Source organism: Prosopis cineraria, unplaced genomic scaffold (assembly GCF_029017545.1).
Source record: "Prosopis cineraria cultivar Desert tree isolate PC_DT_omini unplaced genomic scaffold, ASM2901754v1 PC12, whole genome shotgun sequence".
Classification (NCBI taxonomy): domain Eukaryota; kingdom Viridiplantae; phylum Streptophyta; class Magnoliopsida; order Fabales; family Fabaceae; genus Prosopis; species Prosopis cineraria.
Window position 1 is genome coordinate 2,460,454 of NW_026555343.1, and position 144,179 is coordinate 2,604,632.

General features: G+C 30.1%; 8 protein-coding genes, 3 non-coding genes and 1 pseudogene across 16 annotated transcripts; 6 read left to right on the plus strand and 6 right to left on the minus strand.

Annotated features, from left to right (window-relative positions):
• Positions 1-10,297: 10,297 nt before the first annotated feature.
• LOC129288167 (probable glutathione S-transferase) lies at positions 10,298-11,311 on the plus strand (annotated as a pseudogene).
• An 11,534-nt stretch (positions 11,312-22,845) lies between these two features.
• LOC129288168 (probable glutathione S-transferase) lies at positions 22,846-23,857 on the plus strand. The gene is made up of 2 exons (XM_054924591.1): positions 22,846-23,244; positions 23,336-23,857. The coding sequence occupies exons 1-2, from the start codon at positions 22,927-22,929 to the stop codon at positions 23,687-23,689; spliced, it is 672 nt and encodes a 223-aa protein (XP_054780566.1). The 5' UTR covers positions 22,846-22,926; the 3' UTR covers positions 23,690-23,857.
• A 5,360-nt stretch (positions 23,858-29,217) lies between these two features.
• LOC129288169 (probable glutathione S-transferase) lies at positions 29,218-30,303 on the plus strand. The gene is made up of 2 exons (XM_054924592.1): positions 29,218-29,584; positions 29,735-30,303. Exons 1-2 carry the CDS (start codon positions 29,267-29,269, stop codon positions 30,086-30,088), a joined length of 672 nt encoding a protein of 223 aa, XP_054780567.1. The 5' UTR covers positions 29,218-29,266; the 3' UTR covers positions 30,089-30,303.
• A 4,930-nt stretch (positions 30,304-35,233) lies between these two features.
• Positions 35,234-39,073, plus strand: LOC129287435 (rop guanine nucleotide exchange factor 7). Of its 2 annotated transcripts, XM_054923584.1 has the most exons (8): positions 35,234-35,421; positions 35,551-35,881; positions 35,977-36,093; positions 36,199-36,353; positions 37,259-37,333; positions 37,421-37,714; positions 37,797-38,144; positions 38,400-39,073. In XM_054923584.1, exons 2-8 carry the CDS (start codon positions 35,590-35,592, stop codon positions 38,919-38,921), a joined length of 1,803 nt encoding a protein of 600 aa, XP_054779559.1. In that variant the 5' UTR covers positions 35,234-35,421; positions 35,551-35,589; the 3' UTR covers positions 38,922-39,073. The 2 variants fall into 2 exon arrangements, with proteins under 2 accessions (XP_054779559.1, XP_054779558.1); XM_054923583.1 differs by having other exon boundaries at positions 35,234-35,881.
• Positions 39,074-39,209: 136 nt separating this feature from the next.
• TRNAP-AGG (transfer RNA proline (anticodon AGG)) lies at positions 39,210-39,281 on the minus strand. The gene has a single exon. It is a non-coding gene; the product is annotated as a tRNA-Pro (tRNA).
• A 3,433-nt stretch (positions 39,282-42,714) lies between these two features.
• On the plus strand, positions 42,715-42,786 carry TRNAD-GUC (transfer RNA aspartic acid (anticodon GUC)). The gene has a single exon. It is a non-coding gene; the product is annotated as a tRNA-Asp (tRNA).
• An 835-nt stretch (positions 42,787-43,621) lies between these two features.
• LOC129288816 (uncharacterized) lies at positions 43,622-47,674 on the minus strand. Of its 5 annotated transcripts, XR_008588073.1 has the most exons (8): positions 47,143-47,674; positions 46,742-46,823; positions 45,876-46,051; positions 45,443-45,503; positions 45,294-45,342; positions 44,401-44,591; positions 44,066-44,145; positions 43,622-43,981 (listed from the first exon to the last, which is right to left on the minus strand). XR_008588073.1 is itself a non-coding variant. In XM_054925578.1 (6 exons), the coding sequence occupies exons 1-5, from the start codon at positions 47,263-47,265 to the stop codon at positions 45,326-45,328; spliced, it is 459 nt and encodes a 152-aa protein (XP_054781553.1). In that variant the 5' UTR covers positions 47,266-47,674; the 3' UTR covers positions 43,622-44,591; positions 45,294-45,325. The 5 variants fall into 5 exon arrangements, 2 of the variants coding, with proteins under 2 accessions (XP_054781553.1, XP_054781551.1); XR_008588072.1 differs by having other exon boundaries at positions 43,622-44,145; XR_008588071.1 differs by having other exon boundaries at positions 44,066-44,591.
• A 12,945-nt stretch (positions 47,675-60,619) lies between these two features.
• LOC129289406 (uncharacterized) lies at positions 60,620-61,242 on the minus strand. Its single transcript, XM_054926167.1, has 2 exons — positions 61,012-61,242; positions 60,620-60,855 (listed from the first exon to the last, which is right to left on the minus strand). The coding sequence occupies exons 1-2, from the start codon at positions 61,118-61,120 to the stop codon at positions 60,719-60,721; spliced, it is 246 nt and encodes an 81-aa protein (XP_054782142.1). The 5' UTR covers positions 61,121-61,242; the 3' UTR covers positions 60,620-60,718.
• A 575-nt stretch (positions 61,243-61,817) lies between these two features.
• TRNAS-AGA (transfer RNA serine (anticodon AGA)) lies at positions 61,818-61,899 on the minus strand. Its single transcript has one exon. It is a non-coding gene; the product is annotated as a tRNA-Ser (tRNA).
• A 10,961-nt stretch (positions 61,900-72,860) lies between these two features.
• LOC129287564 (probable proteasome inhibitor) lies at positions 72,861-77,083 on the minus strand. Its single transcript, XM_054923768.1, has 9 exons — positions 76,637-77,083; positions 76,371-76,542; positions 76,133-76,279; positions 75,193-75,282; positions 74,093-74,170; positions 73,962-73,996; positions 73,789-73,852; positions 73,618-73,695; positions 72,861-73,138 (listed from the first exon to the last, which is right to left on the minus strand). Exons 1-9 carry the CDS (start codon positions 76,809-76,811, stop codon positions 73,066-73,068), a joined length of 912 nt encoding a protein of 303 aa, XP_054779743.1. The 5' UTR covers positions 76,812-77,083; the 3' UTR covers positions 72,861-73,065.
• Positions 77,084-103,719: 26,636 nt separating this feature from the next.
• LOC129287921 (protein NRT1/ PTR FAMILY 5.6-like) lies at positions 103,720-109,920 on the plus strand. The gene is made up of 4 exons (XM_054924206.1): positions 103,720-103,985; positions 107,080-107,297; positions 107,389-107,933; positions 108,826-109,920. Exons 1-4 carry the CDS (start codon positions 103,838-103,840, stop codon positions 109,709-109,711), a joined length of 1,797 nt encoding a protein of 598 aa, XP_054780181.1. The 5' UTR covers positions 103,720-103,837; the 3' UTR covers positions 109,712-109,920.
• An 8,846-nt stretch (positions 109,921-118,766) lies between these two features.
• Positions 118,767-120,692, minus strand: LOC129287828 (aldehyde oxidase GLOX). Its single transcript, XM_054924076.1, has one exon. The coding sequence runs from the start codon at positions 120,672-120,674 to the stop codon at positions 119,082-119,084; it is 1,593 nt and encodes a 530-aa protein (XP_054780051.1). The 5' UTR covers positions 120,675-120,692; the 3' UTR covers positions 118,767-119,081.
• Between the last annotated feature and the right edge of the window lie 23,487 nt (positions 120,693-144,179).

Here is a 144,179-nt window from a genome sequence, read left to right on the forward strand (position 1 = left end):
CTAGTCTCCTTTTATATTTTCACTTTTTGCATGGAAAGACTTAATCACATCATTTTGGATGCCATTGAGGAAGGAAGGCCAAGCCTAGTAAGATTATCTCCCACGAGGTTGGATATATCCCTCTTGTTCTTTGCATATGACTTAATTTTATATGGTGGAATGTATGATGCATTGCATTTCTAAATTCTATGAAGCTTTGGGACAAAAAAGGAACAAGGCCAAAACAAAGTATGTTTTTCAAAAGTAGTCCATTTCTACAGAGCCTATGATCTAAGCTCAAGTATGGAGGTAGGATTAACTACTAATCTAAGGAAGTATCTTGGTATCCCTCCCATCCATAGAAGAACTTCCTACTTGCGATTTGTTGCAATTTTAGAAAAGTCAAGGAGAAGATTATCCAGCTAGAAAGGGAGATTTTTAAACATGGTAGGAAGGACTACTTTATTTAAAGTAGTTTTATAGGCCCTCCCTTCTTATCATATACAGGCGATGCTATTACTTAAGAGACTTATAAAGGAGTTAAAGAAGACTAGTAGGAGCTTCTTTTAGGGAAATTGTCATGAAACCAAAAGTCTTCATCTGATATCTCGAGAAACTATAACAAAGGAGAATTAAATATATCGTGAATCAAACACAAGAGACAGAGAGGAACAGTGGAGGAAATGGTAGAATATGAGAGGAAATATATCTCTTTAATAGGGCAAAGGATTTCAAGCACCTAGGAGTTGGTTTTGACTTATCATCTTTTGAGTAAGCTTCGTATCTCCTTCCTCTCCCTATCTACCCTTTTTTTTTTGTTTAAGATGTAAGGGAATGGAGACTAGGTTGATGGAGGATTTTTATCTAGCTCCAATGACTTGTATAGGGTTGTTGGGAGTTAAATTGAGTCTTTGCATCTAAGATTGATATTTATTGATAAAGTTTTGGCATTTTAGTTAAGCCTTAACTTCAAATGGAAGGTTTGAAATTGTGAATCTTATATTGGTATTAATTGGTCTAGTGGGAGTCGTATGAAACTTATGGAGATTAATTAGTGCTTATAATTGTTCAATAATAGAAGTTAAGAGTTTATGTTAGTTTAATCATGCTATTAAGTACTTATGTTAAATTAGAAAATTGACATATAGTGTTTAATCTTGAATAGGGGTAAGCATCAATCAGTTCGGTACCAAAATGTGTAAAATCGATCGACTGAACAATATTAAAAATATAAACTAAATAAGAACCTAACTAAAATTTGATAATTTGGCTCGGTTATACAATTCAGTTTTGGGCTTCATGTTGGGATACTTGGACTTAAGCCAATTTTAATTTTTATTCCTACTAAAACAAATAAGATTTATAAATAAAATTGAGCTTATAAAGTGATAGTATCCCATTTTAATGAAGGGTTAGGGTTTTAACTTATTAGATTATTTTATATATATATATATATATAATAATTCAGTTGGTTCTGTCCATTTGATTTTAAATCTTACTAACTGAATCGAATCGATCAACCAAAATATTTTTCAAAAAAAAATTGAGTCAAAAAACTAAATAGACCAAATTAAATAATAAAAATTTGATTTGATTTTCAATTTTACTCACCGCTAATCTTGAAGATTGACATGTCTCAAGTGTATTTTGAGCAATTGAAAGTGCGAAGAGTAATAATTTCTATGGGTAACCTTTTAGGTAATAAAATGGTTGAGGTAATTGGATAATGTAATATGTTCACTTGCTTATTGAATTGTTTATAATTTTATGAAATGACTGATTCATGTATATATAAATATAGTTTTGAAAACCTAAAGTCATAAAAGAATTTTGAAAATAACATTATATATATATATATATATATGTATCTAATTTATGAAATCTTATAAATTGTGTTATATATTGACTTTGAATTGTATAGTGAATTATATATAAAAATGCATTATTTGTATGATTTTGCATGATCAGTAAGAAGGCGGGAGTTCACCCTAAAAAAAATAGATAAAAATTCATATGATACTACCATTATCATTGAGGCCCTGGTGTTCCATTATTATTCTGGCAACTCTATTATCACTTGCAAAGATGCAGGTTGAAGCACTACGACACTTCAAGTATTCAAAAAGAGAGAATTCGTAGTCCAAAAGGCATGACGTATAGAAAAGTACCTTGGAACATTCCGCCTTAACTTATCAAAGCACTTTTTTAGTTAAGTGTTCCTAAAGACATGTTTCGGAATATGTATTTTATAGTAGTGGTTGGAAAGTTTTTTATGATGAGTCTTAGAAGGCTGGATCTTGTGCCTAGTCATCTTTTTTTTTTTATGTTGCTGTTGACATTGATTTGATTAGGAAAGCCCCCTTTTCTATGTTATGAAAAAATACTAGTTGATCTAAATTTGATCAAAAAGAAGGTTTTATCAGGTTAGAAGTTGACAGGGTTGTGAGTTTTAATGGTAATGCTGAGCGTGGAGGTGTTATCTGGGATGAGAATGGTAGATGGAAAAGGCTTTTGTTGTAAACTATAGTCCCACTGACCATGGCAGAAGTTCTTACTATCTTTCAGGGACTTGTACTTTGTTTGAATTGTGGTTACAGAAATAAACAAGTAATTTCAAATTGTGATGAGGCTATGAATATGTTAACCAAAGGTTGCAAGGAGGAACATCCCTTGAGAAACATTATTGATGACACTAGAATGTTGATTCATAGGGATTGGGATGTAAACCTTACTCTATAGAGAAAAAAATGTTATGAATGATAGGTTAGCTAAGTTGTCCTTTGATTTAGATACTAATTTTTACATCTTTGATTATCCTCTAACTTCCTTTCAAGAGTTGCAGAATGATGAGGGATCATCCTCAATTTGAATTTGACGGTTGTAATGTGATTTGATTCGTAATGTTTGCTTCAGTTTGAGAGAGGGAGGGAGGCCTTGTGAATGAGATGGAAGAATATCATGCAATGGACGGGAATCGTGTCCTCAAAACAGCCTTACAAATTACCAAGTGCGCATTAAGAATTTGGTCAGAAGATCTACATCTTGAAAGGCCATACTTGGGCCGAATTTGAGTTTTTGGGCCGACACTGGGCCCTTACCAACGATCTCTTTAATGTAATTTTTTTTTTGGGTTTTTGACCAACTTCATTGATTGCCAAGATTTAAAAAAAAAAACACTGCAATAATTTCTTCAAAGTTAGAATTTAAAATAGTCAAAAGGCCATTATAGTTAAGTACCGAGAGAAACTTCACAGTGCCTTCCCGAGTCTACTCTAATTTCTAATTCAGGCATTTCTCAATTAATACGCATTTGACTTTAGGAAAATATTTTAATAATTAATATTATTAAGTCCTACACAAACAACAATTGAGGGCAGTTTTTGTTGAGCAGCTAAACTAGAGTTTACTTAATCGGGGAAGATGGATGTGTAGGATTTCAAAGAAGGCTACCATGACTAGGAGAAAAAACTTGTCAGCATGCTTCCTTTGTCCATATCCTCATCCTCGTGCATTTGACTTTTTTTCTAAAAAAGAGAAAATAAAAAAAATAATTATTTGATTATTAGAATTTTGATTCAATTATAATTTAATCTCTAAAATTTGATTTATTATGATTTAGTCTTTTATAGTTTTGAGTTTTGGCTCTATTGTAATTCAACCCCTCAACTTTAATTCTTACAACCTAGTCACTATAGTTTTATCTATTTAAATATTGGTTCTTGTATTTTAAAAAATAAAATTATAAAAAATAAAATTATGTTAAAATTTAGGACTAATATTTTAAATTACTAATTTTTTTAATCTTTATAAATAATATAAAGATTAAAATTTTAAAATAGTTTTACTTTTTATACTTTTATTTTTTAAAATATAAGAATTAATATTTAAATGGTTAAAATTATAGGACTAAGTTGCAAGAGTCAAAATTCAGAGATTGAGTTATAAATGAGTCAAAACTATAAAGATCAATTTACAATGAGTCAAAATTCAGAATTGAGTTATAATTTAGTTAAAACTATAGTGATTAGATAATTAATTTTTCTAATAAAATATTAAGATTAGATAGTGTTTGAATTGATAGATTTGAATTTTAGATACATTTCAAATATCACATTTGAAATCCTTGTACTTAAAATTATTTGTTTGGATAATTTAAAAAACTTTAAATGAAGAAAAAAGATGAGTTGAGACTCAAAATAAAAATAAAAAAGAAAAATTATATATGGGTCTCACAGAGTAGATTTATTTATAAATAATTCCTGTGAAATTTAGAAACCATAACAAGGTTCCTTGAGACCTATGCGTAATTTTAAATTGAAATAAAAAATAATAATACTCCTATTAAACATATATATATTACATCAGTTAAATAATTAATAATTATTTTATTAGTAATTTACAATCATAATTTCAACATTTTATAACTGTAACTTTATATATCCAATAAGTAAAATGATTAGTTTAACTATTAAATATGTAAACTTATAAATATAAAAAACTAAAGTTATAATTATAAATTATTGATGAAGTAGTTGTAAATAATTAATGTTAAAGTTTGTTAATAACACTTGATTGTATAACTATTAGGTATATGAAATTACAGTTATAAAAAGTTAAAATTATAGTTGTAAATTTTAATGAAGTAATTGTAAGTTAATTATTTGATTGATATAATGTATGTTTAATAGAGGTATTATTATCTTTGACGTCTAATTTAAAATTACACTCAAGTTTTAAGGGATTTGGTTGTGATTTTTGAATTGCATGACACTTATTTATAAATAAGTTTGCTCCACAAAAGCTATACGTAATGTTCCCAATAAAAATTTAAAATAACAAGTTTATATTTATTTTTAATCAATAATAGATGGGAAAAAATATGAGAGTCATAAAGGTACTGATAGTAAAATATGATGAGAACAGAATGCTTGGAACGATTAAGTGCGTATTTAGTTTTCAATTTTTCAAAAGACCAATTGCTAAAAGTTCATTTGACAAAAGTTAATTTAGTGAAAGTCAATTGTTGTAATAAAATTTGTATTTAAATATATTTTTTAAAATTTAATTTAGTAAATCAAAAGTTATTTGAATTATGATAGTAAAATGTGCTTTTGAATGTATAATTATTAAAAAAATATTAATTTATGATGATTGATATTTTTTATTATATAAATGATTAATTATTCAATTTATAATGTTAAAACTTGTTATCTAATTATTATTATTTAAATGATAATTATATAATGAATATTTTTTAAATAAAAGAATAAGAGATTAAACTTAAAATAGTATGGTCAAATAACATTTCACTTTTTAAATTCACTTTTCAAAAATTTCATTATTTTTTAAGTTGGCTAAAATCACATTCAATTATATATAGAAAGAACTTTTTAAATGGACTTTCTAAAAAATACTGGAAACTAAGTAACATCTGAATCTAAAATTTATTTTAAAAGTCTTTTTGGAGGTCTAAACTAAAAACCAAATGAATCTTAAAATTTTAAATAACTAAACTATAAAGAAAATTTGAAATTACGAGAAAATTTCAAATCCTTCGTTAATCTAAATACATGATTAATGTACATAAGTGGATACGGATGTAAATTATTGTTTTTGTTGAAACCATGACATTGGATTACAAAAAGAGGTTAAGTGCCCATTTAAATTTTAGTTGGATGTAATAGATTATAAAAATAATTGATTAAATATTAAATTTTAATCATAATTGATTATGTTATAATGCAATATATTTGGATACTATTTTTTTAAAATTAATTTTAATAGAATTGATAAAATTAATTTTTCTCTATCAATTAATATTTTATTTAAATTAATTTTATAATAAGTGCTAAGTGGAGGATGGTAATTGACAGCAACTTATACTAGTAACTTTTTTAAAGATTAAAAGTTTAAATTTTATTGAGAAAAAAAAGAGAAGAAAGTTTAATTTTATTTTTATTAAATTTTACACCTTTTTTTATAATTTTTCTTAGTCCTTTTTTTATAATTTTTCTCAATACTTTTTGATAGCTTTTCTGTAACAAATACAGCTTAACTAAAAAGTTGATTTTAACCCATTTAATCGATTATCTCCTTTTGTTATTGTTTGGATAATTTGCCTTTAAAAATTGAGTTACTCCCAAAAAATCAATTCCTATGACAAACCAAATAGGCACTAAGTGTGTGTTTGATTTTTAGTTTATCAAAAGTCAATTTAATAAAAGTTTATTTGATAAAAGTCAATTTGGTGAAAGTTCATTTGTTATAACCAAATTTGTGTTTGAATACTTTTTTTTCAAAAGTTAGTTTAGCAAACTAAAAATTATTTGGATTAATAAAAAATTTGTGCTTTTGAATATGCAGTGATCAAAAAGGACATTGATTTATCATAATTTATAATTTTTATTATACAAATATTATATATTACAAATGTTTAAAAAATGTCTAAAAAATTTCCAATAACATAAAATTTAAGATGTTAAATAATAAGAATAAAAAATATATAATTTAATATTAAAAAAATGTAATAAATAATTTAACATTCATTAATATTGAATAGTTACATTATTAACGGTTCGATCTATAATATATAATTTGATCTTTAAACTATTAATTTGAAAAAAAGTAAAACTTACGGATATTAATTTGAAATCAGGGTAAGCTATAGGACTTACAATACTATTCTTGCACAAACTTTATAATAATTTTGCTCTCTTCTTCGAGCAAAGAATATCTTTTTGGTGAAGGAGCAAAATTTGGTTACAAGAATAAAAGAAAATCAAGATGATGGAGGAGAGGTGGCGGTGATGAAGCTCAAGAGGCCAACAAAGCAAGAAACCAAACTCGAGAAGGAAGAGGGACCCAAGTTTAATTTGTGACAAGATGACTGTGGAGACGCAGAGGAGAGACGGTAGAGAGAAGGAGGTGCAAGGTGAGAGAGCTCGAGTAGAAGAGATGGGAGCAACAATAAACACAGGCCTTGAGTGCGCATGATAAGAATGAAAATAATGGAGGATATTATGGTCAAATGTAAAAGTAGGTACTAGTTTGCTAATCACATTCACATTTGAAAAGCTACCCAATGGGGCTTTAAAAAATTCATGTTTCACCCCATTCCAAAAATCCTTTTCAGAAGTCCTTTTAATTTGATAAATTGATCCCAAATAATATTTCATATCTCAAAAGTAAAAAAATACTTTTGGAATGTGAAATGTGAAGTTTCCAAACATATCCTAAATATTTTAATACTTTTCAATGGAGAGCGTGGAACTCATGCATGGATGGTGCAATGGGGGCACATAGATTTTCTGCCTGGAAGCAGCAGCAGCAGCAAGAAGTAGAGACATTATCATTCATCAAATTGGGACGGAGCTGCTGCTTTGAATGTTATTCTTTTCTTTTTTTTTTTTGCATTTGATCTCATCTCCTTTTTGGTCGTATGGCGTGATTATTCTAAATGGTGTTCCCAATTGCTATCCTTTCAAATTTTCGAATAATGCAGCTTAAATTCCATCGTCGAGGGTATGAATTAGTCCAAATGTTATTTAACTTGGATACTCTAGATTTAGTTTTATACTATTATTATTTTTTATTTTAATATATGTGCAATTTAAAATAAAGATAATATTTTAATAGTTATCACTATAAAATTATATCATGTGCCTTGTAAAAGGAGGGAGACCCCAAGGTCCGTCTTATTACCCAATCTATTAACAAAGTTTTAACTTTGAGAGTACGAAAGAAAGTTTAAAAATATAAATAAAATCATTAGAAATGTGAATGACCATCCAAAAATAAGGAGGAGCAAAAGAGAATTTAAAACAAAGAAAAGCATTAATAAAAAAAATTCAATCAAGAGAATTTATTTCGGCGCGCTCGCCACGACGAATGACACGAGACATATGTCTTGCAAATGTACCTCTAGACACAGCCTAAGTGCCATGGTTTCACTCGCTGTGGTACATAATGCTGTCCCTTGTGGTGAACAGTGTCTTGAATGACAGCATATTTGCTATCATGGCAACATTTAGAGGTGAACTTTTGAAGCATGTCACCGTTCTATTTGATGTTTAATTAGAGTTACTCAAACACTCATATAAAATTTAATTAGTTATCTATTTAATAATATTAGTTTCACTTCAAAATAAAATTCATTTAAAAACCAGACATCTAATTGTGAAATGATCACTTTTTTAAAAGAACAAGAACGTGCAATTCAAGTGTCTCAAATTTTCATTTAAAATTATAGGTGTACTTTATTGACTAATACAAGAATTTCATACCATATACCAATCAATTCAAGATCAGATCTGAATTCTCAGCACCGCCGTGGCCGAAAATCAACAAGCTTTTTGGAAGAGTCGGAACTAACAAGCCCGCCTTTGGCGAGAGAAGACTATTTATTTATTTTTTATTTTTAAATTGACTAATTCATATTCCTCCAGAAGAAGGTGGAAGGATAGATGATAATGACCTAAAAGACAAAAGCCATCGGATTGATAGGCCGCGTTCATGCGTTTATATTTATTTACTATTTTGTGTGAGCATTGTTGCATGGCCAGCATTATGTGCTAAAGTAGATATTATCATTATCAAATAGAGAAATAAAAACAACTTTTTTTAATTTATCTCAACCATTTTATTTCTATTATAAAATTTTTTCAATTATTTTATTGAAAGTAAAAAAAATAATTAAATTTGTTTGAAAATATATTAAATTTTTAATTTTATTTCTATTTTAATAAAAAAATTTAAATTTATATTATATTTTTTTTCATAGTTAATAAGTTTAAATAGGGATAATATTAAAAAAAATATAAGTTTTGCACATTAAGCACGAAAAAATTCATTTAAAGTGCCATGTATACACACACACTACTTGCCCTAGTCAATGTGATAATTGTATTTTGAAGTTTTAAACGTCCTCAACTAGTGATTAGGAAGATTTTATGTTTTATATTCATCATTCAATTTTATCAATTATTAAGCGAGAAATATATCCAAGCTAATGTATACCATGATACATCTAACACATTAGTATACCAACCGTTCTTTTTTATTTTTTGGCCTAGTTTACCAGGTTACCACCTATTGATATACAAAAGATAATCAAAATTATTATTATTTCCTCTGTTTTCATATGTGACTCGTTAACGTAATGAAATGAAATTTGATGGTTGATACCCACTACAATTGACCTAGAATAGTTTCTTACTTCCTTATCGTACATGTTAACCCAACCCTCTCATTTTTCTTCGCATATATGCATTTCCATATTATACCCTTCACATTCATTTTTATTTTTTTGTTTATTCCTGTAATCTTCTTTATTGAAAAAAGATTATTTCTTTTTTCATTTTTTTATTTCCAAGTAAGATTAATTATAGGACTAAATATATTTACCTTTTAACTATGCGTTTAGAAACATCTGATATCATAAACTTATATGTAGTGCATTTTTCTCTATAAATATCTGAAAATGATGCATTGAATACCTTATCATTAAAAAATTAACTTTAACCATTACTTAATTCAAAAAACTACATAAAAATCTTCAAAAATAAAGAAAAAGACTCAAAAAATTACAAATAAGTACTTTATAAAAAAATTAATGTTAATTAAATCCTTATAATAGTGTAAGAATTTACAAGTCTTCCTTAAAAAAAACACATTCATTTAAACATTTACCTTTTCAAATGTTAAGGGGGAAAATTGCGCAACATGAAAATTCAGGATATCAACATTCTTGAGCAAATATAAAGTTGAGTAATAAAATGAACTGTAACCCTTAATTCAATCCTAATGCACGTTCAAAAGGTTGAGTATTCAAAAGACAGCTTATTTAATAAAATTAAGACAGCATTAAATATTATTATACAAATTTTCCCTCTTCATGCCACTCCACAATTCAGATAGGGGGAATTTATTTTTTTGGTCATATAGAGAGAGGGGGGATTGGGTGAGATAAAATTGTAATAAACACACAATTTAATGAAAATATTTTTAGAAAGTTTTTATAATTTTGTAAAAAAATTAAGAATTTCAAGTAAATTTAAAAATTTTTTTCACTCCTTGTATATAAAAAAAGAATCCAATTCATTAATTATGAGGCAAAAAAATTCATTATTCAAGCATTAAGCATTTACGTTGCCGGTCAATAAAAACATTTGACATTGGTGATGTAATCTCTTGCATCATTTATTCCCTATTAAGATATTGACCTTTAATCTTAAAAAACACTTCATTGACCGAATCATCTCCTAAACTTTGGCTGTATAATTTTTTTTTTTTTTTGGGCCAGAACTTTGGCTATAGAAGTTATGAGAACCTGAACCACAAACTCAGGAACCATAATTAAAACCCATAATCCCCAGATCTGAGAAAAAAGCAAGCACATACATGGCTTCATCAAACCAACAAGTGAAGCTTTTCGGAATCGTAGGAAGCCCATTCGTGACGAGAGCAGAGATTGCTCTGAAACTCAAGGGAGTGGAATACGAGTACGTTCACGAATCACTGACCAACAAAAGTGATCTTCTTCTCAAGTACAATCCGATTCACAAGAAGGTCCCTGTTCTTCTTCACGACGAGAAGCCCGTCTGCGAGTCGCTTGTGGTCGTTGAATACGTCGATGAGGCTTGGTCTGGCTACCCAATCTTGCCCTCTGATCCTTATCACAGAGCCCTGGCTCGTTTCTGGTCCAGGTTTATCGATGACAAGGTGATTCAACATTTCAAGCTAATTCTTGTCTTTTCTCTGTAGGAATTTGAACGATCAGTCGTTAAACAAGTGTTGTATTGCTTGATTTTAGGTGTTGTCTGCAGCATTTACAGTAACCATGAACCCGAACGAGAAGGAAAGGAAAAATGGTGCTGCAGAATTAAGAGAGGGTCTGAAGACTCTGGAGAACGAGCTGAAAGGGAAGTTCTTCAACGGAGATTCGATCGGATTCGTGGACATCGCTGCTCTGTTCGTCGCTTTCTGGCTGCCGATAATTCAAGAAGCCGGCGGGCTTGATCTGTACAGCGGTGAGAAATATCCAAAGCTGGACAAGTGGGGTCAAGAGATTTTGAATGACCCTGTCGTGAAAGGAGTTTTGCCTCCGAGAGAAAATCTCCTCGCCATCTTCAAAACTCGCTTGCAGAGCATCTATGCTTCGAAGTAGATGATCACAGAAATTACCAGTAATCCATGTTTGAGTTGGTAAATTATCAAGTGCTGTGATTAGGATTGGAAATAAGAAATGTGTAACTAGGGTTTTCCCTTGCAAGAGAACCTGACGTGACCATCCCTTTGTTTTGGATCATCATATCGCAAATCGAGTTTTATTGAATGTTGTCCTTTAATTTTTCTTTTAAGAAAATATAATCGTTGGTCCAATAATTTTATCAGCAATATAAGAATTTAAATAACAAAGATCACCTAATTATTTTAAAACTTTAGAAATTGAAAATACAAAAAAATTATAGTAATTAAAAGCAAAATTCAAGCGATTGTGTTTTCTTTCTTTCTTGATTATTATTATTATTATTATTATTATTACTATTATTATTATTATTCTTATTATTATTTTGTGCGCGTGGGGTTTTGAAAAGGTTCGTAAATGGACCACTTTGCACTTTCACTGAAAAGACAAAAGGGTACTCTGTTTAATTTTTGGAATTACAACACCACAACCCACGATCATAATTGTGCAAGTAAAAAAAAAAAAAAAGAGTCAGGTCTGATAATGAAAGATTGGTAGAATGATTGGAAAATTTTGAAAGAATGAATTAATGATATTTATATTTTGGATAAAATTTTTTATAAAATGAATTATAAATAGTAATTTAAATAATTATAAAAATTATCATTGTTGTTTAAATGCTTCAAACTTTTGAATTTACAATTATTAGGTCAATATTTTTTATGTATTTTTAAAACAATTATTAAAAATTTAACTATAATTAATTTAATATTTTGGAACGAATGAGTCATTCTCTCTAAAAGATTTCTATACCTCAAGCTCAAGGTGAGTTGCTAATGATCCTCCAATCATGTGACTTGGTAAGCAAGCCAGTGGAACAGTCTCAATTGACCATCTCCAACTGTCGAACATCAACAACTGACGTCAAGAAAATTATGGGTCAAAAAATTTGAAAAAGAAAAACAAGTGGATTTGGGCTTCGTGTTGCCATTGGGCTTGGTCTTCACATTCTGGAGAGGTGGGCTATAACGATGCCCCTGCGTATAAAATAGGAAAAAATATTTTCGTTCCTGAAGTATTTTTCAAAGAGGATTCAGAATTCTAACATTTTTATTGAAGCAATTTTATTCTTAAAGTTATGAAAATAGAGCATTTTTGTCTTTGACATTGAATTTTCTAAATGTCAACATTGAAATTTTGACGGAAGGAACAAAAACGCTCTATTTTGATAATTTTAAAGGTAAAATTACTTCGATAAAAATGTTAAGATGCTGGATGCTCTGATCAAAAAATACTTTGAGGGTAAAAATATACCTTAACCTTATAAAATTCTTTCCTACCAAATTATCAAACATTTTTGGAGAAAATTTGACATTTCCAAATATACTCCCTTCGTTCAAAAATGTAAAGCATTTTTTGAGAAGTTGAATGTTAAAAAATGTAAGGTGTTTTTAGTCTTTTGAGGTGTAATCATTACTTTTTTTAAAAAAGTGCCTCTATTGATAATGACTTTATATTTATTATAGGGTGTTTAATAGGGATAAGTATGAAAAGATAGGGTTAGTTGAAAAGTAGGTAACTATTTTATTGAGAGTCAAATTTGATTAAAAATGTCTTATATTTTGAGTGAAGGGAGTAAGATATTTTGAAAATATTAATATTTTATTAAATAAGTTTATTCTAATTGTAATAACAAAAAATGCCCTTAACAATAATAATAATAATAATAATAATAATAATACTATTACTATTACTACTAAATAATATATACTCCCTCTATTAAAAAATGTAAGGCATTTTTTGAGGAGTTAGATGTTAAAAAATGTAAGGCATTTCTAGTCTTTCGAGATATAATTATTGCCTTTTATTCAAAATTACCCTTATTGATGAATAACTTTATATTTATTGTAGGGTGCTCAATAGGGATAAATATAAAAAGATAGGGTTAGTTTGATAGTGAATAACTACTTTATTGAGGAGTGAGATTCATTTAAAAATTCTTATAGTATTTAGGCTGCCCTCCGGTATACGGGGGCATAGGCTTGTCCCACAGTTTGTTGAGAAATTGTCCCATAGTTTGTTGAGGAATTAAAACCTAGCTATCTCCACCGATTCAATGAGAAGAATAGTCTAGGGTATGAGACACCCTAGAGATTCAAGAATGTGAGAAGCCGTAGTCTGAGAGTGAGTCATGTGATCTTTAGTTGACCTCACGATTGGTGAGCTTGGGTAGTTCAGTCACATGAATGAAGCCCTAATCAGTATTATAGCCCACGGTTTCAGTCTGAGAAAATAAGGAGGATATAAGGTTGGTTGATCATTGCCTAAATAAACATATGACGTGTCACACATGTTAAGTTGTGGCAAGTCGCATGAATAATAGGTCAAGGTCACATATTTGAGAATATGGTGACAATGCACCTAGTACATGTGAGATAAAGAAGTTACTAAAAAAAATGAAATGATGAGTTATGATATGTATGAATATGCTTTACATACTGGGTTTCTTATGCATATACTTAGTTTATAAATGATATATAACTGCATAGAGTAGGTTTAACCTTAGTTACTAAGTGGCTAGACTCACCCCTTTCATTAAACACTTTTCAAACTCTAGCTCTAGTGTTGAGAGGGAAAAGGATAAAGAAGTTAGGAATTAGCATATTCCTTTCTGTATGCCTCTAGCTTAGTTTATTTTGTGTGATAATATATGTTTGTCAATTCTATGATGTATACCATCACATTTACACTATTTTGGTTGTTGGGAATGTTAGATTTGTATTTTGACCCTTGAGTCCTTATGTATGATATATATTTGTTAATAGGGTCAAAATACTAATGCAAGTATAGAAATAGACATTTGAGCATGTTTTGATTGTTTTAGGTGTAAAGTAATGCCAATTGCCTCCCCCTCTATTTTTTATAAACAGGAATTGAGGAGTGAATTTCTGTTATACTGTGGTTTCAATGTATGTGATGTGTTGTACTGGTAGTCCTAAGTCCAATAGACATGGTCCAAGTGTTAGGAAAAGCTTTTGGCACTTGTTGAGGGTTTTGGACACTTATTTTGTAGGAAAGTTATGAAAAGTGGTTAAAATGTGTTTAGGTGTCTAACTTCCCGGTGTGACTTGTTTTAGAAGTGAAACCCATACTATTAGCTAGTTCATGTAAAGAGTTTTTCATTAACACTTGGATCACATCATTTTGATGTCAGATGGAGAATCAGGTCGCGTCGAAAATTTTCCAATTCTGTTGTCAAATGACAATAAAATTAGTTGAATTTTTGTGCAACACGCAGTGACGTATGATGCTTGAGCCGCAGCGTATGACACAAAGAGCAACACGCTGTGGCACAGCGTGCACAAGCTGCTGTACACTGCTTTATCACACATTAAAAGAGTTGTTTTCACTTGTTTTTTATTTCTTTCACTCCTTCAAGATATTCCATGTTTTCAAAACTTAGTTTTACTCTAATATAAAGGATTTGATTATTTTAAACTCATTATTATGTAGAAAACTTGGAATTCCTTAAATTTAAACTAAAACTTAGTAATCATTTTTTTAAGTTAATCATTTGATTATCATGAATTTTATTGGTTAATTGGGTTTAGTGGAGTGAGATGCTACATCATTGGTACCATAAGGATTTCTATCTACTCTCCCTAGTTGAACTTCCATCCTCTCACTAATCATACACAATCATGCAATAATACATTCTCAGACACAATTAGCTATTTAATCTATCAATCAATCATATAACAATTTATAAATTCATAAATTAAATCTCTATATATATGTGTGTGTGTTTATAAAGTATTAGTATCAAAATCCTTGTAAACAACTCAATATTTATGAGCAATCATTTCAAAAACTTATAAATAACTCAATATGCAAATAAACAAATTAGATTATTTAGTTACCTCAACATTTTCATTATTGAAAAGGTTACCTGTGGAAATTATTGCTCTTCACACTTCCAATTGCTCAACACACTTAACCCATGTCAATATATAAGATTAAGAACTATATATCAATTTTTCCATTTAACATAGGCGCTAAATGGCACAATTAAGCTAACCTAAACTTCTAACTCTTATCATTGAACAAGTCTAAGCCCTAACTAACTTCCCAAGCTTTGTCTAGCTTTCACTAAACCAATTAACACTAATATAGAGTTCTCACAACTTCAAACCTTCCATTTAAGGCTAGTATTAAGCCAAAACCTAAACATTTAATCAACACACATCAGCCTTGAACACAAAGATTGAATTTAACTCCCAACAACCCTATAACAACCATTAGGCCAGATAAAAAATCTCCGTTAACTCAAAATTCAATTTCCTCAAATGTCAAACTAAGGTAAAATAGGGTAGATAAGGAGAGTAAAGGCTGACTCAAAAAATGATAGGTCAAAAGTAACTTTTAGGTGTCCGAAATCTTTTACCCTGGCAAAACAAATTCTTCCTCTCCTTGTTTTGCCTCTTCCTCCCCTTTTTCATCTCTATTTTTCTTGTGTCTAATCTAATCCTATTTTACTAATTCTAGCACCATTCATTGTAGCGAATGGCTCAGTCGAGCCACATGAATTGTTGGGCCATCAATCAAGTTCAGTTGACCTAATTACCATTTTAGCTCTAACCTAAAATGTCCAAGCATTCTAATAAGTCCATTATCAAATTCAAAAACATAATAAAATCATAATTATAGTCACTAATTATCCCTATTAGTAATAAATTTTTGAATTAGAAATTTGAAACGTTACAAAATACACTTTACAACTTAATTTTTTTAAATAAAAGTATAAACTTTTAAAAATATCTTTCATTTAATACTTCATTTATAAAAAAATATTAAAAAATGTAATTAGAAGAGTAATATTAATAAATTAAAAAAATTATTATTATTAAAATATTATTTTTATTAAAATATTTTATATTTTGAGAGATCAAATTTTTTAAAAAAATGTTTTATAATTTAAAATTATAGGTGTACTTTATTGACTAACACAAGAATTTCATACCATAGACCAGTCAACTCGTGATCAAATCTGAAATCTTAGCACCGCCGTGGCCGAAAATCAACAAGCTTTTTGGAAGAGTCGGAACTAGGGCTGTGCAAAAGTCTCGTGGTCTCATTCGGTCCAGTCCGACCCATGAAAATCCGGTCCTGTCCAGTCCTGTAAAATGTTGGTCCTATAGGACCAAAAAGACCAAAAAGATAGGACTGATTTTTCGGGTAAGACCAGACTAGAGACCAAGTATCTGGACTAAGTGGTCCGGTTTGGTCCTATATAATTATTTTAATATAATTAAAATTAATTTATAAATTATTAATTAATAAGCTTTAGAAAAAAAAAGTCTTAATCCTGCCTTACACTTTGCACTTTGATTGAAAAAAAAAAACCTCAATACTGTTACTCAACAGCACTTAGCGTCTTAGCCACTCACTCAACTTTGCTTTCATTCTCAATTTTTTCAGTGCGCCAAAGCCCTAGCCCCTGCCTTGTACTTTGCACTCTGATCTTGATCTGTTCGAACTTTGAAGGAACATGTCTGTGGGCTGATTTTTATTACTTCTGTTCTTGCTGATTTTTTTCCTTTGGTCTATTTTCGGTCTTTCCTTTGATTTTTTATTGAAGTTATGTATTTAAATCATTTGGAGTTTGGACTATAACTAAAATATTATTTTCTTGGTGTTAGAAATTATTATGAATTTATTATAATAAGTGTTTTTATTATCTTAATTGAATTTGTTAAGTTGAAATAGATTATTGGTCATCATAGAGAAAAAAAAGAATAAAAAGGCCAAGTGAGTATTGGACTAACAGGACCAGTCTTCCAGTCCTATGGACCAAGTCCAGTCTTGTTAATCTCCGAGTTTTCACAGGACCAGACCGGACTACGGGTTACCTAACCTAATCCTTTTCATGAAAAGGACCAGACTCTGGGTTAGGCTAAAGTTCAGTCCCGTCCAGTTCTTTTGTGCAGCCCTAGTCGGAACTAAGAAGCCCACCTTTGGCGAGGGAAGATTATTTATTTATTTATTTTTAAATTGACTAATTCAGATTCCTCCAAAAGACAAAAAACCGTCGGATTGATGGGCCGCGTTCATGCGTTTATATTTTATTTACTATTTCGTGGGGGCATCGTTGCATGGCCAGCATTACGCGCTATAGTAGATATTATCATTATCATTATCATATCATTATCATTATCAGCTATCAAATAGAGAAATAAAAACAACTTTTCTTAATTTATCTCCACATTTTATTTCTATTATAAAATTCATCCAATTATTTTATTAAAAGTAAAAAAATAATTAAATTTGTTTGAAAATATGATAAATTTTTAATTTTATTTCTATTTTAATTTAAAATTTTCAAATTTACATTATATTCTTTCTCAAAGTTAACAAGTTTAAATAAGGATAATATTAAAAAAAATATAAGCTTTACACATTAAGCACGAAAAAATTCATTTAGAAAGTGCTATGTATACACACACACTACTTGCCTTAGTCAATATGATAATTGTATTTTGAAGTTTTAAACGTCCTCAACTAGTGATTCGGAAGATTTTATGTTTTATATTTATCATTCAATTTTATCAATTATTAAGCGAGAAATATATCCAAGCTAATGTATACCATGATACATCTAACACATTAGTATACCAACCGTTCTTTTTTATTTTTTGGCCAATTTAAGTTTACCAAGTTACCACCTATTGGTGCACAAAAGATCATCAATATTATTATTATTTCCTCCATTTTCATATGTAACTCGTTAACGTAATGAAATGAAATTTGATGGTTGATACCCACTACAATTGACCTAGAATAGTTTCTTACTTCCTTTTCGTACATGATAGCCCAATCCTCTCATTTTTCTTCTCATATACTCCCTCTATTTCAAAAGATACACTATTACAAAATATCTCCTTATTTGGCGATTATTTTAAAAGTTATTTGACAGTTTTTAACTGTTAAATAATGGGGCATTATATATTTATTTGACGGTTAAAAACTGTCAAATATTTCACAGATTATTTCATGATTATTTTAAAATAACTATCAAGTAATCACTTAAATATTTACATATACTGCAGCAAAATACTTGATGGTTATTTAAAATAACCGTCAAGTATTTAGTAATATTTGACGGTTATTTTGTAACAAGCGTCAAATATGTTTTCGCAAATTCTGTGTGCCAAATACTTGACGGTTATTTTAAAATAACTATGTACTTAACGGTTATTTTGAAATAACTGTCAAGTAAACTTATACTTGACATTTCTTTCTAAATAACCGTTAGGTATTTATGATGTGTTTTTTTTTTAAAAAAAGCAACCCCCTGCAAATACAAAGTAATCAAAAATATATATCAGCCAGCCAACGATAAAAAACAATTGAATCATTATTTATATTAAAAGTATAATTCAAATATCTTTAATTTATCTTATATCTACGTATATTCTAAATCCGATGTCATAAATACCTACTTTATAAGTTTAAATTTCAAAATTAATTGGCCTCAGACATAAAATTGATCAAAAAAATAAATGTGTATACCAAAACTAATTAGGCCTAACCACTATTGCTATCCACATGTTAAACACGGCCTGAGCTACCTCTTCAAGGGTTTCCTCTATATGTGCAGCTGCATAGCAAACATAATAGGCATCCTCGAAGTACTGTATGCAAAGAGTTACAACAAATTCAATTTAATAGCCATCTAACAAAAGTTGTTAAAATTTATAATTTAAATATCATTAAATTTAATATATACCTTGTTAGGTAATGTGGTAGGGACATGGGTGATAATGTCCTTCAAGAATCTCATCAAGCAATAGCCACAGTCATTACTCTGATCTAGCTGGAGTGGACATTGTGAAAAAAAATCACATATCAATAAAATAATAGTTAAAAGGCCACGGTTTGTTAATTAAAAACTCAGTCCATTAGATTTACCTTAACTGTGACCCAGAGCCCAGAGCTTATGGCGGGATATGGTAACCTCTGATCCCTCCTCCTTTAATTATTTCTGCTCAATGCCTGCATACCCCAACCTCCCTGCTCTATAAGGATATTCGTTCTTCACTACTCTCTCCTTATTCTGTGTACTTAATTCCTTGACAAGTTAATAACAAAAATTTTTATTAGTACAACACATATAATCAATAAATAATACCAAACTTAAAATTTAAGAAACATTAATATTTTGAATTCCTTCTCATGACGTGAGGCAACAAAAGCATCCCAATCCTCTTATTTTACCAAAGGTTGTCATAAGGGAGGAACTCGAGCTACAAATTCAGCATAAGGATCTTTCAAATATTTCTGTGTGATAAAATATCTGAAAGACCGCAGTGCCCTCTCAGCCTTTTATAGGACAAAATCTTGCCTACTCTCATCACTGTTAAATTCTAACTACAAAATAAACTAAACAACATATCAGATACATTAATTTTAAAAATAATTTATATCAAAATATACTTAGTAAAATGTAATTTACTGCTACAGTATCCCAAATAAGAGCCTTCGTGGCCTTATCTACTTTACGCCATGATTTTACTGTGATAGGCACAGTAGTCTTTGCCACCACCCCAATATAACTTATGAATTTTGAGGATTTAATTGCTTGCCCTTTTTTGTTCTATTGCACATCAATTTTTTTCCTGTAGCTCTTGTTTTTATCACCTTTTCCATTATCATTAGGCCCTGTTGAATGTTATTATACTCCTGCTCTAACTGTTTCTATGTCCTCAGAACCTCAATCGAATTTGTAGCTAGAATTGATAGAGGGATATCAATAGACTCGCTATCAGAAGCCATTTATTTATAAAGAAAGACAATTAAATCAAACATTAAATAACTTAAATAAAATTCACATAATTAATTCAAACATTAATCAACTTAAATAAAAAAATACAATTAATCAACTTAAATGAAATTCACACAATTAATTCAAACATTAATCAACTTAAATAAAAAGAACACAATTAATCAACTTAAATAAAAAGTTTTATCATTCAAGTTCTTATATAACTTAATTATACTCAATCAAGTTACCCAACAATAATTGATATAAAAATTTTATCCCAAAAAATTCGGCAACATAATAGCTAAAAAAAAAGAGTTTTTCAGGTTTTGAACCCTCTCTTTATTCAAAAATTTTATCATTCACAAGTTCTCATATAATACTTATACCCAATCAAATTATTCATAGCAACAATTAATACAAAAATTTTGTCCTATAAATTCAATATAACTCAATCATATCTAATTAAGTTATCCAACAACAAAATTAATCACCATCACCACAATAAGGGAAGCAAATTTTCAACAAATTCATATGATGCCCAACAGTAAATTAATTTTCATATAATCTTAAATTTAATTTTAAAACTAACAAAGAACTGAAAACCAAAGCTTATATACATTTAATCACAAATCGTAGTTCTAATAAACAAAAAATTCATATTCCAATTGCTAATTCCAATCAACTCCCTAATTACAATCAATTGACAACAATATCACAGGGAAGAAGGATAGGCCAACTAATTTAAGAGAGGTAGAGCACGAGGATGAAGAAGAAGAGCAGGGGAAGGAGGAAAGAAGACAACTCACATTTTGCACTGTTGAAAAGCAAGTAGGAGAATTTGAGGTCAGATTTACCCTAAATACTAAACCTAAAAACAAATTAAACAGATGAAAGAGAAATTAAACTTACATATGAAAGACAGAGAATGAACCCAAAACGCTCGAAATGAAGACTTGGATGAACGAACAACCCACGAACCCCAAAAAATGGAACCCACGAGCAAAACCCAAGAAGAATCGAGTCTAAATCTGTGTTTTTGAGCAGTTTTGTAATAGAAAATGATTTTCGAGCACTCTGAGTGTGTCTTTGAAAACATTCGAGTTGCAGAAATGTGAAAATAAAAGGTTTTGGAGCGTAAATTTAAAAGACAATACTTGATGGTTATTTCATAATAACTGTCAAGTATTCCTTATTTGACACTTGTTATTAAATAACCATCAAATAAAATGTAGACGTACTTGACGGTTATTAGTAAACAAGCATCAAGTAATTAATTTTTTTTATTTTTCCTTTTCAACTATATATTTAATGCTTTTTTACAAATAACTGTCAAGTACTCCAAAATATACTTGACGGTTATTAGCAAACAAGCGTCAAATATATTTATAAAAAAATTAAATCTGGGATGCAGATATACTTGACGGTTATGCCAAAACAAGCGTCAAATATATACTAAATACTTGACGGTTGTTTTGAAACAACCGTCAAGTATTTAACGCCTTTTTTATTTATCATTTTCTACTTATAACCGTCATATATAAACCATCGTATTTAGCTTATTCTGTTGTAGTGATAAGATATTTTTAATTGAATTTTACCTCCAAATAAAATAGTTACCTACTTTCAAACTAATTATATTTTTTCATATTTACTCCTATTAAATACTCTACAATAAATATAAATTTATTCATCAATAGGAACACTTTTAAAAAAAAGAGGCAATGATTATACCTCAAAAAATTAAAAATACCTTATATTTTTTAACATCTAACTCATCAAAAAATACATTACATTTTTAAATAGAGGGAATATGCATTTCCATATTACACCTTTCACATTCATTTTTATTTTTTTGTTTATTCCTGCAATCTTCTTTGTTGAATGAGATTATTTCTTTTTTCATTTTTTTATTTTTGAGTATGATAAATTGTAGCACTAAATCATTTTTATCTTTTTCACTTAGAAACATTCGATATCCTAAACTTACATATAGTGTATTTTTTTCTATAAACATTTGAAAATGATGCATTGAATACCCTGTCATTAACAAGATAACTTTAACCATTAGTTAATTCAAAAAACTACATGAAAATCTTCAAAAATACAGAAAAGGACCCAAAAAATTACAAATAAGCACTTTATAGAAAAATTAATGTTAATTGAATCCTTATAATAGTGTAAGAATTTACAAGTCTTCCTTAAAAAAAATTACATCTAGTTAAAAAAAAACACATTCATTTAATCATTTACCTTTTTAAATGTTAAGGGGAGGAAATTGCCCAACATGAAAATTTAGGATATCAACATTCTTGAGCAAATAGTTGAGTAATAAAATGAACTGTAACCCTTAATTCAATCATAATGCACGTTCAAAAGGTTGAGTATTCAAAATACGGCTTATTTTATAAAATTAAGACAACATTAAATATTATTATACAAATTTTCCCTCTTCATGACACTCCACAATTCAGATAGGGGGGATTTTTTTTTTTGTTGGTCATGAAGAGAGAGGGGGGATTAGGTGAGATAAAATTGAAATAAACATACAATTTAATGAAAATATTTTTAGAAAGTTTTGATAATTTTATAAAAAAATTTAAGAATGTCAATTAAATTTAAAAACTTTTTTCACTCCTTATATATAAAAAAAGAATCCAATTCATTAATTATGGGCCAAAAATATTCATTATTCAAGCATTAAGCATTTACGTTGCTAGCCAATAAAAGCATTTGACTTTGGTGATGTAGTCTCTTGCGTCATTTCTTCCCCATTAAGATATTGACTTTTAATCTAAAAAAACACTTCATTGACCGAATCGTCTCTTAAATTTTGGCTATATTAGTTATGAGAACCTGAACCACAAACCCAGGAACCATAATTAAAACCCATAATCCCCAGATCTGATATTCCATTCTTAAGGGGGGAAAAAAAAGTACAGACATGGCTTCAAACCAACAAGTGAAGCTTTTCGGAATCGTAGGAAGCCCATTCGTGACGAGAGCAGAGATTGCTCTGAAACTCAAGGGAGTGGAATACGAGTACGTTCACGAATCACTGACCAACAAAAGTGATCTTCTTCTCAAGTACAATCCGATTCACAAGAAGGTCCCTGTTCTTCTTCACGACGAGAAGCCCGTCTGCGAGTCGCTTGTGGTCGTTGAATACGTCGATGAGGCTTGGTCTGGCTACCCAATCTTGCCCTCTGATCCTTTTCACAGAGCCATGGCTCGTTTCTGGTCCAGCTTTATCGATGACAAGGTGATTCAACATTTCAAGCTAATTCTTGTCTTTTCTCTGTAGGAATTTGAACGATCAGTCGTTAAACAACTGTTGTATTGCTTGATTTTAGGTGTTGCCTGCAACATTTAAAGCAGCCTGGAACCCGAACGAGAAGGGGAGGGAAAATGGTGCTGCAGAATTAAGAGAGGGTCTGAAGATTCTGGAGAACGAGCTGAAAGGGAAGTTCTTCAATGGAGATTCGATCGGATTCGTGGACATCGCTGCTCTGTTCGTCGCTTTCTGGTTGCCGATAATTCAAGAAGCCGGCGGGCTTGATCTGTACAGCGGTGAGAAATATCCAAAGCTGGACAAGTGGGGTCAAGAGATTGTGAATGACCCTGTCGTGAAAGGAGTTTTGCCTCCGAGAGAAAATCTCCTCGCCTTCTTCAAAACTCGCTTCCAGAGCATCTATGCTTCGAAGTAGATGATCAGAGAAATTACCAGTGATCCATGTTTGAGTTGGTAAATTATCAAGTGCTGTGATTAGGATTGGAAATAAGAAATGTGTAACTAGGGTTTTCTCTTGCAAGAGAACCTGACGTGACTATCCCTTTGTTTTGGATCATCATATCGCAAATCGAGTTTTATTGAATGTTGTCCTTTAATTTTTCTTTTAAGAAAATATAATCGTTGGTCCAATAATTTTATCAGCAATATAAGAATTGAAAATATAAAAAAACTATAGTAATTAAAAGCAAAATTCAAGTGATTGTGTTTTCTTTCTTTCTTGATTTTATTATTATTATTATTATTATTTTGTGCGCCTGCGGTTTTGAAAAGATTCGTAAATGGACCACCTTTTGCACTTCCATTGAAAAGACAAAAGAGTACTCTTTAATTTTTGGAATTACAACAACACCACAACCCACGATCATAGTTGTGTGATAATGAAAGATTGGAAGAATGACTGGAAAGTTTTGAAAGAATGAATTAATGATATTTATATTTTGGATAATTTTTTTTATAAAATAAATTATACATATCAATTTAAATAATTATAAAAATTATAGTTGTTATTTAAATGCTTCAAACTTTTGAATTTATAATTATTTAGGTCAATATTTTTTATTTATTTTTGAAAAAAATTATTAAAAATTTAACTATTATTAATTTAATATTTTGGAACGTATGAGTCATTCTCTCTTAAAGATTTCCATAACTCAAGGTGAATTGCTAATGATCCTTCGATCATGTGACTTGGTAAGCAAGCCAGTGGAACAGTCTCAATTGAACTTCTCCAACTGTCGAACATCAACAACTGACGTCAAGAAAATTATGGGTCAAAAAATGTGAAAAATAAAAATTTGGGATTCGTGTTGCCATTGGGCTTGGTCTTCACATTCTGAAGAGATGGGCTGTAATGATGCCCCAGCTTATAAAATAAGAAAAAATATATTTTTACTTCTAAAATATTTTTTTAAAGAGGGTTCACGATCCTAACATTTTTATTAAAGCAGTTGTGTCCTTAAAATCATCAAAATAAAGCATTTTTATCAAAATTTTTAAATGTTAATATTGAAATTTTGATGAAAAGAATAAAAACGCTCCGTTCCGATAATTTTAAAAGCAAAATTGCTCCGATAAAAATGTTAGGATGTTAGATGCTCTGATTGAAAAATGCTTTAAGCACAAAAATACACCTTAACCCTATAAAATACTTTCCTCCCAAATTATCAAACATTTTTGGAGAAAATTTGACATTCCTAAATATAAGATATTTTGAAAATATTAATATTTTATTAAATAAGTTTATTCTAATTGTAATAACAAAAAAATGCCCTTAATAATAATAATAATAATAATAATAATAATAATAATAATAATACTATTGCTACTACTACTAAATAATATATACTCCGTCTATTAAAAAATATAAGGCTTTTTTTGAAGAGTTGGATGTTAAAAAATATAAAGCATTTCTAATCTTTCGAGATGTAATTACTGTCTTTTGTTTAAAAGTGCCCTTATTAATGAATAACTTTATATTTATTGTAGGATGTTTAATAAAGGTAAATATAAAAAGATATGGTTATTTTGATAGTGGGTAACTACTTTATTAAAAGATGAGATTCGGTTAAAAATATTTTATATTTTTGAATAGTGGGAGTATATAATATTAATAAATAAATAAATAAACACGCACGTGGGCAGCTGATGCTTTATTCTCTTCCATCCATTTCTTCCATATTCTCGACTTGCAGCAATCAGAGAGAGAGAGAGAGAGAGAATGCACGAGAAAATCCATGTCCTTCCTTCCTTTTGTTCTTCCTCCTCTGATCACTTATGTCAATCACTGGTGATCGTGTTGCCACCATCGCTGCCGTGGAGGTCCATTCGTTTAGTATTCTTCCTCATCCATGTTTCTCGTCTTCACTCCTCTTTCCTCTTCAGTCGCTGCAATAACGTACTGAGTCGTCCTTGTCTTAGTGGTTCAGCACTTGTTCTTCCTCCTCGTTCCCTTAGCTTGATCGGGTGTGGGTATGCTTTAAACCTCTCCTCCTTGTTTTTTTTTCCTGTTGCATGCCATCCAAACGTGTGAGTGTATCATTTGGGTTGAGGAAAATATTGAATCTTTCTCCCTATTCTTGTTGATGCATGAAATAGAAACTAGATGGAATTTAAAAGTTTAAAGGGTGCATTTTGACGGATAATTTCACCCAACTTATTTTGATTACTGTAAAAGGAAGGAAGTGCGTATAGAATCTCTCTTTTCCTGAGCCTAATTTGATTTTTGATGGAAAGGTTGAATTGTACTGTATAATATTGATATTGGAGACTCAATCGATGATGAAGGATGAACTTTGACTTGTTTAAGTAGGTTGTGGTTGTATTACCATTATGACAGATTTTGTTTAATTTATAGAAAATATATATTAAAATTCTAATACATTTGATAGGGTTATTAGAAGAAGAGAAAAATTGATTGAAGTTGTAAGAAGAAAATTTTAGAACTAGGTAATATTTCAAGTAAGTAAATAACTTTTTTCAATAATTAGAGTGATAATCTTTCTCTGACTTTATTTTTTGCTTATTCTAAATAAATTTTCCTACTATACCTTTATGATTAAATTGATTTAAAGTATATAAATATTTTATTTATTATTTGAATTTATTTATGCAGTTATTTTCATGATATTTTATTTTTTAAAAGTATTATACATGCATAGATTAGATAAATTATTGATAAAAATATCATTTCTATCTTACAAATTAAAGGACAATTTGAACTATAAGGACTTTTAAACTTCATATATGCCAGAAATATTTTATGGGATTGAATACAAAATATTAGTTGCTAACAACAATTTCATTAGTCCTTAGCATGTCATGACACATCTAGCTAGTTAGTTACATTGGAGGTGCTCGCCTCGTGTGTCAGCCAACATATATGGAAGGGATAATGTAATTTTGTAAATATAATTTATGCCTGTTATTCATAAGCTTTATGCTTATACCTATTTTTTGTAGTTTCTTCGGATATGTTATTTATCCTCACAAGTTGTGTATTCATGCCTAATATTCACTATGTTGAAGTCCTAATAAAAAAAATAGGTTTCCAAGTTATATTTTCATTTCTGAAAGATGAATTGTAACTTTATAAATTTAAAAATAATATTATATATATATATATATATATTATATTGTGGTTATGATTTTTTGTTGTCTCCTTACTATTATTATCATCAAGTGAAGAAATTGATCATAAATTATAATGTTAATTGTATAGTACCATTAGCAATGATAACTATCTATTTATTTCTAATATATGTATGTATGTATGTATGTATGTATGTATGTATGTATGTTGATGATTATTGTTTCTATTATTATTAATACTTAGGGATGTTATTTTACTGAAAGACTTTTTAATATTTAGATAGTAAAAGTGGACCTGCTCTTTAGTAGATCTCGTGGAATTTCTTGAGATAATAAGCATTTTGTTGCTCTAATTTTATTGTGGATTAATGTAAACATTTACTCCCTCCGTTAAAAAATGTAAAATTTTTTTAAGGAGTTGGATGTTTAAAAATATAATACATTTTTAGTCTTTTGATGTATAATTATTGTCCTTTCTCCAAAAGTGCTCCTATTAATTAATGACTTTATATTTATTGTAGGGTGTTTTATAGGGATAAATATAAAAAGACAGGGTTAGTTAGAAAGTAGATAACTACTTTATTGAGGTGTGAAATTCAGTTAAAAATGCCTTATATTTTTTAATGGAGGAAGTAAACATTTTGTTTTTGTTCTAAAGTGGTTGCTCCATGAATCTTATAGACAAGATCCTTATTTTGAGTATTTTTTATAGGTTGTAGAAATTTTAGAAAGTTTAGGGGAGGCTCTGCCAAAGTTTTTGCAATGAGCTTGTATATTTTGTTCCTTTTAGCTTATGTTTATGAATATAAATCATGGTAGTATGATAAATCTGTAATAAATATGTTAGGTATTGTATGAGATTAGGCTTATAGAATATCATTTTTCTTTATATTTTAGCTAGTCATACTTTGATATTTCGGGGGGTGACATTGAGATTATCCTTTTTCTCTCTATTTATTTCATCCCTCCTTCTTTGCAATATATCAAATGAAATACATCTATAAAGTTTTATATTTTGTTTTGAAAAAATAAAATTGTTAAGTGCGTTTAATGAAATTTATTGTATAAAATTTTTTTTAAAAATATCTTATAATATAAAATAGATAGAGTATACAATAATGGCCCTAGTCCTTGACATTGTGGCCATGCACATTTTTGGATTTCTTTAAACAAATCTAATATGATAAATAATGGAATATAATCCAAGAAATGAGTCATTATTATATAATGACTTATTATTAAGGTTTGTTCAACTTTTTATACTTTATTGTATAAATAGTTATGAAACTTCGATTAAATAATTTTTTCATCATTAAGCACCTCGAATCTATTGAAAGTTCAAAGAAACACATCTCTAGTTTGTATTTAATATACATAATTCGTTTTTTTTAAGTTATGTTCGAAATTAGACACCTAATTTACATGTATTTAGATGAGATGATTAATTAAATTAAGGTAAACATGTAAGTTTTTAATAAACAACAGATTCAGTAATTAAAAATTGATTGCAACTTAATCAATAGAAACAAATAAATCACTTTCATCATTTATCACCTTAATTAGTGCAGTAAGTTGGTGGTTTGATCAAATATATTAAAACTCACAAATCCATCATGTGTATTTGAAGCCGAAAGTGAGCATATAATGATTAGTAATTGCTTTCCTGTGTACAAAATTTATAGAAACACACTAATTTTTATTTAAAATATCCTAGCTTGGTCATTGGTCAATACTATGTACTCTTTTCACTTAAAATGCAAGACATTTTTTTTAGAGGGTTGAGTGTTAAAAAATGTAAGGTATTTTTTATATTTTAAAATAATTAATATTTTTTTTTAAAAGTACTCACAATAAATAAATTACATAAATATTTACTTTAAAGTGGAACGCTCTATTAGGCAAGACTAAATATAAAAATATAATATTAATTTAAAAATAATTAACTATTTTATAAGAGTAAAATTTAATTAAAAATATTTTATATTTTTTAAAAGGCGTTGCAAAGCGGTGACATGTGATTTTTGAATAATACAACTACCAAGTTGCATTTATCATCCACTTTTTTGTTTGGGTCACAAAAGGGCGATTGCAAAAAATCAACAAACATTCCATAATGCAGCATGTAGATGAGTGAGCGCGTTTCAGGATATGAATGTGTTGAATTTCCACCTGCCAATCTTCACTGACGAGTCTTTTTATTTTGGAGCTTTTTGTCCGTCTAAGCCCGGATCCTCATAAAATCTAAACTAACCTTCTTCAACTGCCCTTCTCACGACTGTCTCTAACACCATTAATCATTTGCACCAAAATTAACCAACTTTACTCACACCCTTGCTATATAAGAAACTGGAGAACCCATCACCCACAGACCAGATCTTCAGCGAAAGAGAAGAAGTACGTAGCCATGACTGAAAAGCAAGAGGTGAGGCTTTTTGGAATCGTGGGTAGCCCAGAGACGACGAGTGTAGAGATAGCTCTGAAACTCAAGGGAGTGGAATATGAATACGTCCATGAGTCGCCCACCAACAAAAGTGATCTTCTTCTCCAGTACAACCCAGTTTACAAGAAGGTCCCTGTGCTCGTTCACCACGAAAAGCCCGTATGTGACTCTCTTGTGATTCTTCAATATGTTGATGAGACCTGGAAATCTCATCCCATCTTGCCTTCTGATCCTTACCACGCAGCCTTGTCTCGTTTCTGGTCCAAGTTCATCGACGACAAGGTAACCAAAAACTCTGGCTTTTTTGCAGAAAGTTTGGTTCACTAAGCTTCTCTTATCATTTTTTATGATCATTCAGCTATAGAGGAGTTTAGTGCCTGTTTGGTACCAAAAGATATATAAGCTGATATAGTGACTCGTCATCACTTGCAGGTGATACCTGCAATATTCAAAGCAGCCTTGAACCCTGACGAGAAGGAGAGAGAGAAAGGCAAGGAAGAAGTATCGGAGGCTCTGCAGATAATGGAAAATGAGCTGAGAGGCAAGTTCTTCCATGGAGATTCAATTGGGATTGTGGACATTGCTGCTGTGTACGTTGCTTTCTGGCTGCCAATAATTCAAGAAGCTTGTGGCCTTCATCTATTCAGCTCCGAGAAATTTCCCAAGCTTGAGAAATGGAGTCGTGATTTTCTGGACCTTCCTTACGTGAAACCCACTTTGCCTCCCAGAGAAAAGCCTCTTGCTTACTACAAAAATCTCTTTCAGAGCCTTGCTTCTTCCACGTAGATGAACAGGGCATGTAATGTTACCAGTGATGCATTTTTGACTGAGTCAGTTAATTATTGAGTGTTATAATTTCATGTCAAGATAAAATTTATATGCATCTTAGCGTGAGGCTAGCTCCAGTGTTAAAAGTGACACTTGATAAGGACTTGAAAATAATGTGCATCCTAGGGTTTTCTTGGTGGTTAAGTGCTAATTGGTTTATTGTGTCATGTTCATATGACAGTGTCTCCAGTAACTTCTCAAATCTTTTTTTTTTCTTTTAAATCTTTTTTAGTACTTATTATCTGTTTCATTGATCTTGCCACTGCGTATGGGCTTTTCTAAATCGGGCTCCACCTTTTCCATTCGGAACACGCCTGACTGGCCCAAGTTGTAGCTCGTGCCCATAACCCGTTATACCGTTACCAGCATTGGGTTAGGGTCATTGGCATTGACCAGCACATCTTTACTTTCTTTTTTTCTTTTTCTTTTTTGCATTATCTATAGGTATTCGTATATTGGAAGTAATTATATTTAAGACATTGTTGGGCATTATATATAAGCACTTTTCTCAATAATTGAACAAATTGAATTAAATATTTGGATTAGTGCGCCAGTTTGATTAAAATCTTAGAGTGGTTCTAGAAATGTTATCATTATTATTGAGTATATATATTTGAACAATTTCCTTTCAGATTCTGTTCATTAGGTAAATTACTATCGCCCAGTGTGCACATGGGTTTGATATATGCTTCAATTACACAATTATTCTCTCTATTGTGACCATTTGTACAAATCCTTTTAACTAGAAGCATGATTTTCAACCAATAGGTATTGATTCTAGTTGAAAGAGTTATAGTCACTTAAATATGAGTTTTTAGATTTGAGTTTATGTGAATAAAAAAAAAAACTTTTATGAGAGCTATTTTTAATTGAGTTTGATAGTGTTCAAATTTGGCCTGGATAGTCATATAAATAAGTAGGGTTTACATAATTAAAGTAACATAGAAATCCTGGCAATGCTTAAATTAGACACATTTATATTATGTTTGTTAAACTAATGATGCAATTAAAATACGACAAACATTAAGTTTGAAAATTAAATTCAAACAGGGGATATGCTTAAATATTTAAAACTCTTAGGAAGAAAGGAGGGTTAGATAGAGGGGATGCAAAAGTAGGTATGGATTAAAAGAAAGTAGAGATTAAATGTATATCTTGAGACACAAGTGATTGTGTGAAGATCCAAAGAAGAGGAGGACACCAACTTTAGTTGTTAGGAGTTATAGCCGTTGGTAGAATGAGCCTTTCATGGAACTCTTTCTTTTCGTTTTTTCATTCGCAAATTCTGTTGGGAACAACTTTCTTCGTTATCATCATTGTTATGATCAATTGGAAAGTGTGTGTTAGTTTTGGTTTGGAGTAGGCTAAGCCTTGTAAGGAAAGTTACTAACTACTTTCTCATCACCCCCTAATCATATTTAGGTTTAGCACAAGTTCTATTTTTCTTGTAGGTTCATTTTTATTAAATGTAAATAAATTAAACCCAATAAAGATAGACACGTAATCATAAATATTGTCTACTTTTTTTCTTTCTTTGAGAATGATAATGAAGTCTTAAAAGAAAGAATACATGATAGTTAGATTCTTGATACAAAAATTTTAAAAAAAATAAATTGCACATATAGATATAAATAATTGCAAATTTAGAAGTTTTGATTTCAAAAAAAATTAAATAATAAATGTTACTCTCATTGTGAAATTAGAATCTTTATATGTAACTTATTTTTTTAAAGAAGTAATCAAAAACTTAATATTCATTAATTTTTTTAAAATTTTTACTGTCATTAACATTGTCTATCTTTTCTTTGTTTTTTTTTTATTTGGTTTTCTGATTGTGTCAGAATCAAGCATTGTTAATTGAGGTAGTTATTTTAAGAATGTTTTACACATCTACACAAATTTAAACACAAGATCTCAATCAATATTTATTGGTACATTGTCTACCTTCTACAGTGCTGGTACTTAGGATACTCTTTTGTGGGGCACCTGACCCAAACATTGACTGGGTTTTGTTAATAAACTAAATTAGGGAAGAAATGTAAGCACATGAAATGAAATACACTTTTGGATGTGAGAGGGTTCTCATTTTTATTTTTAAAGTATGATATTATTTTTTAGACCAACAAAGTGTGATATTGTTGAATTGAGAATGAGACATCATGGGGCTCTGATTTAAAGAAAGGAGAAAAAAAGGACAAATTAGGGCGGAGCCGAAAAACAGAAAGATTTGTAATAATAACTTATGGCTCCCAAGAGCTGCTTAGTAATTTAAGAAATGGGAATGTCTTTCAATCAAATCATCAAATTAAACTTTTATTTTCTTAACAAATAATTTAATTTCCATTATTTTCCCTAAAAAAAAAAAACTTTCGAATGCAATGTCTCAGTTGCTTTCATCTCATACAATTAAAAAAAAAAAGATACATAACTGATTTTTGTAGGAACAATAATTTATAATCAATATATTACAAATTATATCAAGCCCTTTGATTGAAATAAGAGAAATTCATAATTTAACATTCTATCCATTCCTAAATTAAAGTTAACTTATTTTTTCTATAAAAAAGTAAAAGGTGTTCAAAAATAAATATTTAAAATGCAAAAGAATGGATTTAAATTTCAAGAAATGAGTTGTGAAAGAATCTTATAAATACCCCAAATTCATAACCAAAATATCAAAATTTTAATTCAGGCAAAAAAAAATTAGTTTCTTAACTGTTTTGCCCAGCTAATTGTGATCAATTGAACGACAATCACAATTAGTTAATTTATTAACATGGAATGGACAAATTTAAAAAGATTGTAGCCTAAAAATAGGGGACAAAAATTTAAGAAAAAACATACATTTTTGTCCCTGCATTTTACTTGTGTTTTGTTATAGATTCCTGTACTTTTTTTTTAGTATTTTGGGTTCCTATACTTTTATTTTTTAATATTTTACATTCATCTAAGATCCCTCCACTTTATTTATTTTGTTCATTTAAAAACTTAAAATGTTGAAAAATAAAAGTGTAGAGACTCAAAATACTGAAAAAAATGCACACACCTATACCAAAATACAAGCAAAGTATAAGGATGAAAATGTATGCTTTTCAAAATTTAACAAGTTACACGTGTTTCAATGCCTTTAGTGAAGTAACAATAACAGGGGTGAAAATAGGCCATAGAGGCATATGCCTTAACCTACTTCAAGCCCAACTTAGCTTATTTACTAAATAAATTCTAGTCAAGTTTAGGCCTTTAATTAGACCTATTTAGTCAAATAGGTCAGGCTTAATTTTTTAAGGTCTAGCCTATGAGCCTGACAAGCCAACCTATTTACATAAATATATATATATATATATATATTATGTAATATATCACACATACATTAGTTACACCATTTGATTTTTAATTAATCTATTTTTTAATTTTAGTTATGTTTTCAATTAGATTGAATTTATATAGTGATTCCAATGTTATTAATTTATTATGACTTATATATTAATTTTAACGTTATTACTTTATTATTGTATTGTATTGTATTTTAATTTTTATATATTGTAATTGATAACTTATGTTATATATTTATATTAACAATCTTAAAATATATTTGAGAAATTTAAAAATAAAATGTGAGCTTATTTAAAAAGTTTATTTTTAAATAAGCTTTTAGGTTAGGTCAATTTTTAGGTAAGCTCAGGCTTGAGCCGTAAGAAATGCCTTATACAGGCTTTAGGTTAGGCTTAAGTCTCGAACCTATCATATAAGCTTAGGCTTATTTAATCAAATCCTAACTCAGCTTAACCTATTTTCACCTCTAATAACATAGGTTTTAGTTTTCAAGATATACATTAATTTTTCTGTTGATTAATGGATTTTCTGTTGATGAATGGATTTTAGATATTTTATTAATTATGATTATAATTAATTTTTTTGGGAAAATCATACTTATTTTTTATTGTTTGACATGAAAAATACTAAATGTAAGTTTGATGAAATATGAAATAATTTCGTAAAAAATATGCTCAAAGAAACTAATTTAAATTAGCATTTGGACAAGTGAATTTAAGTTTAAATTTTAGGTTTAAAATTCCATATATAAAAATAAAAGCATATATATAACTTTATTTTCAGAAATACTCTTGTTCAACGATAATCTTAATAAATTGATTACTTATTAATGAAAATTACCTATTTTCTTTTAAGTTTTAAATGAGGGAATAAGTAAAAAAATAAATAAATACTTTAGACAAAGACTATTTATTACTTCTATTAAAAAATATAAGGTATTTTTAATTAAATTTTACCCCAATAAGGTAATTATTTATTTTCAAACTAACCTTATCTCTCTATATTTATTTTTATTTAATAGAGTGTTTCACCCTAAAATACATATAAAATGATTGATTAAATAAGGACACTTTTAAAAGAAAAGATATAATTATATTTTAAAAGATTAAAAATATTTTATATTTTTTAATATTTAACCTTTAAAAAAACGTGAGCAATATTTTTTATAAATAAACAAAAATAAAAATAGGGTCCCAAAATTCTACTGTAAAAAAGAACCGAGGCATCATTGTTCATAGCATAGGACGATGTATAACTGGAGCAGAAATTGGGTAGCCATTACAAGACAGATCCGTGGTTTTCACGATTCCCATGACACTTCTTTATTTTATTTTCAAACAAATCTCACATCGATCAATACCCTTATCGTTTTTCTTAAGCAAAAGCTGAAAAAGTAAATATTAGAGGGAGTGAGTTAATTTTGATTATAATAACGAAGAAAAAAGCTCCTCCCTCCAAACAATGTGATTTTTTTTAAGAAATTATATGTTAAAAAAATATAAAATATTTTTAATATTTTAAAATATAATTAATATTTTAATAAAAAATATTTATAATATATAAATTACTCTATAGTTATTTTAAAGTAAGATATTTTATTGATATTAAAAAAGTAAAATATTTTATTAAAAATAAATGTAAAAAATAATGTTAATTTAAAAATAATTAATTATTTTAATGAATGAAGGAAAGAATGGTAAAGAGAACATTATAATCAGGAGCAAGCGAACCTGGGACTCTGGGAGGTCAGAAAGTGGTTTTTTCCTCCATTTTTTTTTTTTAAATGCCCGTCACACAATGAGCTTTCGGTAGTTTCAGTAATCATCACCACTTCGCCCTCTACATATAAGAATAAGAATCGGAGGACTCGCCGTATGGTCCATAGGCTTCTCTACATTGTCCAATCTCCTCCTCGTAGTGTTGCCGGTGCTTTCACCAACAAGAAAAGGAACCCATTGGTGAGGCCTGTAAGCTTCAAAACACCAAATCCTTGGAAGCCCATTTTGAACTTTGGGGATTCTGGGTGTGCCAATGTCTTCAATTTCTGCATTGCGGATTTCGATTCTCACATGGGTTGTGCTCGACAGGGCTTCAGTGTAGTGTCTTCTTGAAGAGAAATAGTTACAATGGAGGGTTTCACAGAGAAGAATGAAGCTGTGGAAGGAAAAAAAGAGGATAGACATGGCGAAAAAATTGAAACTTTTGTTGATTTCGTGGAGGAAAAGGGTCGCGAGAGCAGTTCCAGTTCTGAATTTCTATCATCTGAGACTACAGGGCATGAAGAACAAAATCAGAGCAGTACTGAGGAATCACCTTCTCCACCTTCGACAGTGGGATGGCCTGTTGAGGAAATGGATGATGGAGAGAAAAAGAACTTGGATAATAAGAAAATGGAGAAACAAGTTTCAGTATTATCTGGTATGGCCACTCTGCTTTAAGAATCTATGAGGATTTTTAATTATTCTCGCTGAACAAAATAACGGTATTAATTTGGTTCTTATTCTCTCCACTAGAGATTGAGATGATGAAAGAGAGGTTTGCAAAGTTGTTACTTGGAGAAGACATGTCTGGTTGTGGAAATGGAGTCCCTACAGCGTTGGCTATATCAAATGCTATAACTAATCTATGTGGTATGAAAATTCTCGTGTTCTTGTATTATTAGTATGCTTTCTCAATCAATTAAAGGTTGTTATTATGTTTCTTAATTATTAAACGTAGCTTTGCTGCTCTTGCAGCCACCCTCTTTGGGCAACTATGGAGACTAGAACCGGTGCCTCCAGAGAAAAAAGCGATGTGGAGAAGAGAGATTGAGTGGCTTCTTTGTGTCAGTGATCATATTGTGGAGTTGACACCTACATGGCAGACCTTTCCGGATGGAAGCAAGCTTGAGGTACAATTGTACTCATACTTTCATAATGGATATATGCATCTGTAAAGTTTGCTGGTAAAAATGGCAATGAAGATAGTTTACTCGTTAGGGATACTGATGGCAATGACCAAGATTACCCTTTTTTACCCTCCCACCCACATTTGCCAAACATATGGCGTCCAAGTCCGCCATTTTGGCATAGGAATCAGTACAAAGTCGAGTCCTAAAAAGGTGTGAGCTGAGTTGCGTATTTGCTTGATGTCACTGTTGTGGCATTTGAAATGCAGGATCTACATAACAAAAATTTGCACTGAATCTCATTTTTCTATTAGTTCTTGCTTGCTAAATTTTCTGGCACAGCAAAATATATATATATATATATATATTGTACTATCATCTTTGCATTACCCTAAGTCAAGAAGTGTAACTTAATGATTTATAGTCATTTAATTCTTAGGATTATTCTTGATTTAACACTTTCCCTCTCTTTTTCCCATTTGTTTGGGTGGGAGTCAAGTCATGGATAGATCCATGCATGCAGCGACCTTCACTGCAGTCCCCCAAAGACAAAAAAGTCCCCCCAAAAATTTCTTATGATTATTGATCCGACACAAAAATAATCTTGGGCTCGGCCCCCCTGCCAAAAATCTTGGCCAAAAAAGAATTTCATTCTTTCTAATGGTTTGCTTTTGTATATTGGTCGCCCTTCCAAGTATGGATTGGCTCTGCCCGAGTCAGGTTTGTGCCTTGCATAATCGATCTGCTTCGTGTCATCTAAGTTGATTTAATTTCATTATTCATATAAATTTGTTCTGTTTCTCTTGCAACTTTTTGGCTGCATCCTAAGCAATTGATATCGATGCTATGTTTGTCCATATTTTGTCTACATTCTGGGCTAATTTTGTTTACTCTTGAATATGAATCAGGTCATGACTTGTAGACCCCGCTCAGATCTTTATGTCAATCTGCCAGCGCTACGTAAATTAGATAACATGCTTCTTGTAAGATTTTGCAGCTTCAGTGCATACTAATTCTACTTCCAGAAGAAAGCCTTTGAGCATCATTCTAAACTCAGGTCTTTTCTGCAGGAAATATTAGATAGTTTTGTCGATACAGAATTCTGGTATGTTGACCAGGGGGTTCTAGCCCCAGATGCAGATGATGGTTCTTCTTCTTTTCGGAGGGCAGTTCAGCGCCAAGAGGAAAAATGGTGGCTTCCAGTACCCCGAGTCCCTCCATGTGGCCTCCATGAAAATTCAAGAAAGCAGTTACAGCACAAGCGTGATTGCACCAATCAAATATTAAAAGCTGCAATGGCCATCAACAGTATCACTTTAGCCGAAATAGAAATTCCAGACGCATATTTGGAGTCGCTTCCCAAGGTATAAATGAGCCATACTATTTCAACTACCAGCTGATTAAATTACACAATCTGTTAAAACAGCAGATCTGGCCTTCTTTCAGAATGCAAGAGCCAGCTTGGGGGATCTTATTCATCGGTATATTTCATCGGAGCAATTCTCTCCGGAGTGTCTGCTTGCTTGCCTTGATTTATCCTCTGAACATCAAGCTATAGAGATTGCCAACCGAGTGGAGGCTTCTATCTATATATGGCATAAAAGGACCAACTCCAAACCTGCCTCCAGATCCAGCTCAAGATCATCTTGGGGCATGGTCAAAGATCTGGTGGTTGATGCTGAAAAAAGGGAATTGCTAGCTGAGAGAGCAGAAAGCCTTCTGCTATCGTTAAAGCAACGTTTCCCTGGCCTTCCTCAAACAACCTTAGACATGAGCAAAATCCAGTATAACAAGGTTGGTATTCTTTATGTTCCAGGTTGAACTCCATCATTTCCATAAGGACAGAGCTGAAATGCCACTTTTTCATTTTATTTATCAAACTAATTTCAATAAAAACAGGACAAGTAAATGTTTTCTACAGTGTAAGATCACATGATTAGCTAGCTCTTCTGTCAAAAAACTTGTTCCACATGTTATGTTTTAGTTTTGCCTGTTCCCTAGTAATAAATTTGGTAATTTACTCAAGGTCCTTCAAATTATTTTGTGTAGGATGTCGGGAAATCAATTCTAGAGAGCTACTCTCGGGTACTGGAGAGTCTGGCTTTTAACATCATAGCACGTATCGATGATGTGTTTTATGTGGATGAGCTGACCAAACATTCTGATAACTTCTCATCACTATCAAAAGTCGGAGTAGTTGCTCACAGGAGCATTACAGTGCCATACACAGTTCCGGTCCCGAGCCCTCCATATAAAACAGCTTTTACCACACCGAGCTTTTCGCCAGCACATGGCATAAGCCCAGTGAAGATTGAAAAATCCCAATTTATGAATAGCAGCAGAAACCTTCCTCATCGTGGTGGAGTAGGCGTGAAGAAAGTTTTGACAGATTTTCTTAGTATTGATACAAAAGGGAAGGGCCATGGCAGCAGCAGCCCAATTGAGAAATTAGTTCAAACGCCAGAGAGGTCTGAACAAAAAGCAGCATTTGAAACAGACTTGGAGTCTTGTGAGTGCACAGAAGAAACTACCAGCCCCGAGAACATAAAGGACCAAGCATGGGAAGAGTGAAAAGAAGTCGTTTGATCTCGTTTCGGAGACGCGTAGTACTGGCCTTTTTGTTTCTTCTTTATATGTATATGTAATGCATAGAAGGATTCCCATGTTTAGAGTGGATAATAGCATCTTCCTTTGTCGTTTATATATTATCTTCATGCGGTGCGTCTGTTCGGCTTGTGCTTTATAGTCGATTCCTTGTACCCTTGTACCCGACTCCGGAGCGGAAGTTGATTCTGAATTGCATTTTGCCCAAAAAAAAAAAAAAAAAACGAAGAAGAAGCAAAAGGCGTGGAATCAAATGGGGCATTCCGAGAATTGAACTCGGGACCTCTCGCACCCTAAGCGAGAATCATACCACTAGACCAAATGCCCGAATCTGTATTTTTAATTTAGGCCTTGCTGAAATTATAAATGTGGTTTCTTTTCTTGGCCACTGCATATCAGATGGAGCTTTGTCAGCTAAAAATGGGTTGGCTGGAATAGGCGTGATTTGCAGAGGTGAGAAGGGGCACTTTGTGTATGGGTTTGGGGAGGTGGTGGAGGCATCATCTGCATTTATGGTGGAAGCTCTTACTTTAAGGAAGGCTATTGAGTTGGCCAAGGGACTTTGTGGTAAGAGGGTTTGCTTTGAATTTGACTGTGTTGAGTTGTTTAATATGTTAGATAGCAGAAATCTGTTGACTTGTGATTGGAAGTGTGTATACCTGGTCAAGGATATTTTGTGGATGGTTGATACCATGAGCAATTGTTTTCTCTCTCTTATTCAAAGGAAATGTAATAAAACTACTGATTATTTAGCAGTAACTGTTAAAAGGTTGATGGAATTTTTGGGTTCAATATTTTTCCCTCCATCTTCCCTGACTGAGTTAATTTGTGCTGATAATGTTAATATTTATTGTGAACACCGTATTTTATCCGAATCCTAATAAGTAAATAAGATAATATCTATAGTAAAATAAATAAAAAAATGAAAATAACAAGAATAAAAAAATATAATATTTTACAACAAGAATATATATATATGTGTGTGTATAAAAGTTGGGTATAAAGATAATAAAAAAAATATATTCAAGCGAGATCATAATATAATAATTGAAATAATCAGAATATAATATAATATGAAATTATAATTTAAAGATTTCAATATAATATAATCTAATCTTATTTGAAGATTTCAATATAACCTAATATCTAATATTAAGATTTGAAGATTTTAAAACAATATAATAATCAAGATATAATAATAGAAAAGATAAAAATTAATATTCAATCTCTAAATAATAATAATAATATAATAATATATAAAATACTAATATTAATCATGATAGAATTGAGATAATAAGAAAACCTTAAATGGATGAGTCTATATAAAGAAAAGTAAAGATAAAGCGTAAGACAATTAAAGAGAGATTCAAAAAAAAAATTGTGAGAGAAAAATAACATGATAGAAAATAGTGAAACAAGAGATCTGATTGATAAAGGTAATTAGAGATAAGTTCATCTCTCTTAAACTTTATAAATGCTTGCACATCTTATTTTTCCACCTTCTATTTTCATTAATTTATTTTTTAAATGAAACTTGATCATTCACATAATTATTATTTGATTTGACCTCTTGTCTTTCAATTTAAGATTTGAGTTTGAATCCTCTATTTGTCTTCTTACTTTCTCTAAATGCATGATCTCATAGGCTTTGAATCTTAACTCTTTGATTTTGAATTCATTGTTTATGCCCACGTCTACCAACACATACCACTTTTTAAGCTTGATATGATGCTTGACTGAGAACTTCTTTTACTTTTATAATAGCATTTGGTTGTAATATATAAAAAAGCTTGGCATCATAATTGAATTTGAAAGTATATATCATGTGAAAATCATTATAAGGAACTTTGGAAAAAGCAATTTCAAAATTTAGATCTCAAATTTCTGTTTATTGATTTCTCATTATATGATTTTATATAATTTGTTTGTTATGAGAGACTTTTAAAGTCCTCATAAATTTTTAAATTAATTAATTTGGTATACATGTGGATAAATTATCAACATGTACATATATAAAATTTATATCATTTTGATTGCTTGAGACTTTTAAAGTCTTTACAAATTTTATAAATTAATTAATTTATCTTACACAACGATAAATTATTGTATGTATGTAGTTTTGATATCATCAGTTGCATGAAACTTTTAGAGCCCTTACAAATTTATAAATTAAATAACTTATCTTATGCAGTAATAAATCATCACGAGTACATTTTAAAATATTTTATCTTTAAATAAAATAAATAAATAAAATAAAATATTTTTTCAAAGTGAATGTATGAAATTCTCATAAATCTTATTAAAATATTTTTCCAAAATTATTTCTTAGAGTTTTGCCATAAATAAAGAAATAAAATATTTTCCTGAATAAAAAAACACAAACCAACATTAAAACTATTTTATAAAATAATTAATAACATTTTTTTAGAAAAAATCTCAACCAAGAGGTACACATTTTTACTCCGAATTACGTGAGCTTTGATCTCTCAAAACGGTACGTAGGTTTTAAGATTTTATCTTAGGTCAAGTCTAATTTATAAATAAATAAAATTTTTTCTTTTATTTTTCTAACTTTTTTTATCTTTTTTTTATTAAGGATAATTAATATATTTTTAAGGCCATTTAAATTTATATAGTTAATTTAAAGTAACCATTCACATAAATGAGTCTTGTTACTTAACACTTTCTTCACATACAATTGATTCCTTTATTTTTTTTTATATATATAGACTATACATTAAAAAAGTTTTTAAAATCATCTGTAAAATTTGGATGACGATTCCAAATATTTATATTTTATATTTGATTTTTTTTTTTTCAAAAAATTTTGAATCGGGCGCGACACGTATAGATCACATCAGAATGACAGGTACACTGCATTGGATAGAGTAGGCGTTGGCTAATCTTTGTTGCCTGGTAATGAACATGGTTCGTCGTATTTTGTTGTATGTTTTTTGGTTTAGGTGTGCGATAGTTTGTATTCTTAGGGTGTTTTTTTTTTTTAACTTCAGCTATTACTGGTTGTATTTTTATTTTTTGATGATTAATAAAATTTTCATTTTTCTGAAAAAAAGATCTGTTTATTTTCAGTTTTTTAAACCTTTTTTTATTTTTAAAAATAAAAAAACTTAAAAACTAATTTGAACAAGTGTTTTTGATTTAATTATTTTTAAAAATGTTTTTATTTTTTATTTTTTAAAACAAAAAATAGAAAAAACTTTAAATTATTTTTATTTTATTTTTCTTATTTTTAAATTATATTATATTTAATTATTAAAAACTACAGTTATTTTGATTAATTTTTACTATAAATCACCACTATTAACTACTTATAACTATTTCTATCAATCTACTTTTTAATTTTAAAACTGATTTTAAATTAATATAACCAAAAATTTTTATTTTATTTTGTTTTAAAAATAATTCTAAAACGATATTAGAAAATAGTTTTTAAAAATAAAAAATAAAAACAAAAATCAAACACGCCCTTGCTCTCTTTGCTAGCTGGCCAAGAGAGTTTTTTCAAATTCACTAACGTCCTTACCGTTATCGCGATGTCACTATAAATTTAATAAAATCATGCAACGCATCAAAAGTTCACACTCCATCCCAGTTGCTGCCTTTTATCTATTTAAACAGAAAGGGGGGAAAAAACTCTCCCCTAAGGTAACGCTTTAACAGGTTTTGTTTGGTCAATGGGAATGCAATTAGCAAATGTTAAAGTATTGTTATAAAAGTCAAGACAAGCCTAAGCATCGTAGTCGTTGTAGTATAGTGGTAAGTATTTCCGCCTGTCACGCGGACGACCCGGGTTCGATCCCCGGCAACGGCGATCTTTTTTGTGTTTTTTGTGAGTTCCTTAGAGCAATGTACTCGGAAAAGTTGAAGCCCAATAAAAAGAATCGAAGGCCCATATGGCTGACACCCTCTGGTTCAATAATTTTGCCACCGAAGCCAAACGCGAGAAAGCTTGGTATTAATGGGAGAAGAGCTGCATCAGCCTTTTGGCACAGCTTGTGGTGGTAAGGGACTCTGCAACGTTATAGTACATTTGTATAGAGTAGTTGCTGGATCTGGACAAAAACCCAATCAGAGGCCTGCCCTGTGGGAAAGCTGTATTATGAATGACGATGAAACAGACGCAAGTTCAATAACAGAGGGTCCTATGGAGCTTCTAGTTATGCCTTTTAAGCACTGCAGGCTTTGATCCCAAGGTCGAGGGTGCACGAGAATGTCGAAGTTCTGCATCTGGAACTAGAATCTCGGCTCTTCTGCTTTCTCACTGCTCAGAAAACCTCTGCAATTAATGGCTTCCTTGTTCAAGAGCCCACAAGGAAAGTGGGCAAATACTTCTTTTCTTTTCTCTGTTTGGTATGTTGAAAGGAGTTTTGATTTTTTGTGCTGAAATCCATCCATGATTTATTTTAAGTAGACTCTTATCCATGGGAACTAGTCAAATCTTGGTTTTTCCACTCAGGTGAGTGATCATAGTCACTGTAAAATATAAAATACCTTCAGTCTTTTTATCAGAAACAGATAGCTAATTCATCTGAACGAACAAATGTAGTTATAATACATAAATATGTTATTGACGTGATTCTTTGGAGACAAGGAGAAGGAAACAGGCGCTGTCCCACCATTGATGGGCATGGAGCCATGGACAAATATAAAATAATTATGCTTGCTGGGCCACAACTTTCATACAATTTTGTTTGAATGTAGATAAAAATATCAATGATTTCAAGATAAACATAAACATTGTGAACAACTTCTGCATCTGCCAAAGGCATTAATGCCTAGTGGCACTAAAGATGCCTTCAAATGGGATAAGTTACAAGTTGGAACTAGATAAGATTTAAGTAAATATGGTGAAGCGCGCGAGTTTTCCGGTGCAAAAAGCGTAGGATGTGTAAGTGATTAAAAAAAAAAAATCCAAATTATCATGCCCTTTGGCAATTCTTTGACTTCATTCTGCTGTTCAAACATGGTTCATGGAACCTATAGCCTTTTTCCCCCTCCAGTTTCTCCTGTTTTCATTGATTGTTCACTTTTAAAACAGATTTTATCTGACACACAGGGAATATATAATTTACATCTGAGGTCAAGTTTACCACTGCAGCCTCTACACCCATCATTATCAAGGTCTGCAATAATGGCGAAAGAATCTACATGGACAAGGGTATCAGTTTCTCTGAAAAAGATGTATGTAAGTAAATCAGTATGTCAGTGAGAAATATTGGAATAGAGCATCTACTTTTCAAGACCAAGTTCATCAACATGTTCACATCATGCAGCCCCAGACCGAAAGGCATAAACATTCATATATGAATCACTCTCCTTGTCCCGTACTGATTCAAGAAACTTCTTACCATTGTCAAAATGAGTTAAGCCTATCAAACTACACCTTCAGTTATTCTCTATCATTCTCCTGATCTTGTTAACTAACCTCTGTAGAATACGATGCATAAGAATCTTGTCGTGTCTCATAACCTACACAAAATATCTGTACCTTGCGGCTGTCAGACTAGTAAATTACATATTCCCTCTGACTTCATCTTACCAAAGTCGGTTGTTTTTAATCGTTTCGTCACTCTGAGAGTTACGTCAACTCCATAAACGGAGTGGTCCAGACAAAACCTACCAAAAAAAAAAAAAAAACCCCACTTACTAGCATTATGGGTCAGAGCAAGAAGACAGTTACACAGGGAATATGTCTACGTGGTTAGGGATAGCATCAAATGAGCCATTTTCATCCCCACAACATAAAAGGCAACAAATTCACCAGCAGAGAGGCTTTCTCACAATCTATTAGTTTCAGACTCGGCTTCACCCACAATATGAGTAGCTGCTAATAATAGATGCATATTCATCATTCTGAAATACACATTAAACCATGCAAGAGTTTTTTTCTACGTTATAATTCTGGAATTTCAGCGACATCAAGAGTAGTTTGATGGTAAATTGGGGTTCCTAGGCAATACAACCTTTACATTCAACGATACAGAGAGCAAGGAAAATGTTTTTTACAGTAAAACAGAAAGAAATACATAATTATAATCAGAGGTTCATGTTATGATTCTGTTGTTTGGCTGGAGAAATCAACTAGCTTGCCCACAACGTTCTCACTACCGTATTAACTCGAATGAAGAATTATACCGCAGTAAGACTTCCTATTTACCTGCAAGGCAAGCAGTTGACAAACAAATCAATGCAGCAACAAAAGATCAGTACAACTTCTGCCTCAGTTTTGTGAGATTTTTTGAATTCAAGAAAGTAAAAACTAAAAACAATGATCATTCAAATCCACAGGTAGTCAAATATGATAGAATCTGAATTTACCTTGATAAGCTTATTCAATGGCAAGTATGATCTTAATAATAGAGAGAACCTGCATCCAGTGAGTTACAAGAAAGAAGCTGAATGAGAAAACAATGAAAACGATACTACAAGCCATGTTCAAAATGTTAAGCCACAACAAAGTAACAAACCTTGCCACCAGTTTCCTCTAGAAGCACTTCCTGAATCATCTTCTCCCCCATCTTTCTTGCACTGATAAAAGTCATGTCAGAGACTCCAGATAGCAGAAAAATATCAACCAAGTGACTCTTTTTTTAAAAAAAATAAAAAAAGGCTACTTGTGTTGAACTCTATCCAGGGCTCAACAATCTCTCTTGATTACTACCTAGTACTTTATGATCTTCAATCACGAATTCTTTATTTCAGAGGGGTTGGCATGCTTTAATATTATTTTCAAGCTCATCCATTGAATTCTACTAATAACACACATTTTCTTCGTACAGAGCATTTAGGATAATATTACTCCAGAAGAAATGGGCCTTATTTATTTGGAATACAATACACCCTTGAATCAATATCTTGGGAGTTGTTTATAACTGATTAGCATTAAACAAAAGCACTCACCAAAGGGTTTGGTCCTGCACCCTCTTTGTTCTGAGGATGAGAGTATATATCCTGCCCACCGTAATAGATTGACGAGCTAAGGTGACAAGGTTGAACTCTTTGTTCCTGATAAATGGAACTCAAATCCTTATTTGAACTGCTCTGATTTTCAGCCCCATTTCCCCTGATGTTACCATCTGTGTGGGCATCCAGTATATGGTAAAGATGTAAAAATAATTTTTTACAGACTAATCTACAGCTAATAAAAGGTTAGATACTCGTGTATATATTATAAATTCATAGTACTTCATATATGCAAGATATAAATTAGGTAAGTTTTAGGCTAATGAACTGAAAAACACTAGATTTAGAGTATAAGTCAAACCAAATTTTGTTTCATCAAAGATGATATCACAACACTAATTGGCTCCCCCATAAAAGATTATTTGTATCACTTCATTTCTGGGGACTCCATTCAACAATCACATCACTTCTCTTGTTGACACTTTGGTACTACTTTATTACTCGCGGAAACGAAATTGATTCGACATATCAAATTTTCAAGTAATGAAGTTGTGCAAAAATCTGAAATCAAGAGTTGATATGGGGTCCTTCTTTTAATAATCAAAACTCTTAATGATCGTGTTTGAACCCACTAGCAGACTTACACGATACCAATAATCGTTTTCGACACACCCAACACCCGGTGGGTTACATGGAGAACGTAGAAAACATAGAGATAACAACTAGGAGACCAAGGCAGAAGCCTGAATTTCAATGATCAAAGCTGAAGCATATAAGAATGGTCAATAGTACAACTTCAAACATTATCAGAAATGATAGAAACAAATCAAATATGTAAGAAGAGCCTAAAATAATGTACCTACCTGCTGTCCCAATTTTGGGGCTCCATGTCTCACTGGCAGTTTTGACACCCACTCCAGAAGGCAGAGAATCATTCCCTGGCACCTGAATCAAAATGTCCAAGAGAAGTCTCAGGGTCATTTTTTATCTGAATATAGATATGAATGAACCCAAATTCTAGATTCAAGGCAAAACTTCCACAAGTAGATGAATTTAATCTCCAGCTCTTTGTTATTTCAATAGGTATAAATGATCATTTCCTGCTCATTTCTTTTGTTCTTCTGAACACGCTAAGATTGGAATACAATGGTGGGGGGAAATTAATGGAGAAAATGCAAAGAATGAATTGAACTTCCAGAATTAAGCTACAGATAATGCATAAAAAAATTAAACAGAGAAGAAGCTCTGAAAACGAAAATGTCACCTTAGATGATGGAGAAAATATAGACCCTAAAATCCCAGAAGACGACGATGGAGACGGATCCTTAGAGCCAAAGAGTTCAGAAGTGAAGGAAGAAGACGACCCAACTCGATTCTTTCCCTCCATTATCGTCCCAACCTTAAAATTCTATATCAAATCTTTCACTGGACCCCTCAAAGGATTCAAATCCCGCGCAGATAGTACTTCAAGCAGGGTCTAATAGAATCTTCAATGAGAAAAAACCAGCAAGCTATTAATTTTTCCTTGGGAAACAGAGTGAAGGAAGGAAGGAAAGAAAACGAAATAGGCGAGAAGACACGTGGAAGTTTCGGTCACGACGGATAGAGAGGGAGAGACTAATTCAAATGATAGCGTCGTTCATAGCCCCATTTATAAGGCAGAAAAGACGGCCTCTAAGGTAAAAGTCTCAATCTTTTTGCCACTTGCGTTATATTTTTGTTGCCTCGTTATTCTTTAGAAACATAAACAGAAACAGAGCCTTCTTTCTCTTCCTCTTCCTCTCCTTCTCCGCCCTTTTTTCTTTTTTCGTTTCTCGTCGTCCTTCAGCACCGTCAAGAGGTTAATAGATTGGTGCCACGTGGCTAGCGAGCATCAAAGACGGGACCCACAAGCAATCCCAACCATTTACTGCCACGAGTACCTAGTGGATAACAACAGCTGAAAACTCAGGATCGATTCAACCCATGAATTTGTTAGTGACTCGATCACTTTTTTAGTCTGAATTTTCACTTAAACTGATCAGTCATTGATTTGGCACGACTTAGCTGACCCGGGTTAATCTAATCAGGTTACTGGGTCAATAAGATCACTTTTCTATTTTTTTAAATTGTAAAAATTAAATAAAAAATAAAAAATTCAGTTTGAAAATTAAAAAAGTGAAGCCATGAAGAGTAAAGCAATTCAATTGAATTTCATTGTCTATGGTTCGAACTTTAAATAGAGAGCTTTAATTGAAAGTTCAAACTTAAAAAATTCAGTATTCTTCTAAGTTAATTGTGCCTTAGTTATTTTAATCTTTTATTATTTGTTGTTGTTTATTTATTTGATTATTGCTTAGCATTTATAAATTATGATTGTCATTATTGATGATTTTAGTATTGGTAATTATTAATTTTAGACTTTTAATGATTGAAGGGTTGTAAATTGTAATCGTGAGAATGAATATTTAGAAAATTATATTTTATTATTTGTTAGAATTTTGGGTGGTTATAATTCTATAATTATTATTGTATTTGTATATTGTGCTAGAGATTAATCTTAAATTTGGTTAAATGTTTTCATAATTAATATCTTTTTATTTAAATTATATTATTTTAATTATGATCGATTTGCCTTCTGGGTCGACTTCCGATTAAACCACTAACTTATAACCCATTAACTTAATCAATTCAATGACCTATTTAATTTTCAACACCTTGATAACAGCCTTGTGCTTTTGGTTAGGTGCTTCTTTCTCAAAAGGGCAGTTTAGACTTTGGCATGATCCTGCTTAATTAGTACCTTGATGATGAATTTTTCAATACGTAAATAATTTTTTGACTTGATTTTTAACTGCCTTCATCAAATAGAACGAACTTACACATATCGCACTCATTGAGGGTCAAACTCGTAATCTCCCACTTAAAAAAATGCTTAAAGGAAGTGTTTGGTGTCATTAGATTATAAGACTGTATGTGGACTTTTTTTGGACCTCACTTAATATGTAAATGTTTCAATTTGTAATGATAAACAATATTGGCCAGGGAAAAAATTGGGAGAGCAACCGGTTTATAATACATTTTATATTCCACCTTCCAATATTCTAAACAACTTGAGCTTAAGGTAAGTTAATTCAATTCTTTTAACTAGTTAAACTTAACACCCCACCCCACAATGTTTATTAATAAATTGATTTCATTCATTATATTGTTGTGCTAAAGAATAACTCAAGATGAATTGAGCATAAGTTCTAATGGTAACTCTTGAACATTTAAATGCCTTATGGCCGTCGGGTTAATAAAAATGCTAAAATTATGAACAATAAATCAAATTAATTGGATTAAAGCTGGATAGATTTAGACAATCAAGAAAGTGGATAGACTTGAATTCTGAAACTTTAAGGAAAGTGTTTCTAGTGTGTGTGTCTTTTGGGGATGAATTTAGAAGATTAAAACTTGACAAACCTAAATCGTGGGGGAAAAAAAACTCACACAGAACAAGTAAACTAGTTTTTGAATACAAACACTGTACAGTGGGGGATGTGAAAAAGTAAAGTAGGTGAATTAAGCAAATTAATTAAACGGGGAGATGGATTGGAATGAAATGGGTTAAAAGTGAGAGGCGGGGCAGAATGAGGATCTGAGGAGGATATGTTGTCGGAGGCAAAAGGATGAGAGTGAAGGATTTAAGGTTGGAATAAAATAAGGGGTTAGATTTGGGTGCATTGAATCACGTACAACAAAATGGGACACCAATGGCATTAATTGTCATCTTGGGACTTTTATTAGCATGGGTTTGGGTATGGTCAATTTCACTGTGTTAACTTATAAATGAAAATCAGGCCCCCATTCATGAACCTTCAATTTTTTTAGTCTTAAATAGGTATTGTACATCTTCAGTTTTCCCACTAAAATCTATGTGCGTGTATACATGTTTCAAATCAGAGAGTTTGTAATGAAAGATTAGACAATGATTTTTGAGTAAGTTTTTTAAAAAGCAAACAAATATGTTGATATGTTTGCACACTAAGTTTCTCCGGACAATTTTGACCTCATTATTTATAATGAATTGCTTATAAGATATAGAATCATTTTGAATTGTAATATGACCTAACTTTTGTAACTTCTGTATGATTTTTACCATGGCCTTATAAAAAAAAACATAAAAAAGATGTAGACTTCTCTATTTGATATCTTGATTTAGGCTTACCCAACATAATAACTGTTAACCCCCTACCCATATGTTGACATTCATTATGTTCATTGTTGAGGTTGTATTTAGTAAAAGGGGCTAATCTTTCATGGCATAACAAATCAATGTTAAAATTCTCATTAGAAGATGTATTTATATTTAATACTCAACAGTACCTTAAATAAGATTACCTTTAATAACATAATATTGGTAGGAAACTAAAAAAAAGCACTCATCATCTTTTTTGTGTCCCATTTTTATACTACCTTTTTAAATGAAGAAAAAGTTCAGGTAGATTGAGTTTTAGAAACTCGTTTAAAATTAGAACATGCCTGTAAGCTCAAAGGGTGCTTATGGATCGTCCATTAACAAGATCCTTATACTAAAAGCAAGATTTAGTTCCGTAATCTTGTGAATTATGAGCTAATTTCTTAACCCATTTCTACACCTCCTTTTCATGAATTTATGTTCAAATTCATAGTGAGTTGATATTAAAAATAATTATATTATTGGTAGGTTATGATGAATATAATTGTTCTTAGTTTCCGATTTTTTTTAAAAAAATTCTAATCATTCTCCAAGTATTTTGTATGCCTCCTAATTTCTTTGATACTTTTCACACATTTTAATAAACTTAAATGTTTAAAAAATATCGTGCTTAAAAATTCTTCAAAAATACTTTTTTTTTCAATAACTTCTATTCCATTCATTTCACGCACAAATTAAGATATACAATTAATTAATATTATAATTTTCTTAAAAAGGTAATATGCCCTGAATTTATTTTATCTGTTATCTCCGTCATCTTTCTTACACTATAATCAAAGTCGAAGTTAATAAAAATAAACTTGTTGGAAGTTTGAGAAATACTCGTATTTAATAGTCGACTGTCTATGGAACAAAATTATTCTTAATAGAAACAGATCAGTATGAAATAAAAAACAATAAGAATTAATATTATCTAAGATTTTTAAAATGACAAATGGGTAAATAAAAACATTTTTGAATATTTAATTATTCTAAAACAAACTGAAGGATTCTTAAATTAGACATGCAAGTGTGATCAGATCAGCGCGCTGGTCTGAAATTGGAATGATTAGGGATGGGGTCAAGTCTGAAGTAACAACATAATCACCCTCATAGGAGTCAAATCAATCGAATATCTGATTTCCATTCTCATCAAAATCTCCACTAATTGTTTTCCCATTTTTCAAGGTCATTGGAGGAGAAGATGCGAGGGAAGCCAATTAACGTATGTCAAACAATAAGTGCTAATATGACTTGTGGTCGTGGATAAGATTAAGATCAGAGGGTAGAATCATGGGCTTACACCAACGGAGGTGGTAGAAAATCAAACAAATTGGATTAAGGTGATTAGGACTAGTGGATGATGAAATTCACATGATCAGAAAAACGGTGGCAGACACATCAGAGATTTAGATAAAGACAACAAATAAACGACATATAGATGATAAGGGTAGTCAAGTGGACACACACACACCCGAGGGGTTTGAGAAGTGGGGTTATTGAATTTCCCAATCAATATGACAATAAAAACACACACACACACACAGACATATATAATTTAAGTTATTTATTTTTATAAAAATTATTAAAATGATTTAAAATTTTTATTTTAATATTTTTTTTAAAGGGAAGCAACCAGCAATCCACGCATGTATATTGGGAGAATCGCATATAAGGTACTACAAAAAGATAATTGCTCCTAAGGTCCAATAAATTTTGAAAATATTCTGCATGCCTAAGGACCTTATTTGTAATTAATTTTGAAGCCCAAGGGGCTAAATTTTCTCCATAAGAGGACCTCGATCTGGGATGTTTCTTCACTTGCTTTCATTGTTGGCCTCACCGGATGTCTTGAAATCGTGCGCGAAAGTCCAACGACCAAAGAAATTTTCTCCGTCATTTAAGCTGCCAGTGCCATCGAAATTCATTTTCCTTTATTTTTCACTCTGTTTCAGTTTTCAAAAACAGGGGCGATGAATGATGGAATAAAGCCATGGTTCAGTGGGTTTCGTGGATTAAAATAATTAGAAGCCAATTCAAGTTTTGTGGGACGAAAATTGCAGTTTACCTTCCTTGCTTTTTCGTTTGCAGCATTTTGAGCAAAAAAAGCCAATAAAATCACATATCGGTTTTAACAACAGGAATTCAATTATTTACAATAAAAAAGTCCGTTTATTCAGGAGTTTCAGAGAGTTTATAATTGAGCGCGCAAGATAAAATCTACAAGAGAAGGTTCATAAATAAAAAGTCCAATTATCTATAAGAAAATGTCCATACATTTACGAGAGTCAATAAAAGTTTATGCTCGGACAAAAACAAATTTATAAGTTAGCTAGAGAAAATCAAGAATAAAAGGTTCGCAAATAACAAGAAAATAAATTATTTACAATAAAAAGATCATGTATTCACAAGAGTCTATGAGAGTTTATATTTGAATAAGAAAAAATTTATAAATTAGCCAGAGAAAATTTACAATAAAAAGTCTGTAAATAACAAAAAAAAGTTTAATTATTTACAGCAAAATATCCATGTAATTTATGCATTTTGAAAATAATTTGAACTGTAATTTATACAAAATTTAATGTATACAAACTTTATAAAAAATGTATACATATAATCTTCAAAATGTATAAATTACATGGACTTTTGTAATAAATAATTATATTTTTATTGTTATTTATAGACCTTCTATTGATTTTTTTTTGTTAACTTGTAAATTTTCTCTTGCTCAAACATAAATTCTCATGGGCTCTTGTAAATACATGGTTGCAAATAACTGAACTTTTCATTTACAAAAAGAAAATAATAATTAAATTTTTCTTGTTATTTACAAACTTTCTCTTATAAATTTTCTCTTGTTAACTTGTTCAAGCATAAACTCTTACAGAATCTTGTGAATAAATGTATTTTTTATTGTAAATAATTGAACTTTTTTTGTTACTTTTTTTATTAAAAAATGTAAGATATTTTTTATTGAATGTCACTTCTCAATAAAGTAGTTATATATTTTTAAACTAAACTTATCTTTTTATATTTACTTCTATTAAACACCTTATAATAAATATAAAGTTATTTATCAAAGGAGAACTTAAAAAAAATAATTACACCTCAAAACTCAAAAGACTAAAAATGTTTTACATTTTTTATTATTCAACTCCCCAAAAAATGCCTTATATTTTTAAATGAAAGGATTATTTACTTATATTCTTTTATAAATTTTTTGATGAATTTATAAATTTTCCTTTGTGTATAAGTGAAAGGAAGTGAAGAAAGATCCCAGATTGTGGTCCTCTGATGGAGAAAATTTCAGTGGGTTGGTTTTCCTGATCAGGGTTTGTCTTCTGGGGTTTGAAATTAATCATGAAATACAAATGTGTATAATAGTTTCAATTAATGGGGCCTTAAGAGCAATTATCTTTTTTTAGGGCCTTATACGTGATTCTCCCATATACCTTTCTTCTACATGTGGGGGTCGCCGCTTGTATTTACTTTCCAGCTTCCATCCACGTAGTGTCGCCACTTTTCGTCTGCCTCACCAGTGCACTCAATTTTGCTCAAATAAATGAATAATTGTTTCGATCAGATGCAAATCAGTAATTTTACATAATAATCTCATTTTCATTTCTTGATTTTATGATAACCTATTCTTTGGCCATGTTATACTTGAAGTTTAACTTTTAAACAAAAATTTTGTCCCAAATAATTTTAATTCAACGATGTTAAGAAAATCATTTTTGAGTGGATTTGCAAATTGAATAGATAAATTGAGAAAAATTAAAAAGAAAAAAAACGAAAATTTAAGATGAAATTATGGATCTGTATTAAAAAGTAAATTTAAGAAGTATCGGTAAAATTGAAAAAGAATATCTTACAAAGTCCATGACAAGTTGTGGTATATATAAGTCTCAAATAAATAGTATGATCAATTATTTATAAGAACAAAACTAAGACACTGATGTATAATTGCCGTACTTTTTTCAATTAATTTATATATATATATATATATATGATATTTAATATTAGCGGTTTATATTCAAACATTGTTGAGTGTAATTGGGATAGTTTTTTTTTTTTTTTGAAAAATTGTTTTAGCATAGATTCAGACTCAACTCACTGTGCTTAAGCACTTATAACATCTGAGAGTGTGCTTGTGTGTGTGTGTGATAATATAGATGACTAAAAGTAATAATAATAATAACAATAATAAGAGGAGAGAAAAATATACAACGTTGCCAGCTTATATGTCCTGCTCTAATCTGCCCAATGTTCAATCCCCTCGAAATATTTAAGAGACTCTTCTACTATAATCAAACCAATTACAATCACAGTAGAATTTACATCGAGCTCACCTACAACTCACTGTTCAACTAGGATTTTTATCTCAGTTCAACCAGAACTAAACACATAAACTTTCATACACCTCACCTAGAAAAATATGAAATTAAAGGTTCACTAAGGTTGCTCTCAGTGAGCTAAATGTTAGATATTTTATTTTATTTTATAGTATATTTTATTGTTAGTTATTATATTTTTAGTTGAATAAAATATTTTAAGTGTGGCTTGTTAGTGAGTTGTTGACTGAGTTTAAATTTAGGAATATTATTAGTCATTTATTTAATTAAATAAAAATAGTTTAAAAGTAAATGACGGCTATTTAAGCGAGGGTATTGTGTCTATCAGAAACTTAATCTCTACTCTTTAGGATTCCTTGACTAGTAATAGCAATTTTCAATCCATCACCATGTCTTTACACTAGTCAAAAGATACCCTAGTAATCTTTTCTCTAGCCAAATTTTTTTAATTTTAGTGTTCTTATCTAAAGATGTTACTTGTGGACACTTTACATCATATCAATAAGCAATGGCAAGAGATATTTCATAAAAGGTTCTGTTGCAACTCTAACGTATGATTATCTTAAAATTATATTATCAATTTATTATTATTTTTTCCCAACATGTGGCATCAGAGCTAGGTTCTCAATCTTCTCTATCTTGCTACTTAATTTTATCTATCAATTTTATATTCTAAATCACTATTTGTTTTGGGTTAAAGCCATGCATTTGGATCTAGATTGGCTTTAATTTTATATCTTTCTATAAATTAAATAGGCATTCAAGTATTTTAGATTACAGCAATGATATTCAAGTTCAATCTCTCTCAGCAAGGTTACTTTAGGGTTTTGATCTGGGTTAGGGTGTTTTGGGGAATTCTGATTTTTGGGCTTTAGTTGTTTGGGGTTGCATTGTTATCTTTGCAAGACTTGTTTCTTTCAATAGTATATTTATTTTCTGGCATAAAAATATTGTTAATATTTAAATTCAAGAGTTTTTCAATTCAGCGGCACTGTTGTCATCTCTTTATTACGTGAACAAAAACTGTAATTGTTAAATAGTGCAAAAACAAATTAGGTAAAGAAGCAATTGGAATTGGAGTCATATGTGGTGGGGAATGGAATCTTGTTTTCCTATGGTCATATAATTCACGTGGGGAATGAAACGAGTTTGACATTTTGTTTTGGTAACTTTTGAAGTGTCTGGTGTGAGTAAATTTAAGATATATTTCAAAAAGAAAACGAATGAATTGAACAGTCTGGATTGGAATCATAGGCTAGGATCCTCATACCTAGTTTGTCAAAACTCAAACTCCGACATCCAAAGGCCAAAAGTACATGTGCGTGCCCAGAATTAGGTACGAACTATGTTGATGCATGATAATTGAGTTTCCCCACTACCCCGAAAGCCATTTACATCCACACAATAAAGGATCAGCAGCAAGGAGAAAAAAAGAAAGAAAGAAAGAAGACGAACATAAGTCACAAAGATACAAAACTATATCATGTCAGCTCATAAGAGCATCTTATGGGACACATTACAAATTATTATAATTTATTTATTTATTTAAATGAAAAGAGTTTTTACCATTTATGCTAATCTTAACTAATACCTTTATTTTTTAAAAAAATATGATCTTGATGACTTTGTATTGTCGCTTCCTACATATCTAGAAATTTCTTAATTTATAATGATATGACTTTTCAAAACACACACACATTTTTATTCTGAAAAATATTGTGACAAAATAATATTGATCTATATGATATAACATCATGTCACACTTTAGAAAGAGTTTTATTAAAAAAAGTTTAGGTGAGTCTGTGAAAATATTTATTTATGAATTAACATTAATTAATAAATTCAAGCAGATTGATCCTTATGATCTTATGTGGACTATAATAGGTGGACCACACAAGTGAACTCAATGGACAAAGGTCCAACTCAATAGTCGTCTGTTATTTTCTATATTTTAATTGACTGAATAAGAGATAATAGAATATAATTATTTTTAATTATTTAATAAGGCAGTTACTAATCTGATCCTTATAAGTCGATCAGTTGATAACTACTAAACACATGATACATTTTTTTTCTGTTCCACTATTTCTGAACTCTTTGAAAACTCTGAATATTAGTGAGTTGTGCATTTGTCTACACTCAAAATAATCGAGCTTTTTTGAGCAATTTATGGATTCTTCAAGTTCACACATATTATTTTATTCTATTATATTGAATTATATATGATTAAGATATTAGATTTAACAGGGTCAAATTTTAGGAACTCACTGAAACTAAATTCAAATAATACTTAGAGCTATTTATGTATTATAAATTATCTACCAACAAGTTGTGGGCAAAATTCTTATAAAATAGACCAATTTTTGTTGGTGTTTATTCACATTCCACTTAAAATATTCAAACTTATTTGTTCAAATAAAAAACACGTACGGAATATGGTGATCTAAAATATTTTGTAGAACGCACTTACAACAAATCAAAGTTTGATGATAATTATGAAGATGTTGAATTGGCATGAAGAGCACGCGTGTGCATAAAAGTAAATAAGATGGAATGATGAAACTGAAGACGCGGTTTGGCATATAAGGTGGTCTTTCTTACTTATCACTAAACTAGAGGAGGAGAGTAAAAGTGGGTTCATATTAGCCCTACATAATGGGCCATGTAAGATTATTGGCGTCAAGTCTTGAAACAAATGATGGCATTGGTGGAATCATACCGTTCTTATATATATAATATAAAATTTACAACGTTCGTGAAAAACAAATGAACTTTTTCTGACTGCTCATGGAATTCACGAAGACCCAAATCTTGTTAATTAATAATTATCCTAAATCTAACTAATTAGTCATTTTTCTTTTTCAAACATAAACTTGCTTTCTTTTGGTCTTTCAAGTTTTACTTTTCAATTAAAGCCAATAGGTTTATATGCATATATAATATAAAAACTCCAACAAAATATTTTTCATAATTATAAATAGATAGTACTACTTATAAAATATAATAATAAGAATAAAAGAATAATATTGGAACAAGTATACTTAAAGAAATTTATTTTTATTAAAATGTTTTATATTTGAGAACAGTAAATCTTATCTAAAAATGTTTTGTAAACTGAGATAGGGAGTATTATTTAATAGACAATGTTAAAGGTTGAAAGCATTACAGAGTCATCTATCTCTTCATCTAAAGGAAACACATATAATACAGGAGGTTACCCAAAGCTTTGACAAGCATAGTCAATTAATCTTTTTTATTTATTTATTTATAGGGCAAGCCGAAGCTTGATAATTGCAGCTAATTAGTCACTAGAGCATAGTGTCATGAGGCTATTATTCTCTCTCGAAAGATTAACCCATTATATCGTACAGTGTACCCTTTTATATAATTAAGACCCTTCCCAAGTCTTTTTAACGTGGGACATGACAGCTCTCCTGACTAATCTGTGACGCCCTATTATGAGTGGCCTATTAGAGGGATTCATCGATTGAACAAATTCAAGTCTAGTTCTAATACCATTTTGTTTCAATGCCATTACTCTTCCTCCAAAAGATTAATTCATAAGGATATGTAAAGCACTCATTTATATAGCGAAAACTCTCCTCAAATCCCACTGACATGAGACATAACAATAGGATCTGTTTATCAAAACAGCAAGCAGGAATCTGAGTTAACATCCGTAAGCTAGGCGCATCAAAAAATATGTTCTTTGCTTATAAATCAGCATAGCAGATTGAGTTGCGTCTAGTACAAATGACTTCCAAATCTCCCATAAAGACTCATAAGATCTCAAATTTGATAGAAGCATAGTCAATTAATCAGAAGACCAACTTCATCCACAATTTATTTTTTAAATTTTTTTTAAAAAAGATTGAACAATGAAATATTAAAAAGTTTATTTTTTAAGTGAAATAAAAATACCAAAGTTAAAAAATAAATGGAACAAATGACTTTAATGAACTAGTTTAAATTTATCGATTCATTTTCTTAAACCTTGGTCCATCCCCATCATTTAACAAAATTTATGATGCTTTAATGTTATTTTTGCCCCCTATATTCTTCTGCGTATTTGAAAATATGAGTGATATTGATAGTGATTGAAAAAAATTAAATATTACTCCTTTGGTCTAAAATATAAGTTTTTTTTTTCAGTGCTACTCTTGGTCTAAGGTATCCTGTAAAAAAAATTTTATTTTATCAGTTATATTTATTAATCTAGATTTTTGTGTTTACTATCAAATTATAACATTTTTCTCACTTATTATAAATTGAGACTAAGGATAAAGAAAAGAAAAAATAATATATATTTTTATAGAAATAAAATTTTTATTGATATACAGATTATTATTTGAAGTTATTTATATTTTGGACTAAAAGGACCAATTAATAGCTTGAAAATGAAGTAGTAGTAACTTATTTTGCTTCCCAAAGTTATCATTACCATGCATGTTTCATGAAATAATCACTCATTTCATGATGAGGAATTCCCTATTTAGTTAGTTTTTAGAATTTGTATAATATTTTTCTATGGACATTGTAAATTAGGGATCCTTAACCATCAATTCCCCTCATTCTTAAGCATCAACCTTCACCATTATAGCATGTATTTTAATTAGCATGTCCGATCCAAAAATATCTGAGCAGTAAATGTGTGGGCCTAGACCTCATCTTACCAACAAATGTGTGGGCCTAGGCCTTATCTTATCTTATTGGGCTAAAATGCGACTTCTCCTTTCAGGTCTGTGATATTTAGGGTTCTATCTTCTATTTTGTGATGCAGCTGATCAAGTAGCTGTGTTTCATCGGTCTAATTTTGTTCACGTTGAACCATCTTTATTGATTTTCATATTTAATATTTCGCAGGTGCTCTCTAAAAACCTTTTAAAAACTTACAATGAGGAATACTTTGTTAGTCGTTGTCCCAGAAGGGACATGATAAATACTTCGTAAACACAGAATAAAAGCATACAAAGTCAACGTAGAAACCAGTTTTTCATCGAATACTTCAGTCATAAATTGACAATTAAATATGATAAATGATTCTTTTTTAAATATCTGGGTTTAATAATTCTTAACTGTTCAACCATGTCTCAAAATTTTGTAGATAACTATAGAACTTAAAAACGACCGACCAAAAAGAACTTAACCGTTGTATGGATAATTTTATTTCGCAGTATAGATATCATGTCTGATGTCATAATGTTTCTAGATTTAAATATTAAATTTATAATAACTTTTGTCGTTGTTACCAACTTCGCGTCATTTTCGTTATGACTATCATTCACATTTCTAAAAACCAATAAGAAACAATAATTAAAAAAAAAACAAATGCAAAATGCAATAATTATTATTTAAATTTTAAAAATTTGTCAGTTTTTTATGAAATGATATATTGTACATGGAGAAATAATCATTTTATTAACTAAAATGAAATATATAATAACTGTTTTTATTTAACTAAAGTAAATATTTTTTAATATTTAATAATCACTAAAAACAAACACCCCTTCATTAAAATAAATAAAATATTTTTAATTGAATATTATTTTTAATAAAATAATTACTTACTATTAAATTAATTATATTTTTTTATATTTATTTTTATTAAACATCCTAAGATAAATATAAAATTATTTATCAATAAAAATATTTTTTTAAAAAAATAATAATTATATTTTAAAAAATTAAAATATTTTATATTTTTTAATATTAAATTTTTAAAAAATATTTTATATTCTTAAAGAAAAAGAATATATCTTTTCTTAAAAAATCAAAATGTCAAGCAGCGATCAGTCTTTAAAAACGAGAGTATGCCCTGTGCGATGCACAGGAAACGTCAGCATGTTTTTTTTTATTTTAAAAGAATGTTACTGTTGTTTTGTTTTTACTGTAGAACAAACATTAAAGATAGTATTATTATATTTTGTAATACTTAATTATCATCTATAAATTTCAGAAGCAAATTTTTTTTTTTTTTTTCTTGGGTACTCGCACAAGATCTGAAATCCCTTCTTCTTTCCATTCCCCTTCTGGACTCACCAATGAAGAACCTATAAGTACACTGTAAACTTTCTTGCTGATCTTCAAAGCAAATACAGGATCTAACCCAGTTCCAGCAGAACCACAAAAAGTAACTCCTGAATTAGAGCAAAGTATTCACAAAAATCACACAGATCCAAGACACGAGAGAGTATTCTGATATTTCTGTAGTATATAGTATCCGTGATTCTTCCAAAAGGTACAAACGCAGTGAAAAACCAGAAAATTAAATACACAGAAGAAGATCATAACTAGCTAGTCTGATATTTCCATGGAGAACACTGCAAGTTAGAGCAAGAATCTGTCCACGTGCTTGTGCAGGCACCACCAATCCCATCACAACACTTGCACACAACTCCGAGCGAAGCCAAGGTCGTCTCCGAGCCTCCTATATATATAATCACCAAAACAAGAACAAAATAAGCTGATATATATATATATATATATATATATATATATAACAAGCACTAAAATTGATCTGGGATTCTCAATCCAAAGACAATCACTCAGAAAAAGAAAGAGAATCAACAAAGAGATTAATTACCTTGATGGGATTTGAGGGAGAAGGGTCTTGCTTCTGCAACTGAGGGTTTCTGTGAAATAGAAGACAACATGAGAAGCAGAAGAAACAGAGGACACTTATTGAAACACATGTTGACTCCGAGATTCAGAAACCCTCAGAGAGGTTTAAGAAGAAGAAGAGGTGGTGGACTTATAGGGTCCAGAAAGGGGAAAGGATATTGCCCGGAAAGTCTCAAAACCATAAATGATTGTGGGGAAGGAATCACAGCGAATGAGAGAAACAATAGTGAGAGGATTACCTAGAAGAAATCATTTTTTATTGGGAAAAAAATAAAAAAAGTGGGCCAGTGTTTTTGGGTGGGAGTGATGAAGTAATGAAGAGGAAGGGGCTGGGAAGCATGAGGTTCTTCTGGAAGACCTACACGTTTACCACTTATTTACGTCTCTATTACTGTGACGGCTCGCAAGGTGGTCCCACTTCGCCTTCTAATGTGTCTTTTGGGGCACTTTTCTTTTTTGTATTTATAATTGACTTGGTTCTTTTTAAACCCGTCGTAATCATATTCAATTTTATTATTTTTTAAAAATCTATATAGAATATATAATAAAACTGATAGATACTTCCACCAATTTAAAATAAAAATTTAAAAATAATATAACTTTATATTTTTACATTTTATTTAATTTTTGAGATAAGTTTTGAAATCTAAAATATCAAAAAATAAAAATATAAAATCTAAAGCATTAAAAAAATATATAAAAATTTATAACAAAACAAAGGGATCTAAAATTATACTAGATTTTCTCTGAAACTTAGACCCAAAAAACCGTGAGCGGCAGGATTCGAACCTGCGCGGGCAGAGCCCACATGATTTCTAGTCATGCCCGATAACCACTCCGGCACGCCCACAATGTGGTCAACCAAGCCAAAAGTTAAATTCTATTAAAAATGGCCGAAACATCACCAAATAACCTAAAATGGAGATGCGGGGTAGCGCCTCTCGCATGCTAAGCGAGCGCCCCACCATCTGAGCCACATCACGCGTGTGCTGACATTATAATTAATTTTATTATATATAGTCGTTCTCATTTTCATACTCCAAATTTTAAACAACCTTTCATTTGTATATATCAGATGCAAATAAATTATTATTATTTTTCAATATTAGAAATTTAATTACAATATTTTTTTAATTATCGTGTGGGCGTGTCAAAAGATAAGTCTTGTATTGCCTGCATGAAAAAAACTTTGAGAATATAAGTACTGAAAGTGAGCTATTAAATGAGTTATGATGAGGATAAGTTTTAACACTTTTTTACGAAATTTTTTTTGCCAAAAATTGAAAGTATTTATTGTAGAAGAGCTTTATCAGAAATCCTCTATTTTACCATTTTAGAATTTCAATTTCAGGCTGAGGCTTTATGTCATTAACTGGACCTTAGTTCCCATAATGATTGGAACGGATCGGATATGCTTTCATTGAATGTCAAACGGTGGCTTATTAAATGGGAAACTTTATTTCTTTTAATATTCATTTTAATGGGCAAATTAAGTTTGTTCCAATGTACATAAACGCTCCTCTTTAATGCTATTTTATTGTGTTCAAATGGTGAAATGTTGGTGCTTTAATTTTTACGAAATGGTGTTATCCAATTAGTACTTATAAATAGCCGTGCGTGCATGAGACTAGCGTGGAGTCTTTTGAGTTTTCAGGTAGCTATCTTTCACTCTTTTTTATGAGTTGAATTTTCACTTTAAATTATCACGACATAATTTTAGGAGGCTCTGACAACTATGCCAAAATTGCTGTTAAGGTTAGTATTTTTTGACACAACTTGAAACAAATTTTATACTATTATTGCCAACATATATTAGTTACAATTTTTGTCTATCCATATGATTTGGAAAACCAACAAAGAAACTTTGTGGATTCATGAGAAAATGTCTGAGAGCTTTAAGGTCAAAGGATGAATCTGTCAAAGCATAAATTTCAAATGCTACATAATCCTTTAGATCTTATGAAAGTAGCGCAAATGGATGGTAAACATCTAGCAAGCAATTTACTTGAAACTATTGTTGAGACATATCTTGGGTTTGTGGGTGTACAGTAGAGGAAGGAGATCAATAAGAGTGATTGGGAAGCTGAATAACTTGACAAGGAATAGATTCTTTAAAAGACACTTGATGCCTATTGCGCTTTCCTAGTTAAAAAAAATTAGTGTTGGAAATTTGCTAGGAATAGGAAATCAACCAAATCATCCCCTTCTTACACAAACAGTAATTCGAGGCATGACTTGCATTATTGTAGGGTGAGGAAAAATAATAACGAATGTTTTCTTTGGAATACTTTTTTCAATCTCAATGAAACTAGTCAATCTCAGATGAAAAGCTGTAGTAGAGCTACTTCATTTGTTGATTCTGAAACAAACAAGATGGATACCTTCATAGAGGAATTGTTGAATCATTTCTCGTAGACAGCTAGCACAGGTTTGGATTTTAAATTATTGGGAAAAGGTAAATTAGAAGAGAAGGTTAAGATGTTCTATGGTATGGAGGACGTTGTGATTACAAGGGAAGAGATGGAATGATATTTTCTCAAGATCTTCAATTTTTTGACTAGGTGGCCTTTCATGCCAATTTACCTAAATGAAGGAAATTTTTTAATATGAACAGGGATGTAAAAGGAAAGGTGATGTTCTCTCCGATGTTTTTGCTCACATTTCTATCAAAAAGACTAGGGAAGTGGCCTATGGAAAGCTCCCCCTAGTTCCATAAAAATCATTACTTTGAATTGTCGTGTCTTCAGGAAAATTAAACCATGGAAGCTCAAAGGCTCAAATTTATTTTGCAGCAACATCTTCTTGATTTTTTATATCTCCAAGAAACTAACGTCTCTTTAGATGCACTTGTTAAAATTCTAGCTTGATTCGGCTTTTCTTCTTTTATTGGCACAAATATTGTTAACAAAGGAAGGGTTACTTTTATGGGATAGTCGAATGGTTATAACTCTCTTGTTATAGAATGTAACCCCAACATTTGCCATTGCTACTTTGATAATCAAATCTCTAGCTTTTAGTTCTATATCTCATTCATCTATGGCCCTCCTTAATTTCATAATAGGTCCTTACGTTAGGATTTGATTCAGCAAAATGCACCTTCAATTAACAAACATTGGCTACTTATTGGTGATTTTAATCAAGTTTTATAATTGAAGGACAAACTTAGCTCTTATGGAGGCTCTAGTACCTTTCATAAGTTTTTGCACTGCTTGAATTCTACCAAGTTAATTGAGATTCAACAGTTTAGTCCAAAATTTACCTGGACTAATAATAGAAAGGGAATTGGTCTTGTAAATGAATTTCTAGACATGACTTTCTATAATCAGGAATGGTTGCAAGTCCTACCTAGTTCTCATATTATGAATCTAACCTTAGTTGCTCTGATCACTGTCTTATAGTCTTTAATAGCTCTCTTGATTTAAAACCTCCAAGAAGACTTGCCAGATTTGAACGTTTCTAGACCAACTTTCCTAAGTGCGCCAATATGATTGTTGATTACCAGCAGTAAAATTTTCAAGGATCTCCAAGTCATCATTTGCATTGCAAGCTTACTATTACCCTTGACTCTCTTTCTCGATATAGTAAGAGCAACATTGGTAATTTGGCTTATCATATTTCAAAATTGAAAAGGGAGTTACAACAACTTACCACAATAAGAGATGAATGCTTGGATAACCCCTCTTTGGCAAATTCAGAAATGATTAAGTATCATTTAGTGTTCCTATACGATTGTTAGAATAGATACTGAGAACAAAGGGTTAAGCTCAAATGGAAAACTAAAGGAGAAAGAAATACCAAATTTTTTCATGCCATGGTAAATAATAATAGAACCAAAAACTTTGTCAGATGCTTAAAAAGAGAGGACAACATTCTTCAAGTTCAGCCTTAGACTCCTCTAGTCTCTTCCAGGAATTTGATGACTTGTACATCCCTTAAGTTTCTAAAGAAGATGCCTTTGCTCTTGGTGCTTTAGTTATTGAACAAGAAATCACAAAAGCAGTTCTTTTAACTTTTAAAAGACAACTTGCTTGGTCTAGATGGATTTCATGCTTCCTTTTATCAAGACAACTATAACTTAATTAAAGGTGATGTCTTCTAGATGGTTCACTTTTTTTGGCACTCTAAGCGTATACTTTCAATTTTAAATAAGACCTACATTACTCTCATCAGAATGCATACAAGTCTTCCTAGTATTAGAGATTTAAGACCAATTAGTCTTTATAATGTGATGTATAAAATTCTCTCAAAAGTGATAAGCAATAGAATCAAACCTATTTTCCCTAAGCTTATCACTCCTTTTTATTCTACTTATGTGAAGGGTAGATTGATCACTGATAATGTCCTTTTGGCTGCTAATTTGATGCATCATATTCATATTGCTAAGGTTAAACATAGGAAAAGCTTTAAAATTGGACTTCACCAAGGCTTTTGATAAAATTTCCTTATCATTTATTAAAGCTGTTCTTTTGAAGATAAACTTTTCAAAAAATCTTGTTAACTTAATCGTGAATTGTATCACTACTATTTAGTTTCAACTTCTCTTTAATGGTAGGGATATGCCATCAATATCCCCCTTTAACGGTATCAGAATAGGGGGAAAGGGTTTTCACTTTTTTATACATTCTAGCAACCAATATCCTTTTCAACTGAATCCTTCAAAAACAAGAATTTAGCTCACTTAGAGGGATTAAAGTTTGCAAGGATTCTTACCACATTACTCATTTCCTTTGTGCAAACGATTCTATACTATTCTTTGAGTACTCTACTTCCAGAATTTAGGAATCAAGGGTATCCTATTCACTTTCAGGAAATGGTATGGCTTGAAAGTCAATAAAAATAAATCTTTTCTGGTTCTTAGTCTAAATATTACACCTGACTTGGGGGCTTACATCTCTAATACACTTGGTTTTTCTATTTTCGATTCACTAGGCAAATACCTTAGGACATGGGAGGACACTGGGATGATAAATATCCTTTATGGACAAATTCTGGAATCAATTGATAGAAGAATTACTTTATGAAAAGCCAAATTTCTCTCTCAAGCTTTCAAGGTCACTTCAATTAAATCCGTGACATATACTTTTAATTAATATCTATTTGCTCTCTTGCCTCAAGTTGCTAAGAAATCCTTGCTGCTCAATAAATGCATACACATTTCTTTTGGGGTTTTAGTCTTGAAAGGAAAACAGTTCATCTTCCAAAAAAGAACTTGCTTTTTACTCCTTTAGATTAAGGAGGCTTTGGCATTAGATCAACTTCTGAGATGAACATGGCTTTATTTGCTAAGCAAATATGATAGATTATGTCTGCTAAAGCAGGTTCTATATTAGGAAACACTTTGAAGCTTAAATATTTTGACTTATCCAAAAAAATGCAACCTTAAAAATCCATACAATGCATCTTGGTTTTTGAAGGTTATTTTAGAATCCAAAGACATCATTATCAACCAATTGTCTTAACAAGTTGCTTCTAGTACAAACATTCCTCTTAATCATAAGTTTGGTGAAAGCCTATTAATGGGGTTTTAGCTCAGCATCCCTAAATTAAGTGAGTTAAAGATATTGTGATTCATTCCTTAACTATCTAGTCTTCTAAATGCTAGAACAAAAGGCTTCTCTATAAGATTTATAGCACCAGTGATGCTCAAGCTATTCAAAGAATTAAATTGACTTTATTCTTATATATTAATTTGGAAAGGCAATTTATATGGTTCTTGTAAGATCTTCCTTACTAATTAATAATTAACTTTAAAATTGAGATAATTACAGGACTAACCTAAGTAAATTATCAAGTTTGTAAAATTTATATAAATGAGATTCGAAGTTTTCAAAACTTAACACGCTAAAAAAAATCATTTCATAAACTAAAATTAGAGCACAAGATGTATACAAAATTATGAATATCATACAAGGTAAGATAACATTACATTAGAGTCAAAAGAACAAAAATAGTGATTCTGGCACATTATGCCACAGCATAACATGCAAAACCCATGACAACATGGATTTGCTAGCCAAACTTTCAACGCGCCTCATTTTTCCTTTCGATATCTAATTGAGGTGATCTGGTGTCTACATAAAGCTTTCTCCAAACTCTAACTAATGATGTTAGTTTTACATTCTAATCATTTATTAATCAAAAGTTGGACAACAAAATGCAAACTTACTTATTTATGCTTTCAAAATATAACTAAGGTATCCAAAATCACAACTAAGTGCTATAAGTTCACAACCATCCCTAGACCACACTCAATATCCTTAACAAGACCTATGTAACACACCACAACATTTCAATAACATGTACAACACAATTTTAACGCTCAACCTCTTAATTTTAAAAATAACAGGGGGAGTCTCAATCATGTAATCTCACATCTAAATTACCATTATTCATAAATATACTCACTCCTTACCTGCACAAGTATTTTTGCCTTATTTAGATTTCATATTTAATTCACATACAACTTAGAGCCTAAAATATACAACTTCGATCAAGAATCAAATAATACAAGTAAGCAAAAGCACGCAATCTCCTAGTTGGCATTATTAAGAAAATTATACACATAAACTCTTAAATAAACGAGGCCTATAAATCTAGGATAAAAATCCTAAGCCTCTAACTGTTTTCCTTGGTCCTATTCTGATGAGCTAGTACCTATAATATTGAGGATATAGGGGTGTGTACAATCACTCAGTAACTAAGGTTAATTTAGCCTATACAAATGCATGTCAATTAATCATAGATATGCAAATGACATATTCAAATAAAACATATTCACATATTAAACTATTCAATTCATATAGTCATAAAACTAACAACCATATGATATTACATTATTTAGCATGCAAGGTTCACAACACTAACAACCATGTGACCTTTATAAAATGTGTAAAACCACAAAAATAACAATCATGTGGCCATATGATGATATGCATAATCAATGTCAATCCTATATCCTCCTAATACATTCAATATGAAATCGATGGCTATTTAGTAATATTTGTCATCATCATTGGATTACCCAAGCCTTCTACTTGTAAAGAGCTGCTTGACCAAAGGCTACTACATTCACTTATAAGTCACGGTTTCTCCCAATACTAACAATCATGGGTGTCGTACCTTTAATATAGTTTTCTCATGACATGATGAAAACTAGTTAGGTTCGAATCCCTTGATGAATAAGTGGGACAATAAAATAAAAAGGCAAGCTATCAAGCTCTAAATGGCGGTCCTATCATATGGATTTCCAATTTCTACTCCTCTCCCTATAGACAAAACCCCCATTTCATATGATCGTGCAATGAAATCATGGCTAACACATAATATATGCCATTATTCATCAAGTTCTTTACATGATACGCACATATCATATTCATAATTCTCATACTCTTCTATATCCCTTCACAATTTCATCACTTTTCAAATCTATGATTTCTTCAAATCATGCTTAAACAAAGCATAAAAAATCATTTCATACAATCAAATTTTTTTTCACAACAAAACCATTAAATATTAACTCTATGCCATAATTTGCATTCTTTCATATATTTAAAAACATACTCATATCTTTAATTTAATTATAAATGGCTATAACTAATTAACAAATAAATGCACAAATTAAATTTCTCCTAGTTATATCAAACTTTTGAGAGGTCAAAAGTTTAACCTTCAATAAAAATACTTCACAAGTTATACCAAAACTTGAATAGTGTATACGATGATTAATCTACAATTGATGATACTAATCATCATTAATATCATCATAAACGCTTTTCCCACTTTTATAAATCAATACTTTAATCACTCAAAATTTTAATTTCTTATACTTAAACATAATCATTAAGTTTACTAACTCCATTTAGCTTTCATAAATTTAAATAATCACTAATATAACACCTAACAATCCAAAATCATACTTTAGAGGTTTAGGGTTTGTCCAAAATGGATGACCCAAAATTACAATCTTGTAAAAAAAAATTTAAAATATGTGTAAAATATTTAAAAAACTCCCATTAGTCTTATTTAAATTAATGGGTTTGGACCCATAGTCTTAAATCTAAAAATCTTTATCTCCCAACCTGAAATCTTACTTTCAAAATGCGTAGAGAGAAGAAGAAAGAATAAGGAAGGTATAATTGATTAGTCACCTCTAAAATGCCTAAAAGTTGATATCCTAGCAAATAAAATACTTTCTTTGTCGCACCCTCTCTGTTTTTTGGTGTCTACCTCTAGTTTGAATTGTTTTTGTGTTTTTTAAAATAGTTTTGAAAATTATGTTGTAGCGTGACATATAGTGAGCTAAAAATCCAATTTTTTGCTACAATTTGAGCTCAAATGATCTAATTCATTTTCAAACTCATTCCAAAAGCTAAAGCCAAACCCAATAACTGGCTCTAATTATCCTCAAACTCAATTATATTTAAATTTACATAATTATTCTTCATTAGATTAATAAATCATGGGAAATTTTTTAGATGTTATGGTTCTTATTTTGTTAAAAGTGGCTTTCTTCAAATCTCAAGGTCAATGTCAAACAGAGCCAGTAAATCCTTTAGGAAGATCCTTTGAAAGATTCATTTGCCTAAAAAACAACTCTTGTTTATTTGGAAATTGATTCACTCAACCCTTCCTCTTGGAGATGTTCTCCAATATCATCACCCAAGGTGCAATATCAGTGTTTTTTTGGTTACTTATACTTTGAATCTGTATCTCATCTTTTTGGTGGTTGTAGTTATGTGAAATCCATTTGGTTTGGAGCTTTAACCATTCAATCTTCCTTCTTTGAAGAAGTTGGTTTGTTTAGGTGGATTACCTCTACTTTTTTGCAGCTGCATAATGATGGTTTAAACCTACATATAAAAGGTATAATTATTTTACTTAATCTGATTTGGAGGAAAAGGAATCTATCTTTTCATAAAGGAATTATATTGTGTCTTGCAGAGGTGATAAGAGAGTTTCAACAAACTTGTTTTTATCTGTTAAATGTTTGTCTATGGTCTTATTAGACTAACCACAATGTTCTCTTCCTCACTCGGCTTCCTCTTCTTACTTTTTAAATAGTGGTGTTGGAATATCAAGTCCTTTGGTTTGGAATGTTATAATGAGGAGATATAAGATTAATGGAATTACATTTTACTCAACTTTGTTCTATAGCAATTTTGAGTACACGGTATCAAATGGAGACATTTGTTCAGTATAGAACCCAATGCTTCAATTTGCTTTGTATTCGAGCTACTTGAACATGGATCAAGCTTATCTCCATAACATCCTCTCTCAACAAGCTTGTGATCGATCCCACAAGTGCATGAGATTGACATAGTAATAAAACTTCAAAATATTTCAGGAACCATAACCAAGGGAAAGCAGTGATCTTTGCTATTTTGACAAGACAATTATTGATTATAAAAGAGAATTAATTAAAGCATATTAATTAAAATAGAGATAAATAAATACAATAATTAAAACAATGATCCAATTAATCAACTAACGCTAGGAACTCTCCTACTCTTGCCCAAATGAGATTTCAAAGCAATCTAATTGACAAATGCTACTAAATTATCTTAACTATCTCTTGATAAGTTATGGTGTGCCTGATTAAAGAATTAGCTCTCGCTAGACCCCGAAACCTCTAATAAAACCCATTAAGCTACGATCAAAGCTGCTATTAGATTATCTAAATTCAATTATTTATGTTTATTCTCTCAAGTCTAAATCCACTCTTCTCTTCTTGGTACATCAAACGAATCTATAAATAGAAAGTAAGGTGACCAGCTAAACATTTCATAATAAAAGCAATGAGAATGGGTTCGAAAGCATAAAAACGAGTCTTTCACAAACAGCAGGAATCAAAAGCAAAGTGAGTAAATGGTAGGTTGATCCCGGTCAGGCAAACCTTACCCTGACACAGGATTTAGAAACACATAATCATAATAAAATCAACAAATCCCAGCAACAAAGGCGAAATCAGATGAAAAGTAGAGAAAAGGAAGTATAAAAGCAACTCCTAAATCAGAATAATGGTGCTCTCACTCCATCTCCAGCTGTCTATTGCTCAAATGAGCGATTAGATCTCTCTTTAAGAACCCTAGCTCTCCTTTTTTTAAGTGTTTCCCTCAGCTCCTCTGAGAATCTCACTCTAGATCACGCATCCTCTTCTTTAACTTGCCCTAATTTTGCTTCAGTGTTTTAATATAGTTCTACCACGTGTTTCTGTCATCAACTGGGAATGGTCGTGGCCTTCACAATCTTGTACCGTGGACGATTGTGAAATGAACACTCCCTCTCGCCCACAACCTTCATCCGCGGATGAGCGAAGACTTCCTTCATCTCTCGATCGCAGACAGTCATGGCTCACGTTATCCATAGCCGCAAACGATTTTACACAGAGAATTCAAACTTGCTCTGGACCCTTTAGCCACAGATGGGGGTGGTTTCTTCACATTCACACCTACGAACAGTTTGTGATTTCTGTAAGCTTATCTGCGGAAAGTAGAGGATGTTCGAGCCTGCTATATATTCTTGGCCTACTTTACTCTAGTTGTGCTCGATTTTCTCTCATTTTAACTTTTTTTCCCTCGATCACCATAAATGAGCCACAAGTGAGACTATAAGACATATTCTTCCCAATTTTAATGCTATAATGTTTCATTTTATTCAACAATAATTGCCAAAATACAGTAAAATGGTGGCTCATCAAGTTGCATCTTCCTCCAACGTTTTCGCAAGAAACTCTTCCATGGACTATCATCAGAACATTACATGTTCCAATCTTTAGTACAAGACGTCCACCACCTTGTCTATTCAGCACGGTTTGAGTTTAATATTTTTCATGGTCCTTCTCTTTCCATGTTTCATTGTTCTTTAGACCGTTTTATTACTTATAATATTATTATTGATCTTTTTATAAAAAAAATTAAGTTATGAGTTAGATATATATTTTATTCATTATATAAAATTTAAATAAACAATAATTTTATATTGATATTAATTGATTGACCAACGAGATTCATAATCACGTTTGAAGAATGTCAAAGAGTTCTTTTAGATTTCAGTTGGGTATAATAGATTATGAAAATAATTGATTAAGTGATAGATTTTAATTATAATTGATTATATTATGACGCAATCTGTTTGGATATTATTTTTTTAAAATTAATTTTAACAGAATTGAAAATATTTGAATAATTTAATCAGAATCAATTTTAATTATATAAATTATTATATAATTTAATTCTTAAATATAAAAAATTAATTTTTTAAGGATATAAAATTTGAATTTTATTAAGGAAAAAAAACAGAGAGAAGAGAAAAAAATTTAATTTTATTTTTATTAAATTTTGTGCTTTATTTATAATTTTTTTCAACATTTTTTGATTAACTTTTGATAAAAACTGATTCTATCAGCTTATAGGAAAACGCACGTGACATGTGAGAATTAATTTTTGTCTTATTTTTGACTGTTTGAACAATTTGTTGAAAAAATTAATCTTGGAGGGGGAAAATTGATTTTTTCCCTTATCCAAACACAATGAAAAGAATCATTTGGAATAATATTACAATAGCTCGCCTAAAATGCAACGAACATCGAAGTATGGATTTCATGTTCCAAACGGAGGAATCGGTAGAGGATCAACCAAGCAATATCAAAAATTTTCTTTTGAAGACAGCTTTTAGCATATTTTCAGGCTAGCCTAAGGGATGAAAGACAGTACAAAAGTAGAAATTGTTGGGTGAATTCAATTTACGCAAAAAAGAAGAAGAAGAAATAAATAAATAAATAAAAACAATGATTGTTCGGAATATATGCGCAAATTTTACATGAAGATATATCATATTCATTTATAATTGATTTGGCATAGTGCTACAGAAAAGGTGAAAACAACAAACTTCTGGCAACAAAACTTATCACTTAGCTAATTATAATAACTGCTTTAAGCCCCTCCAATGATTCTCCAAAGAGAAGGGGAGGGGAGAGGGGTTTTCATAGCAAAGATATTAGCGTCTGACACACACAGCATTAAATGAAATCTGAATCTCTCCGAAAATGTTGTAGGTCTGGATGAGTGTCCTGCCCAGGCCTCCGAGGATTCCTGCATTGGGGAAAAAAAGAAAAAGCATATTAGTATGATGACTTATCAGCATTATACTAATAACCAGATTAAAATGTACCAACACAACTTGTGTATAATCAGCAGCAATACATAACTAGATCATCCCAAAAGAAAGTGATATCTTAGAGGTACTAACTAGTTCAAACATAAAATAGCCTTTAATCTTCTATACAATGGTTGAAATCAATACTTTCAAGATCAAATTCGAGCTATTTCCTTTTCTTTCACCTTCCCTTCGTTTTTCTTTTTTGAAATCCAATATCCTCTACCCCTTGTTGAACCTTCAACATCCTAGATTAATGAAACACCTTCAGAAAACAGAAATAAAGAAAAACTAATGTATTCCTCAAGAGCCCTTTGTAAAGGGTCAAACAACAGACGACTTCATTGCTGTTATATAATATATAATTATAATTTATCCATTAACATATAATTATAATTTATCCATTCTGCCATACCTAGCAAACCTGTTGGGTTCAAAACCAGGAACACCAGGGGGGCCATATGGATCAAATCGAGCACCCGGAGGAACACCCCTGTTTAGATAGATACAATCATCACAAACTACGAAATATGCCCCAAGCTAGAGGTAAAGCAATATTGGAAAAGGGAAAAAAGACATGACTTACGGTTGTCCTCCTGGGAAACCAGGCTCTCCACCAATACCTCCAAACCAACGTGGGTCATCAGGCCCTGCTTCCGCATTTATACAAAACAAACAATTATGATTATCTAAATAACAATCAGAACCTAATTACATGCAACTATATTGATACAACATAGCTTATAGCCCCATACATACCTACAAGCATACTCCCACCACCGCCAGGACCACCCCTATTATACCAGTTGAGAATTTTCAGGGGAAAAAGAATTGTCAGAATAGACCAATGGTTTTGGATGAGGCTGAAAATAATATAGAGAGAGATATACCTCATGGGATAAACTCCAGCACCAGGCCCAGGGTACAAATCACTTCCCCAATCAGGATTTATCGGAGGATATATAACTCTAGAAAAGAAACGGCATAACAAAAATGAAAACTAATAGTCAATGGAAAATTACGAGTCACTTATTAAAGAGTTCTTATTAAAATTTGAGAGTTGAACATGATTATTATGTCCAAGGAAAAATTTAGAAGAGGAAGAGTTGATAATCAAGAAAGCATGGCACACAGGCAACCAACTGCCGCAAAGCATACATGCATAAAAGGAGCATTGACTAAGATAGACTTGAAGAAGATGCCCAAGCTCACGTGTTCTCAAAGGTCAGAGCTTAACTAATGTAACATTTAATATGCAAGTGTGATTCGGTTCCCAAGTCTATTCCTGTGACCGACTGCCTCAATACTAAACGTGCCTTTACTCTTAGGTCGGTAGGAAAACAAGTCATGGAGATGCCAATAACCATTCTACACACTGAGCAAGAGGAACTGGCTATAAGACAATATCGATTCCAGGAATCAGGCAATTATCCAATCTTAGTCACAATTATGATGTCATTTCATGATATTATTCCATGTAAAAATCACAAGGACAAATGGAATATACGTGACAAGACAAGAATTGGAATATGACTATATGAGTAGCCACTCCACTCATTCTGATTCCTAAATGTCTCATTGTGAACCAAACATGCTCAGTATCTCTTTATACAAGGTGGGCTCAATTAGTTTGTATTAGCCATTGACAGTACCGCTTTTGGGCTACTAAAATTTAATAAGTCCATATTTTTTATCCCAAAAAAAATCCGTCTTTCATATTGAGTGGGAGATAACATACATCTTAGCCAGATCATTTTAAGAATACTACTATCTTAGAAGGAAAGCAGAAGGCAAGGTCTGATTCGGGGGTATTATTTGAATACAAGGCTTTCACAGTTTCTCCTCCCTCCAGGATATGCAATGCACAAAGGGCATAGAGAGAGGTTCTGTGTAATACAGTGTCGCAATTCAATCCACTGGCAGCATCTAAACTCTAAACAGATGTTAAACTGATTAAAATTGAAATCAGTATAGCAACGCAGCCACTTACCCTGAAGGATGAATTGGAGGACCAGCTGGATCGTGAAATCTAGCATCAGGCTGATGTACTTCTGACCTTGATCTATCACCTGCTTCTGAGCTGTGAAAAGAGAAATGCAACAATTTTACAACGAGGATACCAGATCTCATTCACGGGGCAATGAACTTCAAATATTAGCAAAGGTTCAAATCAAAGACCCAAAAATTCAAAACAAGTATAGCAGCCAATTTTCTCTTTATTATTCAAGCATGTACAAATGGCCGCACATACAGGCATATATACGGGTGGGACTTCAGTGTTCTTTTTCCTTGGGGGTCTAGGTGGCTGGAGAATGTACCAGTAAAACAGTTGCAAATGTAAGGGTGCTTATGCGATTCCAACTTTCTTGATGATTATTTAACTTGGAGACAACAACTCAGCCTTTGCCTTTAATTTTTACTATTATTAGGAAAAAACTGTATAATTATCTATGTGCTGAGTGTTAACCTAAGCCTTGAGCTTGGATGCTTAATCTTAACTCAGACATTCATACAGCTAAGCTGCTCTGACATTGGTATGTTGTAAATTATATTTGCCTAAACAGTTCATTTATCAAGTCCTTTATGAAATAAGGGTCAAGTTTCACATGCACCGGACCATATGAGTAGAAAGAGTAGAAAACACAATAAACTTCAAAATAACAATAAAACCCTTAAAATACTCCCTCAAGTTGGCACTTACTCATCTCTCTAGAGCACAACTAGCACTAGCAAAAGTCATTCACCCATATAAATTAATAGAGCACAATAAAACCAAATATCCTTCAATAGCAACCCAATTTTGACAAGTCCAAGCTTTTACTATCTCAGATGCAAAATGCAAATACTAACTAATCTAGGCTGGTGAGACTTCAATTCGTCAAATTTCAGCACAGGTTAAAACATTCATATTGCAAAAAGAGATTTACTACCTCCCGGGATTACTTGATGAGCTTGGTTTAGAGGAGCCCTCCAGTTTAGAGAAAACTTCCTTATCCAGGCTCTTCACTAACTTATCCAAATTTTTGAACTGGTCCGAATAATTGCTGCTTCCGTTGTCTCCAGTATAGTCCCCAACACTGAAATAAGAAAACACAGTCCCCAGAACCGTTAAATTTCTCAACAGCAGTTCGAAGTTGGCCTTTGAAACCACAAAAACAGATCCCTTACTCAATCTCAAGATGCACAGGCTCAGAAGATCCATCAGACAAAGCATCAACGAGTACTTTATCATTCATCACAAGGCACTTGACCAAAACTTTCTTCGAACCCTTATCAGGGTTCGCGTAGACAAATGCGTACTCATCGTCCAGTTCATTCCAGTGATCAACAGACACCTCATCTACACAAAGTTACAAGATTCAGAAAAGGTGAAAGGAAAATTGAATTTTGAGGGGCAAAAAGAGAGAGAGAAAACACTCGAGAGAAGTGAATACCAGTAGAGGGGTTGGAAAGGGCGGAGTCAGAAACCGCCTGAGGACCTGTGGCAGTGAGGACATAACCAGAGGCGAGGAAGGAAGCGTGAACGGAAAACGCGATTTTGTCGTAATTATTCCGAAATGTTGGCCTCGCGGCCCTAATCACCGCCATCACCGACTTGTCGCTAGCCATCGTCGTTTATTACGAGTAGAAGAGAGGAGGACGAAGAACTAAGAATTCAAGGGTCGCGGTTGCAGAGTCTTCCGAGTTCAGCCTAGCTGAAAGAAATAGCAGCCTCTCCGGCGTATCTTGGGTAGTAAGAAAGTAATCAAATTTTCTCCGTTCTTTGCGGAACACTAAACATATAGAAACAGCACGATCGCCCGATTTAGAGAAAGCTACTGCGCTTTACGCTGAAGAGAAACCCTGATAGCAATTCTTTCAGTTTTTTATTTTTTTTTTCATTTTATTTTATCGTCTTTTTTTTCATCCCTCTCTAATCTAGAGGCATTACTGTTATTATTGTTGTTGTTATTATTATTATTATTTATAGAAACTTTGTACCCCTCCGTACTGTAATTGATTGATGATGAAGAAAATAATTGAATAAATATATTATTCATAAATAATTTAAGCTCAAGTTAAAATTGTACCAGATCCCAAGCGTTCAACACCAAAACCTACTGAGAGAAAATATTACCTTAAAAGAGAGAAAGAAGGGTAAATATAAGAGTGGCTATTCAACCATACTATTTTATAATTCTTTTAAAAAAATTGATTGAAACTTTAATCTTTTAAAGAGATTTATATTTTTTTAATTATGCTTTATATTTTCTCTAAATATCATTATAAATGTTTTAATTATCAATTGAAATTTTAATAGATCATTTTTTCAAGAACATATTGGACTAGTAAATAAAATAGGTATATAGTTAAAAAAATTATAACAATACAATGACTCATTTCTCCACGAACGTATTGGCCCTTCTTGTTCTTGGACAAGAAAAAGTGAGATATTAAGAAAATCTCATAAATAATTAGATTATTAATTTTACCAAACATTTGTAAAGTAAAATTGGTCAAAGCTGCTCACTTTCACCCGCGAATCATCAAATATGTGTTCACCAACGATCTCTACAATCAACGAATGTTGAGTATAAGTATAAAGGAGAAGCAATGATAAAACAAGAAAAGACTTAAGGTGAAGAAGGAGAATCTCCATTCTTATGGTGTCTTGCAGTGGCTCTGATATAGCAGAACACAGCGACCAGGAAGGTGGTGGCAAGCCCTCCAAGAATGACTCCTCCTCCAGTTATTGACTTATCAATCGAGTGCTGAGAATGCTTCTTCTGTTGAACAGAGTTATAATTATCAGTCCTCTCCTCATGAATCTCTGATCGCCATTTCTTTTCACTCACAGGCGCCATTGATGGACGTAGTTTCCTTATCTGTACTGCTTCTACTTCTGTGGGCGAGGAGTTGAGAATGATGATGTCGATGATGAGCACCGTTCAACAACCATGGCTTCATGTTTATCACTAGCCATAGCTAGATCCACAACAATAATTCCCACCACAAAAATCACAAGAAGCTTCACCATTATATTTTTCGCAGATTCTATTTAGATTGGTTTTGGGTTGGCTATCTGTGTACATACATAAACACACACACGCACATACTTATAAAAGCACCAGCACTATGCATGGAGATCCTAAAAACGTGAAGCTTGAAGGAAATTTCCGACCGTTTTGGATTTATTTCTTAAAAGGGTGAATTTATAAGTCGCTTGTAGGTAGTTGCAATTTGTTAATGTAGAATTGTCGGGTGAGAAATAGGAGGAATTAAGGAAGGTGCACGTGGAAGTGCTAAAATATCAGAAATACAACTGATAAGAAACAACCAAGGGGAGCAAGTGTATCACATGGTTGTTTACATGCATGCAGCTTTTAGAGTTGGCGAATGCAAGCTGGTTCCATTATTATATAAGTATATTAATCAACTTAGGCACTGATGAAAGAGATTAGTAGTTGCTTAATTTACATTTTACAACAAAAGAGTCTAATTTCAGCGACTCAGATTACGCTTTTTGTTCTCTCAATGTGAAAAAACAATGATGAATGCTATCAGTGAGAGAGACATGAGATTTTATTGTTTACTCCATCTCGATGGAAGAAAGAATTGATTGAAAGATTTATGAGAGAGCCCAGCTATGATAGCTTAATTCTGGACATCGTTCCAGAATGTTATGGATTAAATCATGTAAAGTGTGATTCTTATTGACCGTTTTATTGTCTTTACAGGGATTCATCAATACATAGAAACCTAGGCAAGGAAACAGAACGGTATCTTTGTTTCGATCCTTGTCACTAGAATGTTATATGTTCTTGGAGGTAACTTGACTTTGATTTGGTGATCTACTTGGAAACACAATAAAACACAGAAACAAACAACGCGCATAATTATCCACATTCATGCTTCTACTGAGAAATCCAGGAAATCTGGTGTGATTAAAGTCGTTAAATAATCTTGTCTTTTAAATAAATCGAGCCTAGCTAACAGGCCATTGAACTTGATCCCTGCAACAACAACAACAGAAGCAACAACAAAAATTAAAAACAAAGAAACAATGATATGAGTATTGAATTTAGGTAAGTAGAAGAATAAGAAAACCTGGAGAACAAAATCAAAAGGAAATGCAGATGTAATCAGATTGTTAGAGACAACGTATAGGATTTCAGAGTATTGCCTGTGGTTGGGAGGGCCATAGCCATATTCTAAAAACATATGGGAAGCATCCAGGAAAGAGGAAACCTTGTTCATAAAAAACAGTGTTCCTTTTATGATTCATAAGGGAATCTAGGATCATACATGTCTCTCCAGAAGGCACATGACCCTACAATATGCAAGTACTAGAATATAAGCTCGTGTCCTTGGAAACAAAGACAAGATGCAAGTCCAATACTCATGAAGAGGAAAACAGCAGACAGATGAGGAAGAAAATAATATACAAATATACATATATAGCTGCGTGTAAAGTTGTTTACTTGTTTTGTGCCGTGTTGTGGACAAATACCTCGTTACCAGGAGCCCGCCACAGGGTTCGATTTGATTGGCAATATATGTATTTGTGTCAGATGGTTTCTCTGGAAGATGGGGTTGTGATTGGATTTGGTTATTAATGATTATCTGTCACAAGAGAGACCTTGTTAGTTTACCTTATTAGTATTTGATTCCAGAGCCAGCTCACATATGGTGTGTGGGTTTTAAACAAACTAATTCTTTGTCAATGTCATTTCGATCTTATTAAGATGTGAAACTTCTAGCTCTTGCTTCAAATTGAAAATAAAATCAAATTTAAATAATCTAAATCAAATGTTTTTCCTTAAAAACTTTAAAGAAACTACTGTGGTTAAAACCAATAATTTGGACTAGCTCAAATAAAATACAAAAAATTATGTCACATCCAATTGAGTTTGGGCCAAAATACCGGAACAAAAATAATATATTGTGTAAAAATATATAATATATTAAATATTAATTAATTCTTTAAGTTTTAGTTCATTTTGAGTTAAAAAATTACTTCCTCTGTTATAAATGTAAGGCATCTTTTAAAGAGTTAGATGTTTAAAAATGTATAACATTTTTAATCTTTTAAGCTGTAATTATTATTTTTTTTCAAAAGAGCCCCTATTGATAATGACTTTATATTTATTGTAGGGTATTTAATAAGAATAAATATAAAAAAATAAGATTAGTTAGAAAGTAGTTAACTACTTTATTAAGGGATGAAATTCGATAAAAAATGTCTTATATTTTTAAACTGAAGGAGTATATACTTAAATATATTACTATAGATCTTTTTAAAAAATAAAAATATTTACATTATTTTATTTGGTGTGGATGAAAAAACTTTCAAAAGCAAGTGATTGAGTAAGAGTTTTTTTTTATCTTATTAAGTTTAATATAATTTATTTTAAATTACAAAAGAACTAATGTTTCCTTCAGATAAATGTGCCCGAATTTCACCAAAAATATATAAATGTACCAGAAGGTCCATCCTTTTTTTTAAGCAATTTTTTTTTTTGTACAAGGAGAGTTTGTTTATTTTTTGATACAGACACAAGGATTGTATTTAATTTACTACTAAAAAAAACTTTAATAGCCAATTGCTGGACAATCAATTGGGCCTCAGCTGAAAAAGGCTCTGAGAATGTATGGACTCACGTATGTGGATTAAAATGTATTCATAGCGATTTTATGGGTATTTGTTTGCAGGTGGGTTTAAAGAAGGCCCACTCATCATGAATATAGATCCTCCAAAGGAGGCAAATTGACCTTCATGTTGAAAAAAAATAAAAAAAATTATTTACCACAATACTACACTTTCAATAATATTTACCTAGATATTATAAATTAAAAATTCAGTCTGATTAACACCAAGTTTCAAAAAAATTTGGTCAGAAGTGTACATAGAAGCTTTCTATTTAATTTAAAAAAATAAATATTTATCCCATTGCACTATTAAAAAAATTGAATTTAGCGAGGGACGAATCCCTCGCTAAATGCCATTTTTCGTAACTAAATTGTATTTTAATTATGAATTTTGTTTCTCACTAAATTTGTAGTTGAAAAAGGGCTCACTAAATTTAGTAAGGAATTGTATTTTCCTCACTAATTAGTGAGGAATTTAGCAAGAGATTGAATCTCTCGCTAAAATTAGTTAGGAACTGAATCCCTCACTAATCTCTCGTTAAATATGCTTATATTTAAAAATAATTATACCACATCACCCGCCATGTGTGATGTCAACTTGTGACACGTCATCAATAACCTCATGTTTTGTCAACTACCATGTCACCAATCATCTCGTGCCCTATCACCCACTACATGTACGATAACTCATGACACGTCATTGTCCACCTTACACCATGTCACTTGCTCCTTACCATATCATATATTCATCATGTTTATGTCAAAGCCAAGGTTTAAACCCTTGACCTCATACCTTTCAAGCTTTATGCCCTTCTTCTTTGCCAGTTGAACTAAAAGGCACCCACAAGCATTATATGATAAATTAAATATATATATATATTATTTAACTACATAAATATATCAAATAATATATTATAAAAATACACATATATACAAATTAAATTTTATTTTCAATTATTAATATGTTAAAAATATTTATATTTTATTTAAATTATTCTTTATATTATTTTTTAATAAAATATTATTTTATTAATGAAAATCAACTTAAAATAAATAAAATATTAAATAATTTTATTATGAATATTTTAGTTAATTTTTAAATTTAATTATTATTTTTAAATGAAAATAATTAAATATATAATTAAAAGTCATTGTCAAAAGATAATTTTTTTGTAGTAATTAGCTAGGGATAGAATCCCTCGCTAAGTCCCTCGCTAATTATCTTATTTTAGAAAGGGATTGACAATCCCTCACTATTTTCCTCGCTAATTTTCTTATTTTAGAGAGGGATTGACAGTCCCTCGCTAATTTTAAGTCAAGCTACGAAATCAATATCCCTCACTAATTTCCTCACTAGCTTGGTATTTTAGAGAGGAATAGATGATCCCTCGCTAATTTGCATTTTTCTAGTAGCGTTATCTTCCTTTTCAACCAATTTTTTTTGTTAGATATAGGAGTTCTATTTAATGTAAAAAAAAAATTAAATATATATCTCATACTCTCTCTCTTCTCAACCAAGTTTTAATTAATTATCTAGATAAAATTTAAATTATATAATCTTTATTCTAACATCATTAACTCCATTAAAGACTAAATAATCAATTTCAGTCCCTAATCAGTTGAAATTGAAATTGAAATGTTAATGTCTAACACAACATTAGAAGCTTGTATTAATCAAGTAAATCATCATGAATTTCTAAAATCATTAAACAAGATACTCTGATTGATACTAAGTCATCATATGTGTAAAAATAATAAAATTGCTAACATATTTTATATACTAAATCACTGTAAATTCCTAAAATTGTCGATTAAAATATTGTGAATGATAATAAGTCATTATAACATCTCTATTTTTACTCCTTAAATATAAATAAAAAAAATTTATAATCATATAAATATTAAAGAAATTGTGTTTAGGAAAATACATTAATAGAGTTTAATTTTTAAGATGTTAAGAAAATACTATAAATATTACATAATATGTGGGTGGGGGGTGATTTTATAGATTATTAATTATTGAAAATAAAAGAAGGAAGAAGATTAAAAAAAATAAAGAGGAAAGAGATGGACATTGAAACGTGGGACCTACTAACTTATCTTATCATTTTTAATCTGATTTTTTTTTCTCCATGCATCACTTCCTCTTTCTTTTTTTCCATGTTCCTTTTGCATGGTGCACAATGAGAAGCTGAGACATAGAATGAGCAAAATTTTATAGATTGAGCTTTATAATAGGATACATTGAGTATGATCTCAAGCTTTTTCAGACCATTTAAATATTTTAAATATTTTTTTAATTACATACTCTTTTTGGTTTTTGATTTCTTAATGATGGAAAACCTAAAGTTTAATATAGTTTTAGTTTTTAAGGACTTCAATTGATTATTTTATCTTTAATAGAGTTAATAATATTGAAATAAGGTTTGTATGATTTAAATTTTACCTAAATAATTGATTAGAATTTGGCTAAAGAGAGATAAAATGAAACATATATTTAATTTTTTAAAAAATTAAATAGAACTTGGCTCAAGTTCTATATCTGACGAAAAAAAATGGCTAAAGAAAGAAATGATGAGACAGATATTTATTTTTTTAAATTAAATAGAACTTGATTTGATAGAAGCCAAGATCTATGTACGTTTCTAACCAAATTTTTTAAAACTCAATGTTAATTAGACTGAATTTCAAATTTGAAGTATCTAGGTAAATATTATTGAAAGTGTAGTATTATGGTAAATATTTTTTTTTTTACAGCATGAAGGTCAATTTGCCTCCAAAGGATTTTATATTTTAGGTAGGTGATTTTGAATATAAAATAATATTTTATACTCAATATAAATTTTGCATCATGACAAAAGAAAAGTGAATATAAAATAACACTGGTACTTTGTATGTAAAATAACTTATTTCAATTCAAAGTTCGCGTTCGTTCCTAGAATCAGATTTCATTCCTTCTGTCGTCAATGGAATGGCATTCCTTTGAATATTGGAATGGCGATTCCCAAAGGAAAGAAATGATTACTAAAGAATGAACCAAACACATTTACTTAAGAAATTAAATCTCATATTCCATCCCCGCATGAATAGTGAGAATTCTATTCCCACCTTTCAAATGATCGGCTCTAGGCTGAATCTTGTTGAAACCCCACACACTAAATAATAGTTCAGTGGATTTCCTTCTAATCAATTATGAATGAGATCATGCAAGTGCTGTTTGACGCCGAACTTATAATTAAAAATGTTTATGGATATATATATATATATATATATAGTGATGCTTTTATGTTATTTAGATTGAAAATTATTTCAACGTTTGAATAATTTGGTGCCCTTGATGGCATTTCGCTAGGACATACTTTTAACTTTGTGAATTGTACCTTAGGCTTTTAGGGAAATGATGGCACACTACACGCATTAATTCCTCTCATCGCCCTTTCTCTTTGACCTCATAGGGATTAATTAAACTAATCACGTGAACTTCATGAATTTTGGCTATTATATTATATATATGTAAAATTTTATAAGATTTGAGAATACTCATAGCTAAACGTAATATCAAGCCAAGATTTGATTAGGCGCATTACGGATATATTTAACACTTGAAAGGCATCAGATACTTGCGTGATTATGAATGTTTAACAAATTAAAAGCGGATGGTCTCGGGATAATTAACTTTAGAAAAGCCAATTTCAAGGGCTTTTACCTTCAAGATTAGTATCTGTCCTATTCCTAGTAGAAGTTACAATGGTTGTACTATCCTCTGGAAATGATGACTATGTTGATGAGGTAATCATTGAATCTGACTATAAAATCTTAATAGATTGTCTTGCTAAGAATGAGTCTCCCCCTCTTATTGGAAATGTAACATCTTTTCTGAAAGCATCCTTCTCATGAGAAATAACCATCCTGATTTTGCAAGTCCTTCGCTAGAGAAAAACGGAAATCAAATTTTGCTAGTCCTCAAAAAAAAATTTTTTTAACCTCTTGACTAGGTTATGATATATGTGTATATTATTTGTGCAAGGGGTTTTGGGATCAATCTCCAAGTATTCAAAATGGGAAAAAATTGTGCATGCGCATTATTTGTGTGGTGCATGTGTGTGTGTGTGTTTCCCTTCCCTGTAATGAATGGTTAAGTTAGGATAGTTAAAAAAAAATACAGAATACCATCTTAATTAATCTTTTTTCCTTCTACGAAATTTTTTTAATATTTTTTATGATTTTCTTGATAGTAATTAATATTATTTGGAGCAAAGGACCACTTTATGTTTAGTCATGAAAGTAATTTCAATTCAAAAGGAGCCTAGCTCTAGATAATTATCCACAAGCATTATGATTTTCATCACGTGTGTGTGTGTATAAATTATACAATGGCATCTCCAATTTGTGAAATAGAAAGACAGCAAAACGTCTAGTTTTCAACAATGACTTGGAAATCTTACCAACTAACATCACTAGAAATGATATAAGCCAATAAGAAAGCGAAAATGCATTTTTCCTCTTACGGATATATATACGTGGTGATTGATATATATATCCACCAAGTTAGTGGAATTAGTGTAGCAAACTCAAACAAAAATACATGCAACCAAGTGAAGAAAAGTGAACACAAAATCTTGAAGCACAACTCTGCAGATTCTCCTCGACAACTTTATCGTACTGTTGCACGTAGCTTTCAAGATTCAACAGTATAACATGTGCTTTGTGTGTTTCATATGTACTTAATCATTTTCCTTTCTTGGTGTTTCTCCCGCCCCGTGCACACGCTAATTAGATTAACTTTCTTTCTCAAAAAATGTGTCAGTATGATGAAAAATCAACGGTGTTACGCATATTTATATTAGCCACGAAGGTCTAGTTAAATAACACATTCCTTTTTCTTTGCTCTAGAATTTCACATTCTAATTAATCTGAATGGTGATGGCGACTACACTTTGATTATTTTCTTGATCTCCTTTCAATTTTGAGTTCAAAGTATGTCAATTATCAATAATTAATTTTATTTTATTTTAATTTAATTGCACCTCAAGTTTTTCATGCACCTTAAAAAAAAACAAATTGAATTCGTCTACGTTGATATGGTTTTGTTTTGTTATCGTGTTGTTTTTCCGTTATATATTCTAATTTAGTAGAGGAAAATGTATTGAAGCACCTTTTAATAAACTAATAATTGAATTAGAATAAAATAAATAGACGAAAATGAAATAGGAGATAGAGTTAAATTGACCCACAAAATTAGATAAAATTAAAATATAAAAATAAAGCTTAATATCTGAATATAAATATCTACAATAGTATTCTAAAGTTATTTAATTTTTCAATAAAAATAAAAAATTTTAATTTCAAAAAAATAAAGGATTTTAACAATCAAGAATTAACAAATCTAATGGATTAAATTATAATAATTAAAACGAAATAAAATACAGGAATTTAATTTAAAATTAAAAGAAACTATGAGGACTTGCAGATTAATTTTTTTATTTTGAATATTTTTTTACGAAACCAAATATTTTATTTTTTACCCGAATAATTATGAATATATAGGGAGTCACGTTGTCACCGACTTAGAAGGAGCTGGGTGCTGGTCTCAATCATGAAATTTAAATTTTTTTTTCCAGGATAGCAGAAAAAAATATATCTATTCACACTACTTCTATTGGGAAGAAAGTTATGTTATTCGATCCATTCCCAAATGCAAAAATTGGCGCAAAGATTCTTGTGAACTGAAACAATTGTCATCCATATCCGTTGAATATGATGAAATTAACAAGCAATCATCAAGCCAAGTTATACGATGACGTTGATGTTTCATTGATATGTATGTATAAAGAACAGCTGGAAAACTTCTGGTTGAAGATCGACCATATATGGATCACTTGTTAATTAAAATGGACGAGAATTTATAAGACTTGGAGCGAACATTTTAATATTATTTTATTTAACAATCCTTCCATACATTATAAAAAAAAAATTTCATAATTTTTATTATGGTTTTGTATTAAAAAAATAATGGACGGCATGGTCCAATCCCACTCTATATATTGCTCTCGTGTTCAATTCTTCTTTGCTCATCATCATGGATTCGTATCAATATCCTTATACATCCTTCCAATTTCAAAGTTCAAAGAGAACGAAAATCACGTGCTGGATTGAAAATATAAGGAGTAAGAGTGGCTCAATCATTCATAATTTTCTGCACTTGAATTTGGTAGTGATTAATTAATTAATTAACGATAATTAATCGACCACATTATTATTAGGTTCAACTAGTTGTGTTGTGGCGTTATTGTGCGAATGATCGATGAGAATGGAAGTGGTGTGGCCATAATTGGTTTTGGTGATGAATTGCAGCCACAGAAATTAAAATGCCATAATTATATTATATATATGAGCTTAATCATGAGTTGACCCTTGCCATATTGCAAATTCTTTAATAAATCATCAGCCTTGCAACTAGCCTCAGAGTTTAGACTTTAATTAGATACTTGTTCACATTATATTGGGATTGCCAATTAGTTGAATTAGCTTTTAGTGAATGATGTCCCCTCTCCATTGAAATATGTTGCTATAATGGCAAACAACCCAAAAGAAAGATATAATCCGAATCTTAAGCTTCTGACCAAAAAAAAAAAAATCTTAAGCTTGATTATATATATTTATATATATAAAGTGAACATGATTTGGAATTGGATGGCAACATATACATACAAGGATTCAATTTACCTACTTTAATAATTCCAAACTTCAATTGGTTAATTAAGGTTTCATGCTGTCATGTCCCATATCAAAGTGACATAGGGAGGGTCCTGTCCTAATGGGTTAAAATTTTATGGAGAGAGTAACGGCTCTGTAACAGTGTACTCTTTCATATCACCTACTTCCTCTTATCCTATTTATAGGTAAAGAAAGAAGAATTTTTTTTCTATTTATAAATCACGTTATTAAATTTTTATAATAAATTTCTTTTTTTACCTTCCATTGAATATTTGAAAGACAAAATATATTATTAAAGTGTGTATATTTAATAAAGTCAAAGCTGAGAACTTATTAAATTTTAAGACAGAGTTAATAAGTTTTAAATTTTTTTTGGTACTGGTGAAACATGTTGGAAGTGAATTATAAATAGGACTAGAGAAGTAATTAATATACATTTTGTGTCGGGCAAGACTTATGTATTTAACTTTATATACTTAAAGTGCTTGTATCCAATTAAATCATGACATGTAAATTTTAATATATTAATTTAATTAATAATAAAAATTTATTATAGAATAAATAATTTATAAAAGATTCACATATCTTAATTTAATTAGATACAAGCACCTTAAGTATATAAGTTTTTCCCTTTTGTATATATACTCCCTTTGTTTTTATTCATAGAAGAAGCCATTACTTTTAGTTTGTTTTTTTTATGTAAGTAAAATTACATTTTTTAATAAGCATTTATTACAAACTTTTTAAAATTGTTACAATCTTGATTTTTGAAAATTTTCCATATATTTCTAACCATGTCTTTGAATAAAATAACATAATATTTAACTTATTCAAAACATTCTTATTAAAAGGTAAGAATATAGTATAATTGAAAAAATATATAAAATTAACTTACCTAATACCCTATATTTGGGATAAAGTGAGACCTCTAGTGTAACATCTTAAAAATTTAAATCTGATTAACTAAGTTTAATGAGGGTCATTAAATGAATTAATGTGGTGTGTAGCCAGAGGGATCTAAATTATGTAAATAATTTTGATTTCAATTCTAGATACAGATTTGAAGTGAAGTCAGGCCTTTCAAGTATCAAAAGAGGAGAAGAATTGAAGAAGGTCCTCTGCGTCACATGTCGTGGCGTGAGTAACATTTGTCGTGGTGTACAGAGGCAACCAACGTGGCTAGGCCTCTCTGTGCCATGCACCACAGTGTGGGTTAAGTGCACTACAGTGCGTGGCCAACTTTTTTAATATGCTAGTCACGAAACAAATTAAAACCAGAAGAGAAAAGGCAAAAAAAATGAAATGCACAAGATTTGCTCTGCTAAGGCACGAATTTAGGAACCATTGGAGATATTTTGAAGCTTTCTAACACCTAAGATAAGTATATTATACTTCTTTCTTCCATTTTCATGAAGGTTAAAATTAGAATTTGAGTTGGAAGAGTAATTTTTAATCTATATGAGCTATGGATCCAAACCCATTTGATTAAAATAGATGTAATAAAGGCTGTTTAAAGTGTTTAAACCTTACATTAATGATTTTAAAAGTTGTTGATAGTTGAGAACCATTAATACCTAAAAATGACAATAAATAAGGTTGTTGGGAGTGTTTGATGGCCATTAATGGTGGGTTAATGGTTCATTAATGACAATGAGAGTTGTTGAGACTTATTAAACCCAATGAATATAATTGGGAGTGAGTTTATGACTTTGATAAAAGGGAGAATATGGAGTGAAATGTTAGGAATTCCTCATAAAAGGATATTAATAAATGTCCTTTTAATATAATTAGAGATTAATCAATTGACACTATTCAAGCTTGAGAAGGAGCTTTGAAAGTTGGCATTTTGAGAGATAAATTTTTGACTTCTCAAAGGTTTGAGATAATCGGGGAAAAATTAGTTTGTCTAATTGTTTATTAATTAGTTATTTGTTGAAATTAGTGATTTAGAACTTGTTTGGTGTTTGAAAACTATTGATGCAAATGTTGGCAATGGATTATTTCTATGTGTGCAATTGTCTTGTATTGTGGAGAACCATATGCTTGTTATCTACATATATGCCTAGTGATGATGATTAGAAAGCATGAAATTACGAAAATGAGAAATATGCGATATTTAACATGTGGAGTATGTTGAAGTGAGAAAATTATATGAATATGATAGGAGATTGTGATTTGTGTTAAAATGACATATTAAGTGTCAATATATGCATAGTATGATTATTAGTGAAAGTTTTGTCTGGGAAGAGGAGTAGATTGATAAATTCACATGGTCATGGCAAATTACCATTGGAATCGAATGCTTGTCTTGATACTAACCATTAAAATTAGAAGGTAGCCTTTGTCCCATGGTTGATTGAGACTATCTCACTTATTCTTAGAGGAAATCAGACCTAGCTAGTCTCTACCAATTCATGAGGAGGCTGGATTAGGGGTACAACATCTTATAGTTGTTAGTATTGGGAGAAACCACGGTACACAAGTGAATGAGTTAACATCAACCCGGTAGCTCATCACAAGTGAAAGGTTGGGTTAGTTTGAATTGTGAACGTAGCCACTTAATAGCCACATATTTCATGTCGGAGGTATCAGAAGGGTATAAGTTGGCATTGATCATGTATTTAGTTCTGATCATATGATTGTTATTATTATAGTTCAGCATATTTTAGAAGCACATGGTTGTTATTTTTTTGACCCCAAGATACAAATAATGATTTGTTCAATGATTGCATGCTCGATCACGTGGTTGATATTGTTGTGGCCGAGGCTATAATTGCTTTATCTATTTGATATTGGAGTTTATTGCCATTTACATCCATTTTTAATTGATATGCAACCGTATAGGCTAAGTTAACATTAATTATTGAGTGGTTATACTCATCCCTCATTCTTCAATATTTCATGGCCTAGTTCATCTGATTAGGATTGAGAAAAATGACTAGAAGCCTAGGACTGAGTGAAAATTGTATTAGTAAGCCTCTAGTTTTACTTATATGTGAATTTTGATGGTTGATTTGCCAACTAAGATTTCATTTCATGATTTTGTCTACTTACACTATAACTAAAAATATTTTGTGTATTTTGTACCCTAAGCTAGTAATATGTGGTTGTAAAGCTTGTATAGCGCCGAAATACTAATGCAAGTAAAATAAAGTGTATTTTGATTTATTTGGATTGATATTGATGATTTTGTACAAAATTACTTCCCCCTTATGTTTTGTGAATTAAGCGGTTGAGGGTGAAATGTATTATATATGCTTATTATTTTGGTTGTGGTATATTGTACAAGTCCTAAATGATTCATTGAATGTGATCTTAAGGTTGGTGTAAGCTTTTGGCATATGGATGAGAATTTGGGCACCCTAATTGTGAGTTTTTATAAAAAAAATGAGTGAAATTGGTAATGGATGTCTAACTTTTGATAGAAAAATAATTTGATTATCAAACTTGTGCCATTAGCTAGAGTTAGAAAAAAACTCTCTGTAAACACTTAAATCACCTCAATTAGATGTTAAACAAAGAAATAGGACTTGTCGAAAGTTCATCCTGAGTGCTATCATTTGACAGCACTCAGGATGAACATTTGACAGCAAAATTTATTATCAAAATTGTGCAATGTGTAATAATGCATGGCACAAAGACATACACCCCACGGCGTACCTGCAATTAACATGTGATGTTTTCTGCACAATTCACTATTTTAAAGTTTTTATGCAACTAACTAATTCTTTTTTTTTACCCCCATGCTTCCACGCATATTTTAAACTCTAATTTGAATACATTGAAAGTATATGAGAGTATTTTAAATATTAAAAACTTGGGATCCATTTGTGATTTGTATGATTTGATAAGTTTAATTAGTTACTTTAGTTGGGTAACGGGGGAGGGAAAATCTTATTGGTCTCTCCCCAAATTCTATAACTTGGTAATCTATTATGTTTAGATCCTTAATTATGTTGAATTTGATTCTTAATTGTATTTAAGTAAGGACAATTTTACATCTACAACGTCATATATTGTGACTTGTAAGGAGTATAATTAAATATACGCTCCCTTTGATTTTTATTTCAAGATACGTCTAAACATCACATCAAAATCAAATAGATAAGATTAGGTTATTAATTAAATTTATATGAAAATGAATTTTTTTTTAAAATTTACCCCATGTTTAATATATAGGAAAAAACTTGTATACTTTAATTTACGTATTTAAGGTGGTTATTTCCAATTAAATCAATATAGTTATATCTTTTATAGATTATTTATTTTATAAAAATTCTTATTATTAATATCAATATATTAAAATTCACATATTTTAATTTGATTAGATAAAAATATATTAAGCATGTAAAGCTACGTATATAAATCTAGCCTTTTAATATAATGTAATTAATATTTGACATATATATTATTTTTAACATGTGCCTTATAATAAGAACTTGAAGGGTACTTAATTAGAAAGATTAAGCATTTTATTATGAGAGATTAGATTATCACTCCTAACCATATTTTCAGAAAATAAAAAAAGTATACAAGCTAGCTTGCTTACCAAGCATATAAGATAATATTAGGATTTTTATTCAACCACCTATAAAATGTAGAGATAGTACAAACATACCAATAAAAAATCTAATAGTTTCAAACTAAGCCACAACCCATGCACACAAAACAAAAAATAACAAAACACAACAGGAAATAACCAGAGAACAGAACACGAACATAGTACAAATTATAAAGGAGTAAAAATGAAGCAGAAAATCAACCTATACTTAGTGACCATATTGTTCACTAAAGTCTCACTTTTTTAGTGGAAGGAACAGTAATAGCAGCAACAAAAGACAAAACGAAAAGAAGGACGAGACTTGAGAAGGCAATGTGAAGTCAAATCTTGTGAATATATATAGAAGCTAAATCACATCACATGCAAAGGCAGATCATGACACAGGATTCTTTTTCTTTTTTAATGGATACAGAAAGATATTTTAGACCAAGATAAATTGCATGGTAAATTGTTTTCGTATGGGAGAGAATAAGGAAATTCATAAAATTAATGACCTCGTACTGTAAGGCTTTTTTTTTTTAACTACTAACAAATGTTAGTCTATTTATAAAAATTTAATTTATAACTTATAAGATTGTGAGTTTAAATCTTGTGACTGACTTGAGGCTTTTATTAATAGGCAATCTATAAATATATTTATAAGTATTCTTTAAATTATATAAGAGATATGTTCTAATCCTGGTATCCCTTTGAAATCCAACTCTATCAAAATTAACAGGAAACAAGAGAGACATTTCATATATTAAATGGATTCAATGAACATTAATTGAAGCCACTGGCCCCAAAAAAAAAAAAGAATTACGCAAATGCATTTTATTATGAAAAGTTAAATCTTCTGAATATATGAAACAACCGGTGGTTGAGAAAAAACGTCTAGAGGCAAATCAAATGGAAAAGATTCTTTCAACCATGAAATAGCAAGTGCTTTTTGTGCTGGAGAATAAGCAAATTATAGATGGAATTTTTTGCATTTTAATTATTCACACTTTATTTTTTCCATATTCTTAATGTTTATTACAACCCTCTCTTTTTCCTCTTTTTTCTGTATCAGGAATTTATTCTTTTCTTGTCATATCCTTGTCTTTTGGTTAAAAAATTTACTGGACTTGAGCATGCTTGATTTTTCCCCTCTATATATACTACAACGGATATTTGTTAAATTATTTCTCTCAAAGCAAGTTTTAAAAATAATATTGGAATATTCAACCAAAAAAATAATATAGGAATAGTTTGTTGTAAAAAAATTTAAGAGAAGAAATAATGGAAAATTTTTGTTCTTCACTGGAACTAAAGCTAACACCTTTAGATTATATTTGATAAAATGTATTAAATATGAAAATACATAGTATTAAAGGCTTTAAAATCTAAGATATAAAAAAAGAAAGGCTTTAAAATTTTTACATAATACTCTTCTCATTTAAAAATAAGATATTCAATCGAATGATACTCTTGAGGTGGTTTTACAGGAAAGTTTAAGTGGTTATAATTAATTACATGATTAATATTTCAGAAGCCTTTTACAAATTTTATAACATTACATATGATGCTCATCAATTATTTTATTACATGATATTTATTTCACTTGTTACTTTATTCAGTTTCTTTTTTAAAAAAATAAAAATCTCGTTGTCCTCACGAAGTTGACCTTGTTGATAGTCAATTAATTTGTAAATATTTCAGTCAGTATTTTTGAAACATGGAGACATCTTCTGGTACTAGCTAATGATAATCAATTAATTTGAAAATATTTCAATCATTTAAGTGAAAATGTGTTAGTTGGGGATAATTTATAGTTTATAATCTACAATTTTATATTTTATAATACTCCTTCGTCTCAAATTATAAAATACTTTTAAATAAAATCTCACATACCAATAAAGTTCTTCAAATACACTTTACAACCTTACTTTTTCAAGACAAAAATATAAAATTTTAAATATACCCTTTATGTAATACTCTATCAATGAAAGAATATTGAAGAGAGAGAATATATGAAAAGGATAATATTAAAAAAGTATCATTAATTAAACCTTATAATTAATTTAAAATGAAAAAAATATATTATAATTATGGTCACTACGAGGGAAAAAAAAGACTTCTTGCAGTAATAAAAAATTATTATCAAAAGTTTAAAAGTCATTATTAAAGGATTTTAATGATGACTTTTCGCCATCAAAATGTTACTATCAAAAGCTTTGTTGCCAGTATTTTTTTTAAATAACAAACATTATCATTGCTAAAAATATATTGTTACCACCAAAGATGGTCACATGGATACCGTATCATCTAACTTTTTTTTATTTTTATTTGTTAGTTTTTTAAACATAATATAGTAAAATAGTAAAGAATAATGTAAGCCCCACAATACAAGAGATATGTGTAGGACTTACAAAAAATAAATTGTTGATATGAAACTTGAAGTTAAGAAAGAGTAAAATATTTCGAACTTTGTTTTATTTTATCTTCATTGATGGTGCATTTTTTATGTTTAAAACCTATACTTCTTTCGTTTAAAAATATAAAATATTTTTAACTAAATTTCACCCTCAATAAAATAGTTACTTAATTTTCAACTAATCCTGTCTTTTCATATTTAGCCATGTTAAACACTTTATATAATAAATATAAAGTCATTATCAATATGAACACTTCTGAAAAAAGACAATGATTACACCTTGAAAGATTAAAAATATCTTATATTTTTAAACATATAATTTCTTAAAAAAATACCTTATATTTTTAAATGGAGGGAGTACAAACTTTTCCTAGTATGAATAGTTAGAAAATACAAATATCATATCTATTTATAAGATTTTATTAACCTAACAATTAATTAACCATTAAGTCACATATGTTAGATCAAAATATCCCTCTTTAAATATAAATATTGTCTAAAAATCCTTCAAATTACTAAAAAATTAAATTTAAATTATTTAAATATATTTATTCAGTAATTTTTTAACAAAATAAATACATAAATTAGTCAAAACAATATTTAAACACGCAGATAAAAAATTTATGAAATAAGATTTTAACATAATAAACTGCTTGATATAATTTGCGTATATTTTTCTTTAAGTTTCATTAATTTTAACATGAAAATTTTAAGTTATTTATTTAAATATTGACATGTTTAATTATTTAAATTTTTTAAATTGGGAGAAAGATTAGACAATTAGATCATAAGGACAAATTAAAAATTTTAAAATTTTTAACATAATTACAAATAAAAATAAGAATTTTAGAATTATTAACAAAATATTCCTAACAGTACTGAATATTGGATTAAAGTATAGGTTTAGAAAAAAAGAGAGAGAGAGAGAGAGAGATCTTTATAATTTTAGTTAGATTAAAGGGAGGTTATTTTATTTTACTCCAAAAATTGTGTGGAATTTGTAATAATAACATTCTAAATTGTAAAAAAAAATAGTTATGCAACCCAATAAGAAATTTTTCATTTCTAGAATTGTAATTTTATATAAATAATTTGCTGCTTATGTTTTTAACATGATAAAGGTGATAGATTATGTACAATAAAAATAATTTGTTGTTTAAACTTTTAGGAATCATTTGGTTGTAGGAAAGAACATGAATTTAGTAGATTTTTTTTTACCAAGGTGAATAGAATGAATTAAAGAAATAAAATAAAAATAAAATGTGAGAACAAAAGAAAAAGTGAGAATAACCATACTCTTTTAAAATCTTGTGAATCATAATTCACAATCTCATGAACTAAAATACTTCTCTCTCTTACAAACATAATTGACCTATTTTCCTTTCATATTTTGATCATTTTTTTACTTATATTTTTTAATTCATTTCATTTACATATTTTTTAGCAACCAAACATCTCCGCAGTATGTGCTATTTATGCAGTGTAACAAATTGTAGAAAATGATACATTCTTATTAAAACAATTTCTAATGCACATGGCTCATGGGATAATATGTTTTAGAATAGAATATGATATGATGTTTAACTTCTTAACACCCACATACATACATTTGGGGTAACAATTAATAAAATATAACAAATTATTGTATAGATTTATTTGCATAGAGTGAAATTTTTTTAATAAAATAATTTTGTATGTTGTTAACATGCGAACGAATAAAAATTATAAAATAAAATAAGTTGTTTATGTTCTTTATATGCATGAGTAATAAATTATAAAGTAAATCGTGTTATTTAAATTTTAATTTATGCGACAATGATATATCTTGAAATAACAGATTGTTCGTTGAAATTTCAATATGCATGGGTATTCAGTAACAATTTTTAAAATAATTTATGTGAGAATATAAAACAAGTTTTGTTTATAAAATGAAAAAAATGTAATTATTTATAATTTTATTTTATAATTATTTATTTATAATTACTAATAGAATCTTATTTTATATATTATAAACATTAACATTTGCTGTAAAATTATTTATGGGGTGAGTACTTACTTAATATTTAACTTTTATTAATTTTATCCCGCGTTTAATTAGGGGAATATGTTTTTATTTATATTTAAGTGTTTATTTATATTTACAAGTAATAACTTTTAAATTATAATGTGTTTTTTAAATTTTAATTTATGTGGGGATCACATATAAAAAGTTTTTATATTTTTTATATGCACATGATATCATATTTTAAAATAATTAGTGCAAGAATAAAATAAATTATTATTTATATTTTTATTATTTATAAATATTATCATATTGAAAATAATCCTATTCAAGACCTAGTGAGTCATTAAATATACCTCTACCGACAGTGATCAATTTTTTATCTTCCTATTATTATCTATATTCTTATTATTCATCGATTTAACAATTTAAAAGAAATAATTTGTTCATACAATTTTAAAAAAATCTAAAACAAGATTTATGTTTTAAAATTTTAATTTATATGAGTATAGCAATTCATGGGTTAAAATAAATTGTTATCTATATTTGATTATACATGATTATACATGGATTAAAATAAAATTTTATAATTTTATTTCTATTTTCCAATCACAAATATGATGGGTAGTTCTTTTTTATTAGTATAATTATTTATTTGTAACCATTTATACAATTTTATTTCACACTTTTTATAAACTATTATTTTTTATAAAATTATTATTTACTCATAATTTAACTTCTATTAATTTTTTATTATTTGTTTGGATCAAAGAAAATGGTTGGGAGGTGAGATTTTAAATTTTAATGACTTAAATTTTAGAAAAACAGAGGATTATGGATAGAAAGTTTGATAACATATTTGTCTATTTTTTTAAAAAAAATTGATCTCATTAAAATTTTTTCGTCCTTTTTTATTTTCTTTAAAAAGAGGTTTAATATTCCCGTGCACAAAATCTAGTTTTTTTTTTTTGGCACAAAGGGCATAAAATCTGGTTAAAACTGAAATATCTCTCTTTATTTTCTTTTGGTTTGCAATCATCCAAAAGCAAAAGACAATTTGATTTTATCCACAAGAAAAGCACATACTCCATGTTTTTTAAAATCAGTGCCAGAAAACACTCGAACATTGACAGTGTAGGAAAGAATTCCACCAAGTACTGTGCCTAAAATAAAGGTAACCAATTATTTCGGATTTTTTAACCAACTAGGTAATAAATGTAGATAATTTCTATTGTCGTTTTATGTATATATCATATAATAAAGAAATTCGAGGAAGACTTCATGCGTCAAACGACTTTACTGTATGCATATCTTTAATTTTGAAAGAAGAATACATATAATAAGTTGATTCAATAGTCAATATATCACGTCTTATTAAAAAAAATTATTAAATGTTAATTTTATAGATCCCTCTCAAGCATATACTCTTATTTTAATCTAATCCCAATTAATGGGATTCGTACTTATACACTCTTTTGTACGCTTGAATATTTCACGTCCAAAATGATTAGTTTGAAAAAAATGGCTGCATCGGGTGTATGAGATGAAGCGGTTTTCAACTTTGCTATTTTTTGAAAAAAAAATATATATGTTGACACTTCCAAAAATGATTTATTGCCTTTTAAGTTTTTTCAACCTCAAAATTGCCTTTGAAGTTCGGCAAAATAAAATATCCATACTTCTCAAAAAAAAAAATGCACATTTGCGGCAGAATTTCACTTTTAAGTTCACTTCAATTAGAAACGCATGTTTATGATCATTTGAAATATATGCATACTTTCCGTTCTTTGGGCCAAAATATTCGTATGTTGCTTTTTTTTTTTTTTTTTCAAGGTTGAATACTCCTTCGCTGAACGATATCCAAAAACAAAATACTCTCTTGGAGTCACAACATAGAACATTAATATCTACTTCACAATTTTTAAAAATATTAGATAAAATCTTACTTTTTTTCATCTTATTTATAAATTATTGTCAATATGTTTACTAAAATTAAAAAAACTTTAGACTTTATTAATTTTATCTAAAAATTTAATTAATTTTTAACTTTAACCTTATTAAATATACATATTTTAAAAATAAATATTTTAATATTTAAGAATATTTCCGACATTTAATAGATGCAAAAAGATAAAAATGAATACAATAATTATTGATGTGCTTTATAAATAAAATTAAAATAAATATTCTCTCTGCCGTATAAATAAAGTTAAAGGAGTAATCATTTACAAAATTATAAGTTTGTCCAATTATACCCTTATTAAATACCACATATATGTGCTTTTTAATATTGATATAATTAAAATTTTAACACATCATTTTTAATAAAAAGCAATAAATAAAGTGAAGATGTAGTTAAAATACTCTTTCAGTCCTTTTTGTATGACAGAGAGATAATATTTATTTTGATTCTATTTATAAGACACATCTATGATTAGTACATTCATCTTTATTATCTTGCCCTTATTAAATATTGTAAAATTTATTAAATGTTAGGGTATTTTATTTGTAAAATATGTATATTTAATAAGGATAAAACTAAAATATTATTGAATTTTTAGATAAAATTAATATAGTTTAAGATTTTTCATAATTTTGATAAAATGTGTTAGAATTGACTTATATATAGGACTAGAAAAAGTAACTAATTGATTATAAAAACTACCTGATACCCTATATTCCCTCCAATCTAAAATGTAAATAGTCTCATATTAATAAAGTCTTAATTCTCATAAAAATATATATTATTTTCTCTTTTTACCTCTAGTCTCAATTACCAATGCATTCTATGATGAATGAGAAATACATTTACACGAATATCTAGATTAATAAATATAATAAAAAAATGAAAAAAATTATTTATATATACTAGGCTGCTTATATTTTAAATTAAAAGTAGTTCAGGAAAAATATTTATATTTTGCATCGAAGGGAGTATTTTAGACTAGGCTTCTAGAAAATGTCCCATGTTATATGGTCTCCATAGATAGTAGTACTACCTTTGATTATATTTATAAGTCACTCATATTTTATCAAAATTGAGAAAAAATTTAAATTTTATTAACTCTGTATTAAAATTTACTCCTTCAGTCTTTTATGTATAAAGTGTTTTTAATTAAATCTTGTATACCAACAAAAGTTTGTTATTTAGTTGATAACACATAAAATTACAATAATTTTTTAGTTTTTTCTAATAATATTGCAATTAATATTATGATGATGGGTAAAATACACAATCAATGTCTCTTTCATTTTCAAGACAATAAGGGTAAAATTATCTAATTACTCAAAATTATTAAGACATCCCTTATATTCAAAGACAAAACAAGTTAAATTAAATATTCTACATATAGAGACTGATGGAGTAACAAATTTTAACCTCTACCTCAATAAGAACAAAAATAATTATTTTTAATAATTTTTATATAATTTAATAAAGGAAAAAACTAAAAATAAATATAAAAATAATAAAGTGTCTAATAAATAAGATAAAAATTAATCTTTTCCCTTTGAAATAGAAGTAGAAGAGTATATAATTAATTTGAAAAATTCACAAAGCTGAAAAAAGGGCATAAATTTATTCAAAAAATAATAATAATAATAAAATATCTTCAAATTATATAAATAATAATTTAGTCCCTTAAAATATTATAATTTTATTGAAATCCTTAAAAACCTCTTTGTCAATAAATTTTAAATTGAGACGACCATTTTACCCTTAATGACAAGTTGTAATTTCTTATGCAATTCTTACAATTCTTTGAAGAAAAGTTGTAATTCTTTAAACAAAAATTGTTAATGAGGTTTGTTATTTTGAGAATTTGTTTTACAATAATAGAAATTACACTTAATAAATTATAATTTCTTATTTAATTCTTATAATTTACAAAATAAAAATTGTTATTCCTTAAGTAAAAGTTGTAAATGAGGCTTCTTTTTCAATAGTAGAAATTACACTTGATAAATTATAATTTTTTATTCAACTCTTGTGATTTATAAAATAAAAATTATAATTGGAGCTTGTTATTTTCAGTAATGGTAACATGATTTTTTTTTACTTTAAAATTTATTGACACAGATGTCTCTAAGAACTTCATTAAAATATTAAAAAGAAAAAATGATAATAAAATCCCTCTGAAATGTATAAATGATAATTTAGTTTCTTGAAATGCCATAATTTCTCTAAAGTCCTTAGAGACTTTTCTATCATCAATAAATTTATATAAATTACTAAATTACTCTTGTTAAAAATAAATGATTAACAAGTTTTGTTTTAATATTCACAACTTTTTTTTATATTCACAATAATGTAACAATAAATGAGAAATTAACATGCAAAGTTGTAATTTGCTATTGCATTGTTGTGAATATAAGAAGAAAAGTTGTGAATATTTAAATAAAATTTGTGAATCATTTATTTTTAATAAGAATAATTTGATAATTTATATAAGTTCATTAATGACAGAAAAGTCTGTAAGGACTTTAAGGAAATTATTACATTTTGAGAAACCAAATTATCATCTATACATTTCAGAGACATTTTATTTTTATTTTTCCTTTTTAATATTTTAAGGTATAATCATTGTATTTTTTTTTCAAAAGCGTCCCTATTAAATATTCACTTTATATTTATTTTAGAGTAAAATATTTTATTATATAGAGATAAATATAAAAAGATAGTATTAATTTAAAGACAAGTAATTATTTTATTAAGGGCTGAAATTTAATTAAAAATGTATTAATTTTTTGATAGAGGGTACATTTTACTTTATGTGAGAGGAGAATAATGTGCGGCAATTCCTTTTTATTTTGGCAGCAATGTGTGGCTAGGTTGATGAAAAATATATTCTAATTCGTCCTTTGGATTTTCATGGGGGAACTATTCTTCGGCCTTAAAGTATATTGATGGGCCAATAATGACCCTCTAATCAGTCTCACTTTCTTTCAAAAACACATTACTATTAGACCCATCTAAATATTATTGTACATATGTGGTCCCTTGATGTGAGAAACTCAACACGGAATGGATTCTATTCCTTTGCAACAACGACATATTCTTTTATTGAAAGTGACCTCCATTACATATCATTTTTTTACAGCAGTACTCTTATTTTTGTGTTTTTTTATGTTATTTTTATCAAAAATATATATTAAGGGATTGCTTGGGTGGTGGAGATCGAACCCAATAATTGAAGAAAAATTAATTGACGGATTGTTTGGGACTAAAATTAGTATTACGGATGGGTTGAAAGTTGAAACCCATCAATTGGTGATCATTTATTCAGATCCGTTCCATCATTCATTAAATATAATCAAAATTAACAGATAAAAGCACTAATAAAAAAAAAGAGTTCGTAAAAAGTCTTAGATATTTTTAAAACATATGTGCATACTTGTTGATTCATCACTAATCAGTAGGTCTTATACAAGCAATTTAAATATATAAAAATTTTATAAAGTTATAAATTTACACTGAAGTACCTTATAAGTTTTTTAATAATGAAGAATTATTAATTAATAATTGAAAACTTCAATAAAAGACAGTACGAGATTTCAAAATAGTTTTATAATTATAATTTTGCAAGATTTTTTTTAAATATTTAGAATTAGATTAGATTAGTCAAGTGAGACGTGAGACTTTTTCCATATATAACGCAATATTTAATGACACCGATACAAGAGGTCGTTCCCGGGGTTATTTTTTTTTGGTTACTATAAAGAGTAGCTTCGCTAACAAAAGATAATATTTTTCTCGAGACACTAAAAACAATGAATGGATCTCTCTATATTGAATTGCTACAATATACTCCCTCGGTAGGGATTGGGACATGGACCCTCAACAACTTGGTTTAGTGAAAAAGAATATGATAAATTAATTAATATTCTCTTTATTTTTATATATAAAAAATTTTACATCACATAGTTTAAAAAAATTATTTAATTATAATAATTATATTTAAAAATAAAAAAAATTAAAAAAATTATTTAATTATAATAATTATATTTAAAAATAAAAAAAATAGACTAAAATATTTTATATTCTCTTAGTTAAAAAATGTAAGACATTTTTTGAGAAATTGAATATTTAAAAATGTAAGGCATTTTTAGTCTTTTGAAGTATAGTCATTGTCTTTTTTTTAAAGTATCCCTATTAATAATGACTTTATATTATTGTAGGGTGTTTAATAGAGGTAAATATAAAAATATAGGGTTAGTTGAAAAGTAGGTAACTACTTTATTAGAAGGTGAGATTCAGTAAAAAATACCTTATATTCTTAAATGGATGGAGTATTAATTAACATAATATGCATTAATAATTTATTATTAATATAAATTATGGGGAATAATTTAAAAATTAATAATAAATATTTATTAAAATATATGATTTTATTTATAAAAATGTCTAAGTACAATTTCTCTAATAAAACCATGGCGGTATAACTTTTGTTTTGGTGCAGAGAATTTTGTCTCCCCCAAATCGCCATTATTGCAAGAACAGCGAGAGAGGAAAGCAACTTTACGGAATTTCAACGTGCAGCTACAGCAACAATAATGTCCGGGTCAAAAGGTAGAATTTTTATCGCCCACGCTTTATGCATAATTAAAATAAGTTATATTCTCGTTACTTATGAATAATATACTTTTTGTTATTTTACATAGAAGTAGTTTATAAAATAATATAAGCATTATCGCTTTGGAAAGATATATGTACGGTAAAGTAAAATAAGAATCCTGTTCATAAGTGTTGATGTGAATTTATAAATAGGACTCCCTCGTAATTTATAAGGGAAAGATTTAGATTCCAAAAATATAAAAGATTTTGACAAAAAATAAAGTTTTATTGATGATATTATTCAGTTTATCCTTTCATTATATTCTATTAATTTTTAATATTTTTTAATAAATGAAGCATGTTTTTAAAAGTTTATATTTTTGTTTAAAAAATAAAATTATAAAATACATATAATAAACTTTATTGATATATATAATTTTTTCTCAAAATTACATGAAATATAAAATACATGTAGGAGGGAAAGTGGTGTATAAGAAAGAAAACTGATGAATAATTTGGAAATTGCGAGTGAATCATATTAAACGGGGTGACTAAAATAAATGCATGAGATTGAAATTGAATGATTCGGTCGGCGGTCATGAAATTTCTCTATATAAGGAACCCCAAGGTAAAGTTAGTCTCTGCACTACTAGTCACACCTCTCTCTCTCTCTCTCTCACACACACGCACTTGTTCTTCTTCTTCTTCTTCTTTCTTCTTCTTCTGGTGTTGTTGTGACAGTATCGATTAAGGTCATCATAAAAGCTGGTTGAGAGGCATGGCGAAGAGAAGAGCAGCAGAAGTAGAGAGTGGTGGTGGTGAAGTGGACGACATGAAATGGGTTTATGATTCCTCCGTTGATTACAAAGGAAGAATTCCTTCACGACCTTCCACTGGCTCTTGGAAAGCTTCCTTCTTCATTATCGGTTTGTTCCTTTTCATTTCTTCATCATCCATCTGCTTTCTTCATGCTTCTTCTCTTCCCTTTCCCTTCCTTCAAAAGCGATTAAAATATTAGTTGAAGCTTGAAAGGTATATATAGTCAAAGTTACGATGTAGTCCATCCAGTGATATGCTTTCTTCGATTCCTTTAATTTCCCCAAGCTTCTTCTCTTCTCTTAAAAGTTAAAACCCACTTCCACCAGGACTGTTCTGATTTTCTCTAAGTTGTCTTGGTTTTGACGCCTTCAATTAATATATACTCCCCCCACTTTAATTCACAAGGCACTTGCACATAAAATTACGTATATACCAATAGAATTTATTAAATAATTTTATAATTTTAAGAGAAGAATATAAAATTTTAAAATACTCTTTATTTAATATTTTATTTATAAAAAAATATTAAAGTGAGATAATAGAATAGGAGGATAATATTAAAAAGCATCATTGAAGCTTTATTCTTATCAAAATATATTATATATTTATATTTTAGAAAGCTTGATCTATCTAAAATGTGTTATAATTTATTATGAAGATAGTATTATACTCCTCTAGTCTTATTTATAAGGCAAATAAAGAAGAAAAAATTTGATCTTATTTATAAAACACTTATCAGTTTTCAATGTTTATCTTTACATTTTTACTCCTTTTAAATACTTTAAATAAAAATATCACTAATGAGATTTAATAGCATTTATTAGGATTAAAGGTAAAAATTTATTAAATTTTAAATAAAGTTAATAAAGTTTAAGATTTCACTTGATAATTTCGGTAAACATATTAAAAGTGACTTATAAATATGATTACATAAAATATAATATATTAATTCAAGTTGGTCAAGTTGGTTATTTTTTGGACAATAGCCATTTATGGCAGTTTCCGAACTAAACCCATTAGCTATTCAAAATGAATGCCCTTCTTAAAATAAGGATTTGCAAGTGTTGCTTGTTGAATACGAATGAATATTGTTGGCATAAACTTTATTTTGGAGTTTGTCCTCTGTGGCCACGTGATGAAAACATCCATTTGATATTTCCTTTTTTTATTATTTTATTTATTTTAAATTATAAAATATTTTTAAATAAAATCTCATATATTAATTAATATTTTTTAATAATAAAAATATAAATTTTTAAAAATATGCTTCATTTAATAACTTTAAATCTACACTTAATTATTAAATATAGAGAGAAAAGATTGGGATATATAGATAGATTACTATATATAAAGTATTTCAGTATATCATTGTTCGTAAGTAAAAGTGTAATAAAGTATATATCAAGCTATTTTATTGTTCTTGATAAGATGACATTAGAATAAACTCATTATAATTTTTGAAAAATATTTTCAGGGCTTTTTAACTTTTAATGTCTTGTATCAATATATCATAAACTTCAAAGTTAGAAACTTTATAAATATCTTATAGTTTTTTTTACAAGATCCAATGTCTTAATATAAAGTTTCATTTCCTTTTGTCTCTTTATCAATATTTTCTTTCATATAATATCCCTGTTTATTGGGAATTTTTTTCAGTACACGTTAAATCTTAACCACTAAATGGTGTATTCCCTTTCGTCCCTATAGGCTATATTATAAGGCATACACCTTCCAAAAAAATTCTTTTAATCTTTAACATAAGACAATTAAAAATTATTGATTATTATTTATTATTTTTTATATTGTAAATTTAATTTTATGCCCATCATATATTGTATATCTCTCCTTATTTTCAATGGGGGCAAAGTTAGTTAGAATTTTTTCTATTCTAAGTGTCTTATAATAAGAATTAGGGAAGATGTGGGTAATTTTGGAAAAGTATGGTAAATTCTTTATATATTAATTACAACCAATCAATTTACTAATTTTTTAGTTCTACGAATTAGTTAAAACGATATTATATATTTAGGACTGGCAACTTATTGAGTGGAATTGAAACTGTCTTTGACATTAGACTTTTTGACTTGATTTCTTCTATTTAAAAAATAAAATTAATAAATATTGAATTCCTTACCACTCAATTAAAATCGTCGTTGATAGTAAAGAGTTTTAACCATGACAAAAACACATCAGCCGCACGTACCTCGAGTGCCAAACCGAGAGTATTACTGTTGATGTTCCCTTTTAAGATTTCATCTTGTCATGTTATAAGTGCTTAGAACTTTGGCATTTGAAGTATTTATTAAAGTGATGAACTTTTAATTTTGTCCACTTGGTTTTACGCATGTCACTTAATGCAAAGTTGACCCCAGCGCTTTACAAATTGATCTTATCTCCGGCTTATTATTGAATTAATCAATTTTTTTTTAAAAGGCAAGGTAATACTATATATATATATATATATATTTATATAATATTTTATATTTTTATTTCCACTGCCTCATAATAATAACGAAATAATTATTATTGAATGTTTAGTTCAACTGATAATCAGACAGCACGAGTTCAATTCAAGCTTTGAAAATGCAGTAACATTAATGGGATAGATTCCTCTACAAGATAGTTCCATCTCGATCTATATTAGTTTGGATCTCATTAGAATCTCCTTAACTCTTATTTTGGGTGCTTTACACAAAAATATATATATTTATATATATAAAATAAGAAATAATTATGACCGCTTGGAAAAAAAAAAAAAAAAGGACTCGCTGACTTGTGGAGGCGACACGTGGAGAGGCCTCAAAACATTTATATGACGCTGGCACTAGAATCCGCTCTATACCTGGCAGGGTCTAGTCGACTTCGAGAACTACGAACTATTAATGCAATGATGCTTCATTTGTCAAAGAATCATACTAATTGGAGCAGTTCGCTGAGGTTTTCGACTATTCATGATCCTCTTGCACTAATACTGATACGTATACGTAACTCTCTGGTGTAGACTGTAGAGACAAGAATTTCTCAAGGGAATGGTTCGAATTGTTTGTTCTGTTCTGGTTCCGCACTCAGCTCAGTACTAGCGCTTGATTCAATATTCAAGAGTATCTTAATACAAAATTTAAAATAAATCACATCAATTATTCGTAAATCAACAACACCACGCCACTCGCTTGAATTAATACTCCCAGTGTTATGTTGCAGCGATTGAGTTCAGCGAGAGGCTGAGTTACTTTGGAATAGCGACGAGCCTGGTGATATATCTGACCAAGGTCATGCACGAGGACCTCAAGACAGCAGCCAAGAATGTCAACTATTGGACAGGTGTCACCACCTTGATGCCCCTCTTCGGCGGCTTCTTGGCCGACGCTTACTTGGGCCGTTACTTCACCGTCTTCGCTTCTTGCATCGTTTATCTCTTGGTACACTTCTTATTCATATCAGCCTCACTTATATATGTAAATGCATATAATCTACGTGCCCTCCTCAAAGTTTCTCTCTCTGAAAAAACAGGGTCTGGTTCTTCTTTCTATGTCGTGGTTCCTGCCTGGTTTAAAGCCTTGTGATGCTGCCGTGTGCACTAAACCTAGAAGGGTTCATGAGGTGGTGTTCTTCCTTGCCATATACTTGATATCAGTGGGGACGGGAGGGCACAAGCCTTCCCTGGAGAGCTTCGGAGCCGACCAATTCGACGACGAACATGCCGGGGAGAGGCGGCAGAAGATGTCCTTCTTCAACTGGTGGAACTGTGGCCTATGCAGTGGACTCAGTCTTGGTGTGACATTGATTGTTTACGTGCAAGACCATGTGAACTGGGGAGCTGCTGATCTTGTCCTTTCAGGGGTCATGGCTTTGTCGCTAGCCATTTTCTTAATGGGAAGGCCTTTTTATAGGTATAGGGCACCCACTGGAAGCCCTTTCACCCCAATGCTGCAGGTCCTTGTTGCTGCCATCTCCAAAAGAAAGCTTCCCTATCCTTCCGATCCTTCTCACTTCTATGAGGTCTCCAACTCTCAGGCCAACGATGCTAGACTTCTCTGCCAGACAGAGAAACTCAAGTGAGTGATGCTTTCAATTCAAACCATTCTATTATTATGTTATTGAAAACAAAGTCAATCCTACATTTTAAACTAGTCCCTTTCTAATTCAATTAAATGTCTTGTTCCTCATCAATTTGATCATAATTCGACAATGATTTTAACATTTAATGATTGAACTAGTGCCTTACGTTGATTCAATAATCAATTCCATAGCCAATCTGATTTTTAATACATTATAAATTATAACCTCAAAATTATACTTTTTCATGGGCTGAGAGTGGCCTCAATTGATAGCCCAACTTCCCTATTAGACCAAAAGACTCAAGTAACCAATGCTTTTAATTCAAATTATTATGGTATTAAAAAACTGGATCAATTTAGCCGGTTAAACCATTAAAATGGTAAGCTGGAATCAAGCAGTTTGACTAAGGTTTGATTATTAACCCATGAACCTTGATCCATTGCAGTACATTATAAATTATACTTTAAACCAAAAATTTTACTTTGTCATGAGCTGAGCTGTCTTTTTTTTCTTTTTTCTTTTCTTTTTTTTTTTGGTACATAAGAGGGCAGAGCCTGACAGAAAATTAAATTAGTGGGGGGGTTGAGATCCCAAACACTCTGAATTCACAAGGCTCTTAAAATTGTTATGAACCGTATCAAGAAAATTAGCTAAAGATGAGCTGAGCTGTCTTAGTTGATAGGCCAATAGGTAGTTCAGCTAATTGGGACTACCATTGGGTTGGCCCATGTCAAGTCCAATGGGCCTGCCTCAATTTGTTCACTCCTAATAATACCAGAGCTCACAATGATTTTGACTTTTCACCCAAGGACAAAACAAAAAAAAGAAGATTCAATCCAAAATGTCCACGTTACATTTAGACTCATGAATTTGTAAATGGTGTTTCAGATTTCTGGACAAGGCAGCGATTCTGGAAAACAACAATGGAAGCTCATTAGAAAAGCACAGTCCATGGAGACTAGCAACAGTGACGCAAGTGGAAGAAATGAAGCTGATCATCAACATGATCCCCATCTGGATATTCACATTACCATTCGGAATGTGCGTCGCTCAAACCTCCACATTCTTCATCAAGCAAGGAACCACCTTAAACCGAAACATCGTAATCAACAACACCAACTTCCAGATCCCCTCAGCCTCAATCTACACGCTCTCCGCCATTGGAATGATAATCGCCGTCGCCATCTACGACAGAATCCTCGTACCCTTCTTCAGGAAACTCACGGGAAACGAAAGAGGAATCACCATCCTTCAGAGAATCGGCTTCGGAATGGTGTTTTCTGTGAGCACGATGATAATAGCAGCATTTGTGGAACGCAGAAGACTCGAAGTTGTTCGCAGGAATCCGTTGGAAGGTTCGCTTTCCATGAGCTTCTTCTGGTTGGCTCCTCAGTTTCTGGTCATGGGTTTCGGAGATGGGTTCACACTTGTGGGGTTACAAGAGTACTTCTACGATCAAGTGCCTGATTCCATGAGGAGTCTGGGGATTGCATTGTACCTCAGTGTGATCGGGGCGGCGAATTTTCTGAGCAGTTGGGTGATAACTGTTGTGGACAATGTGACCGACAAGAGAGGAAAAAGTTGGTTCGGGAAGGATTTGAACAGTAGTAGATTGGACAAGTTTTATTGGCTTCTGGCGGCAATAACGACAGTGAATTTGTTTGTGTATGTATACTTTGCTCGTAGGTATTCGTACAAGAATGTTCAAAAGGCTGCCGTGACCGATGTCTATGAAGGTAAAAGTGACGATGGATCCCAAGGCACAATGGTTTAATTTCAACTTAGTTTATTAGACCGTGTAACATATCTATATATATAGAAAAAAGTGGTGTGTAATATAATACAATGTGAGAATTCGTCCTCTGATGCAAATTTCTCATATTCTAGCTATATGTCCTAGAATTTCTTAATTAACATGGGAAAGAGCTAGGCTGGCTTTATATTTTCGTTTATCATGCATAGGATAATTAAAGCTTATTGTAATCAATTAGGAAGTGTATTTTAATTAATTTATCAAGCGAATTGTTTTATTATTATAAATCTAGTTTTCTATTTGATAATCCTTCAAATTAAGTTGGCTCCATCATTACTTTAGCATTATTGGTCCTTGTACGTGAAGATGCTACAATATTTTTTGGCGTGCAAGTGTTGATTAATAGGACGAAAGGATAAAAATATCGAAGAAGTTATTATTAGAAGAATTTGATAGCCTAAAAGTGAAATTTAACGGTCAACGTTGTTGATTTTTAATAATTTGATTACAAATGTCTTGAAAAAATAATTTCATAAATACACATACATTTTTCATTCTTTTAGACTATTGAATGCTTTTAGCCTATTTAATAATGCACCAAAACTTCTTGGTTGACAAATTTTAAAAAGTAAAAGCTAAAGTATATTTTTTATCCTTTAATTTTATATTAGATTTTATTTTAATCTTTTAATTTTATAAAGTGTATTTTTAGTCCTTTAATCCTAATATCGTTAGTTTTAAATGATTTTTTTGTGTCAATCATTGTTATTTAAAAAAAATTAAACTTAATAAGTCATTTGAGAATGTTTTGTCAATATTTAAAGTTTAATGTAATTTTTTTTTTGGTGATAAAACTAATGGTATTAAAGTTAAAAGATTAAAAAAACACTTTTTTAAAACTAAGAGATCAAAATGAAATATTGTGTAAAGTTAAAAGACTAAAAGTATACTTTAGCCATAAGTAAAATAGAAATTTTGAACTATAGTTAAATCTTACTCCCTCCCATCCCGTTTATAGAGTATACAGAGAAGGTTTTATTGTCCTATTTATAAGTCACATTATTAAATTTTCATCACAAATTAATTTTTACCTTCTATTAATAAATGTTGGAGAGAGAAAATATATCGTTGAAGTATATATATATTTAATAGGGAGCAAGGTTGAAAACTTTTTAAATTTTTAGATGGAGTTAATGAGTTTTAAGATTTTTCTTGATTTTGGTTTTTCTTGAAAACTTCTTAATAGGAAGTGACTTATAAACATAAGCAAAGTAAAAAACAATGATCTGCAAAGGTGCAACTAGCAAAGGATTTGTAGCATCTTTAAAAAATCTTTATAAAGAGCTGAAGCCTGATATTATGGTGCTGTTTGAGCCAAGAGTTAGTGGATAACCACTAAGCATACTATTCATAGTTTTGGGTTAGATTTAGTGATTTGGTTTGAGCATAAGGGTTTGCTAGGGGTATATGGATTCTTTAGAATGTGGAGGGATTAGGATTATGTATCTTAAAGAAGCATGAGAAATTTATACACTACTACTTTGTCTCATTTGTCTCATCAAATGCTAAAAGATGGTTTTTTACAACTGTATATGCTAATCCATATGAAGATAGGAGACGTAGTCTTTGGTAGGAATTGAAGGAATTGGAAGAAAACTTGAGGGAGCCTTGGTTGCTTGCAGGTGATTTTAATGTTATTGCTGCTCCTAATGAACAATGTGGTGATGCTATAATTAATATTAGAAGCTATAATCTCTTTTGTAACTGGATGAATGACTGTAATCTAATTGATATTGAAGTAAAGGGGCCTTTTTTTGCTTGGAAAGGGCCTAAATCGAAAGGGTATGACAGAATCTATAAGAGATTGGATAAAGGTATGTGTAATGTGCAGTGGCAGAATTCATTTCTTGATGTTGTAACTAAGGTTGTTACCAAGCTTAATTCAAATCACCATTCTTTATGTATTGACATTAATCCGATGAGGTCTTGGAAGGGTAAGAGAACTTTTTGATTTGAAGCTGCTTGGTTATCTCATGACCGGTCCAAAGAGTTCTTAGCCAATAATTGGGGCTCTAGCATGGAGACTCCTGGAGCTCTTAATAGTTTAAGGAAAAACTTGTTAAGGTGGAATCGTGAGGTGTTTAGGGTTATGGATAAGAGAATTTATGAGTTGAAACAGTAACTTTATGAAATTCAAAGTATGTTTGATTGGCAAGATGATGTGGATTTGTTGATAAAGGAGGAAATGTTGCAAATAAAACTTAATGAGGCTCTTTGTCAAGAAGAGATTTTGTGGTTTTAGAAATCTAGAGGGACTTGGATTAAGCAAGGTGATAGAAACACTAGGTATTATCATACCAAAATTTTAATCAGAAGGAGGAGGAATAGGGTATGTATGCTAAAAAATGGTGATGGGACTTGGGTAAATGATGAGGTAGAAATCATCCATTTGATTCATGATTATTTCTAAAATTTATTTAAGGAGGAGGTGGTAAATAGAGGTTGGTGCATAACAAATAATTGTTGGGGATGATAAGGTCTTGAAAGAGTAGGAAGGCTATTATTGGATGAGAAAATTAGAATGGCTTTTTCTTCTATAGAGAATTAAAAGCACCTAGAGAAGATGGTTACCCTGCTATCTTTTATCAATAGAATTGGGAAGTGGTGGGGCCTAATGTCATTAAGTACATTAGAGATTTATGGGATGCTCCTGAAAGGTTAGTGGAGATTAATAAGACATGATTAGAAATGGTGCCTAAAGTTGATTAGCTTGAATTGGTGCCTCAATTTAGACTTAGTGTACTGTGTAATGTGTTATACAAAGGAGTGATGAAGATATTTGTGCATAGACTAAAAGGTGTCTTCAACAAGCTGGTTTTTTCCTATCGAGCGAGTTTCATTCATAGTCATTGCATTCAAGATAATATTGTTATTGCTATGGAATTAACTCACATGATGAATAGAATGAACAAGAAGAAAGGACTTATGGTTATTAAAGTAAACCTCGAGAAGGCATATGACCATATGAATTAGAATTTTCAAATTGAGGTTTTGCATGAGATTTGGATTCCACATCATATAGTTGAATTGATGAAGTTTTATATATGCATTGTGAGTATGTCTGTATTTTGGAATGGTGGCAAGTGAGAATGGTTCAATCCTTCTAGGGGGTGTTTGGCAAGGGGATCCTTTGTCTCCTTATTTGTTTGTATTAGGCATGGAAAAGCTTTTTCATATGATTTTGGAAACTGTTGAGAGTGGAAGTTAGAAACCATTGAGAGTTGGTAGAAAGGGAACTCTGATATCTCATTTAATGTTTATAGATGATCTTCTTTTATTATATGAGGCTGATATGAGACAGTTGATTAATGTGATGGACTGTTTAGACAAATTTAAGGAGTATTCTAGACAAAAGGTGAATAAGGGGAAAACAAGTATATATTTTTTCAGAAATATGGATAGAGTTAAAAGGAAGAAATTATGTGATGTATGTGGATTTCAAAGTAAGAAGGAATTAGGAAGGTACCTTAGTGCTTTTATCAAAAATGGCAAGGCTTATAGAAATAAATTTTTGTACTTAATTAATAAAGTACAGATCAAGCTGAGCGAATGGAAGAAGAAAAGTCTCTCATTAGCTAGGAGGCTTAATATTGTTCATCCAGTGTCTTCTCAGATAGCAATGTTCACTATGCAGCATACCCGAATTTCTATTGGGATGTGTAATAAGATTGAAAAGTTGTAGCATGAATTCATTTGGGGATCTACAGTGAAAAGGAGGAAGGTACATGTGATAAGTTGGGATTTATTGTGCAAACCTAAAGAGATTGGTGGGTATGGCATTTGGGACATGAAGCTGATGAATAAAGCTCAGGTAGGAAAAATTGGTTGGAATATGTTGGTTAAGCTAAAGAGTATTTACTCTCAAGTTTTACATGATAATTATGAATGTAATGGTAATTTATTTGTTGATTATTCAATTAAAAATATTAATTTTTATCTTTAGAATATTTTAGCTTCTGTTTGGCCTAAGATTCTTGATATATTAGTCTGGGATTATAGAGATGGTAGTAGCATTAATTTTTAAACTAATCTTTAGTTAAGAAATAATGTAAATTTGTTAGGATTATGTCATTCGAATCCTAATGGCAAATAACTTATATGTAAAGTGAAGGACATGGTGAATAAGCAAGAAGAATGGGAAACGCTTTATCTGAAAGATTATTTGAGAGATGAAGGGTTCTTAAGACTACAAGCAGTTCCCAAAACTGCTCCTATGTTTGGAAGGGATCGAATTAGATAGTGAGGTTCTTATGATAATGGCTATTGTGTCTGATATGTATTAGCATTTAAATGGGATTGATATGTCACATAAGGATAGGATATGGAAGAAAATATATAGTTAGAAAGGGCCAAGAAGGGTCTAAGGGTTTCTTTAGCTAGCTTTTTATGATAGGCTCTTTACATCAATTAGAAGAGCTAAGTTGATGGTCTATAAGGCTGTTTGTTATAGATGTGGTAGGGATGATGAGGATTTATTGTATGCTCTACGTGATTGTGATGTGGTATCAAAGCCATGGCTTGATTTATAGTGTACAAAAGTTGATAATGTTTTCTTTAGCTAAATCTTCATAATAGTTTAATTTTAATCTAAATACAGGTGTGGATTGGGGAGAAGATTTGCTATAACATGCTGGTGGTAATGGAATTGGAGGAATAAGATGATGTTTGAGGGGGGATATAGTAATGGAGGTGACTCAAATAGAATTATCAAAAGGTTTATTAGGAATTGACAAATCTAAAGGTAAGTTCGGTTTTACCATAGAAAAGGATGGTGAGCATTGATGTTAAATGGGAACCTCCAATATTAAGTAGTGTAAACTAAATTTTGATGGTGCTGCGACATGGGAGAGTTTGTTGGTTGAGTGTGGAGGTATTTTGAGGAATGAAAGTGGAGATTGGATTAGTGGGTTTGTGAAGAAATTAGGTGAGTGCTCAAGATTTAATGCAAAATTATGGGGTGCTCTGTGAGGTGTGAGATTGGCAAAGGAGATGGGTATTGAAAATTTGATTATTGAAGGGGATTCTCAAGGATAAGCATATTAAAATAGGCTTGGGAAGGCGATGCAAATGATAGCAGACTACTTGTTCAAATGGTTTTGAATGAATGTAATTGGTTTAAGAAGATTCAGTTTAGACATGTTTATAGGGAAGGTAATAAGTGTGAAGATTGGCTAGCTAACTATAATTTTTAATTTTGATTATGATATTGTTAGGCTTTCTTTGTTGCCATCTGAGCTAAAAAGTATTATGTACAGTGATTTCTTTGGAGTTTCTTACCTAAAGGAAATTTTGATTAATGAATAAGTATAGATGTTGCCCTCATTCACAAAAAAAAGAAAGAAAGAAAGAAAAGAAAACAATGAATACTTTGACCTCCTTGTCCTTGGTTTTTTCCCTTATGCCCTATTTGGTATGGGAAAATAATTTTGATGGAAATGAGAGTAGAAATGAAAGTGAAAGTGGAAATGAAAATGAAGGTAGAAGTTAAGTTTAGATGTATGTTTGGTTTGCAGATGAAAGTGGGCTAAAAATTTTATCTAAAAATTATATTTATATTCTGAAATGACCAATATGCCCATCAATTTTTTTTTTAAAAAAAGGTCTCCATCTTCTTCACAAGTCTCAATCATCATTTCACTAACATGAACTCCATTGAAAATTATGGAATGCCCAACAAATATGAATTTCTAGCAAACAACAAATCCAAAACAACAATCAACTTCAACATTCATACTTAGAGTCATTGAAGAACATGAACTAGATTTTAGAAAAATAAAATGAAAAACATGAGATATAAATTTGGAAGTTCATGAGAATTTGAACCGGGAATCAATGGGAAATACAAATCTGTATTTTCTTATACAGTTGTTTCTCATAGAAATTGCACTAAAATCCAAAAATATAGATTTATGAAAAAATTTCAAACCTCTCCTCCTCATCGTCCATGCCTCAAAGAGAAGAAGAATCAACAAACAGAAATCGAAGAGAAGATTCAACTAGAAATTGAAAGAGTCATTGTCGTCCATCATTATCAATTTCATAGGGTTTCATCCTCATCCATTTGTTCATAGTTGAAGAAAAGATTCAACCCAACATCATTGTGGGTTCCATGGGCTTTCTTCTTTATCCATCTGCTGTCAAAGAGAAGATTCAACCCATCATCATCATTTATCATGGGTTTCATCCTTGCCAAAGTCATCGCTGTCCATCACCACCATTGAAGTCACTGCCCTCTAGTTCACAATCCCTTCCATCATCCCCCAATGTTGATAACAAGGAGAGATAGGGATAAGCAAAATAGTCAAAGTTGGAGCTTCCATAGAAGTAGAACTAAGTTCCATAAGGTTGGGTGTGGAACTCAATTCCATCAATTTTGATGGAAGCCAGGTCCGTAGGAAAGCTAGTTCAATCGTACCAAACAACGGCAAAGCCATCCCCCCAAAACTCACTCATCCCTTCACAACACTAGGGAGGAGAAGAAAATTTGACTATTAAAGCCCATGAACAAGAGAGAAAAAGAGAGTCGCAAGAGTAAGGGAGGAAGAAGATGTAGATGATATGAAGGGAGAAAAAGGTGACCACATGAGATAGTGAGAGAGAATTGAGATTTGGAAAATAATTTTTTATTTTTATCTATTACTCTCTTTCTCTTTAAAATATCGAATCTCACCTCCAATAAATTAATTAATTATTTTTAAATTAATATTATTTTTATATATTTATTCTTATTTAATATGATGTTTTACTTAAATGTAAATATAAACTAACATAATGCATCAATTATGATAGAGAATATAATATAAATTTTAAAAAAATTATCTAAACAAGGATAAAATTAAAATTTTATTATATTTTTAAATAAAATTAATAATTTAATCATCTTCTTAATTTCAGTAAGACAATTAAAAGCATTATATAATAAAAATTTAAAAAACTCATTAATTTTTTAAAAATTGGCCCCCCTCAACTTTTGAAACTAGTCTACCATTGGTACCAAATGTGTGAAATTTCACTTTTGCTCTCACTTTCACTCTCACTTTTCTGGCCTATCAAGTGAGCCATTAGTTCAGGTATAGTGTCATTAATTAATCATGTATTTTCTCTAATTCTACTTATAAATTATTTCTATTAATCTTATCAATATCAATGTAATAAAAATACAAAAAATAAAGATTAATAAAATTTCAAACATAACCCTCAAAAACTAAATAAACTACATAATATTATTTTTTATTTCTATCTTTTTTACTTTTTAAGAATGGTTTAGACATTTTATTTAAAACAGAACTTCACTATTAATTTTATAATTTATAAAATAAATTACTTTATCTTTTTAAAAAATGATTAATAAAGTAGATTGGAGTGAATATCCGGGAGTTTATTTCTTTTGGGGCCAACACTGTTCTCGGGACTTGACAGTTTGCACATATCGAAATGGAGAAAACTCGATGTTACGTTTCGTCCATTGGGAGAATGACAATCTCAAAGGACCCTACCAGCTTGAGCCCATACCCAAGTGTTTTAGCCGAAGCATAAAACCATGAGACGCGAGCGAGCCGGTGGAAAATATTACACTGATATAACTTGAAAATCAATTCAGAAGCTTCTAGTTGCAGAAACTTCACGCACTTGGATAATATTCTTAAAATCTTCCCCAGATGATATAATATTCTTATAACCTTATACTGATACTTTTTAAAATAGGATATAAGAATCATTTTTATTTATTTTATTCAAATTTAGGTATGCATAATAATTGCAAAGATTAATTAATAATACACCCTGTTTTGGATGGTGGAAGTGGGACGATTTTTTTTCTGATATAACTGATCTGATTGATGCTCTTTCGTCGAGTGGATGATGAGCCTAACGCACTCTGAAGTTGCATCATCATTCTGTAAGTAAGCCCGCCACAGGCTTCATCAATCTATCGGTACTTTGGTTTTTTTTTTTTTCCCAAAAAAAAGATTTTTTTTTCCCAAAAAAAAGAACAAAGCAAATTTGTCTATTATCATTTATCAATATCAGGGACACCCACATAAAATTAGAGAACAAGCGAAACATTAATAATGCATCATAAACACTCCCCAACCTCGCCTTGTTTCTTTCAAGAAAATTATTGACCATAATTATCTACCTGAAGAATGAACATGGACGGGGTTATTAAGCCTTCAATAAAAATATATAAACTCAAATCGACATCCACATGAGGCGTAAGTTGGAACCCAGTTGAACCACCTTGAATGCATGAAAACGCATATCCATAACACAGTTTCAGACCATCCTGCGCCTGGAAATTGCATAGGTTCCCCTTCTTGCAGACCCAACAAGGAAAACATACAATGGTGTGCCTCTATTTCCCATCAGTAATAATCAGCTTAATGTAAAAAAATCTCATATCAAATAAAACTTTAACTTGAGATTTTGAACTAAGATACAGTATTAGCTCCTTTATAAATGCATTTTTTTTATGATAGGAAAATTGTGTGAAGTGAAAGAACCTATAAATTAAACTCAAATATTTGTTTGCCTAAATACCTAATTGAGTGTAATACATACCAGTTAGACATGACGACAACCCCAACAAAAAAAAAAACAAAAAATTTGCTTCAACATCAACAGTTTTATGCATTATTACGACTGTCGATGAAGATAAGTTTTGGACTGTATAATCCCAATTCTGATAGGCAAGCAAGGATCGTTTCATTTCACTTCACCAATTGAATTTTGATGTATTAATTATTAATCCATCTTTTTCAGAAGGAAGATGAGACACGGCAGGGAAAGTAGTGTTGGCGGTCCCCATTCCGTCGCTTTTGCTAGCAAAGGATGTTGCCGACGCAGTATGTGTGGCTTTCCACTGTTTCCCTATTGTCCTTCAAAGGCCAATCACAAATTTTAGAGAGCAGTGGATTGGTTTGCTTTAAATTAATTTGGAAGCTTTCAACTTATGGCCTGCTTCATCACCCGAAAGCCCATCCCAATTGCCCAGAAGCCGAAAGTGCCACAACAAACATTGGAAAAGGTAAAAATGCACTGCTACAATTTTCCATTATATTACGCCGTTGGAATTTCACTGTCACGTACATTCAATTAGATTGTTCTTGTTCCGTTAGTTTTTCTTTTTTTTGGAACTCCACAATCCAAATAAAATATCAATCAAGATTTTGATCTATCATCCTGAGATCGACATTTACGAGGATATTTCATATCAACAATTGCCGAATTAACCAAAGTAAATGAATGAAAGCTAAAATTCATTTTTCCAGAGCAATAGGATAAGGTTAAAACACACACACACACACACAAGGCTCTAAGGTTATCGAACCTGCTATGCAGCGAGATGCACCCAACGAGCTACGCTTGGCACGCCTTGGTTAACAGCAAATGCCATGTAGTAACCTGGCGGAGCAACGACTGCGTTAGGTGGCGCTGTACACACAATCTTGTACGTTCCGTCACCGTCCGGCACGGCGGATGTAACGGCTAGTTTGACCAGCCGTTGACCATGAGAAAAAGAATGCGTGGCAAATGGTGCGCTTCCCAGGTTTACTTCCACTATTCCCACCACGGGCAATGAAACCGATATAAGCACCTCGAACTTTCCACCGTAGCGTACCGTCTCCGGTATCCTCTGCATTGCGGGTCGGATATTTGCCCTATCTGCTGATAAATACTCCGGCGAAAACGCTTCAATCCGCAACTCCGTCGGGAATTCAGCATCCAATTTGTAGAAATAGTGTGGATTACTTCCTGCAAGCAACACCCTCCCATCTGGTAATAAGTTTGCTGTTGAGTGGTACAATCGGGGTATTGTACCTGGGTTGAGGGTCATGAATCGCAACCCGATGGGTTGGTCGGGTCGATATAAAAGCGGATATAAACACGGGTCTGAGGCCATCTCAAACCCCTGCGTCCCCGATTGCGCTCCGTTGATGATCAACACGTCGCCAGTGGGAAGCATCACCATGTCTCCCATGATCCGACCCATCGGCATATCCTCCATTTGCCAAACCGGATTTGGATCCGTGGCGACAATCCGGCCGCAGCTGCCGTGCGCTGGGGTATCGATGCTCTTTTGGAGAAACGCACCGTACTCGGCTCCGCCGCAGATGACAATTTCCGCCGTGGAGTAGTCCCCGCGAAGGGCCAGCATTGCCGACGATCCGGCCGACGGGTAGTTCCTTGGGCCTCCATCCAACGGCGGAAAATTTTTCAGAATTTTGTTGCTGTGATAATCGTATAACACGGATTTCGTGTTGGCGAAGATGAAGAGATGACCGTTGGGGAGGAGGTGCACATAAGGGTACAAGTTGTCCATCTGGGTGTCCTCTACGTCAGCAAGAAATGGGAACGAAACGGCGCCATTCCTCGGCGGGTAATATTCCACCGTGTGAGCTCCTCTCCCTCCGACGATAATTACTGAACCGTCCGGTAATATCTGGTTGGTGGCATACCACCTTCCTTCTGCTAATTCGACGTCGTTCAGCTCGACCCAGTCACACGACCCGTTCGGTTCGCACGGTTCGAACTTTCGTATCTTCTTTAACCCGTCCATATCCCCACCCGTTTGCAAGAGGGTACCATCAGGTAGGAACTGACCCGACGAGCACCAAGTATCAGTGAGTATCATGAGTGGTCGGATTTGGTTGGTTTGCAAGTCTAATTGAACAGAGTGAGCGTAGCAATCGCGTTTCAGAATGGGGTCGTTTTTGTCGAAGCGGCAGCGACCTTTGATGAGCATTTTTCTAGAAGGTCCGATGTTGGTCCGGTCGAGCAGGACGACGGTATTGAAGCGGGTGACGGCGGTGTGCATGGAGGCGATGCCGGCGTTGGGGACCAGCACCTCCCAAGTGCCGGGAAGCTGAGCACGAGCGTGTACAATTAAAGAAAGAAGAAAGAAGAAAAGCGATAAGGAATCCATGTGTGAGAGAGAGAGAGAGAGAGGGGTGAGGAAGTGAGGTGATTCAGACGAAGCTTCTATATAAGGAAAACGACGAGGTGTGGTGATTGAATGAGAAGATGAAGATCGAATCAATGTGGGCCGTTGGATGTGGACAGTTGAAGGGTAACGGACAGGAGACTAAGCAAACTGTAGTACAGGGAAGGGCAGAGGAAGATGGGTGACGTCAGAATGAGAAGAGGGAATAAAACGTGGAAGATTTGGACACATAGGATGCGAGTGGCATGTGATGCATACCACGTGGCAAGATGCTTTGTATGCATTCGGTTTAACTGGCAAGTAAAAATTGGACGTTTAATTTCCTTATTTAAAAAATTATTAATATAAAAAAATCAAATATCTTAAATTATTTGGAAAAAAATATTAAATTATATAAATTTATTTATTTAATTTTTTTTCATATTTTTAACTGGAAATCATTTTCTTGTAATTAATATAAAAAAATTAAACGAACACATCATCATCATCATCATCATCATTTTGATGAACCTCCTAATCCTTTAATTAGATCTGAACTTTAATGATTATATTATTCTTTTAGTTTTGATAGTCCTCCCGTTCTTATATATAAAACAAAAATTATATCATATAATTTAAAAAATTTGATTAATTATAATAATTATGTTTTAAAATAAAGAAATTAAACTAAAATGCCTTATATTAATTAATATAAACATGCATTAATTATTTCTCGTTAATGTAAATTATGAGGGACGATTTAAAAAATATGTAATAAATACTTATTGAAATATATAATTTTGCTTATATAAAAAATAAAAAAAAAGTGATAATTTCTCTTATAAATAAAAACAAAATAGTAACTAATAAGATTTTTCAATAATTCACGAGGAAGAAACCTTTCATTAATTACAATCTCATAATCACACACAAGGAATCCATTTGACTATGTTACAATAAATAAATGAGTTATTAAAAATTCTTGACCTTAAAATATTATGCAAAAAGTACCCTAAACTTTGAACTTTTAAAATATATAAAATGAATCCTAAACTTTTAAATTCATAACAAATTAGCCCACTGTTATCTTTTTGTTAATGCCGTTATTGTTCATTGTACTATTTATCATGAGGCCCAGTCAAATGCTGATGTGGCACTCTCTTACTAATGTCTCATTTATTAATTAGCGTTACAAACCCTAAACTATTGCACGAGTAGTCCTAAACCCTAAACTTTAAAATTTCAAACAAATTACCTCGACTATTTATATATAGGATGTTGACTATTATGTAAATTAAATTAGTCTCAGCATAGTTAGCCGTGATGAACGTATCATTAGCCACAATGAATGACACATAATTTTGCAAAATGACTTTTTTGCCCTTTTTATAATATTTTTCAAATGATTGGTATTCCATGCTTTCGCATACTCTATAACTTTTATTTAGTTTTATTTTGAATAATATTTATTTATTTAATGGTAAAAATTTGGTATTTCATTTAAAAAGAAGTTTAAGTATCAGATGATTTTACAAATGATGGATGCGAAAGCCAATGATTTTATCGATGAATTTAAAACTCAAATTAACCGGTTAATTAAAATCTTCTAATATTTAAACTCCTTTTCAATGAAATGTTAAGCTTTCACCATTAAATAAATAAATATGATTCAAAATAAGACTAAATTAGAGTTATAAAGTATATGAAATCATGAGATACCAATCATTTAAAAAATATTGCAAAAAAGAGGGGCAAAATTGTCACTTCACAAAATTATATGTCATTCACTGCAGCCAACATTGTGTTCATCGTAACAAACCACACTGAAATTAATTTGATTTACATAATAGTCAACGTTCTATGCATAAACAATGAGGATAATTTGCTCAAAATTTTAAAGTTTAGAATCCAATATGCTACTCACGCAATAGTTTAGGGTCTATAACATTAATTAATAAATGACACATCAACAAGGGACTGTCGTATCAACATTTGATTGGGTCCCACTGTAAACAGTATGGTGAACAGTAATGCATTAATAAAAAATAATGGTGGAGGTAATTTGCTATTAGTCGAAAAGTTTAGAATTTATTTTGTACATTTTAGGAGTCTAGGACTCAAGGCGCTTTTTCGCATAATACTTTAAAATTTAAAATGCTCATTAACTCTAAATAAATAAAGATACAATTAGACATGATATGGTTATCTATGGAGCCAATTAGTCGCCTAGGTATTGGGGCAAAAACCTACCGTGTTTCAATCTTTGATGCTTAGCTTCTGACTTCTTAATAGCAATATTCGTATGATTTAAATTGTAAAATATATTTGGGTGTTAAGATCTAGGAAAAATGATAATTAAATTTATTTGAATTATATAAATGATATTTTGAACCCTTGAAATATCATAATTTTTTTAAAGTTTTTAAAAACTTTTTTATCATTAAAGAATTAATATAAATGGTCAAATTGTTCTTAATTTAAACTCGTGAATTGCTTTTGAATTTTTATAATTTTAAGAAAAAAAGTTATAAATCATGTAACAAAATTAATGAATGATAATTGATATTTGTAACATTTGAGAAATGTTAAAATTTCAAATGCAAATTTATGAATTACTGTTGAATTCTTACGATTTTAATAAGAAAAGTTGTGAATCTTAAAATAAAACTTATGAACAAAAATTAATATTTAAATTTAAAATAATTTAATCATTTACATTAATTTTTTAATGACAGAAAATTCTCTAGAAATTTCAAAAGAATTATAACATTTTGAATGATCAAAATATCATATATAATTTAAAGGGATTTTATTATCATTTTTCCTAAAAACTACTAGAGCTTATGATTTCTTATTTTTTTATGGCTCATTTGAATTATGAATACCTATCTGTATCGTACCCCATTTTTACATCTTGCAAGCATGTTCTTTAAAATTGTAATCTGAACTTCTAAATATTTCAAAAATATTTTTATTCAGATGTAACAATAAATCTAAAACACTTTTATAATATTACAAATATCATAAATCATCAGGTTATAATTTAAAAGAAATGTAAACAATAGTTTCTTTTAACAACCATTGATTTTTTTAAAATTTTAAATTCCTAATTTTTTATTTGAGTTATAGGTTTTCAATTTGTTATGAAGCCTCTCTAATCTACCCCTAGTGTCCAAGTCTTTGATTTTTTTGACAAGGAAGATTTTATGCAACGCAAACTATCTTACCTTTGAAAGATATTATCAAATTATTTAAAGGCTCATTCTCGTTCTTCCCACTAATCCATTTCATTCCATGGAACAATACAGCTGCTGAGATACATACACTTGCTATATTATGATATTGTAATTCGATTTTATTAGACAACCACTTTACTTTTCTTCTAAAATACGACATCCAAATCAGACCGCACTAAATATAATATTCTCCTATAATTATCTTTGAGAAAACTTATTAAATGGATTATATTTTTAAGAAAAAGTAGGTCAGGTATCCTCAAGAAACTTATCGAATGAATTATACTTTGGGAGGATGACAATCACATATTTGTGAAGGTATTAATCATATTTGAAGACATTGAATTATTAACACTACGATAAAATACGTTATCGCGTAGCCCAAAAAGTGTACTGGTTAAGGCAAAACCTGTCAAAATACATTTTTTTTGAGTACTCCTATATGTTAGGCCTTTCAGAATGCTATAAAATAAAAAATATTTTAAAAAAATATTAAAACATTTAGGAATGCTCTTTTTAACCTTTTGGCTCCGGAGGGCTTATGCCTTTCAGAGCACTCATAGAATGAGCAATCCAAGAGGGTTATTGTAACATCAATTTAAGATTCAATTAAGTAAAGTAGAGAAGAGTAACTGAGTTAATTAATGTAACGTGTGACAAGAGAAGTTTAACAAGTATGTTTGGTTGTATTTTAATCATAAATTTAAATTTGAAGTGAAGTTGGGCTATCTAAACATTAAAAGGTGAGTAAATCTAAAAAGGTATGTCTCTGTGAACACAAAGAAAAAAATAAAGAAGGAGGGCTTCTTTGTGCCATACGCTATGGTGTACGGCTAAAATTTCTAATAAGACCACTCACAAATTGAGATAGAAATTAGAAGAGAAAGAAGGAAAAAAAACGAAGGAGCTCGTCCTTGCTCTGCTAAGGCTTGAAAATTCGAAGCATTAAAAGCATTTTAGATCTTTTAATCACTTGAGATAAGTTCCCTAAGCCCTAATCTCCCTTTTTCTTCCATTTTCTTAAAGATTTGAGTTAGGGTTTGAATAAGGAAAGTGATTTTAGATCCATTTGAGTTTTGGGTACAAACCTATTGATTTAAATAGAGTTAATAGAAGTTGTTTGAGGTATCTAAATCTAAGATCTATGAGTTTACAAGTTTTGGTAGTTGGGAGGACATTAATACATGTTTAATGTCGGCTTTACTAATTAATCTTACATTTTGTAGTCATCAAAATCTAATAAAATAATAAAGAAGTCAATCAAATCAAAAGAAAAGCTGTTGAAAATAAATTCATTGAAAGGATCTACCTTTATTACTAAGGTAGGGACAACCAACATAAAATCTATTCAGCTAAAATATCCTCATTAAATTATACTTGAAGTGATTATATGGACAACATTTAAAAATAAGATTCGTGAAATAAAATTTAAAAAGGAGATTTAAGGTGAAGTGATTAGTGGAAAAATTAGTGGTTGAAAATATTAATGAGATTTTGAACAGGAATTGCTACAAACCACACAAATTAGTTTATACATGAGATACTTCTTAAATTTTATTATTTGTTGTGGTATTTATTTAATATTAGTAGTGGCTATTTCTATTTTTTCATTTTAGGTACTTTTGTCATAATTTTGTGGTGCTAGGCTCAATGATGATAAAATTTTCATTTATTAGCCCTCACAACACAAATACCTATAGTGTTGATTATTATTCTAAAAAAAATTATCGATGCATTCAAGGCCAAAAGCAAGAGAAACATGTTATTTTTGTTTCTTCACAATTCAGGGTGAGTTATTATTAGTATTTATCTTTAAATCTAGTTAAGATTTGAGTTAATGAAATATTTTATCTTTTTAGACAAACATTATGTGCTTGTTTTATCAATCCATTCCTCCCTGCGATTTATTATATTAACTCATTAAAAGATAGTGACTTTAAAAATTACATATCTAAAAGGACATTATTTAATCAGTAAGTTTTTTATTCTATATTCCTTATACATGTCTATTATAACAATTAGAGTAAGATTCTCAATGGTTATGCTTAATTTTAATAGGGTCGTAGCACGTTAATGAGGTGGTGAGTGTCTCCTTTTAAATATTAAAAAGCCTAATTCTATTGAGTTTTATATGTGGAAAAGAATAGAGGTTTGTATTATTTGCTTAATAAAACAAGTTGGTGTATATATAAATGATTATTTGATTGATATTTTAATTTTATTATTCTGAATATGCTATTTTAAATTAATGTAAAATTTCTAAATTTTTTTGGAACATCCAAGTTATAAGGTAAACTCTATCAGATTTTCATCAACAGATCAGAATTATATATACAATTTCATTCATAAAGTGTTAGTAACTAAGTTGTAATTTGTTTCTATTATATTTTAAATAGTGGTATCTTTTATTATTTTATAGGTACCAACAAAGATACAAGGTTGAGAGTGTGGCTACTATGTGATGAAATCTATGAGAAAAGTAATCACATAATAACAGTTGATCATTCTTGAGAATGTAAGCTAAGTGTTTTAAAATTAAATTAATATAATGTTAATTACTTATATGTTGCTTTCATTTCCCATATATTATGTGGGAGCAAAGACTTCTCATTTCAACATTGAGCTCATAGAAGAGTTAATTGAGGAGTGATCAGAATATATAATTGATTGTTTGTAATAGATAACTTCTAATATTAGAAAAATATCAAATGTTTTATTTGTTAAAGTATATTAGTTAGGAATTTAAAGTAGTTATTTTATTTTCAAGTTCTTCTGTTATATGCAACTTTTATGTTCAATTATATTGTTTTTTGATTGGTTCTTGATATTAGGATTAATCATTTGTAAAGAACTATAGGAGAAAGTTTTAAACAATCTAAAATAAAAAAAAGTAAAACAATATACAAGAGCGTTCAAAAATAAAGTGCTCTGATATGTAAGGCATACTGGAATAAGGGTGTTCAAAACCGATCCAAACCGAACGGACCGATTCAAACCAACCCAAACCGAAAGGAACCAATCAAAACTGATCAACAATCAAGTCTGTTTCGGTCTTTAGGATAAGGAAACCCAATGGTTTGGTTCAGGTTTCGGTTTTAAGAACTAAAAACCAAACCAGACCTCAACTAGACCTGATTAACAAAATGTTATTTATTTATTTATAAAATATTTAACCCTTAATCTTAATCCAAATAAATCCAAACCCCTTTATGCCTTACCCAACCCATTACCCAATAAATAATTAGTAGCCCACTTCCCAAGCCCAAATGAGATCAGGAGAGGAGACCATCAGTGATCAGGCTCAGACTAAACTTTACATCACAGACTCACAGTCACGCCTCACGGTCACAGTCTCACAGATTCATCACGTAGTGGTTCAGCTTTAGCCTGGCTAGAGTCATGACCTGTCTTCCTTTACGTGTGGCTCACACTTTAGGTTTAGGTTTCCCTGTTGCTTGAGCCTTGAGGCTTGCACAATACGCATCACACAGACACACACAGACTGCAGAGAACCTCAGAACCAAGCCAAAGACATAGACGCAGAGCCAAAGATAGACAGAGTTAGTCTTGGACGATCGATGACGAACACATATGCAAAGTTCAATACCCAAGTCGCACATGAGCCACAGTCGTCGGCCACTCACAGCGTTGCACATAGGCCACAGTCGTCGCCTGTCGGTCACTCACAGCGTTGCAGACTAGAGGCAGAGAGTTCGTCATAGAGCAAAGTGCACTATCGGCCACTTAAGTTCAGTTTTCACTTTCTGCAGTTCCACTTCCAAGTTGTGCACACTCACACAGGCCTCAGTCGTCAGCCACTCGCGACGTTCCAGAATAGAGTCTACTCGAGTTCAGCTTCTACAATTCTACTTTCATGTTCGAGCCACAGTCTAAATCACTTTCTGCATTTTACTTCCCTATCTCAGTTGCCTGGACTCTAGAGCTTCGGTTGGTGTAATAATCTTGTTTCCTAATCCTAGCCATCTAATTGCCTTGCCACCATTCTTATTCTTATCTTGGTGTTTAGGTTGACTTAGATTTATAAATGTGTTTATTGATAAAAGATTGTTGCCTAATTAGGTTGACTTGCTCTGCAATTGATAAAAGATTGTTGCTTTGATTTTAAAACAATATAAGCAAGTAGGACTATGGGGTAGACCGGTAGAGCAAAGAGGCCAGAAGGGACCACTTGTTTTGTTTTGATATCATATCAATGATATGCACATGAATACCAATAGGTAATAGAGTAAATATAATTTTTAACTTTTTTAGTAAAGAGGATAGCATATTGTCTTTTTAATAGAACAACTTAATTTAATTTAATTTATTAAGTTATCTTTCCTTTCATAATATAATGCAGAATTATTTGTCTTTCTTGAGAGGCCACTTGCACAGTGCATATCCTAGAGTTTCAATATGAGTGAAAATGAGGTAAATATTTTATATGGTATTTTTTTTACAAAAAGCATTTAGTATCATATTTGATTGATATAATTGCTTATTTTTTTTAGCAAGAAACATATATAGAGTTGATGGATGTTCATAATGATGATGAGCAGCCTAAGAATAATTAGCCGGAATCAATTAACAATGCTCATGTAACTATGGGCTCAAATTAACAAAAAGAGAAAGAGAAAGAGTAAGAGAAAGATCAAGAGCAAGAGAAAGACAAAGGTGAAAAGCAACCAGAAAATTCAAAAGTTACAGGTAAAAGAAAACCAACTAGACCTGAATCTTAGGTATAAAGTCATTTTACTTTGATGGAGGGTTGTGATCCTGAATTTCCAAGGGCAACATGTAATTGGTGTGGTTTTGATTATGCTTATCATAAAAAAAGAAATGGCACTTCTAACATGGCAACACATTTAGAAGAAAGATGCAAGAAATTTGGTGTTAGAGATATAGATCTTAAACAACTTAAACTTTCCTTCCAACAAAAAAAAAAGAAGAATAAGGAGAAGGTTATGGAACTAGTTTGAAGGAGGTGACATTTGATCTTAATTCTTGTAGGCAAGCTCTTACTAGAATGATAATTGTTGATGAGCTACCTTTTAAATTTGTTGAGAATGAAGGTTTTCAGTATTTCATGGGTATTGCACAACCTCTATTTCCCTTTCCATCACGTACTACAGGAGCTAGAGATTGCTTAAGTCTTTACTTGTCTAAACAAGCTAAGTTGAGGAATATATTTTGTAAATCAAAACAAAGTGTTTGTTTGACCACTGATTGCTGGACATCTTTACAAAATATGAATTACTTATGCCTCACTGGACATTTTATTGATGATGAGTGGAAATTGCATAAAAGAATTTTGAACTTTTGTCAAGGTGAAACTATTGGTGAATTGATTGAGAAGTGTTTGTTAAGTTAGGGAATTGATAGAGTTTTTATAGTTATAGTGGATAATGCCTCAAGTAATGACACTGCTATATCTTATGTTAAAGATAGGATACTTGATTGGAATGGGCACATTATGAAAGGAGAATATATGCATGTTAGATGTTGTGCACACATCTTGAATTTAGTTGTTAATGATGGGTTGAAAGAGATTGATGATACTTTAACAAGAATTAGAAATGCAGTTTAATATATTCGTGCATCACTATTACGGTTCCAAAAGTTCAAGTCTTGTGTAGAGCAAACAAGAATTCAAGAAAAGGATATTGTGAAGTTAGATTATCCTACAAGATGGAATTCCACTTATATAATGCTTGAAAGTGCCTTGAAATTTCAAAAGGCATTCAAGAGATTAGAAGAAAAGGATACTACTTTTGCAATTGATAAGGAAGGACCCCTAACCACAAAAGATTGGGAAAATGCACCTGTTTTTGTCAAGTTCTTGAAAATGTTTTTTGATGTCACCAAAAAATCTCTAGCTCATTGTATGTTACATCTTCTTAATATTTTCATGAGTTTTGCTTAGTAGTAAAGACTTTGAATGATATGTGTCTAAGTGATGATCCTTTGTTGAATTCAATGGCAACGAAGATGAAACAAAAACATGACAAGTATTGGGAGAATGTTGATAATTTGAATATGATGATCTTTATAGCTGTGGTGCTTGATCCTAGGTACAAGTTGAAATTTATGGAGTGGAGTTTGAAAAAACTCTACAATGAAGATATGGCTGAATATTTCACTAGGCAGGTGAAAGAATTGGTCTTCAAGATGTATGATAGATACAAGTCTTTTCATGGCCTCAAAAAAAGTTCAACTAATACTCAATCCCCAAGTGAAGGAAGGTGTTTCCTATGATGATGGTGAAAAAGATTCATTTACAATGGAATTTGATAAAGTTATGAATAAAGATGATAATATTAAGAATCAATTAGAGTTGGACCTCTACTTGATGGAGACTAGAGAAAAAACAAATCCTAAATTTGACATACTTAATTGGTGGAAAGTGAATTCATCTAAATATCCTGTCATTGAACAAATTGTTAGGGATGTATTGGCCATGCCTATCTCCACTGTAGCTTCTGAATCTACTTTCAACACTGGGGGTCGTATACTAAATGAGTATAGATGTTTGTTGGGTATCAAGACGGTTGAAGCCCTTATTTGTACAAATAATTGGTTTCGATCTGCTCCATTAGCAAGTGATGTTAAAGAGAAGGTAGATGAAATTGAGAAAATAGAAATTGGTAATATTTTTACAATTGAAAGTGATGTTTATTTAGTTTAACTATTTATTAGATTATTCATTACTTTGATAATTTTTTTTATTATTATAGATCTTGGTGTTGTCACTTTAAATGAAGATAATGATAATTAGCTATCAAGATCTTCTAACCTCTTTTTGTATATGTAATTGGTAGTATTTTTATAAATTGAAAATGATGTTTATTTAGTTTAATTATGTATTAGATTATTTATTGCTTTGATAATTTGTTTTATTATTATAGATCTTGGTATTGTCACTTTGAATGAAGATGATGATAATTAGCTATCAAGATCTTCTAACCTCTTTTTGTATATGTAAGTACTAATGTACCATATAGTACATATGTGTCAATTATTTTATTTGTCATAAAATTATTCTTTTTATTTGGGTATTGACTTGTTTTCTTCCTTCATCCCAGGTATTATGCCTCATATAACAATTGATTGATGCTTGAGATGGAATGATTTTTTTTTTGGATAATTTCAAGCATATGAATGTCTCTTTTTGGTTTAAGGACAAGTTGTGATTAAATATGTCAATTTTTTTTTGGATGCTAGACATCTGGTATAGTTTAAGCGAATATTATGATAGATATTATGATATTGAGAAATGATTGCTAAAGACATGGGGTTACATAAATTGTATGTGTTAAGAAATGAGAATCTAACAATTAGTATCATCTTATTGCTTTAGATTAAGACAGCAACACTTGGCAACTTTTTGCTTTCTCTATATTTGAATAATTATTGGCTTATCACATGGCACATGCACACCTTCAAGGAAGTCAAAAGGCAACAGCATGAAGCAGACGTGCACAATTGCACATTTCTCTAATACGCATGATAATTATGCTTTTAACTAAGAGAGTTTAATAATAATTATAGAAAACTCAAACAGGGTCAACAACTTCTTAAAAATCCTCATTATATATAATTATATATTTATTACACGTGCTATGATTATCCTTTAATTAGTTACAAGTTCAAAAGTTTCATATATTCAATTTATTTACAAGAAATATTTTGTTTAGAATTTTTTATAGTTATTTTTCATTATGTATTACATGTTAAAATATAGATATGTAGATAAATAGTTTTAAATGACCTGAATAAAAATTCATAATATTAAATAATTTTAATCCTAAATACTATTACTAATATTAATTTTTATGATTAATTATTGTTAGCATATTAAAATTTTATTATATTTTTATGCCTCTATTTATAAAAAAAAGGAGTCAAAAAAATTAGGCTTAATGAATATGGATAAAAAAGAAAAATAAATAAATAAATTCATTAAAACTTAATCCAGACATTAACTAAACTGAATATAAAATCGAACCAAACTGATTTCAACAAAAACCGATAAGATCCCATTAATAAGTAAACCGATTGACAAAAACCAAACCAAATCGAATCTATAAATACCCCTATTAATTGGAGTGCTTGGATGAAGAGCATTATATGGGAGCTCTCCCACTTTGAGTGCTCCAGTATGCTCTACATACAAAAGCTCTCATGTATGCCTGTAGGTCTATCTATATGGGAGCATTTACAATAAGAGTACTCCCGTGGATCCATCTATATGAGCACTCCGATAAAAGTTTTTGGTATTAGTGTAAAATGTTATGGACAATTATCTTTATTTACAATTAAAAATAGATAATTATTAAAATAATTGATGGAAGATCACTCATGAATTAAAAAAAATTAGTTATAAGTTTAAGAAGTGTCACTTTCTAATCAATGAAAACTTAATTATGACTAAATAGATAGTCTTATAAATTTTTACCTCATCATTTGTGAATTTAAAAATAGCCATCACTTGTAGATTTTAAAGAAAGTTACTTATGTGAATTTATGCATTATCACTTCTGATATAGAAATAGCCAATTATTGTGAATTTAAGAAAGATCAATTATAAATTTATAATACATTAGTTATGAATGAATATAAATAGTTATATTTGTAAATATATTATTTAGGAACCATCTCCTGTTTCTTCACATCTATTTATATTTTATTTTTCATAATTTCTCAAGTGAATTTTTAAAAAAAATTACAAGCAGTTATTATTGGTGAATTCATAAAATTATATATTCATTCATAATTAACTTTTCATAAATTCAAAAATGATATTTTATAAATTCACAACAACTATCTTACTATAAATATTCATCAGTAACCTTCCAGAGGCTATTTCAATAATGGGAGGTTTTTATTTTTAAATAAAGATTATGATCCTCTCATAACAATTCAATAATTTAAAGCCTTTGGTTATATCATTAATATATCAGATATTCTGTAATTGTCGCTTCGCTTTATATTTTTGGCCAAATATAAGATGATATGTCCTCTAGAAAGCGTCTATCCGCCGGTTATCAGCCACACATACACATATTTCATTTGGTTTAATTTGTTCGTATATGGAACTTGAATGTTTGCATTTATTTAATGACACTTTCCCTTTGCATAATAATTACAGTTTAATTATTAAGGGTTAATATATAATTTAAATCCTGAATTATAAGTTTAAGAGCGATTTGAATCTTAAATTTTTAAAAGATACATTCTAAACCTATTCCAACCTAATGGATTGTTCAAATTTAATGGTGGAATGAAATTACCTCAATTTTAATTGTTTATGACTCATAATGAACTTTTTAAAATTTTAGAGTTTAAATTATTCCTGGACCTATAATCTAGGATTCAAATTACATATTAACCTAATTATTAACTCTTAAAATCAAAAAAGATTTTTTTTTGCATAAAGAATTAAATTAAAGACAGAAGTATAGTATGCATTACATCTTTATTATTATTTAATAATCATGTAACCTTTTATTTACACAGAAGATATATTTTTTATAAAGTTACTTTTTTTCTATTTTCTATTCCATTATATATTAATTAGTCTATCAAATATGTACTAATATAATGTTTGGTCATGATTTTACATACCCGGGACTTTTTGGAACTTGATCAGCAAAGCGTAAACTTTTCTCTTTTTTTATAAATAAAAAATAAGAAGAGTGATAATTAGGTCTCAAAAAAATAAATTAATGACAGTAGGTTCTTGATAAAAATTTTTATAAAATGAATCATAAATATCAATTCAAACAATTACAAATAAAATTTTTTGTTACAATCTAAAAATTATATTTGATAGTTAAATACATATTTGCAACTGAAACTCCTATATTTATAATATTTTGGATCAATTTTTTTAATTTATTTTTTTAAAAAATTTATCAAGAACTTAATTGATATTAATTTATTATTGAGATCTAGCTGTCATTATTCTTAAAAAAAATACTTTGGCACAATATACTTATTAATAATCATGTGTTTGCTTTGTAAATACTCTGACTACTGATTGTTAGTTTCTTATCTCAAATTCAATTTGTCATTTTAGACGGATATTAGCTTGTTTAAATTTAAATATTAAGTATTGAAATCTACAACTAGTATTTTTATTTCTATATAATATGTAAATTTTATTTATATGAATTAGTTGGAAGTGATGCACAACTACAATAAATAGTAGGTAATCTCCGGCTCGAAATTGATGATCAAAGTGTAAACTTTAAGATAAAGATAAAGATATATATATATATATATATATATTTGGGTTTTTTTTTTGGGGGGGGGGTTTCGGGGGAAGGAGCAAAGCAACTTCCTCCAATTTCCCCTTTTTGGCCAGTCGCAATTAAAAGTCTACAGAACTTTCCTTGATTCTTTTTATTTTTGAAGAACGGAGACAAAGGCCATTCAAGCTATACATCAATTGTTCGGTTAACTATGTTAGTTCTTTTATCTTTTTATATTATTATTATATCTCTTTTCTTTATTTCTTGAGAATTTAAATTTGGGTATTATTATTATTATATCTTTGAGTTAAAAAGTTTCCATTATGCTATTATTTATCCCATACATTGAAGGGGAAAATATAGTTTTAATTTATATATAATACTATTATTAATGGGCTTAAAAGCATCAAATTTAAATAATTAGCGATTGGGTGAGATCAAGTAATTAAATTATTACATCGTTTTAATCATGTACAAATGTAAAAAGGTTGAAAACAGCTTCATAAATCAAAAGGTTGGGATTCGTTGGAGTAGTCGTGGAATCAAAGCAAAATAAAATTAAATCAAGAGAAAAGGAGACAAAGTGAAGGCTTTTACATTATAATTACACATACATAATTTTTGCTTTAATTTTTTATTTGGTTCTTTTTGCAGAGAAGCTATTGATCTGATGAATGCACTTTGATTGCCCTTCCCATGCTTGGTGGCTTCAAGGAATCATATTCCATGCTTCACACCCACTATTTCACATGATTGCCTCATTGCCAGCTTTTAGGGCCCTTTACTACATATTCTGTAAAATTTTCATGTTAGACAAATAAAGTTACCCTTATCAATCCTCCTTAAATTTCAAACATCATGGTAATTATCAATTTATCAAATTTTACAAATGGGATCCCCAAGATTTTAATATTTTTAAAACGTTCTAAATTTTTTTCATGAGTGAAAAGTTAGAGTTTGATTAACATATGGAAGCATGGGATTTCAAAAAGAATTAAGACATTCACTCAAAAATTGAAAAACAATGAAATAGTATAAAAACAGGGACATGCGCCACAATTTGTAAGTTTTTGTGTTATGTGCCGTGGCACATTGCATGGTTTCGACAGTAGATTTATGTTGCCATTTGACAACAACTAGGCAAACTTCTAACATGCCTCATTTCTTCATCTGATATTCGATTGAGGCGTTCTAGGTATTTATAGCGAGCTTTCTTCCTGCTCTAACCAATGGCTTTGGTTTGATGCTCAAATTATATCTCAGTCAAGAGTTGGGTACTCATTTTAAAATTCACTCCTTTTTACAATTACGCACAACTTGAGTGCCCAAAACCCTTACCAAAAGCCAAAAGCTACAAACACCACCGAACCACATTCAATAGATCAAAACGGACCTATACAATACACCACATCACTAACATATCACATAAAATATATTTTTATTGCTCAACCCCTTAATCACAAAAATAATAGGAGGAGCTCTAGTCACAATCTCATCAATTAATCATCATAATTCAAATTTCATGCACAACTCTTACTTGCACTAATCTTTTAGCCCTACTATGAATTTCAAAATTAGAACATATGCACCTTAGGGTCCAAAATACATAATACAATTTAACGAAAACATATAGTGCAAGAATGACGCAATCATGAATTCTCCCTATTAGCAATATTATGTAGGAATATACACATTAATACTTAAAAAGAAAGGGAGGCCTGCAAATAGGATAGTAATTCTATGCCTTAAGCTGTTTCCCTCTGTCTTGTCCTCTTGAACTAGTTCCTGTAATATTAAAAATAATAGGGTGAGTACAACAATTTAATAATCAAGGTTCATCTAACTCATATTAATTCATGTCAATCAATTTAAATGCAAGTAGCAAGATAATATTCTCAATTCATTTAGTATGATCAAGAAGCATTAATCACAATTCTTATTCATATCAGCATATATTCATCAAGTAGTGACTTATTAACACATTTTCACATAATATAATACTAATCTCATGGTTTTAATCACTAGCATCACAATACAAATAATCATGTGCTCTTTTATCATTATATGTATAACCACATCTCCCTTATATCCTTCTTATTTCCCTAACACAAAACCACGAGCTATAACACATTGGGATCTTCTATGAATTGAGACTATCCTAGTCAAACACACATGAGAGTTTACCCAACTAAGGTTTCTCAACTCACTTATGAGTCACGGTTTTCCTCAATTCTCACATTGTGGAGTGTCGTTTTCTCTAGAATAGCTTTCTCATTAAACAGGTGGATAATTAGTCAGGTTCGAATCCCTCGTTGAATAAGCAAGACAGTCCCTCATTGAATATGTGGGATGATGAAAATGATAAGCCTAAGTAAGCCATCAAGCTCTAATAAAAGCCTTACCATGTAGATTTCATTCTCTACTCCTCTTCTAAAGCAAACTCTCACCTCTTAAGATCATGGAATACATAACAATGTAACCTTTCAAGGCATGCAGTTACTCAGTGTTCAGGCATGCATAACATCATCATGATACTCATCTCATACATGGACATCACATTGGAACACATAATCAAATCATCTAATTCCTCAACTACTCATTTCATTGAACTTCATAAATACAACTTTATTAAACTTTAGAAAACTCTATTTCATTGAACCATTCACACATCAAGTCATTAAACTTCACTTAGCACATAATCATTCAACTTTCTATCTAATCATATTATTGAACTCTGAAGAAATCATATCATAGCACTCCATTAATAATGTTTCATAGAATTTTGCATATACCATGTCATTGAACTCCATAAAACTTTACTATAAATTTTTAACATTTCATGTCACACTTGCATTAAGCAAGTTCACACATTTTAAATGTTAGGCACAAATCAATAAATTAATTAACACACAATATCACAAAAGTAAATTCTTCCTGTTATTTTAAACTTTTGAGAGGTCAAAGTTTCATCATTACACACTCCCAAAACTTTCACGAAACTTGAATGGTGCTAAATATGCTCACTCTATAATTGGTCACAATATAATTCATCAATACCTCTTTTTGGATAGTTTTTACTATTAACTCAAATATTATTCACTCTTAAGATTCAATCTCTTCCCATAAAAGAGTACCCATAGGGTTTTTTAACTCCTTCTAACTCACATTAATATCATTGAACTCTTAAATAATCATTAATGGAGCCACATTTCCCCAACTACCATATTTATGGTGGGATTTTTGAGTATTTATTGCCCCCAACCACCGACACTCACAAAACCATAAATGTTAGGTTTTATTAGCTTAATCAACTCTTATTAACTCTATTTAAATCAATGGGTTCAAACCTATAGCCTTTGTAGACTGAAAACCATCTTTCTCAATCAAACCTTAACTTTTCACTAGAGAAAATAGAAGAGAAAGGGAAGAAATAAGCTTAGAATCCTTATCTTAAGTGTTATCTAGCTCCAAGATACTTCCAAACCTTTAAAGAAGCAAACCTTAGTAAAGAAATCTCGCCCTTTTTGTTTTCTCCTTTTCCTTCCTTCTCATTTTTCAAACAGACTACAATTGTCTTAAACAAAATTTTGGCCATGCACCATAGCACAGCATGTGGTGCATGGCATAGAGAAGCCTTACCCAGGCGTATTAGTACACATGCATCACGACGGATCATTCACAAATCACGACATGTTGCACAAAACCTCACCCTTCAGATTTTCTCCCCTTTTCACATTTGAGTGACCCTACTTTACTTCGAACCTGCATTTAGGCTTGAAATTATGACCAAACATACCTGTTAGACTGCTCTAGCCACAGACCTCATTAAAAAAAATTAATTACTCTATTCAGGCTTAGTTATTCGGGTTTAAAATTTTAAGGATGTTATATATTTGCTTGTAGATAAATGAGGATACTTCCTTCGTTTCTATTTATAGAAGAAACTATTATTTTTACTTATTTTTATATAAGAAAAATCACATATTTTAATAAACATTTATTACACATTTCTTAAATCACCCCTCATAGTTTACATTAATGAGAAATAATTAATGTATGCTTATGTTGATTAACATAGGGAATTTTAATTTAATTTTTTTATTTTTATACATAATTATTATGGTTAACCAATTTTTTAAAATTGTGTGATATAATTTTTTTATATATATAAAAACGGAGAGAGCACATACCTAAGACTTCAAGTTGGCAAACAAAAGGGGATAAAAATTATTTTTTCTATAAAGGTATTAACGATAATTGCACATCTCGAATTATTATTGGAGGAGTCCTACTAATGAAGGGGTCATATTGGAGGACAGTTTCAGTGTCATGGTGCTCATCACATAATGAATAATCTGGATCGTGCAAATTTAAATATTTTATTTTATATTTATTAAAATAAAAATTATAAAGTTTAATAAATTTACTTTATTATTAATCTGAATAATGCAGATCTAATTTGAGTAATTTAATATAATATTAAATTTCTTTATAATTTTTATAAGTTGATTATTCAGATATACTTTGAATAATTTAAATTTAAAATTTTCAAGTTACAATTTCTTTTAGTTTTTTTAAAGTTTCAGTTTGACTATTATCTTTATTTTTATTTTTTAATATTATATTTACTAAAATAAAAATTTTAAAAAGTTTAATATTAAATTCAGAATATCCAAAATTTATCTGAATAGTTAATTTATGAAAGGTATAAAAAATTAATAATAAATTAGACTATTTAAATTAAATCAGCCTTGTCTAAATTGATAATAGAATTTATTTATCAAAATTTTATAATACTTTATAATAAATATAAATAAAAATATAAAAATAAAACCTTAGGTATGAGCAGCCCACTGAAGCAAAGCGCGTCATATTCCGTGAGTTATAGGCATAAATTTCTGTTGTCACCAGGCGAAGTAGCGATGGAAGCCTTGCTGGAGAAATTTGTAGAAGTGGCCACTTCTTGAAAAGATCAAAACTTTTCTTTGGCAAACAGCCTATGAGTGACTGCCCACAAACCACTTTGAGAGCACCCTTGTTTCGGTGCTCAGCTATGAGCAATTTAATTTAGACGGTTGAGATTTATCAATTTTATTTCATATTTTAATATATTTTATACTTTATTATATATATTTATTAAAATATAAAATTCAACAAATTTATTTTATCATTAATTTGAATAATATAGATTTAATCTAGATAGTTTAATTTAATCTTATTTTTTTAAAATTTTTTTAATAAATTGATTATCTAGATTTACTTTGAAAATACAGTTTTAATTTGGATGGTCAATTTATAAAATTTTTTTAAAAAATAATATTAAATTAGACTATTCAAATTAAATTTATACTGTCCAAATTAATAATAAAATAAATTTATTAAAATTTTATATTTTTTTATAATAAAATAAAAAATAAATTCTATAAGATCTTTGGACGATCCAAATGCTCATCAAGTGATGAGCATGACCGAAATCCTTCGATACATTTCATTCTATCCGCTCATAAATTGTTTAAATCATTTCAGGATTTTTTAAAAAAATAAAATAATTAAATAAAGGTATGCTCGTAACACGCTACTATGGGATCGATCACTTGCATATGAAAAATAAACAGGTTAACAAAGTAATTTGGTTTTTCTTTTGACCTTGAGAAAAAGTCATTGTTGTACATTGCATCACAAAATAGAATAAAAACGAGACCAATTTGCAAGCCGATAGGCCCATATTTAAAACGTGAAGCCCATTTTATCTCCACTGTTCTCGTGGCCCATTCTTACTTTTGGGATAACAAGGCCTACTCCTATCAAATGATTCTTGGCATGAAACGCAACAAATTGATCTCAAGAATGAAATTTAAGGTGCTCAAAATTGAATTAGTTATTGAAAAGATTGAATTGTTAGTTTAAAAATTAATAATTAAAATCACAATTAAATCATGATTGGACCAGTCATTAATAAAACATTTCATTAAACTGGTTAATATATTAATTAATGGTTTGTCAGGATGTTAGACTAACATATTGGGTTGACCCAATTTTTGATAATATGTAATTTAAATCATTTTCAACTATAATTTTATAAGTTATTCCTGTGAATGGATGATTTTGATGTCCACAGTACACTTGATTCAATTACCATCTTTGATTGATAAGCCTAATTAGAGTATATCATCACGATTGGTCGTGATTCTACCTCTTTTATCTCTTACCATCATTTGGTTTATGATTAATTAAATTGCTTTGTTTGATTATCTAATGTTTTCGTGGGGCCATCGCTCGATGGAGCTGCAGTGCCAGCAATAATGTCAACTCTAATTAACTATGCAAAGGTGGCCAGAAGTTTGAGCCGATGACCTATTTGTTTATTAGAGCATTTGAGGTTATTAAACCAATAGGTCCTTTTAGTTATATAATATAAAATAATATATGATACAAATTTAGTTTTCAAACTTTTCTTTTTAATGAATGTTGCTAATTCTAGAGGAGTGTTGTTAAAATTCAAATAACTTAATAATATAATGGCTATCTATATTTTCATGTATTTTGAAGAGTTTCATTGGTTAATTAGAGAGTCACCTAGAGATTTTTGATTGATTTTCTCGTGTGTAGTGTTTATTTCAAGTGCTAGTTAGCTTGTTTTATAAATATTATGTTTTAATTTCTTTTTATGTCAAATTTTTATTATTAATTTAAGTCATTTTAATTTTAGAAACCCCTACAAAAGTTTGAAAGATATGGAACAAGAAAAACATGATGATTTTAAAAAAGAAATTGGAATTTAATGGTACTTGCTACAGCAACCACTATAGCAGGTCAATATTATAAAGCAGATTATGAACTAAAAACATAGCACGTTACATTGGGCACTACTGCTAATTTTGCACTAGAACTCATAGTTCCAATTTTTTAGATGGAAAGCGTTAAAGAATAAGGTTTCCAAGTAGTTCAATTTAAGAAAGCATTTGGTATCAAAGGGGGCAATTTTGGAAGGTTGGCATTGATCTAAGAGCTTCGAGGAAGACGATTCATCCATTTTTGTGATTTCATCTAGTTTAATCTTATTTTTCTCCTTCTTCTTTAGTGTTTTTGATTTGGCACTTTCATTTTGCTGCCATGGGATTGAGATTATTAATGTGCAATTAGATTTTCTTCATAACCTAAGCAACTATAAACTTGTTTATGTATTAGGTACTATTTTTCCAATTGTTTTATGATTAATGTTTGTTTTGGGTTACTTAATCTAATTTAATTTGCCTTGTTTGATAATTGGCTACCATTAAGTTGAGATTTGAGGTTTTAGGGTTTATCTTAGAAAAGAAAATCTTAGATAGACCTTGAGATTAGGTAATATGGGGTTATAATTTATTCTAATTTATCATTGGGATAGGAATATACTTCTTGGACCCATATAATCATTTTAGAATCATTGAATTTCTAATGTCTCTTGGATAATTGTGTTAAAATTAGCATTCTTATTTAAAATATGACTGTAATTAATTTAGAAGACAATTTTAACTAAATAGACTCTAGACTAATCAATCAATATTAGTAATAAGTAATTTGGTGGTGATAAAGCTTAAGAATTACACAAGAATAGGAGCTTAGGTCATTTCTTTTATGGAATTATTGTTTGGTGAAATTATTTGTTTTTGCATCTTAATTGTTAACTTTTCAAGTTTAGAAACTTTCAACCATGATTTGCTTGACTTGAATGAAATTGAGAATTTAATATCTATCTGTCATTTTGTTCGATTCTCTGTGGGATCATCCTTGATTTACCATTAATTACATTTACGACCTATACATTTGCAATGTCTATTGATTTTTGAGTGCATTAAGTTTTTGGCACCATTACTAAGAAATAATTAGAAATATATGTTTTAAAAGTCTTTAAAATATGTCAATACAACAAATTTCTAAAAATTCAAATTACAATTTGTTAAACTATAGATATCAACTTGTTTGAAATTTGATAATTTATTCAAGCATTGATAAGTTGTTAATATTATCCTAAATAATATGTATAAATTATAAATTTATTTTGAAAGCATGACAAATAAGAACCTTGTAAGAACATTAATGTCGGATTAGGACTTTTCAATATTGATATTCTCAAATTTCAGTACTTCTTCTATCATGTTTCAACACTAAAGTTCTTAATTTGGTATTAACATTCTTATAAAGTCCTTACTTATCATTCTCCCATTTATTTTTTAATGGAATTAGGTTTGAAAGAGTTGTTAATTCCACAGAGTAAAATTGTTGAAAGTCAAGTTATACTGTGTCAGTATCACTAGGTTTCCAAATATTAAGTAAAGCCAATTTCTAGAATTTTATAGATGATTTGTAAATTGAATGTGAATATTTGTAAATAATAAATATTTAAAAATAAATGATTGAAAATTAATTTATAAAAAAATTAAAATTGATTAAGCCCTTCAAATTTTTTTAATCACTCTCTATAATTTTTTTTTAACTAATGGTCAAATTAATGAATATTTAAAACTGATATGTTACTTCCTCAACTTTTTAATTAGGCTCAAAATATATTAATTATAATATATCTAGAGTAATTTGTACTTATCACGATGGATGAATGAGGTTTAATCCCTTTATAAGTTGAATAAAAAATTATGAAGAATGGCTTAAAAAATTTAAAGAACTTAACCACTATTAATTTTTTATAAGTTTATTTCTATAATTTATTTGTAAATATTTTTATTATTATTTACAAATCTTCACATACAATTTACAGTTCATCTATTAATTTATAAATGACTAGTTTGGACAATTAATATTTAAAAAATAATTTATAAATTTTCATTGAATATTTATAAGTGATATTTAAATTATTAAATGTTAAAATATTTAATAATTTTAACACTATTTATTAAATTTTAATTTAACAATATTTTATAATACTCAGCGCTTATGAAAAAAATAATTTAAGAACAAATTAGCACTAAAAGGCATAATTAGAGTTTTATCCATTAGTGTGCGTGGATCCACACACATGTGATATAACTCCTTTTTTACAAAAATTTTTATTTTAATCAGGACAATTAATAATGTGTTATTAGTTCAAAGTGCACACATATTAAATTAGAATTGAAAATTTGCCTAAGTATTTAGGTTTTGTGCATTAGGTGTATTTTAGTTTAAAAATTAACTTTTAAGAAAATATATGAAAAAAATTGACAAAATGTATTTTAAGTGTGGAAGAAGAGTGGTCAAATTAGATTTTACAAATTTATTTTATTTTGAAATTAATTAAATAAAAGTCAATACATTTTATTAATTTTCTCAAGCATATTTATTTGATCTAGTTTTGAGTTTGCATTTGTGTGTGATTTTTTTATAGCTATGTGAACCCATTACTTGTACATTTTTAATAGGGGTGAAAATAGGTTAGGTCAAGTTAGACTTTGACCAAATAGGCATGAGCTTATGTGATAAATCAAAAGTTTAAACCTGACTTAAAGCTTGTATAAAGTTTTTTTCAAGACTTAGGTTTGAGTTTATCTAAAGCCTGATCTGACCTGACCTAAAAGCTTACTTAAAAAGTAAGTCTTTTAAATAGACTTGCATTTTAGTTTTAAACATCTCAAATATACTTTAAAAATATTATAATATATAATATATAACTTGATTTATCAATTATAATATATAATAATTGAAAGAACTGACTAACTATAATGTAATATAACAATAAAATAATAACTTTAAGATTAATATATAGGTCTAATATAATTTAAAATATAATTATAAATAAAAAAGAATAGACTAATTAAAAATCAAATGATAAAACTAGGCTTTAAAAAAATAGGCTTGACCTATTTAACTAAATAGGCTTAATTAAAGGCTTGAGTCTATTTAGAAAATAGGTTAGGCTAAGTTTGAAGTAGGCCAGGTTATAGGCCTGTATTAAGAGCCTGACTTATTTTCAACCCTAATTTTTAATAAATTCTCCCTTTTAAATATGAATATAATAATGTACTTTAATTAGATTCTATAATGTC

Coding starts and splice junctions, on each gene's coding strand:
- LOC129287921 (XM_054924206.1), top strand. CDS start 103,838: ATGGCGAAGAGAAGAGCAGCAGAAGTAGAGAGTGGTGGTGGTGAAGTG. Junction 107,298..107,388: donor CTTGCATCGTTTATCTCTTG/GTACACTTCTTA, acceptor CTGAAAAAACAG/GGTCTGGTTCTTCTTTCTAT. Junction 107,934..108,825: donor TGCCAGACAGAGAAACTCAA/GTGAGTGATGCT, acceptor ATGGTGTTTCAG/ATTTCTGGACAAGGCAGCGA.
- LOC129289406 (XM_054926167.1), bottom strand. CDS start 61,120: ATGTGTTTCAATAAGTGTCCTCTGTTTCTTCTGCTTCTCATGTTGTCT. Junction 60,856..61,011: donor CTCCCTCAAATCCCATCAAG/GTAATTAATCTC, acceptor TTATATATATAG/GAGGCTCGGAGACGACCTTG.
- LOC129287564 (XM_054923768.1), bottom strand. CDS start 76,811: ATGGCTAGCGACAAGTCGGTGATGGCGGTGATTAGGGCCGCGAGGCCA. Junction 74,171..75,192: donor CCTCCAATTCATCCTTCAGG/GTAAGTGGCTGC, acceptor TTTCTTTTCTAG/AGTTATATATCCTCCGATAA. Junction 73,696..73,788: donor GGTTTCCCAGGAGGACAACC/GTAAGTCATGTC, acceptor CTATCTAAACAG/GGGTGTTCCTCCGGGTGCTC.
- LOC129288168 (XM_054924591.1), top strand. CDS start 22,927: ATGGCTTCAAACCAACAAGTGAAGCTTTTCGGAATCGTAGGAAGCCCA. Junction 23,245..23,335: donor CCAGCTTTATCGATGACAAG/GTGATTCAACAT, acceptor GCTTGATTTTAG/GTGTTGCCTGCAACATTTAA.
- LOC129287435 (XM_054923583.1), top strand. CDS start 35,590: ATGGAGGGTTTCACAGAGAAGAATGAAGCTGTGGAAGGAAAAAAAGAG. Junction 36,094..36,198: donor TGCTATAACTAATCTATGTG/GTATGAAAATTC, acceptor CTGCTCTTGCAG/CCACCCTCTTTGGGCAACTA. Junction 36,354..37,258: donor CGGATGGAAGCAAGCTTGAG/GTACAATTGTAC, acceptor AATATGAATCAG/GTCATGACTTGTAGACCCCG.
- LOC129287828 (XM_054924076.1), bottom strand. CDS start 120,674: ATGGATTCCTTATCGCTTTTCTTCTTTCTTCTTTCTTTAATTGTACAC.
- LOC129288169 (XM_054924592.1), top strand. CDS start 29,267: ATGACTGAAAAGCAAGAGGTGAGGCTTTTTGGAATCGTGGGTAGCCCA. Junction 29,585..29,734: donor CCAAGTTCATCGACGACAAG/GTAACCAAAAAC, acceptor CATCACTTGCAG/GTGATACCTGCAATATTCAA.
- LOC129288816 (XM_054925578.1), bottom strand. CDS start 47,265: ATGGAGGGAAAGAATCGAGTTGGGTCGTCTTCTTCCTTCACTTCTGAA. Junction 46,052..46,741: donor CCCCAAAATTGGGACAGCAG/GTAGGTACATTA, acceptor ATGCCCACACAG/ATGGTAACATCAGGGGAAAT. Junction 45,504..45,875: donor GTGCAGGACCAAACCCTTTG/GTGAGTGCTTTT, acceptor GACTTTTATCAG/TGCAAGAAAGATGGGGGAGA.